Source organism: Dipodomys spectabilis, unplaced genomic scaffold, assembly GCF_019054845.1.
Source record: "Dipodomys spectabilis isolate Male_0828 unplaced genomic scaffold, ASM1905484v1 ptg000197l, whole genome shotgun sequence".
NCBI classification, from domain to species: domain Eukaryota; kingdom Metazoa; phylum Chordata; class Mammalia; order Rodentia; family Heteromyidae; genus Dipodomys; species Dipodomys spectabilis.
The window spans coordinates 6976590-7120768 of record NW_024870874.1 but is presented as its reverse complement, the minus strand read 5'-3'; the positions used below and the strand labels follow the sequence as shown (position 1 = coordinate 7120768).

Sequence of the window (144179 nt, the reverse complement as noted above, 5' to 3'; positions counted from 1 at the left end):
AAAATACGTAAGTAGATTTTTTTAAAAAAATTTTTTAAACAGTTTTACCTTTATAAAAAAATGACAGAGATAATTTAAATTCTTTCCACAGGCCCTACACCTACTTCTCACATTATAAACATCTTACGGTTTTATATTAGCATACTACTTTTGTTCACCAGTTAATAAACCAGTATTGATATATTATTGTTAACTAAAATTAATACTTTATTCAGAGTTCCCTCCCCACCATTATTACTGGGTTTCGATCTTTGTGCCTTGTGTTTGCTTGACAAACACTCCACCATTTGAGCAATGCCCCTAGTCCTTTTTTGCTTTTTGTATTTTTTATACATTTTTTAGATTGGCTCTTATACTTTCGCTCGAGGATAGCCTTTGACTGTGAGCATTCTTTCTCTGTTTTCTAAATAGCTGAAATTATAGGTGTTTACTACTATGCTCAGTCCCTCCTCAGCTTTTATTTTAGTTCTTTTTCTGTTTCTAAGTCCATCTAGGATACCACATTATACTTAGTCCTCATGTCCCTTTAAGTTTCCTTAGTTGTTTAGTAATTTTTAGACTTTCCTTGTTCTTGAGTATCATGAAAGTTTTGAGAAGTACTGATGACACATTTTGTAGACTGTCCCTCAAATGATATTTTTCTGATATATTTCCCATGATTATACAGTGGCAAAGAGTTTTAGGAAGGAAAATCATAGAAGTCAAGAGCCAGTTTTTCTATATCATATCAAGGGTGCATGCTGTCAGTAATATTTAACCATTGCTAATGTTGACCTTATCACCTGGCTGAAATAATGTTAACAGGTTTATTTATTGGAAGTTTCTCATTCTTTCCTCTTTCCATGTAATAGTTTTTTGAAAGAAAGTTACTGTGCTCAGATCACACTTAGAGAGTGGGCAGTTAAGCTGTACTTCTTCATGGAGATGAACAGTTATATAAATTATTTGGAGTTCTTTTGTGTGGGAAATTTGTCATTCTTTCCTTCCTTCCACTTTTCTGCCTGCTCTTTCCTTGAGGCTTTCATTCTTTTTCTTCTTTTCTCTCTTTCTCTTCTTTCTTTCTGTACTATTTACAAATATTTACTTTATATCTCAGGTTATATAATCCAATACTCCTGTTTTGTTTCTCTAATTAGTCTAGCTTTGGCCACTGGGAACTCTAGTTGGGTCTTATGTCTTGGATATTGTGTTCATGTGAGCATATATTTTGCATTTTCTTACTTTTGCATCCTTTTCTTTTTTAACTTTTTGGTATGACACAATGCTCATCTTGTTTGGTGAATACTTTAACGACCCATTTCTTCCCAGAATCAAGTAAGAATATTCCTTTTTGTGTGTCTAGGACAAGCAGAAAAGTTCAAAAGCTATGTAAATATGACTAAATAAGATGATGCTAAGCGAAATGAACCCCAAGATAGGACACAGATTTTATCTTTTTTGCTGTTGTTTTTAATGTACTTATAATTTACTGTTTGATTTTTTTTTTGTTTCTTTTGTATGTTCTTCCCCCCATGGTATAACCCCTGTTTTCACTGTATTTGATTCCTGTGCTAGGCGTCTTGTATATATGTTTTTCTAATTTGTAGAAGGGAAGGGAAATAGCAAAATGCTGAAACAAGGATACAGGTTGACCCATTGTAACAATGAGATGTACAAGATACTATGTTGAAAACCAACTTTACAATTTTGGGGTGGGGGAGGAGTTGGGAAGGTAGGGAGGAAAGCGTTGGTAGGGGAAAAACAAAGGAGAGGGTAGCAATGCTCGATAGGAAATGGACTCATTACCTTGCTCATGTAAGTGTAACCCCTCTGTACAGTATCTTTTCAATAACATATATATATATATATATATATCTCATATATACACATATATGTATAAGAACTTTTCTTTTACATTTGGTCAATTGTTCTACATTTCCGAGGATTATCTTGTTTGTTTCCTATCACAATTATAAATTCATGAATTAAAGAACTACAAAAATCCATAGTATTGAAATGGACACAAAAATGAACTATTTCCTTGCTAAAAAGAAACAAAGAACTGCCTGTCAGAACAGAATCCTCAGACAATCAACTCTGGAAAGACCAACATGAAATTGATGAGAAATGATATAAGTTCAAAATGGTATGTATATTAGAATGGGCCACTGATGGTCAGTCACTTCTGACTTAGAAACAAGAGGCAGTGTAGGATGCAGGAAGTGAATAAAGGCTGATGAGCAAAAGTTGCTGTATTAAGTACGGATAGCTTTGGTGTATTAAGTAAAGTTCTCTTAGCAGGATGGGTTCTAATACTGCTATCAAGTATAGTCATTTACCAAAACTTCTATTTTACGAAAGACATTGGGGGATTTCCCCCTCAGTTCCACTGTCTTATGAGTTTTCCTTACCTTTTCATAAAAATGCAAATGTGGTCTGGTCTTAGGCTGGATCTCATATGAAGCAATATGAAAGAAATCCCTCCCACCCCCTGAACTACAAACCCTGTTTATTATTTTTACTCTTCAATACTTTCGCTGCTCATTAACTTAGGTCACTGTAAGAGAAGCACAAAGCAAGGATCACCATTACTTGGAGGACTGAGCATTGTCTTGAGCTCTGGAGACTCTTGAAGCTGACTCTTAACCCTAACCAGAGGCAATGATGACTCCAACTTCTTGTGCAATTTTCCCGGTCACATCCTCATGTAAAAACTCAAGACCTGCCTTAGTCAAAAGCAGACTGAGCGTTTCCTCTGGTCTGGCCCTTCCCTTTTTTAGCTTCCTTTTGTAGCTCCAACGTCCTGTTTTTTATTCTTCTAATCTCCTAGCTGCTGTCTTACCTTGAAAATCTAATACACAAATGAAGCCCACCGAGTAATGAGAATTCATTTTTGCATGAGAGAAATCTTCCTGGGTGCTTTTGTTTATGTGTATGTATATGCTGCTCCTGGGGGTTGAACTCAGGGCATCTGGTCCTGGGCACTGTTCCTGAGCTTTTTTGCTCAAGGCTAGTGCTCTACCACTTGAGTCACAGCGCCACTTCCTTCCTAGGTGCTTTTAAACAAGGACTTTATAAAGGCAATATGTATCTTTAATGGAAAAAAAATATTCAGAGAGGAAAGAAAGATGGATATGTTTTGGAAAGAAGGCTTATGCTACAGTTAAAATGTATATTCCAATTTAGTCTTTTAGATAACTTTTGGAAATGAAAACTTCCTTTCTTAAAAAATATTGTCTTTTAGTGCCCTTCTCTTAACATAGACACTCCAAAAGTTCTTGTGCTTATTAATGTTCATGGTATTGTCAAACTCTCACTGAAGGTCAGCAAACAGTGCCCTTCCTCTTAGCATCTTCTTAGTTGCTGTGTATTTCCAAAGCGTATTAAAAGAGTTGATTTGCAGTTTAGTTCAGGAATTCAGAAATAACCTAGAGCTCTGTCATCAATAGACTTCCTCTCCTTCTCTCTCCCTCTCTCTAATAAAGCAATTATAAAACACATACAAAGTAAGAACTTGTGAAATGGCCATTTTCAGAGTAGCAAATAGGAGGGTGAGCTAAGTGTGAACTAATGATTCCCCAAATGGGGATTTCAAAATGTCTGAACTTGATCAAAACTATTAAGCAAGGGTTTTCAGAGCATCTAATATTTATTTTTCCTTATCTTTTCTTTTTTTTTGGGGGGGGAGGGTGATGGTAATGGAGTTTTGGCATAAGGATATGTGAAATACTGCTGAACCTTGCCTCCAACACTGTTTTCATAGGTTATTTTTAAGATAGGGTCTTGCTTTCTGCTTAAGGTGTGCACCTGAGCCATAATTTGCCTACTTTTAAGCTTTTTATTACTGCTGCAGTCACAAGAATAGGCTACTGCATTCAACTTGTTCTTGGAGGGGCAGTCTCAGAGACGTTCCTGTCCAGCCTGGCCAGGTTCCTCTGGTCTCTCAATCTCAGCTCCCCCTGTAGCTTGGGATGATAAGCTCAGGTCACTGCAACTAGCTGTAGGGTGAGAATGAGTTTATGAATTTTTCTACCCTAGCGACTCTTGAACTTTGAATCTTCCCATTTTTGACCTCCCAAGCAGTTACGATACAGGTGTGAGTCACCAGCAACTGGCTGGTGAAAGTGTGACTTATCTGTCTTTCATTGATACTTTTTAAACAATGATTTGGAACCTTTACTTATAGTTTATAGTACACCTGTGGTGAGTGGTTAAACGAATTTATCTTTAGCATCTTTCTCTACATCAACAGATGTTTATTGGAATGCTAGATATGCAAGAATAAAATATAGTTCTTTTTTCTTTTTCCAGGGCTGAGGACCGAACCCAGGGCCTTGTACATGCCGGGCGGGTGCCCTTCCGCTGGGCTAAACCCCCAGCCCCTAAAATATAGTTCTTATCATGGATATTGAACTAATACATAATGATCATATAGCATGGGAGTTAAATAACAAACTGATGTATTTAAGTGGCAGCAGAGAAAAAAGAACCAAGTTGCATATAGCATGGGAGTTAAATACCAAACTGATGTATTTAAGTGGCAGCAGAGAAAAAAGAACCAAGTTGGTTGCTAGGAGACGGTTTTGTAAGAGAGGAGATCCTGGACTAGGGTACTGGAAGAGTGTGACTTTCACATATGAATGGGTGGGGGTGTACACTAATAAGACATTTACAACTGGTGCCTCATGCCTGTAATCCTAGCTACTCAAGAGGCTGAGATCTGAGGATTGTGGTTTGAAGCCAACCCATGCAGAAAAGTCCCTGTGAGACTTTTTATCTCTAATTAACTACCAGAACATAAGAAATGGAGCTGTGGCTCAAAGAGGTAGAGTTTTAGCTTTGAGCAAAAGAGCTCAGGGACAGTACCAGGCTCTGAGTTCAAGCCCACATTGGACAAACAACAACAATAACAATAATAACAGAAGACATTTATAACCAAAGGAACAGTCAGTATCATAGGAAGGAGGTGAAAATAGAAGAACACGTGAAGGTCATTTTCTAAAAGGCTGAAACACAGGAAGATGAGATGAATCTATGAACTGTGTCAATCACAGACACAGAGAACTAGTCATAAAGGGCCTATTCCCATGGTACTTAGGACTGTATGAAAAGTGGGACTGTGAAAGTTAGCTAGAAAGCTATGGATTAGATAACTTGAATATTGGATTTAGAAATGCTGAAAGTGAAGCAAAGGGGGGCAATTAATGACTATTTGAAATGCTAAGGTAAAAGATGGTGAGGGCCTGAAGCAAGACAGTAGGCAGGGGCAGAGGAGAATGAGAAAAAAAGAAAGGATCTTTAGGACAGTGAGTTTTAGTAAGTAGCTAAACCTTGGGCAACACCTACATTTCAAATGTGGGTAGAAACTGCTAAAGAGAAGAAAAGGGATCTGGCAAAGCAGAAGGAACTGAACCAAACAGAGGCAGAGCTGTGCGTATGTACCGAATGGAGAGACAGGAACTATGCCTTTTCTTCTTTTTGTCAGCTTTTACCCACAATTGCACTTTCTTTAAACTTCTGTGCATAAGGATCTCATTCATTCATCAAAAATGACCCAGAGAAATAGGTGGAGTAAATTTTATTATCTTCATATTACAGATAGGTTATCCAAGTCTTTGGAAGGAATGGGTTACTCATTTATAGAACTTTGCTTAAAAGAATGAGTTCTTAAGAGGAACACTACTTGTGCTTAATACCTGGTCCAGCTAGTTACTAGATATATAATCTTGGACAAGTTGTATAATTCTCTGTTCTGCAGTTTTTTCAGGTACAAAATGGAGACTACAATAATGTGTACTTACAAGAGTATTGTGAAGATTCTATCTTTAAATCTATATATGGCATTCTTTGTAATGTCTGGCATATAACAATCTCAACAAAAGTTAGCTACTGAACCATTACTAATCCAAACCTTGCAGCTAGTCCATGGTTTCAAATATAGTGACCATCTTATCATTCAAGTTTGTTGTCTATTTAGAAAAGGAAGTTGAAATAAATTTATATTGAAATGCTCCAAGACCATATGAAGATAAGGATATCTTGCTTAGAGTTTTACCTAACTCTTAATGAATTGCAGAATAAAGAGAGAAGAATTTAATGTTGCTACATCTTATGAAATAGAATATAATCTTGGCAGAGAATTTATTGAAGATCTTAGTATCAGCATAAGACCAGTTCTTTTTTAAATTTTTATTTTATTGTAAAGATGCTGCACAGAGGGGTTAGAGTTACATGTGTAAGGTAATGAGTACATTTCTTGTCGAACATTTTTACCCCCTCCTTTATTTTTCCTCCCCCACCCTTTCCCCTTCTCTCAGAAGTTGTAACGTTCATTACTAATATAGTGTCTTGTGAGTATCACTGTTGCAATGGGTCATCCTGTGTCCTTGTTTCAGCATTTTGTTATGCCTTTCCCTTCCCCATATTGGATAAATGTATATACAAGATGCAGGGTACCAAAATCAAATACAGTGTAATTCTTTTTTAATATATATTTTATTATCTTTAAGTAGTTGATAAAAAGAGGTTTAACATCTCAGTTTATAAGTATAATGAATTTTGACGAATGACTCGCCTTTCAAAATTCTCACCCATTAATTTTCTTCTAGAATCTCAGATCTTGAGCAAATCTGGCAAAGTGTTTTGTTATGACACATGTTCAGACTTATTATGTGTTAAAGAAGAAAGCATTTCTGTCAGCGCTAGATATTTAATGTGATATCAGAGCCTGTATCAATTGTTATTACTTTTTCTGTCTCTTTCAGTTTCTGCACAGAATGTTATTCTGACATGTGTATTAATTTAATCAGCATATATTCAAAACAAAACAAAACGAAACAATGAGAATGGTATCAGACCTGAAACCTCCTAAAACCCGAGGACTTATAGATTATTGGGCTGTAACACAAATTGATAATGAATTATTATCATTGTATATATTATTGGGCTGAAGTTATAAGCACACAGAAATCAAATGAATTATTACAATGAATTATTATTTTATCTTTATTATTTGCCCTTAACAGGCTGCCTAATTGAAATAAAAGGTCCTAATTGGACAAACCCCTGTTCCTTCCAGTTGCATGTTTGGAAAAATCCTAATCTTTCAGTTTCATGGAAAGAAAGAAGTGAGATTCTTTTCATAAAGGTGCTTCTTTGGTAACTGTTCTATTCTAATTTGTGTTTTTTTGCAATCTTCATAGCTTATTTGGACATACATCTTTCTGATGTCCTCTTAGAGAACTGTGAAGTTAAAGGACAAGTCATGGTTTTTAGGACAAGTCATGAGGTTAGCATTGGTTAATTTTGGAGTTTGATGAGATAGACAAAACTACCAAGAAGTGAGGAGTGATACTGGAGAAAGCTGTGTCATTCTCATATTTCTCTACATGTAAAATGGTCCCAGATATCCAGTGACTGTTGTTATTCTCAGTTTAATCCTGGATTATATAGATAGCAATATTTGAATTGTGGAAAAATCTGTTGCTTTGGAAACTAACAATTCAGTATTTCACACAATCTGGAATTGTCTCCTCAGATCTTTTCATCTACCTTCTAAAATTGGGAAATAATATCACCTTCCACTTTGGAATTTGGTGGGAGTTGTAAGATGATAATATAACTATTCTGTTGGAGCCAGGAAAACTGAGTTCAAATCTTGACCCTGTTTCTGGGTAGGTGCATGTTTAATGAATTCTTAGTATTCATCTTCTCACTTTTAAGACAGGCATACTATTACCTAGGCTATGTGGTAAGGTATTTTGATAATTAAAACAATGCATATTTGCTTGACACATCACAATTGTTCAATCAAACATTGGGCCTTTTGTGCTATTAGGAACTAAGCTTCCTATCAAAGACTCATACACTCATGTGGTCTGTCCTGAACACTGATCGATCAGATTGAGAGACTTCACATAAAAATGTTGTTGGCCTGTTTTTCTTGGAGGAGGAAATGAAGGAGAATGTAACAACAGCGGGCTTGAATTATCAGCAAGTTAATTTTTTTAAATTTCCCCAATCATGGAGTTTGAACTCAGGGCCTGGGCACTGTGTTGCTGAGCTTCTTTTTGCTCAAGGCCAGCACTCTACTCTACCACTTGAGCCATGGCACTGCCACTTCTGACTTTTTCTGTTTATGTGGTGCTGAGGAATCAAACCCATGGCTTTGTGCATGTACTCTACCGATAAGCCATATTCCCAGCCCCAACAAACCAATTTTGACTGAAGTTGAGTACTGTCTTCTTCCTTTCCATGAGGTGTACACACTTATTTTTTTTTTTTATCATAGCTTTCCAAAGATTTGTATTTTTCTTTTTGGATTGCTTTATCACTTAGCAGTACTTGCTGGACTTTGGTAAGATTTTTTTGTGTATGTGTGCTGAAACTGTGGCTTGAATTCAAGGCCTGGGCATTGTCCCTTAGCTTTTATGATCAAGGCTGGTGCTCTACCACTTGAACAACAGCTCCATTTCCAGCTTTTTGATGGTTAACTGGAGATAAGAGTCTCATGGACTTTCTTGTCCAGGCTGGCTTCGAAATGCAATCTTCAGATGTCAGCCTTCTGAGTAACTGAGATTACAGAGTGTGAGGCATTTCCTTCTGACTGGTGGGGCTTTTTTTTTTTAATAACACTCCTGTGTTTTGGATCCTTAGGATTAAGAACCTGCCATCATTAAGTATGTACTTGAAATTGCAGTATAGGGTAGGAGTGTAGGGGTTCTCTAATCTTTAAGGGCAGAGGAGACAAGAACCATAACACCAGAAAAGACAGATATGCTGGATTGCAAACAGATTTAAAATTTTTATATGGTAAAAATTATTAACAGATGATAATCAAAAGACAATAGATTAGCTGGGAAAATACTTTGTAATAAAAATTAAGAGTTAATATTTGTAATGTACATAAAGGCTAGACTGTTACGGTGAAAAACTATTTGTAGTGCGCAGGATGGAATGAATAGGCAATTGTGAAGAAAGTGAACACATAGCTAATAAACACACAAAGTCAACTTCCTTGCTAAGTATGGAAAGGCAAATTATTACAACATTTGCTTACTAAATTGGCAATAATTAAAAGCGCACCATCCCATGCTTGTGGGGAATACATAGCTATTCTTATATGCGGCTGGGAGTGTACTGATATGCTCTCTTTGGGAAGAATAATTTGCCTGTATCTAGGAAAATACACAGTGTGCTTGATTTCACCAGCCTGCTTTTGTGTTAGACTATATATAAAAGATACTTTTGCAGCACTGCTTACAATAGCAAATATAACAAAATAGACCAAAAATGTGGGAGCAATCTGAATGCTATTGAAGCGGGGACTGTTTTGTTTTGTTTTGTTTTTTACAGATTGCAAGACACCAATAAAAGAGAATGAATTATAAACTGGAAGAATACTTGAGAGACCCTGTACAGTGAATATAAACTTGTGAATTTGTGTACAGAATGATCCTATTTTATTGAAAAATTATAAAATCAGCATAGATATAGATTTCCCTATTGGTATGAGAAATATGTATAAATACAAAGAAAGAGAACTGGTGGAGAGAATGAGGTGGTACTCTGGATTGTTAGATTCTGAAAGATCATTAGCTTTCAAAAATTATCTCCGACATTTTTTTATGCATAGAAAATCCACATTAGTTATGTACTAAAAAAAACCCAAAGAATGTGACTTTGATCAAAATATATTGTATTTATAAACTTCTGTGTTAGGTGGCAAATTCTTTGTACAACTACTTAAAGATAATTTTAAAAATTTTAAAGAAGAATAGAAAAAACAAAACATATACGAAATGCTTTGCTTTTGCTGTGGTCAGTTTCATGTTTCCTCTCCTAAAACCCTTGTGCTTGATAAATTTGATAAGCTGTCTTAAGCTTTCTTACAGTGAAGCTTGTCAGTCCTGTTTTAGGAGTCAAACCTTTGACCTTGATCCCAACAGTACAAAGTTCCAATGGAACATAATCACATAATGCACATAATCACAGCTAACGCAGAGACTGCCTGCAAATTATACAAACACACCCTAGATCTCATACCTTCTTAATTAACTCAAGTTACTATTATATCAGCCTTTTCATTCACCAAAATATTAAAATACTTAGAGTTCACTAAAGTGGGAAATGAAAACCATAACATCTGATCTACAGACACAATACATTCAATTGCTTTTTTCCCATTCATTTGCCTAGGGTAAAATGTATCATCCTTTAAGCCATACTATTGTCACAATTGCATATAGGTTTTAAATTAGTAAGTCTTTGAAATGTGACTCTCCTCAGCAGAAAGGAATCTGCAGCACTTGGCATAAAGATGATAATCTTTGGCCTTCCTGTGCAAGATTTACAGCTATGACCTTAGGCTCAATTTCTTGAAGAGGGCAGTCACTTCAAGTTACCAGTAATGATTGCTCAGTTACTAGGTCAGTGTGAATTGCCTAATATAATGTCAGATTCGTGCTTCCCAAGGACTGGGCAGCATTAGGAACAAGAAATAAAGTGAGTTTTAATGTCTGCAGAATGTGGAACTCTGATATACGATCCACCCAGTAACAATTTCTTTTTTCTTTTTACTTTTTGTCTTGTCCATTGTGAGGCTTGAACTCATGGCCTGGGTGCTGTCCCTGAGCGTTTGAACTCCACAACTCCACTTTCAGTTTTCTGGGAGTTACTTGGAGATAAGAGTATCACAGACTTGCAAGCCAGGGCTGGCTTGGAACGGTGATCCTCAGATCTCAACCTCCTGAGTAAATAGGATTACAGGCATGAGCCATTCACTGGCGCCTACCTTCCCAGTAACAATTTCCTTGGCAGATTTCAGTGCCAGTGCCAAACCTACCTACTAATAAACGAAATACTATGAATTCATTTTTACTTGAAGTAATTTTTGTTTGAAATAATTAAATAATTGGAAACTTTCTATTTAAAGAGATAGAGTTAGAAGCTAGATTTACCATAGCTGTTTCTCATAAAAACTAACAAGAGTTAAAAAAAAAAAAAAAGGTGTGTGTGTGTGGGGGGGGAGATCTGGGCTTTGGTGGCTCACGCCTATAATCCTAGCTACTCAGGAGGGTGAGATCTGAGGATCGAGGTTCAAAGCAAGAAGGTCCATGAGACTCTTATCTCAAATAAACCACCAGAAAACCGGAACTGGCGCTGTAGCTCAATGGTAGAGCGCTCGCCTTGAGCTGAAGAGCTGAGGGACAGCGCCCAGGCCCAGAGTTCAAGCCTCACAACCAGAAGAAGAAAAAAAAAGGAGGTGGGGGAGCAAGTTGGGGAGATCTGATAATGCGCTAGTTCTGTTTATTCACTATGACTGAAAAGCTGAACTGGAACCATCTCCCTGCTTCAGGTAACAACAAGCAGTTTGCTTTCTTAAAAAAATTATAATTAGGTGGAAAATAAAGGCAGTTTAAAGTCTGGATTTTGCTATGCAAGACATTGTGCAGTTTGAACAGGAGTTATCAGCATGTGAAAGCAGAGCCTTCTTTCAACACTAGATGGCACTCTAGGGTTGCTTTTGCAGTGCGCTCTGCCAGGTCTCTTTCAACATTAATTACCTCCTTTAAAAAGAGCAAACATGCTATTTAAACAAAGAGTCCCTGCAGTTGCTCTGTAGTTCTGTTTTTATATTTATAGCCATGTAATCAATATGTTGGAAGAGTAATTAATTTTTAACTTTAATCCATGGGGAGATCAAATGTTAGTGGAGTTAATGGATAGAGCAGGCTTTATTATTCTACAGTAACACTAATGATAAGGCTAAGAAGAACGTTGAGGGCTATAAACAATTGTGCCATCCAACACAATCACAAGACAATAGTGAAACGTGACATGCTGACCTCTTGTCTCTTTTGGGGCAGCTGTGGATCCCACTGTAGTCAATGGGACCCCAGAATGCTTGAAATAAAATCTTCCCTAAGTGACTTTTTAGGATATTTCCACTTCTAATTCAGACTGTTGGAGTTATTATTCCAAATAATGAGTTTGAAATTTTTTTTGCCCTTCTCATTGTCCTTCTCATTTCCCCCATAGTCCAGACTATGTGTTGTGTTCTTCCACCAGAGGTACCAATCTGAGTAGGTGTGGCATTTCGTCATAGACAAGAGCACTGGGACATGAAATATATTAGCATTCCCAGAGCTGGGGATAAAGGCCAAAAATATATTCTCCCATTGTCTACCATCATTCTTGAGTTTCCAAACCCACTTCCCTAGATCATGAAGAAATAAGCATTTTCATTATAAGAGAAGGTTCACAGTCACACACCTAGGTTCATGATCAATAGACATGGTGCAATTCCTCCCCTCCCCCCATACACACACACCCAGGTATTACTTATTCAAATTAAATAATCTTGTTTCTCATCTGTTCTTGGTGCATCCTTAACTCCTTTGCTGCCAGGATTCTCTCCTTGGAGAATGTCATCACCCTGCCTGTCCATTGAGGTAGAATTCAGATGTTCTTTATTTCATAAATCTCCTTCAACTCCTTCTACAGTAGTGACTTTTTAAAATGTGGTACTACCTATATTCTTAAATTGTATAACCATTGTAACAACTTGTTAAACAGGATTTCCTCTCCCTCCCTCCCTCCCTCCCTCCCTCCCTCCCTCCTTCCTTCCTTCCTTCCTTCCTTCCTTCCTTCCTTCCTTCCTTCCTTCCTTTCCTTCGTTCGTTCCTTCCTTCCCTCTCTTTCTTTCTTTCCTTCTTCTCTTTTTTTTCTTTCTCTCTTTTTGGTGCCAGTACTGTGCTCTACCACTTGAGCCGCACATTCGGCCCTGCTTTTGCTGGCTATTTTGGAGATAGTATCTAGTGAACTTTTCTGCTTGGACTGACCTCAAACCACCATTATTTAGATCTCAATCTCTTTAGCAGCCAGGATTACAGGTATGAGCCTCCAGTGCCCAGCTTAGTCTTAATAGTTTTTAGGAAGGCTCTTTAAATGTGCCTACTCAGCCTTTCTTCCTTTTCCTCTAAAACTTAGAAAGTGATCAGAACCATAATTGACCTTGAGAATAGAATCTCTGTGTGTGTGTGTGTGTGTGTGTGTGTGTATGTGTGTGTGTGTGTGTGTGTGTGTGTGTGTGGTTTATGTTTTCTAAAAAGCAAGTGTTGGAAACTTAATCCCCAGTCCAACAGTGGATAGAGGGAAAGTCTAATAAAAGACTAGGCAAGCAGAGTCTGCCTTCATTAAAATGTTAATCCCATCATCCAGGGAAAAGGCTCTTTACTTCCCTTTCCTCCCCCTTCCCTCCTCTGCCCTTCTCCTCCCCTCTTCTCCCCTGCCCTACCTGCCCTGCCCTGCCCGGGCCCTTCCTTTGCCTTGCTTTGCCTGCTAGGCAAGCACTCTACCAGAGATCTACAGCTCCCAGCCTTTTTTGGAAGTTTCTGAACCTAAGCTTTATGTTATACTCTAAATTACTGTAGATCACTATTTTTCAAGAGACTATCTACTTTTGGTAATAGTTACATAAGCTTACCATCTAAGAGTAGGCAGGAAAAGAAGTAAATGCGGCATGCAAAAAATGTCTACTTTTAATTAGAAGACAACCTTAGATATAATTTATATCAATTTAGCAGTGCAAAATTTAGAAGGAGGACACCTGGGACTCTCCTTGTGATGCACAATAGCTTGCTAGTGTGTGGTCTTTGTTCACTCATTACATTTATGGGAGAGGTGTTAGATAAATTGAGCTAAAAGAAGTGTGAATTTTTATTTCTTAGAGTAACGAATGCCTCCCACTCTTCCTCTTTCTCCAGAGATTAGTTATGTGCTCACAGCAGGAGTGGGTGAGGAGGAAGAAATTTATTAAAGGGAAGAAATTAACTTAGATCTGCAAAATTTCTTTTTATCTTTCCAGGTAATAATCTTACATTTTATTATGAATTAACTACCTTTTTCTGGACCTCACTTCCAGGGCCTTTAAATAGAGCCCTTGGCTTCCTCTAACTTCTGTCCCTAGGTGATCTCATTCTGGTCTCATAAATCACCAGATGTTGATATCCCTGTCCATCTTTTATCTACCTATTAAAAAATAAAATGGAATATGTACTTTGGAGTATGTGGCTCATGGAATCAACAGACTTGGCTGATATCTTCCCTGATGAATTATCCTTCCTTAGAACAGTGCCTATCTTGTTGAGCATTTCTAAACTAAATAAATGAGAAATAAAAGTTGGCTGGGTGCAGTGTCTTGAGACACTGAGGGGAGATCATACATCCTTGCAGACAGTTCAAGGACAGCCTGGGTAAAAAAATGTTGGTGAGCCTCTATCTGAACCAATGGCTGGGTGCAATGGTGAACCTCTGTCATTCCAAGCTTCTAAGGGAAGAACAAAGGCAGTGTGTGTTGGCATGCAGTGTCATCTCAGTGACAAGGAGAAGCACTAACAGGATCGAAGTTCAGGCTGGCGCAGGGCATAAAATGAGACTCTATCTTGAAAATTACCTAACCAAAAATAAGTTGGTGGAATGGCTCAAGTGGTAGGGCACCTGTTTACCAAGCATAATACCCTAAGTATCACCAAAACCACTATCACCAAAACAAACAACCTCATCACCACAAGAATCCAAGTTTGTTTATATGCTAACGGTGAATTGGTCAAAGAGCAGGGATGGGATTCTAATCCTATCTAGATTCAAACACTTCCTCCAATCCCGCTCCAGTTTACTGGTTTACTCTACCACTAGTAGAGTGCACTTTGTGTTTTTATTACAAGTACTTGCTACCAATCAACCAAGACTTAGAATCCTCTGGTAATAAATCAAGTACACTTTGAGTTAAATACGTGCAATATCTCAGAAATGACTTATTTTCCTATAAAGAACTGCACCCGAACTCAACAGAGGTTTAACTAGCCAAAGATATTCTTCTTTCCCTTTCATTTTTTTCTTCTTTCCTTTTTTACTCACTCGCTCCCTCACTCCCTCACTCACTCACTCATTCTTGCTGAGCCTGTTACTCGTTCTTGGCTTTATTGCTCAAAGCTGGCCCTCTGCCACTTGAGCCTTACCTCTATTTTCTGCTTTTTGGTAGTTAATTGAAGATAAGAATCTCATGGACTTTCCAGTCTGGACTGGCTTCGAACTGTGATCCTTAGATTTCAGCCTCCAGAGTAGCTAAGACTACAAGCATGAGCCACCAATGCCTGGCCTGCATTATTTAAATAATTGACTCAATCCTCACTTCCCTTTGCTATTATTTATTATTCTTTCTATGTATGAAGAACCATTTCCTTACAAAAATAGCATTACTCATAACCTTATGAACTAGTTAATTTTCTTTCCAACATTTTCTGTTGGCACATGTTGGCGTGACCCAATAGTCACTGCAATAATGTTGTTGTTTCAAAAGCATAAAGACATTTCTCTTATGAAGATTGAATGTGAAATTTTTTTTTAAGTCCACCTCATACTGTGTGAGAATGCCTGTTCTCTTGGTAATATTTCATTTCCTTCATAAGAATATTTTCTTCTGCTTTCCATTGTGATCAGACAAAAAAAAAGATACCATTAGATCAAGGAAACCTGGCAGGGCTGATTTTGGGAAAGAAATGAATTCAGTTTCTGCTTTGAACAAAGAACAATTATTATGTTGGAAAAACACTGCCCTGATGAGAGTCTATTTTCACATACCTCCTGTTAGCCAGGATACTACCTCAGGTTCTGCATTTGTGTTTGTCTTTGAGAAAGGCCAACAATTTCACCCCAAACTTTGAACTCCAAACAGCACATGGGCTGTTTAAGGGTCAGGTAGCAATGAGCCCCACAACCCCGGTACAAGGTTAGTGCTGGATTCAGGGCCTTCTCCAGCCTCAACCCTGGGATTTTGACTCAATTCTAGCCTTCATATTGGAGCAAATGGCGTGCTAGGGTTGATTAGAAGGAATTTTGTGAATCAGATGTGTTATAAAGAGATTTTTGAGGTTAAAAATAGTTTATTTTGATAAATTAAATAATCATAATAGGTATACATTGTATTGTCAATGCTTGGACAGGCAAAGGTAGGAGGATTCTTTGAACCTAGAAGATCAAAGGAAAATCTGCGCAACAGAGAAGGACATTGACTCAAAAAAAAAAAATCATGGTAACATCTGATCAAAATATTTTCAGTCCACACTGTGAGATATAAATAGCTTCAGTTTTTCTAGACCAGGAGAGAACAACTTAAAAAAGATGAAATGACCGGTCAGAAAATTAGGCTTCACTATGGCCCTAGGATGATGTCACATAGGCACTACTAAGAAGTGTAAAGAAAACTGGTATCTTGTCTCCAGACTTTGACCTCCATTTTTTCTTAGATGATGCCAGACTTTGAATCTGTTAGGAAGTAATTTTTTTTTATTCTAGGGTCTTCCACACTGACTTTTTTTTTTGTAGAACAAATCAGTTTACAGTGAATACAAAGTAAAAGTTAAGGTCTCTGTAGAAAGAATGGCTGCTACATACCGATTCCATCTTTGCAGTCTCTTGAGAAAGCCCCGTTAGTGTTTCCATATTGCAAAATAGAGGAACTGAGACGTAAAAAAGCCAAACAATGGGGCCAAATCCAAACAACTGTGAAGTGACAGAATCATTTGAAAGTGAGCATGTCTCTTTCTGAAATGTGTCCACCTGACCTCTGTGCTCGGCCTATCTATCTAGAGAGACAGCAAAGTCACTCTGCCAGCCAACTCACTCTGGGCACTGACTTATGACAGGATTAAGTCAGTAATATGATGGCAGGCGATTTAGGTTTCCCCACGTGGCTTCTTATATAATGGACAATATTAGGCTAGGTGTGTGTCTTGCCAAAAAGACACTTGGAGGGAAGAGAGACACTTGCTACACCGAATGACCCATCTTGGTGGTGTGTGTTTGCCACACATTAAGTAGAGTTCCAGTCAGGGAAAAGTCATCTGTCAGCTGAAGTTCTGAAATAGTCCTTCACGGAATGCTGTTGATTAGCTAAGTTTAAAACCCTGTATAACTTCCAAGCTGTCTGGAAAATTCCATGCAAAAGAGAATGAGAATATTAGGAAAATGTAATATTTTGCTTTTTTCCCCCCAAAGTCTGCTTATTCTGCAAATTAATTCTAGTGAATGTAAATAACTAAATCTATTTCTCTCTCTTTTTTTTTTAACTAAGAGAAAATCATTGCAGTCTTCTCTCCACTTAAAAGATCAGTCGAGCAAATAATTTAAAGAATGTTGGTTTGAAGGAAAACTAAAATATCAGCTATTGGGGGTGGGGGTGGGGAAATGATTCAAATACCTTGATCTAGGTCTGTTTAAACAGCTTTTATCCTGAAGGGGAGGGTCTGTGGTGATAGTGTGAGGTGAAGACTCCTCTCAAATGGAGGCCTGTGCCAAGTAATAGTTTGGTCAAAAAGATACAAGCTATTGAAAGATGCATTGACAAGTCTGACTTACTTTAGGCTCTTTCAGCATGAGACACTGCTGGAATAATACATAAGAGAATTTTAATAGTGGTTCTCCAGAAAGAGCGAGAGTGAGAGCAAGAGCGAGAGAGACCAGAGGAGAGAGAAATTGGAGAGAGATTTTTTTGTCCACTTTATAGTATTTTTGTCCACTTTATAGTATTTTTGTGCACCTTAAACAATTTCCATGAGAATAAATTTTATAATAGAAATAAACAAGATAAAACAATACTAAAGATTGAGATAAGAAATAGGTAGGACTAAGCCTAAGATTTGAAGCAGGTATATGACTTTGATGGCTGTTTTTAGGTTATAAGAAACTGTTGATTCAAATAGCAGAATCAAGAGGTCAGCTATACAATAATCTTGGAAAAGGATACACAATAATGACTTCTAAAACAAGTATAATTGGGAGATAATATTCTAGAGTCCATATGGGTTATATACAGCTTGTTCAGGTCACGATATTGAGGAAAAAAGGATTCAAGGTAAACATAATTTTAGGAACTTCAATATGCTTACACTAGAGGGAGTTGTGTTTTTATTAACAGTTGTGTTCTCTGTGGATTAAGCAATCCATAAATGAACATTTTCTCAAAAGCAGGGGACAGATGTATGAAAGATATCTTAAAAAGGATATATTTTCTTTGAATCACACATGAATTTTTTTTAAAAAGAGCCTTACATGACATATTTTTACATTAGGTTCTGTTCCCTCCTCTGAATCAACCAGTCATGATTTTTTTTTACTTTCTGACATTTTAGGCATTCGTTTACTAAACTAACAACAATTTCATTAAGTAAGACTAATTCCTGAGAGCCTAGCCTTCACCGTTAACTTCCAGACAAACATTAATTCTCACGACATGTCTTGGGATGAGATCATTATTGCTATAATTATTAATTTTTATCAATTATGCTCATTTTTAGAAAAAATGCATATATATATATATATTTTTTTTTTTTGGGTCTGGTCATGGGGCCTGAACTCTGGGCCTGGGCGCTGTCCCTCAGCTCATCAGCTCAAGGCTAGCGCTCTACCACTTGAGCCACAGTGCCACTTCCGGCTTTTTTCTTTTTGCTTATGTGGTGCTGAGGAATGGAACCCATGCAAGGCAAGCGCTCTACCACTGAGCCACCTTCCTAGCCCCCCAAAACGCATATTTTTAAACATATATTTTCCTTCTGAAACTGGACCAGAGGCTTGCTCCTTCTTCATCATAGGTATTTCTCTGGACTCTGTAATTACCACTGGTGCTACTTCAAATGCTCTGATAATTCTGTTAAACAACCAATCAGAGCCAGCCTTGACCTTGCACAGTGTCACAATAAGATATTTGAGGTTTTTTTTTTTTTTTTTTTTGTAGCTACACAGCTACAGGGGACTTCTGAAATTATCTGAGAACCGTATGACTGTAATCTTGTCTCTGGAGGCAGAATTTCACAAAGGCTCTGTACTAGGTACTTCTTGTTTACCAGAATTGTTGCTGCTGGTGAATAGGAGGGCTATTTAGACACAGATTTTCAGAAGGAAAGCCCCTGCCTGACTATAATGGAAAGAGCAGATGTCACAGAACAAAGTGGCAAACGTCAAAGTGTGAGCTCCAGCTGGCAAAGTCCATTGTCACTTCCCAAACACTCAGTATCAGAGGGCTGGGGAAGTAGCTCAGTGATGGAGGACTTGGGTAACATGTGCAGAGTCTTGCGTTTGATTCTCAGACCCCCCCCCCCCCCCACACGACAGATAGAAAACTCAAAACTATTGTGAAAATGATCAACAACCACAAAAAGTTGAAACACAGTGCTTAAAAAAAACAGGCTTCCCAATAAAAATAGGAGCTAATATTACAGATCCTATGAATCAGAAATGAGGAATATAAATGGGTTGGGGAGAAAAACAGTTCTGACAAGTTTGAATGCCAAAGATTTTAGAGCTGATCTCTTTTGGCCTGGTAAGATTTTATGCATTTTTGTCATTCCAGTCAAGAGGTCCAAGGATTACTGGATGTTACTGCCAGCCTGCAGCTCATATGGTGAGAAGAATGCACTTATGTGACAGTGAATAAAAATGAATGCATAAGACAAATGAGTTCTTTTCAAGAAAGAGGCAACAATTAATTACCATTTATTGCAATTTGGATCCAGTGTTCCAAAGTAATGCAACAATGCTGAATTCATAATTTATTTAAATCTGTTTATGCATCTGAAAGATAATCTCCTCCTCCTCCTCCTTCTCCTCCTCCTCCTCCTCCTCCACCTCTTCCTCCTCCTTCTCTTTCTCCTCCTCCTCCACCTCTTCCTCTTCCTGCTTCTCTTTTTTCTCCTCCTTGTCATGCCTGTATTGGTCACAAAGCCTGGATATTAGCCCTTACCCTTTTTTGCTCAATGCTGGCACTCTGCCTTTTGAGTCTCAGCTCTAGCTTTGTTTTTGTTTTTTTGGGGGGGGGGGTTGCTTGTTAATTGGAGAAGAGTCTCACAGACTTTCTGTTGGTTTTGAACCATGATCCTCATATCTCAGCCTCCTGACTAGCTATGATTATAATCATGAGCCACCAGTGCATGACTCCTTAATTACTTTTTATAATCTCTGGTTTTCACAATGCTGACCAAGTAGGGTTTAATTTGTTAGGAGAATTTCACACCTATTCTAAATGACTCCATATAGGAAACTCTAGCTCTTTATGAAAATAATAAAAAGATTTGATGCTGTTTGGATGTTTAAGTACAATTTTATGTGCTGGATAACTAATTCATTTCAGCTTCTCAAACCTATGATTTGTACTGATAAGACAGAAAACATATTAATCAGAGTAGCTCAGGCACATCCAAGAGAGAAAATAGAGAAGCTGGAAATTCCTTCTCTTTCTAGTATTTGTTTTGAGCTTATCCAGTACTAGCTGGAAAACAGGACAGTAACTCCTATTAATGATGGACTTTTCATTACTGTGGGTATGCTTTTGCAGCTTTCCTAGATTTCTGCTCCAGGGTCACATGGTAAGTCAATAGTAGTTATAAACCTCTCAGCCTTGTGATCAATACCTTTGGCTGATGTAATCTAGACCTTTGGTATAATTTACAACAAAGGACAGTATGGACAAGGCTCCATTTTATTACCTTCAATTCACCAACCGAAATATTTCACTCGTTTATGACTGAAGTTCTTTTCAGATTTTTGATAGATAGGGAATTGAAACAGCACTGTGTGTGTGCGGGGGAGAGGTCAACTTTGAAAAGGAAAAAATAACAATAACAACCCAGGAATAAGTGTTTCTTCCTTTCAGGCATAATGTCTACATACATTTAAATATTTTGAAGTTGTCTGAATGGCTCAATCCACATATTTCCTGTATAGATCCAGTCATCTGAGTGGATGAGAATATTTATGCAACATTCCTTATCTTCCAAACATAAAGCACTAATTAAATAGTATAGATCTTAGACTCCTTTTGTCTGAACCTGAATTATCACTGACCACTTATCTGAGAAAAGTGAAGAACACTAATAACCTCTAGATTGCATCAGCACTGAGTGGTGTCATCTCTCCTGTCATTGCTCCTTCACGGGAAAAGAACTACGGCTGGCTGCTCTTTTCCCTATCTGTGGATTCTATTTCTGAAGACTGAAAAAGAAATAAAAGGAAACGAATCACTGGAAAAGCAACTAAAAGTATGGTAGGGGATTACAAGAAGAAAAAGGTAGAGGTACACGAATCACTGGAAAAGCAACTAAAAGTATGGTAGGGGATTACAAGAAGAAAAAGGTAGAGGTACAGCTGGAGCTGGAGCTTCAGGTATGTTGTACTCACTGTCCCATGTCTGTCACTGTCCCATCAGCCACCCTCATGGTCTCACCCATCAATGCGCAAGGATGAGGTAGAATTACAGGTGCAAGTTTAAGAAAGTTAAAGATTTGGATTTAAACATCTACAAGATCCTATTTTAAGCTAACTACAAGCTGCCTTCATATGGGCTTTTCTTTTCCAAAACTATTGATGATGATGATGATGATGATGATGATGATGATGATGATGATGATGATGATGACGATGATGATGGTGTCTTTGAGGCATAGTGTAGCACCTGGTGCTGTGCACACTCTTTAATCCTCAACTGAGTGAGAAGAGCTGGGTGAGCCTATGTGGCAGGTGAGGAATTAGGTGTAGAGAGGTTCAATGTGTGTGTAGTCCAAGATGAGTCAGAGCTTCGTCTTTTTGCCCAAGTTCAACACTTTTTTATGTATTTTAATCGTGATACTTCCTCAAGACAGAAATCCAAGAAATGCAAACTTCTAACATGCACTTATGATGCAATTTTATCTTTTTCTTTCATTAACTTCCCTGGAGATGGTTTTACCTGTCCACTCTCTAGCATAGTGTCTGACATACATAGCTCCTTGATAAATATTTGGTGAATTAAGTATCATTTTCTTTGATAAAATACCCTGTATTTCCTGAACTAAATTGGGTAGGTTAACAATGCAAGATGTCACTATTAAAAGATTTGTTGTACTTTTATTGGTTTTGTCCACTGTATTTAAAGATGGAATCTGTCCTCTAGTACAGAGGGTAAAAATATAAATGATGCCTATGTCATTAAATGAAGAATCCACTTTCACAAGGTCATTAGAAATGAAATAATCAAGCAAAACTTTGTAAAGGATATCTTTATAACCCTCTTTCCCTGGAAGATTCTTACCCTCTGCCGAATGGCAGTGTTCATCAAATGTCATGTGAGCAATATAGGCAGGCACTTTTCCTGTGGTGGTTCAGAATGGTTGACAGAGGAGAGGAAACTGGTGTTTCAGTTCAGGAATTATTTGAGAATTTTAAGTGTCAGATATAGGAATCTAAAGATGATGGGCTTTTTGTGTTTGTAAGGTAAATAACACTGATTGAACTTCTATGGAATGCATGTCTTAGCTGGGAGAGAGTTTGACCATGTAAAGTGGTAGCCTCCGTTGTATTTTGCAAGCATACACTTAAAAATCCAAGTTCTACCCAGTTCTTAGATGCCTAAAATGTCATTTTTGAGTTTAACATTGCAACAATATGTAGAAATCGTCTGAAAGTGGTTCCTCTGGTAACTGGCAGCTAAGAAGAGCAGGCATTTGGGTAGATGAAAAGGGTCATTTGTGTATTTGTGTATGCACACACACGTGTTGTGTACTGGTACTGGAGCTTGAACTCAGAGCCCTTAGCTTTATTGCTCAAGACTGGCATTCTACCACTGAGCTACAGCTCTACTTCCAACATTTTTAGTGGTTAATTGGAGATAAAAGTATCATTTCCTTGACCTGGCCAACTTCGAACCACAATCCTCAGATTTCAGCTTTCTGAGTAGCTAGGATTATAAGTATGAGCCACAGCACTCAACCAAAAAGGATAATTTTGAAAGGCAAGACTGATTCTACTTGATAATGATCTCTGTGCTAACCCTAGGTTGCAGCTACATTGTTATATTTTTTTTCAGTACAAGAATATAACCTGCTGGAGAAAAGAGCTAAACTAAAATAAATACCAAGTGTTTTAGCAGTTGAAAGAGTGTCAGAAAAATACAGGAAGTTCAGTAACTCCTGGCAACCCCTCCCTCTCCTAGAAGAGGGAGATTTCCAGAGATTCAAGGATGCAAATTCCTTTTGCTACTGACAGTGCATTAACGTAGCTAAGCCTCTCATCTGTAGATGAGTTCGATGGAGCCAGGTGAAATCAATCTTAGGCTTCCTCTGTCATTATGGAAATGGGGTAGGTAATCAAGCATGACTAGCAATAACCAACTCTCCATATACAAGACATCATATCACTTTATTTTATCATGTATGATTTATCAGAACAACAACTATTAACATACAAAGTACCATTCAGCTCAACTGCAGGTATAGGCAGTGATAAGTAACTAATTCTTAGAAGAATTACTCCCACAATCTGTCCAGACACATTAACCTAGAAAAGTTCATAAATAGAAAACATGAATTTTCACATTGCAGCTTTCTGGAACATGTATATACAGGTATGCAGTCCTGTTAGTGGGTTGTTTCCACAAGCTCTTTTTGGATTGGGTTTTTGTTTTTCTTTGTTGTATTTTGAGACAAAATCTCCCTACATAGCCCAGGAATTTACAATCTTGCTTCTGCCTCCTGACTGCTGAAATTATAAGGAGGCCATCATGCCTGCCTTCCTTCTATTCTTGATGTGTTTTCTTTTTCTTTTTTTCCTTTGTCAGTTGTGGGTCTTGAACTCAGGGCCCAGGCACTGTCCCTGAGCTCTTTTGCTCAAGGCTCTAGCACTCTATCATTCTAAGCCACATCGCCACTTCTGGTGGTTAATTGGAGATAAGAGTCTCACAGACTTTCTTGTCCAGGTTGGATTTGAACTAAGATCCTGAGACCTCAGTCTCCCAAAGCTAGGATTACAGGCATGAGCCACCAGCGCCCAGCTTTGATGTGTTTTCTTATAGAGACAGTGATTTCTTCCTGCAGAATGGTAGGTTTTATTTATTTTTGCAATCCATCATTACAATAGCCTGTGAATTAGTATTACTCTTCACAGTTTTAAAGTAGTAATATGGGAACTGCAGTATCTTTGCAATACAATTCTTTGTGTCTTCCTGGTAAGTCCCATCATTGGCAAAGAGCTTTGGTTGGAATCATTTTCCTACAACAACAGCCAAACTAAACTACTGGATTTTAGCATAGCACACACTTGTCATAGCTTGCTCTATTAACCCTTGGCTTTAAGTCCTGGTGATGTAATGAGGGTGGGGTGTTCTGGCAATTACCACATTTCCTTATCACTATTTACAGCCATTTGAAATCATGTCACTATGATTCCCAGTCGGACATACCTTTTCAGAGATGTTCACAGTACAGTACTTTGTGTGCGTGGCCTAACAAAATTTTTATATCATAAAAAATAAACATTTCTATAAAAATATAATACTTTCACTGTTTACATTGGAAAAACCAGTTAGAGTAACCTATACCACATGCACTGTACAGTAGAAAGCACAAAAATCCACGGAACAAAACATCCCAAAAGTTCTGTTCAGAATAACTACAATCCAGGATTTCCAGCTGTCCTCTGTTTATTTGTTTCGAAAGTGTGTGTGTGTGTGTGTGTTTGTGTATGTGTGTGTGTGTGTGTGTGTGTGTGTGCATGTGGATGTGTACTGGGACTTGAACTCAGGGCCTGGGCTCAGTACCTTAGCTTTCTTGCCCACGGCTGGTGCTCTACCATGTGAGCCACAGCTCCACTTCTGGCTTTTGGTAGTTAGAGATAAGAGTCTCACAGAATTTCTTGCCTAGGCTGGCTTCAAATTGAGATCCCCAGGTCTCAGCTTCCTGATAAGCTAAGATTACAGGTATAACCCCTGGTGCCTAGCAAGTCTGTTTTGGTAAATAAAAAGCATGACCTAATACACAGTGGGACTCCCTAAAAGTTTGGTTTCCAGTTGTTTATGAAGTGGGTAGCTACCATCTGAAGCAGTAACTATTTCTAGCCCATTAACCTTTTTCTTGTTCTACACATGAACCTTGCCTGGAACAGTGATTCTCTCAGTTGGTTGTAGTCTGCTTTAGAAACATGCTGAATTACCTTTAAAAATATTTATCATCAAAAATTGTTTAGTTTCAAACTTGTCATTTATGAAGAGCAGAAAAAAAAACCCATAGTCACAATGTCTAAATGGTCACATTCATTAGACTGAGACGGTATCATTCTACAATGGTTGATTTTTAAATGACAAGTAAATATTTGGCCGAGGAACTAAAACTGCTCCCAGCTATATTATGGATTTTTAATGTCATCTATGTACAATACATAAATATCCCTGTTACTTTATAAGCACACTTAGGTCATGCTATTTTGAAACTTTGAGTGCATCGTCTATGGATTTCCTTCAACCAAAGGAATGTGTATACAAAAATTTAAAAAGGAATGTCTGATAAAGGGGTGAGTGAAATAGCAATAAAGAAAAGATTCATGACACTATAACCCACAAAAGTTCTTCGAAACACTGGAATTCTGAATGAGTGTCCTGCTGGTGGGGCTGCCACAGCTGTCCTGGATGAGACCACCTTTTCTGTGTTTTCTGAATTCATTACACCAGATCCTCATGTGAACTCAAGTGGGACTCTGCTTGAGTTTAAGAATCACAACCCAGAATTCAGCTTTTGGACTCCGGTCTGACAGGAGTGTTGTCACAGCTCTCGGCCCCCACTCACCTGTGGACAAAGCCTCCTGTAGTTCTGAGGCTTTGTCAGCTCAAAAGTTCCTTAGTATGACCAATATAAAGTCCCACACTAGTGCCATTTTGGCAAAAGCAAAATCTATTGGATGACCTTTCGAAGGCCAGGCAGTGAAAACTGTTGAAGAAAGCATGAATTCTGCTTCATGCTAGTACAATGATGTTTTTCCGAGGGGAGGGGGTGCTGGTGGAGCACCCAGGCCTCATGTGTCCACCTCTCCATCAATGTTATCTTGTGATGACAGCAGAGAAGGATACGGAGCAACACATTTTATGTTCACATAAGTAGCGTTCACATGAACGTAGTGCTCGCCGATGAAAGTGGAGAAGATTGCTGATATCCTGGAGACCAGCTCAGAAAAGGATGGGCGCATTTCAGCTTTGGGATGCCAGCATTTTAGCATTACTTCATACCTGTTTCAGGGGGAGGAAAAAGAATGTGATGAAAGATTCCTGAGACGCAAGTAATTCTGGCAAAGTACAGAATATAAAAGAGAGAGGGAGAAGATCTTGTGAGGACTCCTACTCACAAAGGGTCTGGGCAGTATTCCGGTTGTAAGAGCCTTCTGCCTTGCAGCAAGTAAATAGTGATATCAAAGGTGTTCACATCCGGGTAAGGGGGCGCTCCTCTCGTCATCAGCTCCCAGAGAAGCACACCAAAAGACCACTAGTAAAGAAAGAAAGAAAGGAATCCAGGCGGGAAGAGTGTGATCATACACATAGGAGAAGAAATCAGTAGGTTTTAGTAGCTAACCTTGGTTTAACATTTTCAATACTGTTATTTCAGGCAAAAATTTCCTGAAAGGTCATGACTAAGTTATATATTTCATGGCTGATTTAAACCAGAGCTGGGTAAGGGTTGGATGACAAGTCAATGTAGGTTTTTAAAAGAATATGTTAAATCTACGTGTTGATTAAGATTTCATTTCTAGTTCCTGGAGTACATTTTCCAAGTTCTAACATGATACTATCCTCTACTTCAATAGCTTCACCCCAACTTTAGATTACTAGTAAGAGAGAAAGATAAAAGAAGCTTTCCAGACTCTAAATTTATGGCATTTTAAACGGAATATATAGATACTCTTTAAGAAATTCAATCATAACTAAACGTTCATGTCAAAAAGGAAGGCATAATCTACGTAAGTGAAAACTCACCATAAAAATCAGAAATAATAAAACTGCTAGGCAACAACATTCTCTACAGAAAGTTCAATTTAAGTAAAATTATAATTTTATGTTAAAATACTAGGTTATGTAAATCAGCTCTATCAGTACTTTATAGGAAGCTTGAAGGGACAGGCAAGGTTAATTGATTTGCTAAAACTCTCCAATATATTTGAATTCACACTGGGATAAACATTTAAGAGTTCTTGACCCTGGGGTCTTGCTAGGTCTACTGAACTTCACTAAGTATGCATTTTCTTGATTTAAAGCACTCTACTCAGGATAGATCAGGTCATATATATTATCTCTTCCTGGATAGGTGCCAAGGTGAGCGTGACAAGGACAGGAATTCAACATGTGCAGATCACCCTGTGCAGAGGACCCAGGAAATCAGTACTTATTTAGCAACACCTTTGTGCCACTCCTAGACTGAGAAGCCTATAGAGGACATGGGCCCTGAAAAATCAGAAGCTTGGAGAGTGCAGGGGAAAAAGGCCAACTAGCAGATGATGTAGGAAAATATGAAACAGAAGCAAGTATAGCTCACAATACTCAGCTAGAAAAATAATGCATGCCTTTGAATGTTGTGACTGAAATAAAAAAAAACAAACAGGTAGATTCTACAGTTAATGATACAAATTTCCATTCATAGCTCTTTGTCTTTGCCCAGCTTTTCCTTCCTTCCTTCTTTCTTCCTTCCTTCCTTCCTTCCCTCTCTCCTCCCTCTCTCTTTCTTTCTTTCCTTCCTTCCTTTCTTTCTTTCTTTCTTTCTTTCTTTCTCTTTGTCTTTTCTTTTTTTGAGGCAACTGAATGCCCTGGTCTAAATGCAGAACACAAACCCCTTTTCCAATTAGGAGCTAGATAACTGTGCTATCTAACTCATTCTTTCAAAATTAAGAGTCTTTAGAGCCTGAGAATCTTGTAAGTAATTCTGACAACTTTATTGTGTTAACCTTCAATTCTAGACTTTGCTTTAAAAATTAACTTAACAAATATCTATTGACCTTTGGTCATGTACAATTATTAGGTTACTGTCCAAATTACCAATAGATCCTGGAGCTAATAAGAGTTGAGTGTTGTGCAGATAACTCACATAGAAAAATAAGATCATGATGGTAAATAGAGAAATGGAACCAAAGTGATGAACTTTTCTGAAAAGCCTAAGAGATATCTGTGAGCATGGAAAACAGTTTCAGAAAGAGTGATGGGCACCTGAGGAAGATAGAATTTATTTTATAGGTTCATGTAAGATGATGAGAAGTACCCAGCTGGTTAGAACAAGTGAGAAGTAGATACAGATTTTAATGAAAGAACTTGTGCTAGGTATGAGTAATTCCATGAGTAGTCACTCGAGTTTTGTTTTAAATGGGCTTAAAGAATCCCAAGATTAGTTGAACTACATTTGAGCATTTGCCAAAGAGAGACTATCTACAAGCAGGCAAGTTTTCACTTGCAGGTTTCAACACGCACACTGCTTATTACAGGCTTTTGGAAGTGGTCCATGTCAACATTCAGAAGATTGTACTGTCTTTGAAGCAAAACTCTGTGGACATATGCAATCAGTAACCATTTGCCAAAGCAGCATTACGTATGAATTAGTCTGTTCTGCCCTATGTTGTCTAGTAGTATCATTCAATGAGAGGGAAAAAGAAGTAGCATTATCATATCTACAGAAAAAGAAACTTTAATCAAATATCTGAGTGACTATTGTGATGTGAGATCTGAGTGTTTCCATGTCCTGTGTATGACACAATTAGTTATTGAAAACCAATAATCAGTTACCTGGACCTACTCTTGACTGTCTCCTCTGCCTCCATACAGGAACAGAAACTGACATGCTTTCACTGGAAGACTTAACCAGTCAGTAGGGGACACACCTAGCCCTCTTGCTGACTCACAGGAAGGAAAAAAATATGACACCTCACTTCCCAATACCACACTCCTTCATGTCTCACTAGCTGCCAACACTTCTCTTTTTAAGTTCACTTCCTCTATGAATATTATATTCTGCCCATTTTGTATTCATTTACCACAGTTGCTATCCTGAAGGATGGAAACCTCAATGTTTCTCTACCTCCCAGATATCACAGTTGTATGGAAGTTGCTCTTGCTCTGGTTTTTGGGTCTCTTCTCTTGGGTTTTGCTCTGCTTGTCTCCTTCACTTCATACTTGCAGTTTCTTCTCAATAATTGCTTCTGAACTTTCAAAACCCTCTTCTGAGCTAGTAGACTGTGGCTCATGTCTATAATCCTGGTTATTCAGGAGGTTGAGATCGGAGGATTGTAGTTCAAAGCCAACTGGGCAGGAAAGTCCCTCTTTCAATTACCACCAGAAATGGAACTTTAGCTCAAGTGGTAGGGAGCTAGCCTTGAGCAAAAAAGCTCAGTGACAGAGGGACAGTGCCCAGGCCCTAGGTTCAAATCCCAGGACTGGCACAATAATTAAAAGAAAGAAAGAAAGATAGAAAGAAAAGAAGAAAGGAAGCTAGCCTTGACTTTTGCCATACGATGCTGCTGGTGATGGTGACGGTGCCTTTAAAAGGTAATGAAAGCTCGCCAGTAGCTCACACCTGTAATTCTAGCTACTCATGAGGCTGTGAGGCGAGGATCCTGACTGGAAGCCAGCAAGGCAGGAAAGTCTGTGAGATTCTGATCTCCAATTAACCACTGGAAGACCAGAAGTGGTTCAAAGTGGCTCAAAGTGGTAGAACACTAGCCTTGAGCAAAAAAGCTCAGGGACAGTGCCCAGGCCCTGAGTTCAAGCCCCATTACTGACAAAAAAAAAAAAAATAATAAAAAGGCAACGAAAGCCTGGAGATGTAGCTCAGCATAGTGTGCTATGCTGCGAGTACTTTTGGGAATTTATGAACATATATTATGGTTACCTATCAGACAATTATCTCCAGTTTCCCATCTGAAGATAACTGAAGTTATTGGTGCTCAACTTCTAAAAATATTATTTTGCCATGAAACTATAGGTATAAAAGAAAAAGAAGAGAAATTCAGGACTGACAAATACATTACCACATCTGATTTGGTGGTAAACTTCTGGGTTTGCAGGCTTTCCAAGGCCATCCACTTCACTGGCAGTTTTGCGCCTGTTTTATTGTGTACGCTGTAGTATTCTTTATCATACATATCTCTGGCAAGACCAAAATCAGCAACCTTGACAGTGAATTTTTCATCCAACCTACACAAAGGGCAAAACTTATTATTGGTGACTGAAAGCAAATAATTTACCATGAGGCTAAATATCTATAGATCTGAATGAGGGACTTTAATATTTGAAATTCATAACTTTTGAAGCCAGAGCTTCATCTGGCCTATTGACTAACACTAAATTATAGTGGAGCTTTTGAATAAAAATGCTTGACAATTACATTATGAATTCAACAGAAACATTCTGAATGGTATGGCATAGGAAAATTTGTTTTTCTTTAATATATATCTGGAGAAAAGGTACAGCTCCCAGCTTTCCTTCGTTGCAAATAGAATGCCCAAATCCAAACACTAATCTTCACTTGTCAACCTGTCAGCAATGCACAGTACCATGGGAGAGACATGACGTAGGATTATTATTTTTTTACTCTTCCTTCTCAAATAAGCTGTGTCAGTATATAAAATCCCCACCCTTGAGATTAGGATACACAGTAAAGCAAATAAGAAAAGAATCAGGTTTAATAAAATAAGTTTCTGCTAATTGGGGCTATGTATCCTTTGTTCAAGTTGGCTTATATGGTGTTATTTTTGTTTAAAGCAAAACTAAGGTAGGAGATTAATAGCACAGCTCCTTCATTCACACATACCATCAGTCATGCATCAGTGCTGTGCGAGTGAGAAAGCACTGAATCAATTACAAACTGTTGACTGTTGTGTTATACAGCCAGGCAGCCAGACACAAATAAAAGTTCTTTGTATATTCATTCTCAAATACCATTTTTGGTAAGGCTTCTGCAGGCTGACTTCAAGTCTACTCTGGGGGAAGTAATGCATATTGGTATTTGTCTTACCAGCCCCCTTTCTTTTCACCATAAAATGCTGAAGATCAAATTCTCCCTCCCAAGCACTAACACAGTGTGAAACCACAACATTGGAGGGGCTACCAGTGGGAAGGACCCAGAAAAGCAAAAGTATACAACAGCTGTGTAAGATCCCCTATAGAGAGCAACCTTTTAAATTCTGGACGTGGTAAAGTCCAAAAGCCCCACCCACCTCCCCCAGGGTTTACAGGCCTGCATTTAACTGTGGAGGAAATAAAAAGATTTTTACATAAGAAGAGAAAGCACTCTCACTACCCTCGAATAGGGAGAAACACACTCTCCCAGGCTTAATTTGTACTCTGGACACTGACATCCGTATACTTACATACAGTTTCTTGCAGCCAAGTCTCTGTGGACAAACTTTTTGCTTGCAAGATACTTCATGCCTTTGGCTACTTGGAGACCAAAGCCTATAAGGTCTTTTACAGTTGGGTTCTGCAATCAAAGAGAATTGGAAAAGAATAAACTGAGCACCCATTATTCTAATGCTGATCTTGGTTTGAAAATTCATACTTCGGAAGCAGAGCTTCTTCTGAAGTGCTTCTATGAACTATTAGTTATTATTTTGAGACAAGAATCCCACTATGTAGCTCAGATTGACCTTCAACTCTCCATCCTCCTGCCTCTGCCTCCCAAGAGCTGACATTACAAACATGTACCATCACACCTGTTTAATAATATTAATCATAATGATGATGATGATGATGATAATAATAATGCTTGTTTCAAGCAATAATTTGGGGTCTGGGAATGTGGGTTAGTGGTAGAGTGCTTGCCTAGCATGCATAAAGCCCTGGGTTCGATTCCTCAGCACCACATAAGCAGAAAACGCCAGAAGTGGCACAGTGGCTCAAGTGGTAGAACACTTGCCTTGAGCACAGAGAGGCTCAATGATAGTACCCAGGCCCTGAGTTCAAGTCCCAGGACTGATAAACAAAACAACAAAACAACAAAACAAAAAAACCCCCAATAATTGGATACTATTGATAGCCACAAGTACTTATTAAGTATCTATTATAAGCAAAACACCAGACTAGATGTTTTGATGAATTTTGATTAATTCTTAAACACTTCTGTAATGTAGATGGCAGGGACTCTATTTTTCAGATGGGAAACTGAAGGCGTGTTAAAACATGGGCTTTATTATTCTGCAGGTACCATAACAGCATGAGGCAACTGCCATTGAAAAAATAGTTTGCTACAGCTTTCAAGAAGAAGGGAACACAGGTTATGCAAGTCCACAGTGAAGCCCTGGAGACAGTCAGAGGAGTGAGGGGAAAAAGAATCACCAGCAAAGCAAGATCAGTAGAAAGCCCACGGATTGGGAGAAGATCTTCACTAGCCATACAACAGACAAGGGTCTCATATCTAAAATATACTTGGAACTCAAAAACTTAAATCCCCCAACAACAAATCCTCAAAGAAACAACTGCCCAATAAATAAGTGGGCTAATGACTTAAAGAGAAACTTCTCTGAAGAAGAAAGAAGGATGGCCAATAGACACATGAAGAAATGCTCAACCTCCCTAGCCATAAAAGAAATGCAAATCAAAACAACATTGAGATACCACCTCACTCCAGTTAGAATGGCTATAATCAAGAACTCTAACAACAGATGCTGGAGGGGATGTGGACAGAAGGGAACCTTACTTGTGGACACAGAGACTGGCACAAGAAAGATTGCAGCCCTTGCCCCAAAGTGTATGGTGAAGCTGTGTCTTGTGATGTAAGCTTGTCTTTTAAGGTATCAGAGTTAAGGGGCATATCAGTGTTGATTTCCTGCGTTTTAAAGGGACAAGTACTGGAGTAATGATATTCTAGAGAAAGTAATACAGTTACATCTATTAAGTCAGTCATCGGTAATGATAAGAGTTAAAATGAGATGTCAGGGTAGCTTTGTGCTTTTGCAAGTTGAGTTCACCTTATCTGCAAAAATTCACTCACAGGAAATGACTTATTCTTTTGGTTGAATACAAACTATTTCTCTGCTATCCTTGAGCATATTTTCTTTGAGAACTTGATCCCCTGTTTATAAAGTCTTTGATCAAGAAGAAAACTACTCTGTTGATTTCCACTGAGACCTGGAAGGCAGGTACCAAAACGGAACCTAAGGCCTTCAACTAAACTCAGTGGTGGGGATTCCTGTCCTCTTTGGCCCTTGTCTGACCAAAGCTTGCTCCCTTCACTCTTTAGATCTTGACATAAATGTCATAAAGAAAACTGCTACTTGCAAGAAACTGTGATCTTCTTTTATAACCTTGAGCTCATTAATCTACCAAATATCTTCTGGACTAACAACAATTTTAGGTGATGGAGCCATAGAGGTAAACAAAACACAGACAAATCTATATCCATCCATCCATCCATCCATCCATCCATCCATCCATCCATCCATCCATCCATCCATCCATCCATCCACATGGAAATATTATTTATTTGTTTGTTGTCAAATACAGCACTTTTTACTAGAAGTATAAAGCAAACCATGCTTATAATTTAAATTTTTTTCAGTAACCATATTTAAAACGTTTTAAAATGGTGAAAAATTTACAACAGTTTCAACATGCAAACAATGTTAGCGATGATCAGATATTTAATCTTTTATCACTCAACTGGAGTGTATTCTGCATATACTTTGATTTGACACAGACATTTATTTATTTATTTGTTTATTTATTTATTTTTGTCAGTTGAGGGGCTTGGACTCTGCGCCTGGGCACTGTCCCCTAGCTCTTCAGCTCAAGGCTAGCACACTACCACTAGAGCCACAGTGCCACTTCCTGCTTTTTCTGCTTATGTGATGCTGAGGAATCGAACCCAGGGCCTCATGCATGCAAGGCAAGCACTCTACCACTGAGCTACCTTCCCAGCCCCCACATAAACACTTTTCACAGGTGGTTTATGTCTACCAAATTGCACAGCTCAGACTCGGTGCGCTGCTAAGCGTGATAGAGGAAGAGAAGACAGAGTGAAGGCATGAGGATGAGAGAGGCCCAGGACAATTTTAAACAGCTTTGACAAAAACACTGGGGCAAAGGGCTGAAGGACATGAGAGAATGAATATGCAGATATCTGAGGGAACAGTCTTCCAGGCAGGGGCAGTAGCAAATATGAAGGTCCTTAGGTAGGAGAGTGGGTGGTAAAGAATTCATTTGTAATTAGGTCTCCTAGAGTTTTCTCTGCATCTGGTCCTCCTCTGCTGTGCTTATTGTCTGGAACACAGCAGGCACTCAAAGATGACCTTAGGGTACCAAATAGAGGGAGGGCAAAACAAAGTTGCTTGCTGGGCAATTAAGAGTTATTGTCCCAGAGCTCAGTTCTGGAAGCTCACATCTGTACTCTGAGCTACTCAGAAGACAGATATCTGGAGGATTGTCATCCAAGTCTAGCCTAGGCAGAAAAGGTTGCTAGATTCCATCTCGAAAACAGCCAGCAGTGAGCAGTGCTGGAGGTGAGGCTCAAGTGAGAGAGCACCAGTCTAGCAAGTGGGGACCCTGGGTTTTAACTCATGTATAGCCAAATACACTTGACTCAAAGCTGGCATACTTTGATGGGATGGCTGGCTTACTGTTAGTACACCAGTTAGTAAGCTTGGGAACACACTTACATGAGTCTCATTTCTAATGAAATTCCGAAGATCTCCATGTTTCATGAAAGGTAACACCACAAGTGGAGACCCTTCACTTCGAAGGCAGATTCCCAAGAGCGAGAGAACATTAGCATGGCTGAAATCTTTCATGATGATTCCCTCCGTCAGAAACTGGGAAACTTCTCCTATGTCCGTGATTCCTGAGAAATACAGTGGTGGCAACATTAACTTCATTACAGAACAATATTTTGTCAAAATCAGATAGGAAGAGCAATGAAACACAGCAGCAGTTGTACTTGTCTTGAAGCCTCAACCTCAGAGTGTTTTATTTATTTATTTTAACAATACACCTGAATGAATGGTGTTGTAGAGGTGGAAAGATGTGGTCACTTCCTTATCTACTACAAGGGTCACATCTGAGAATCTTAAAGCTAAAGACAGGTAAGAAATGGAAAGCACAACCGAAAAGCATAACATTTCTTTAGGCATAAGTTTTGCAAGATAGAGAAGGCTTCAGAAATGAAGACTTAAGCACACAGGCAACATAAATGGTCTCTTGTTTTCTTTCTTACTTGTGTGTGTGTGCGTGTGTGCGTGTGTGTGGTGGTACTTGGGTTTGAACTCGGGGCCTCACTAGGTGGCACTCTACCACTGAGCCATATCTTGGATTTGATGGAGAATGGACAGCTGATAGAAATGTGATTGGACAACTAGCATACCACTGAATGGGAAACACATGGGGTTTGTTTGTTATGTTATGTGGCAGTCCTTCTTCTAGACGATAGGACAAGATCTCTTTTAAAATGAGGTAATTTCTGACCAAGCTAGGTCAAGGAATTGCTTTATGGCCAGCTATAGGAAAGAAAGGAAGAAATGTTAGTGTAGCTTTTCAAGGGCTTATTGATGGCTTTGAATGAGAGTGGTCTTAGTTTCTATGAGCTGCCTTGGAGAAGGGAAATTTCAGTTCTTATGTCTCAGCTTAAGGGAGAAAGTAGAGAAAGAAAAAGAACAATTAGGAAGAGACTATTTCATTCAGTTCAAAAGTATTCAGCATGCATTAACGGACCACATTTTAGGATATCGTTTGAGCTGTGCCTTCCAGCTATCACTCACAATCTCTTTGGTAAAATAGAGTCCAATCAGTTGGTCTTGTACAGAACACTGATAGAGCAGCAGACCAGTCTATTTCTGTAGTGATTTTCTAGGGTACACACTGGCAATTTTTTCTGCATGGGTCAGTAGTAAATAAGTTTGGTTTCATGGGCCACATGGTATTTGTTGCAAATGCTCAATTCTACTACCAATGTATAAACCATGAAAAAATCCATTGACAAATGACTATCTCAAAAACCTTACTTATGAAAATAGTGGTCGGTCATACTTTCTTTTTACACTAGAAGAATTTGAAGACCAATTATCATAAATACCTAAATAATAAGTATCTAAATACCTAAATACCTGGAAAAGACAATGGAAGTCAATATGGACTGAACAGTAATCCATGTACACCAAGAAGGAAATATTTCTTGGTGTTAGGATTGTCCTGAATACAAATGGCAGGGCATAAGAATTCCTATGAACCACATTTATTGACTGTAAGACTTAATTACTTGTAACTTTGTTACGTTTTATGTAGACTGTCCCTTTACTTACTCTGTAATTGGATATTCAACAAAATAAACTCTAGAGAATGGTGCTTAGCATGAAGATTTGCATTTAAAATGGCTGAAATGGTGTGGCAATAGTGTATCTTGTGGCAAGTTTTTCTATTTGTTCATTTAATTATTTTAATATAATAAATATGTAAAATGAAATGTTGGTTGGGGGCTGGAACTCTGAGCCTGGACACTGTCCCTGAGCTCTTCAGCTCAAGGCTAGTGCTCTACCACTTGAGCCACAGCACCACTTCTGGTTTTCCAGTGGTTAATTGGAGATAAGAGTCTCACCAACACTCCTGCCCAGGCTGGCTTTGAACTGTGATCCTCAGATCTCAGCCTCCTGAGTAGCTAGGATTACAGGCGTGAGCCACTGGTGCCTGGCTGGCTAATGGTTTTAAGGCTGCTGAAAACTGTAGGTAGAAAATTAGAAATGGGAGGGGACTCTGGGTGGTTCACACCTGTAATCTTAGTTACTCAAGAGACTGAGATCTGAGGTGGTTAATTGGAGATTAGAGTCTCAAAGGACATTTCTACCTGGGCTGGCTTTGAACCGTTATCCTCAGATCACTCAGAACCATAATTCAAGGCCTTGTGCTGAAGAGCTCAGGGACAGTGCCCAGGCCCAGAGTTCAAGCCTCATGATTGACAAAAAAAAGAAAAAAAAAGAAAAAATACAAAACAAAAATTAGAAATGGGAGATTTGTCAACAAAAGCAGTGCCAGAGAAGTTGTAGTATACAAATATATTGGCTATATAGTATTGTAATTTATGGCCAGAATTATGGTTCTCAGTTATTGATAAAGGTTAGTATGTTTGGAATTCCCTGTTTCTTAAATGAGTGTGCAAAAAGATTTTCTTAGTAAGAGCTAAATTTTTAAGCAATATTCCAGCATCAAAAGGGAGGAAATTTAATTTATTTGGAACACCTCATTCCCTGAACATGCGAATCAGTGAGGTATACCATGCTTATGATTTTCTGCCAGCATATTTTTCTTCTGTCTTATTTTTTAAAATCTTCTTAATGGAAAATTGTGGTTGAAAAATAATTACAGTAATGCCTCTGGGTAAAATGAGTCATTACTACTTTATGTGCCAGCATGCTTCCAACAGTTTCCATAAATGTCATTTTCAAAACAAATATTATAGGCCCAACATAGTTAAATGATGGTTCACACCAGATCCTTATTTCTCCTATACCCTAACTTATGAGATCTTTGAGGGGTGTGTGTGTAATTTCAGAGAGAATATCTTCATAAATGTTTAGATCAAACAACTTTTCAGAATTAGACCATAATTGAAGCAATAGTTCTTATTTTTTTCTATAAGGAAAAGTGCTAGTCAACACTTTCATTTTATACTACTTATTATACACCACCATAAGTTACACACCATCCAAGTATCCTTCATTGTTTAGTAAAGTGAAACTTACTATTCAAGGATTTCACTGCACAGTGAATTTTCTTGCCATCATTGTCTAACAAGGTCCCATGATAAACACAGCCAAAATGCCCTGTGTGAAGGAAAAAACTTGATTACAACTGTATAATGTTTAATTATCCAATAATTATTTATTAGGCCCTTCATGACCTGCACCTCTTTTTTCTGTATAACAAAAAAATGTGGGGGGGGGAGGGAAAAATGTACTCATTACTTTATTTATGTAACTGAAACCCCTCTGTACATCACTTTACAATAAAATAAAATTCTTTTAAATGTGTTGGTTTTGATACTTGGATGACCTATCAAGTGTGTGTATTTTCTATATGTATATTTGCATGTGCATGTATATATACACACACATCTTTATTTATACAGATTTGCTTCAATGGTGTATGCAATATTACTATTTAATAGATAGTAGAAACTTCAGCTGACATGAATATTATTAAAGACTGTTATAAAATATTGAATCATGGCAGAAAAAAATAGGAATCTAAAAGTATTTTTAGGGATCAAATAATATTTTTAAAATATGAACATTTTTAATAAAAGAAGCTCCCCATATTCCAGTAAACTGAAATGAGAAAATACTAGAAATAATTTTAGTCTTATAGAATAAGGATTTCCCCCGTTAGTCACTGGTTAATATGTAAGCCAGATTGGCAGAAACTGAAAAGGCAAGTTGCCTAAATGAAACAAGCTCACTGTGACTCATTTCATGCATTTCCTTCTGGCTTTAACCACATCATTTCCCAATGGCAGCCTTTCATCCAGTGGCAATAATTTTTTCCCAAAGGTGCCAAATGTCTGGTAGCTGTGTAAGTCATTCAGTTAATTCTCTCAGCTAGCCAAAAATGCCTCAGTGCTTAGTATATGAGTGTCAGGCATTAACCTGCCCTCTTCTAACACAAAGATCAATAAAATAAAACTCATGGTAATAAGTGTCCCTATCTCCCTGAAGACAAACATAAATAAATATTAATTAATATTTCTAGATGGTTACTGATTATTACTTCTAGAGAAGTGATTGTTATTTTAGCACCTTTCTTGATTTTCAAAAGTTGTAATTTTACATCAGATATTAGAAGTAGAGCATAATTAGCAAGGGTACACACTCTAAAATTGGTGTAATTACTGAATTTTTAGGCAGATAATACAACTGTATGTTACTTTCATGTGAGGTATGGAAACAGGCTTGTGAACAGTGAAGTTTCTCTGAGAAAATAAGCAGCTTGCTCAGGATTAAACCCTGGAGTGTGGGATAGGGAATGTGGGCACACAGTCACAGGCAAAGGAGAAGACTTCCTGTTCATGTAAGGCAAATAATTCCTTCCATCTCTCCTGTATCAAGCTGGCAGATACCTGCACAATCTCCTACAGTACACATAGAATAAAAGGGATCAGTGGCCAATTGTTAGGAAGGATAAAAAAAAATTTAGAAAGAGGAAAAAAAAGAAGTGTGGAGTTCATGTCTTGACTTCTGGTTAGTTTCTTTCCTTGCTAAATATTTCCTCAAATATTGTTTATGCTAACTGTTATTGCTGCCTTGGCTGGCTTATTACAAATATTCATTCCCCTTTGTATAAAGAGATTGGAGTGCATCGTGCAGATGATATATGTCATTTCAGATTAGGGGAATGCTATAAATTCCCTGCCTCTTCATGCTGTCCAGTGGAGTACAAACTGCTTTATGAACCAGGAATTCAAAGAGTTCAACACTGTTCTTGGGATAAAGAAAGACTACAGGGAGTTGTGAGTGAAAATGTTGGAACTTAAAAAGGAAGTAAATGATGCTTTCTATGAAATTACAGTTGCTAGTCTGAGAAAGAAGAGGAAGTGGTGGATTTATTTCTAATATATGTGGGAAGGAATCCAATTGCTTCCATGCACAAGGGCAAGTCCCCATGGATGTGATCTGCAGGGCTGCATTTTTGCAGAACAGAAACCACATGCACTCATTATCAGTGTTGTTAGTAACCTTCACCATTGTCTGCGTCCCTAATCTGCAAAGACAGAAGATAAAATCCTTACTGGAAAATGGTACTTAACCCAAAGCTGAATGGAAAGACTTACCTCTTCCTATGACTTCATTGAAATGCACAATCAGACTGCTAGGCCCAATCACCACATGCTGGACTGCTTGGACCAACTCTGGATTTAGAGCACTGAGGTCAATGTGGACAGTATTTTGCAGTAATGGACTAGATATATCAGAGTCTCCACTATTGAGGATGGGGGACAAGTCTGTCAGAGGATACTGTGCTTGTCTGCATGACCCATTCTGGGAGGAGTTAGGAAATTGTTCTGCAAGATAAAGCAAATCAAAAACAGCAGTGAAAACTCAATCGAGACTGCAAAAACAAGCTGAATCAATAGGGAAGCTAGTGTTTTAAAATTAAAGAAATGATGGTTATATTATTGAATGGGCCAGAAAGAACCTTTACAAAGAAACTGGTTTGTGAAAAATGGTAATAAGTTAGGAAAAGATACTGACTTATTCATACAACCATTTTAGAAAATGTTTACAAATTTTCTTTCAAAGAAGACTAAGTGTCATCTTTGCAATCTTGCTTACCTTCAGTTTCTTTAGGTTTTAATTAATAAGCTAAAAGCCAAGCTTAACATTTAGTTATATATATATTATATCCTTAAGATTGGAAAATAGCAAAGTTAGAGACTAAACAATGGCCCAGTCTCACAACAGTCCAGCTCAATGTAAGAAACGAGAAAGATGACGTTTGAGACACTAGTATTTATTAGTGGAAATAGTTATACAAAACCCATATGGATTCCCAGAAAAGGAAAATTTATATGACAAAATAGAAATAAACACATATAGATCCAGTAACTTCGATTTACAATGCTTGAAACAAGAAAAAGTGGTTTCGATTTTTGGATGATCTCAGATTTTAGAGTTTCTGCACAGGCTTCACTGGTTGAGTATTTGTGATCTGAAATATAATTACATATACAGATTGAGCATATCTGATCTTTATACCTCAAATCTGAAATGCTTCAAAATCCAAAATATTTTGAGTACCAACATATTGCTCATGTTGAAATTTTTATGTATGTGCTTGTACTGACTGAATTCAGGGCCTCATGCTCTTACGGGCCTTCTTGCTCACACCTGGTGTTCTAGCACTTGAGCCATATCTCGAGTCCAGCATTTTGCTGCTGATTAACTGGAGGTGGAGTCTTGCAGAGTTTTCTGTCTGGACTTGAAACTTGAATTTTCCAGGTCTCAGTCTACTGATGTTTTAGATTTTAAAGCAGTTCTGATCTCAAAGTTTTGGGTCAAGGATATTCAATAGTTTATATATACATTTATAAAACAACTGTGAAAATTTTTCACCTTGTGAAAGATGGCTACACATCGAATGCTGTCGCTGGAGCAGGTAGCTTGTACTAGGTTAGTGTACCATCTCACTACATAGCTGAGGACATTTGGATAGAAATCAGTGATCCTATAAATTGATCTTTACAACCAAAGCTCTATAAGAACTTCAGGAAAGTACTCTTGTCTAAGGAGAAGTTTTCTCTTTTTATTTCATGGTTAAGGAAGTGGGATTTGAAGAGTCTTTTTTAATGTCCAGTGAAGCAGAGAAGACTGAACAAACCACCTGGTTTGCCCTTTCTACTACATCTACACACTCCAACGTGGAGGAAGCATAACCACAGCAATCAACTGAAAGACAAACTACAGAGGCAAGGTTCTGAAGAGTGGCATGTAACACAGAGGGTTACGTGGTGATTCCCTATTGGCCTCAAGAGATAATAGTTTGAAATAAAAGAGAATTTGAACTTGATGGAAGAAAGCTGATAGCACTTTCATCACTTCTAACCCTACATAAGCATTTTTGATATTTTTTGTACAGTGAAGAGTTTGGTTAAAAATAGATACTTGGTTAGAACATTAAATCTCAAAACGTGGTATCAGAAAAGATGTGAGTCACCTACATTCATAATAATGGACACTAGCTGCAAATAAGACAGATTCAACCTTACAGGAAGAATCCAGAGAATCCAGGAAGTACCTGAAATGTTGGGTAGGGAAAGGAAGAGAAAAGCCTAGGTCAATGCTTTTTTCTTTGTTTCCAAAGGGTTAGGTTCTCCAAACCTTCTTTGGAGGACTAAAAACAAAATGAGCCTCTTTATATTTGGACGTTTACCTTTATTTCCCAAACATTTGCACCAGGAGTTCATAGGTAGGAATTCTCAGAGGTGTAAGAATTGATGAAAATCCTTTGTCAAATACATGACAAGTGTCCTCTGGAAGGAAAATTCTATTAACTCCTTAGCTAAGTCCAAAAAAGGCACAGAAGCTAGTTTAGATCCCCAATACATGATGCTCAGCCTCTATGGAACAACTGTCAAGACGATCTACCACTAAGAGAGAGAAAAGCTCTTCAGTTTTCTCATGGTTAGGTTCTGCCTATACATATCCTCATTCTTCCCTCTCTCTCTCTCGCTTCATTCACTATCATTTCCGTGATAGGTAAGAGGAAGAACTCATTTTTCTTAGGCATAGTAACCAAAGTTTGCTAAGGAATTCAAACGATTAGCATAGCTGTTGTTTTTTAACAGAATATTTGTGATTTTTTTTTGTCTCAAGTTAGAACGACTATATATGAATACAGAATACTGAAATTAGATCTAAATTTGAAAACAGTAAGCTAGGTTTCATTATTTACCCATATATATATTTTTAAAGGAACGGATTTCTAATGGGAAATGGAATCCTATGAGCATAGACACTAAATCTCTCTAGAAGTAAAGAATTTTCAAAAATAATGAGGACACAACCATTAAAAAATGTTTAAATGTTCAGTGCCTTATTACTCTTGTACTTGTTTGGATGAGCAACTTCTAACTTTCCAGTATCCAAAACTGTCTGTGACTCACTTTATTTGTCCAAAGGTAAATATTCAACTAGGGAAATGCTTGTACTTGACTCACGTCCTGTAGTTTCTAAAGATAATGGAGCTGATACAATACAGACATGTTGCTTTGACCAGGAGAGTTTTAAATAAAACAACGTGAACTGCTTTGGTGAACCTGACCATTATTAGCCCTACTGTTTTGCAAAACAGATGATGTTGGCCCCTCCTTCTTTAATAGCATAACTGAGGTTTACTCAGATAAGATTCAAAATATATTTAAGTCCTAGAATGTTGTAGGTAAAAGGGTGTGTTCACAGAGAGTACCTCAAAAGATTATTAATGGTTATTTCAAATGTGTAGGGTTCAATGATAAAAAAGTAGCAGTTATGTATTTAAATTAAAATATATTTTGTAGCTTAACTGTTTCTGAGTTGCTAAAAATGACGTGAGAGTTCCACAGCATCATGCTTAGTCCTTTGATCAAAGGGTATAAAATTAAATTTTGTTCGTGAGAAGAGAGCTTACAGACACTAAAATTACAATGTAGACATGAGTTCATTTTAAAGTAAGAGCCATGTAACTCTTTGGCAAATTAAATAGTTCTTTGGAGAGGCAAATGTTTTTCTGCTTTTATAAAACTGTATGAAGGAAAAAGCAAAAACAATCAACAATGCCACAAACTGTGGTGGTATATGTGTAGGTATTTCTCAGAGCAGTAGTCTGAAACATACCTTCTGGAAAAGTGGCTCGGTAGTCTACAGATGCATCGGAAACCATTTCTGTAGTTGGGCTTACACTTCGCGCACTTACAAGCCTGTCCAAATGAGGAGTGTGGACTCTTGCATCATAGCGAACTAATTCACTGCCAAGATCTTGAAACAGAAAGAAAGAACTTGTTAAAGATTTGGCTATCACAATTCTATTAGACTTTGGCCCAGGGTCTAGAACTAGACAGTTTTATGATTGCCTCCAAGAGCGCCCACATGAGTAGATGACAATATTAAACTATATCGGCTATATTCATAACACAACTTTTAAGACAAAGAACAACAAAAGCGCACCTTTAATTTGCTTTCTCTTTTTCATCCACAAGAAAAGTCCGAATACTAGTAAGAGTATTATTGATATTGAGGCAACACCAACAATCAATCCTGTGAAATTCTGATCTGGTTGAACTATCACTTTTCCAAGGACAGTTGAAGAGACTGCTTGTTTCCACTAGAAATAAAGATAAAAAGTCAGAGTTCAGCCATGGGAGACACAAGATATGTTATTCAGGGGAATTATGATTTCTCTGTCCCAAAGCCCACCCACTAATCATCATTCTGAAAATGGAATGGCTGCCTTCAGAGTAATAGGAGATTCCTTAAGTCTGCCTTATTATTCAAATAATTAGGGAATACTGACACAAGGTACTTCTATGACACCTAGCTGTTTCTATTTGTACCTAGGTATTAGGGTTAGAAAGATAAATACAAAACAGTCCCTGATCTTGAGGAACTGGGGTACATTAGAAATATATAATTGTAATACAATATAAAATAAACCATAGAATTAGAAATCAATAGTAAGATATTAATTCTGTCCTATGGCCAAAGAAGGAATGACCTCTCTTAAGAGACTAATAATCCTGTAATTATGTGAAAATCAAGTCTCTTAATATTTTCATTTGTTTTGACATATGGAAGAAATCTCTTAGGTCCCTCCCAGTTCTAATATTTTATGATGTTTAGTACATGTGGTTCATTCTGAAATTCCAATTATGATTTCACTATTCAGTCTCTAATTTTCATATGGTCATGCACATATTGCTTAGTAGTTATGTAACTTATGCTTAGGGCACTGAGAAAGATTTGGAACTAGACAATGGTGATGATTATGCAATACTATGAATGCAATTCATGTTACCAATTGTACATTTAAAATGTTTGACATGGCAAATCTTATATATATTACTATAATTTCAATAAATTAATAAAGTACATTATATACCCATTGAATAATATATATGTATATATATATATATTTTTTTTTTGGTCAGTCATGGGGCTTGAACTCTGGGCCTGGGCACTGTCCCTTAGCTCTTCAGCTCAAGGCTAGTGCTCTACCATTGAGCCACAGCGCCAGTTCCAGCTTTTTCTGCTTATAAGGTGCTAAGAAATCAAACCCAGGGCCTCATGCATGCAAGGCAAGCATTCTACCACTGAGCCACCTTCCCAGCCCTTGAATTATATTTTTAAAATGGGTAAATTGTATGGTTTGTGAACTGTATTGAAAGAAAGCTATTAAGAATAATGAAAAAAAATCATTCTGGTACAAGGTTATCTGATTTAGCTGTCTTACTTTGTCCAGTGTCTATATCTTCTTTTACTCAAAAGGTTCCATGTATTTGTGGCCTCCTGGGCTGGTAAGAGGCAGGGGAAGTGACATTCTTAGATGTGTCTTTATTCCCTTGCTGGCCAGTGTGAGTGTGAGTAGAAAGGCCTTCTGAAACTTACCCAGCTAAGCTTAGGGAAGGAAACATATTTTTAAAAAGTCACTTAAAAAAAATAACAGTGACTCATGCCTGTAATCCTACCTACTCAGGAGGCTGAGATCTGAGGATCACAGTTTAAAGCCAGCCTAGGCATCAAAGTCCGTCATATTCTTATTTTGAATAAGAAAACCGGACGTGGCACTGTGGCTCAAGCAGAGACGCTCACCTTGAGCTGAAGAGCGCAGGGACAGTGCTCAAGCCCAGAGTTCAAGCCCCACAACCGACCCCCCTTCCCCCCCCAAAAATATAACAGCTAGGAATTGAGGCTGAGCTGATGAGCTAAAGCCAACACACAAATGAGCTTTAATGAATTATTTTAAGCCTACAAGTGACATAATTACATGGGCATCTTTATTTACATCATGAGAGGAATTTAGGAACCCCACCTCTATATTTAGCTCACTGTTCAATTTCAGCAGGTCATTGGGGACTGTACATAAGACGGCTTCAGAATGTGAGTGTATATTCTCACAGCTCTTATTTCCAACTCTTAACACTCCACCTTTAACTGCTTCAGGATCAATATCATTTCCCTAGAAAGAAAAAAAAAGGAGTTTTTAACACTTCACACTTTTGGAATGCTCACAATTGTGAAAGAATATCATATACTATAAACACAGACTATGTTGTGTGCCAAGGCATGTAATTTTACGGTACTCATAATGAGAATTGGGAGGTCGAAAGGGAATATGATGATTTCAGGGCGTTGGTCAGGAATTATAGGATAGACCTCATCCAATTGGACTTTAGAGAAAAAAGAAGATGGTTTTACATTGTTAGGTTGGAAGGCATAATAGCTCTAATCATCTGTTGTTTTGGGGGTTATCAAAGCATGGCAAAAGGAAAGCAGTTTAGAAATTTTGTTGCTATAGAGCCTAAAACTGTCTAATGCAATGATTTTCAATATTGGCTTCACTTCTAGAATCACACTGAAAGTTGAAGAAATACAAATGCCTGAGTTCCATCCCTAGAGATGTGATGTAATTGCTGTATGTCAATACATTTCTGTTTAGTTTGAGTCAGGCAATTTCTTTTCAACCTTGTTGCACATTTGCATCCTATGCATAAACAAATTCATTTTCAAAGGAATTCCTATAAGATGTCAGATGCTCTTCATTAAGTTTTGAGAGCACGATTATATTGGTTTGAACAATTATATAGTTACATAAGAATTTTAAAAAATTACTCAATTTGACATATTTATTTAACCAAAGTTACCATCAGGAATTATTAAATTATTAACATTTTATTAAAGAGACCAATCGTTAGCCTTGGGAATGAAGTGCAAATACAAGTAATGAGTATAGTTATTTATTAAACAGGCCATTACCTTTACAAGAGATCTATCAAAGCTTATTACTATTTTTCTTACAGACAAAGAACAGATAGTAATAACTATGGTCTTGTTACTTCGCTTTACACAATCTTTTATAGTTGGCAAATCCCCACAGATTGGTAGATCAGACATTATTCTGGAAAAAGGAACAGGAAGAAGATGCTCCTTTATAACATGAAGCTAGAGTCTAAGAAAGAATGTGAACATGCATAAACCCTATGCTTATGGTATTTCTAGAGGCAGTATGAGCAATCCATTGATCCAGGTCAGCCACACAGGGCAATTCAACAGAGAAGCACATAAATCTAGAAGGTCACTTTGGGGCTTCAAATGACAACTTGTTGGGTAAGTTAGAGGGGGGCGAAGGGCCTTACTCACATATTGGAGGGAATTCAGACAATGACAGAGAGAAGAGATTAAAGAGCTAGCGTTTGATTTATGAGAGAAGGACTAAAATGTGTCTTGCTTGCTCAGATAATAACTAAGGCTGGGGGAAGGGATGATCACATGACATTTACATCTCTAGTACTCATTCTTTTCAGCTTATGATCTCCTTGGGTTCTTAAACAAAAGCAGATTTTCACAACCACCACCCACTAAGGAGCACATGAGAAACACTGACTTACAGAATAAATCACTAGCAGCTTTGTATATGTAATATTCTAAAAGATTTACAAAAAATAAAAGATAACTGCCACGAAAGTGATATGACAGCCAGGACTATCTGTGAAAAACTAGGTACAGGTATAGGCTACTTTGTGTCATTTAAAGTAAATGAAGCTTCACTGAGTTCTGGGAAAACTATACGTTTAAAACCTTTATGAGGGCTGGGAAGGTGGCTCTACCACTTGAGGTACAGCGCCCAGGCCCAGAGCTCAGGCCCCACGACCGGACCCCACCCCCGGCCCCCAAAAAATCTTTATGATTTATTATCAGTGATCAACCATTATTAAACACAATTACAAAACCAACTCAGTTCTTCAGTCACTGAAACCACAAAAGATGAGAATTTAAACAAACTGTTTTAAGCAGGGAGGGCTTTCTGATCTTTCATTCCTATTTATTTATTTATTTATTGCTAGTCCTGGAGCTTGAACTCAGGGGCTGATCACTGTTCCAGAGCTTCTTTTGCTCAAGGCTAGCACTCTTGGCCGGGTGCCAGTGGCTCACGCCTGTAATCCTAGCTACTCAGGAGGCTGAGATCTGAGGATCTTGGTTCAAAGCAGCCTGGGCAAGAAAGTCTTTGAGATTCTTATCTCCAATAAACCACCAGAAAACCAGAAGTGGCACTGTGGCTCAAGTGGTAGAGTGCTAGCCTTGAGCTGAAGAGCGGAAGACCCAGTGTTCAAGCCCCATAATGGAAAAAAAAAGGTTAGCACTCTACCACTTGAGCCACAGCACCACTTCCACCTTTTTCTGTTTATGTGGTACTGAGGAATCAAGTTCATGCTAGGCAAGCACTCTACTACTAAGCCACATTCCCAGCCCCTGATCTTTCATTCTTTACATCATAGAATCATAATTACCCTGCAAAGATATCATCCACATAGGTATAATTGTCATACCTGCTTTACATACGGAAAACAAAGGTTCAAGGGAGGACTAGGTAATGAAGCAGCTTTAATTCTATTTGATACAAATCTACTTTGCATCTAATGCGTGTTAGACATAATTCTAGTTACAGATCTATAAAGATAAATAAGAGTTTCTTCCTCTTACTGTAGTGTTAAAATGGATGCATTTCTAAAGTGAAAGCCAAAGTCTTCCAATATGTCATATAAAACCCTATCTTGTCACTTTCCTCTTTAACTCTATCTAGGTGTGTTATTATGTTTCTAGTCAGGATTCAGGCCTGAAGATGCTGAATGTTTCAGATGGCAACAGAACAGATCAGAGAGGAGTGGAAGGGAGTGGTCTAAAAAAGAACTCCCTAACAAAAAGGCTTCTGGAAGTTCTCAGATCTAGTTAACCACCAGGTGACTCTAATAACGGCAGTAAGACCATTCAGCCCACTGAGATTTGCAGCAAAAAATCAGTGAGTTGGTGAAAATGGTGGTGATAGTGGTAAGGCAGGGTTCACCCTTCATCTAAGGATACGAGTCCCTCTGCTTAAATTCCAGGCCAAAGGACCAGGCTAGAAAGTACCCAAACTTAATTCCACAAGGTATCAATAGGCAATTGAAGAAAAACATTTGGGAAAAGCTTGGCAGACCAAATTTAAGTTGTTTTTTTTTTTTCACTGTCTCCTTGGAAGTCTCCGCTCTTTAATATATGGAACCACAATTCCTATTAATTGGCCTGGGATGCAGTTTCATAGAACGTCTATTAAAATGTGCAACATGGAAGTGGTACTGTGGCTCAAGTGGTACAGTGCTAGTAGCGTTGAGCAAAAAGGAGATCAGGGACAGTGCCTAGTCCCAGAGTTCAAGCTCCAAGACTGGCAAAAGGAAAAAAAAGTGTAACACAGGGTAAGACTAGTTAGGAATAAGATAAGAACACCATCAAACAAGATTAAGTCTTGATGCTTAGCAAATCAACTCTGATGAATGAACCCTTCCCTTCTATCCTGTCTGGGCTGAGAACTGAACTCAAGTTAGTTGTGGTTAGTTTGGAATCTTTAGGCACATGAAAACTTAAGGAGACTTAAGCTCCTTCTGAACAACACTTGAATTGTTATGGCTCAGAATAATGTTTTTGGTACCTAACCATTAATGCTGACCTCTGCTAGACCTCCCCAAAGTCTGTTCTTGTGGTCACAAGGTCATACCCAACTTTCTGCTTTCCTGCTCCCTGCTTCCTGACCCCTTTTTCTGTGTGAGCTGAGTTCTCCAGACTGGATGTAGGAAACACATCTGATTACCACATATACCTACATGCTCCAGGAAAAGAACTAGCGGGTCAGTGCTAGGCAGTCCTTACTTTGGCATTAAATATTGCAATTCTCTGCTTTCCACAAAGCATACTCATGCACAGTTAAGGTAACTGTGTGCGTGTGTGGGGGGAGTTTCTTTACACAGAATCAAATTTTAAATGTTTGTAAACGTTTAGAGGTATTTTATTTAACAAACAGTATAGCTATTGAAATACAATATGATAAAAGTTCCCTTATTGTGAAAAGTGTTGGAAAGTCAATAAGAAAGTGAGTACAAGAAGGATTGCAATGTACTGGAATTTGGCTTGACTGTGAGCCCTAAGTTTGTTGTTTCCTCCCTAGGTGACCCCAAGACAAGTCATCTAATATTTTGAAACCTATTTATCTGTAAGCGAGGATAATCATTACTGACCTCTTAACCTCATGGATCCATGGGGAATGCAAATGAAATAATATATGCCATTTTGCCCATGTTAACTGTAAGATTCCTTATGAATATGAGGTCTTGTTGATAGAAGAATAGTGCACTACTGGGTATTCTCCCAAAGATGTATATGTCTGATGACCACTGTGTACAGCTGGTCCTGGTGCACTCAAAACCTTGTTCCTAACTACCTCTTATATCCTTGGGGTTTCTGAAGCACTCTGAGGAGTGACTTGTCTTTAGCTTCGATTGTCTTCAGTCTATTCTCTTGTCCCAAACTTGGTTGGCTCTTATGCCCAAGGAAATAGTCACTCCATGACCAACTGGTCATGGAGGCAGCTCTAAAAGCTGCGGCTGGAAATAATTACAACCCTTCTTTTAGCCAAGAAACCTTTGCAGGTAAAGCTGATTGCAAAGTGTGAACTGTTGCTGGCAGTTAAGAGAAACATCTCACTCTAAATTTACGATTCTTTCCATGACACTTTTATTGATGGAAGACAAGGACACTTTACACCCATATTTTGAATGATAATGGATCAAGCACCACATGCAATGGTAAGGGCTGCCTTTCTTTTGATAAAACCAAAAATAAAGACATATGGCTTCTCCTTTCCATTCTCATGCTTCGTTCATGTAGATGTAATCAATTTTGGAAACTGCTGAAGAGTTAAGTTGCTGTCACAAGAGATAGGCTTATACGCTTTCAGATTTCCCCTGGTGAAAGAATAATCACGATACCAAAACAACCACTCTAGACTATGACAGGTGCTATTTACTTGTTAGAGGAAAAAAAAAAAGAGTAAATCTTTACTGCTTTATGCTGAACTGGCCATGTTGGAGACACCATTCATTGGCTGAGATGATTTCAGATCTTGGGGTCATTTTTGGTCCAACAATTTTGTATGCTGTAGAATAATAGGAATAATTTATAGAAGAAGTTTTTTCTTCTAAACAACAATGTGCTTAGAAGGGTAGATAAAGAAGCATTTATCTCTGATCCATTCATCTGAGATAAATCAACAGAACAATAGTTTCCTTGGGTGTGAAACTATTTGCACATAAACCTCTGTTTTCACCAAGAAGCACCAAGTGGAATCTTTAAAACAGCAAACACAGTCATTGTTGAAGGCAAAAGGTCACACTAGATTAGTTTTTATTCCAAGGGAAAAAAAAGGAAGTGATAAAAGCTCTTTCTCCTTTCCTAAAACTAATTAAAGAAGCAGATGAAAGAACTTTGCTGTGGTAAACATGCTGTTCATTGAAGCAGGCCTCCATTTAATTTCATGCTGGGTTTGCTTAATTATTGTACAAATACAATGAGTGTGAATGTGTGCACGGGTTGGTTTGTATTGGTAAAAAGCAGACAAAAGTCCAGGGGAAACATATTCCTTAGATGGAAAAGTTTACAGCAACCTATATTGCACCCAAATAAGGATGGGCTTATTGCCTTGTGTTTATTCATATTTATACTCAGATGATCTTTCAAGAAAACAAATCTGTCTAAAGAAGAAATACATTGTTGTTCGGAGAATAAATTGGTGAAGGATAACTATATTTCTGTTTCTAATGACTAGTACTGGATAATTGAAATCGTAATCATCTTGCCTCTTTTATTATTATTTGAAGTAGAAATGACTTAAGTGACATCAGAGATGTATTCTAATCTTTGGTCTGCAATTCATGTGTTGGCTTAATTGCTTCTGTTGAGATGTAATAGGCTGGCTTAGGAAAGGTGATCTGTTATTACCCATGACATTATTTTTAGAGGCTAATATGTTACTAAGGTAGTAAAAAAAGCAACCTGTTTCATTTATAAACTAGCTTACAGATGACCAGATGCAAAACTCCATGTATTACAAGGAAGTACAGAATTACAGTTGAGGCATTTACTTCCATGGCCTTTGCTGCTTATCTTATAAATGAGCACATTTAGGTAAAGCATACAGGGAATGTATAAGATCATCAGGATAAAGTGTCCCTGTAAGCTTGAGCCTCTTTAATACATTTGTGTTCAGCATTTGCTATTTTTAAAAATATATACACAAAAAGGAGTTTTAAATGCTCCATTAAAAAGCAATCCACACTTATCTTTTAGTCTTATGCCAAAAAGGTTTGCTTTTCAGAGCTTAGGTATTTGCTGATGTAGAAGATACACTGACCAAATACAATGATTCTATTCATATTGCCATGAAGTTAATAGAGTTCAAGTTGATTTAAGAGACCATTTTAAGCAATTCTTACCTTAATTTCGAGTACATTTTCATTGCCCATTGAGATCATCACTGGCTTTTCAAAAGGCTTAAACACAGGATTATGTACATAAATGAGATCAAAGTTTTTGGAAAGGATCCCATCTAACATGAAAAAGGCTTTGGTCTTCAGGGGGAGTTGCAGATTCAGCTGCTGCAGTGAAGGAGTGGTGCAGCAGATGATCTCCAAATTAGAGCGGTGTGGACATGCCTGGAGGACAACACAATTATTATCCTCTGTCAGAGGGCAGCGCTTGACAGGATCCATAGCAACTTCCAACTTTACAGCTTCGGAAAATCATATATACAAGATATATATGATGTATATGTTATATATAGTATGTATATAATATTGAGAGAAAGCCTGCACTTGAATTCATAATGTTAAAGACATCTTATTTCTGGAAATATGACAGATGCAAAGTTTTCCTAAGGACTCAATCTTCAAAGGAACATAGATTTTCACTTGTCCAAAATGAACTATGGTGCTCTTTCTGCAGCTGACCTTTACTCCATCATCTTACTTAAGAAAACAAGACAACCACTGGGAAGGACCACTTTCCGGTGTTGTGAAGCAGCTATGGCTGAGTGGGAGCTGGGCTTTGTGGGATTACAAATTCTTGGGTCAGATGCTAGTTTTAACTCAAGCCATAGGAATGGATGCAGAGCCCTTACTCAGAAATCTGAATTTCCTCATTTAGGAATTAAGATTAGAATATTATTCACAATGTAGTATGCTGCATGGTAAGTCACCATACAGTTAATATTATAAGTAGATTCTTTTCTCATGTGTGTTAAGGATCTGATACCAGTTTTTGTGGAGAATATTTTACAGGGTTGGTTACATTTTTTTTTCTGATAATCCTACAGGTTGGAGCCATAATTATCCTGTTAAAAATGAAGAACTAAGGTTTGCAAACATATTAGACCAGGCCACATTCTAGAGAAGCAGAGTAGGGTATATACCCTAAGCCATTCAATCAATAGTCACTGTCTTAACCCCCATGCTATACTTCTTAAAAAATTACATTTTCTATATTGGTAAATATTTTCCTATGCTCTCTATTTTACAAAGGCTCTGCTATTATTATTTCATGCCCTTTCATCTCACATTTCAAATCTTCCCCTTTGAAATTATGATTTATGGAATTTTGGAAAGTGTGGTTTCCTCTTTATTGTACTTAGGCTAAAACTAGCGATATAAAGTGGCACATTTACAGTTAAATGGTTGTGTTTCTTCCCCCCCAAGGAAAAGACAAACAAGCAACAACATCCCTTAGATTTCCTTTTCTTTGACAAGCATACTTGGAAATAAAACAATTCTGTATGCCCACAATAGCAAATGGCCTCAGGATGTACATAAAAAGCACAAGCAGAATTTGGTCCTTGATACTTAAAAAATTAAAAAAATATTGTACATTTAAGAATGTATGTTATAAGGAGATAAAATGACATACAACATGAATAAAATTCAGTTTTATTTAGTTTCACATGAAATTCATATTATAATACTAAGCGATATTCATTTTTTAATCATCTTTTTCAAAATGGAAATGAACAATCTTACTGCCAATATAATAATTCTCTATGTAACAGCCAGAACTCTGAAGCCACATAAGAGGCTGTAGAATTCTCAGACCCAATGTGCATTAACCAATGAGGGGATATTTTGTTAAGAAGGCAATTACATTTTAGAAGATTTGAGTTTATTAAACTTAAAAATTATTGTGGCTGGACCTATATATTTAAATCAGACCCGATCACAAGTTTGTATTTATTAACTGATAAATAGGTTCAATTCATCATGGGCAACTTCAAATTCTATAAGCAAGAGGGGACATGGAAAAAACACTTCTCTTTACCAGGTGTTTTTCACAAATACCAAAATAGTAAATAGTGAGATAGTAAAGAATAAAAGAGGTCCACTTAATGTTCCACTCTTGTCCAATTCCCATGCATAGTTCTATTGTACCAACATGTTTGTGGCTAAAACAATAGAAGTGTACATTTCCAGATAGGTTAACAGATAAGATTTAATCTTCCACTATTGTTTGACTCTCTCTGGGGGAAGTGCATCTCTTATATTGGACACCTGGATGATTTCTAATAAATATTTGACTATGAATAATTGAACTAAGCTAATAGTTGTTTTAAGGGTCATTTGAATAACGGTAAAGGAGATCAATGAAAATTTAGTTATTAACTTTAATAATGAAGCTTCATTGTTAACAAAACCAGTAACTTTTCAAATTTTTACTCTAAAAAATCACATGCCAATACCTAAGAGGGTATTTTTATTTGGTTGATGTAAAACTTTCTCTTGGTTATGGAGAACTGATGTCCTCTAAACTAATAGCAGTGGTTATTCTAACTTTGTTTGTGGCCATGTCTGAGGATTGGCTTCAAAGCCCTTTACTTCATGTGGAGACTCCCTAGAGTACCATCTCTTAGGAATATGATAAAAATCTAATAATACTCCTTAGAGGTGATGCAATGTGGCTGATTGAGAAGGTCAAGAAAAATCTTATTTGAAATGACCTTATTGTTTGGTGATTTAGCTTGACATTTTTGGCCCCAAATTGGTTTTTGTAATTAAAGAACACTGTGGCTTTATTCTTCAAGAAATATTGAATGGGAAATCTCGAAGAAAGTGCTGTAATTCAATCTATCACCTGCTCAATCAAAACACTGCTTGAGCAGGAGCACTTAGAACTCAGTTATTCTAAGTTGAGCATGCACGTCCAACTCGATTACAGCATTTCATAGTAGAGAAAAACATTGCTGAAAAGTATGGATGTTTGGAAACTCACCCAATCATCTCCAAATCTAAACTAAAAATAAAATTTTAATGTGACTTAGTGAAATGGTTACAGTACAAAATGGGTCAATTACTTAAATTTGGGGGGGGGGAATTACTTTTAAGGAGGCAATTAGTTAAATTCTGATTAACCTTGCCAATAAAATAAGAACATGTGGAAAAACAACAAATACCATCTACATCTAAGAGATAATAGTGTCCTCCCTTGTTACTTGGCAATGTGGTAACCATGGGACATACAGAAGAATGGGGATGTAAGAAGACACTATGTCTGCTGCTTTAGAAAGAAAAGTAGGTTGCAGAAAGATTATAGGCTTTATCCAAGAGTTTTCTTAAAATAGCACCTATAGTCTATAGTAAATAGGGCAGTAAATGGACATAGGGCAGTGCTATGATGTTCATTTTTCTATGGCCACTTGACTTTTTATGAACATTTACTAAGTTTTACATAGTAAGGGGTTTCATCATGACATTTTCTTGTATGAATATTCAATTCACCTCCTCTATTACTTTTTTCTCCATTTTTACTAGTGCATACTAATTGTGCAAAGGGTTTTGTTCACTGCAATATTCCCAGACATGCATATAATGTACTTTTATGGAATTTACCCCTCTCTTGAGAATACTGTTATTTCTATTCTTATTGTCTTTAAAAACTTGTCTCAAGTTGGTCTTCATTTGTATCTTAATATTTATATGTGTGTATATGTTTACAACATCATCCCAAGCCTAAATGGTTTTTGTCTGAAATATGCCACTAAGAAGGTAATTAGCAAACTTTAAAAACAAAAACAAATGTCCCGTGTGCCCAGGAAGCCGCATGACAGAGCAGAGTGACAGAAGCTCCGAGTAGGCCCATCACTCCAAAGACTTACCACTGTGTAGTTCCTTCCAGCTTCATACACACTTATTACCAGCTTTGAAACACTAACTGAATTCAGATTTCTTCCAATACCTGTTATTGTACTTCCGCCACTGAAAAAAAAACACAGTAGAAAGAAAATGGGAATCTGAGAATTTTCTTCCCACCAAACATTTTAAGAGGAGGTTCTATTTTTCCACATGCACTGAATTAATGCTGGAGGAAAAGCAATAAATCAAATGGAATTTCAGGGGCAACTCTTCTTTGGAAATAATGTTATTTGAAAATATTGTTACAAATTTCTATTTCATAAGATGCAGAAAGATCTTTGCATGTTTCTGTAGTTTTTTTTTTTTTTTTGTTGTTGTTCATAGGGCTTGAACTCAGGGCACTGTCCCTGAGTAGGCTGGTTCTCTACCACTTTGAACTATAGCTCTACTTCTGGTTTTCTGGTGGTTAACTGGAGATAAAAGTCTCATAGACTTCTGTCCAGACTGGCTTCGAACTGCAATCATCAGATCTCAGTCTCCTGAGTAGGCAGGATTACAAGTGTGAGTCACTGGGTCCCAGTACCTTTGTACTTTTATTCACCAAATATAGAAAAAATATTTTTTTGTCTGTAAAAAATAAACAGACAATATTGTTGCTAGACTGATAGAATTAATGGAAACAGGGCGGACTGAACTGAGTCCAACAAGATACCAACTCAAAGGGAATCTGGTATGGGGAAAAGCTGTGTGTAAAGTAGGCTAAATGAAAAAAAAATACCCTGAAAAATGGACAAGAAAAGGTGAGTTCACCTTTTCTTGGGGGGGCATATTACTGTACAGCATTGACATATATTTCAGTGTACACAATTTATGGTAGCTTATTGAATTGCTTTTTCATATGTTTAAAACATAATAGAATGAAATGCTTCTTGTCATTAAAAAACACAGCTAAAGTCAAATTGTACCTAGTATATTAGTACAGTTTTCTCCAGTGAATTAAACAGATAAGCTTTAGAAGAAATGCAGTAGCATCAAAGCTAGGGGTAAAAATGTAATTTGTTTTGACTCTTCTACAGTGATATATATGATCCTTATTTTCTTATAGCTACCAGAAGTGTTTGCTTACCTTACAAAGGATTTGGTAGGGTGAATTTCATAGACAACAGGATCTTCCCGGTAACTGAAGCTGCTGGTCTCTCGGTTGGCTAAGTCTATTTTCAGTTTAACAGGAAATTCTGCTGAAATGGTTTGGGCTGGGGTATAACATTCAAGAACAGTATTTGACACACTGAACAGCAACGACAAAAAAAGCAAGAGGAAGAAAAGGAAAGAAAAAAAAAGACCTTAGCTATTAGAGATACACATAACTTAGAATTACATCCATAAATCAAAGGGTATAACTCAATGACTCCTAAATAGGGATTTCCTGAGATCGTCTGGAAACAGCCTTTTAGTGTAGGCTATTTACATCTTACTGGATCCCAAACTTAGCTCTGTTGTTGAAAGATCATCCTTTACTTTAAAAGATTTGACATTTTAAGCAATCTTTAAAGAACTTTTGGTACTTGAGCAAATTGAGCTCTTTCAAGTCTAAGAAGCAGAAACACAACTCCTTCCAATCCCAGTCTCCTCTATTTCTTCCACCCTCTGTGACATACTCTAATTTTAAATCTTGATGGAAATGTGTATTCTAATTGATTGGCATGACCAGAGACTCACATTTGCAATGTAGCTAGGGCACTGAGATTATCACAATAGGAAGATAAAACTCAGAAAAGCAATTAACATATATAAAGGAAAGGGTAGAAAAATCAGCAAAAGGGAACAGATTAATTTGGGAAGGAAACAATCTCCTCAGTAGGATAGTAAACATTAAAGAAAAAGACTTTTTTCTTTACCGAAAATAGTGTCCTTAGTTTCCTAGAAACAGGCATTAATCTAACAGCATAAGAAATGAAAATAAATATTGTGTACCTGTATGCAAATGATGAAATGAAATCTCTCTTATATAACTAATTTTTTAAAAAAGAACTTTTGTTTTTTGCCAGTCCTGGGGTTTGAACTCAAGGCTTAGGCACTGTCCCTGAGCTTCTTTTGCTCAAGGTTAACACTCTACCACTTGAATCATAGTACCACTTCTAGTTCTTTCTGTGTATGTGGTACTGAGGAATCGAATCTAGGGCTTCATGCGTGTTAGGCAAGCACTTCTACCACTAAGCCACATTCCCAGCCCCACAAAAATGTATTCTAATAAAATGTAATAAAATAAAATAAATTTACAACACCTTTTTAAAGTGCATGTTTTTCCACCAATGGAAATGTGTCTAGAGTTTCCACTGTTTAGGTATTTTCCAGTTAAAGTAAGTAAAGTGCCTCCAGCCTTAGGACCATAACTTGGAGAAATACTTGTTATTATAGGATCCTGAAAGGGAGATAAAAACAAAGAAACTTGTTAATTTTATTATTCAATATACATTCGCTGAAAATCAAATATCTTAGTTCTTGAGAAAAGGAATGCTTGGACTTACTACATAAGAAAATGTACTGTACTGGGTTGCTCCTCGACCATTTGAAATAATTATAGACATATTGAAGTGCTCATTCATTGCTGGACCAACTGTGCATTTCAACCTGAGGGGGGGAAAAGCAAAATTAATATGCTACAAATCCACAAGCATTTTCTGGTTTGGCTGTTGTTAATGATGAGATGTTAACTCCAAATTCTGAGCTGATGATTGAACAGTAACGAGAGTTTCATGGTAAGCATAAAGGCTGAAAATTGCATGTCTACTTTGTACTATTATGCTAAAGTTTATATTAACTGGAATAGAATATTTACATAACCCAAATAGGAAACATTAGGGCTCCCCCATGTAGATTTTGTCAATTAAAATGAGTACAATAATCTTAGTCTATAAAATTGTAGCTGTAGTATTTGACACACGTAAGACACATGTATTTTAGTAACATTTGGAATAATCTCGCTACAAGGAATTCAAATCTCTTCATCAAAGTATGTTAACAGGGACATTTCTATGGTTGTATTTGTCATATGTTTAGTAAATTATTTAAAGGCTAACAAAATTCACCTTTAATTAGGCTTTAATTGGGGTTTTGATTAGGCTTTCCACAGAATGATCTTATAGTTCTGAAAAAATTTAAATATAATTTGTAAGTAACTTTTAAAAGAAGAGAATGAACTATTTTTCATTTTTCCAAGTTCTAACTTATAATGCAATAATTAAGAAACTGATACGTGTGACTTCTAGAAAAGATTGTTTTGTCATTGAGAGCTAACTATTATAAACTGATTGTTTGGTATAAGTGAAATTAATATAATTAGATCTTTTGTAATACCAGAATAAAGTCTATTACATGCAAAATTAATTCAATCATAAGAGATTCAACCAATAAAACCAATGTTAGCACATGGTAACCAATAGTTTCTGAATTCATTGTTCAAGATGGACCTTAGAGCTTTTAAAAAGCACATATGGACTATAGCAGAATGAATATAAATATAAATTTAAGTTCATTCAGAAAGTCTCAAAAATGTGACTTGGAGGCTTCACTATGTTACCAAGGACTTCTATGTGAATTTGGATAAAGGATCTGTATTAAGTAGCTTATTGACTTTCACAGAAAAAAGCCTTTGGAGTCCATATTTGAAGATTAGAAAGATAGAGTGCCATTCTTTCAAATCTAGCCAATTGCTGTTGGGTTATAATGGCTGCCAAAACTCTGGAGACCAGATTTTTTGATTCTTCACCTAGGCCATGTTACTTTTCTCTTCCCCTAATTCTCATAAGTAAATCTGAGCAAAACAAAACAAGTCTACAAGTTGTACATCAGGCCAAGGTCTTTACTAATTCAAGAATGAATGTTTTGAGCATTTTTTAAAACCAGTATTCATTCCAAAACAGGACCCATCTTCCATTCCCAGCCCAACAACGCATAAATTTGAAGATCCTTACATATTTGTGGTGCTCTCGCTCAGGGTCAAGGTACAGCTTTCGTTGCCAAGGAGAACTTTGGTTTTCCTTAAATCAAATTTATTATTTCTCTTGAATCCAAAGTCCCAGCCACATATGGTCAGCATTGTCCCTCCTTCAAGAGGTGCACTAGTTGGGAAAACCTGTAAGGTCAACAGAGAACTTTAAAACAATTCAATATATTATTACATTTCATATCAGTAGAAAGCCAAAACAACTACTTAATAAATAGTAGGAAATTCTTCCATTCTCCCACAATCTAGTAAAAGTTGAACTTGGGCTAAAGGAAAAGGGTCAAAAATTCCTGAGCATCTGCAACAAGCATTAAAGCTACCTGACATGCTGATGATACCCAGCTGCTTAAGGAGTTCCAGAGATGGGATAGAGAGCCAGAGTTAGCCTGGGTGGCAATGAGGGGTCTTTGGAGCTACTCTGAAATGAACTCACTTTTTATTTCTAAGGCTCAGACTCTCATTTACTTGTAACTGATTGCAACTTCTCCTTCATGAGACTCTGCATCAAACTCTGGTCCAAATTCCTTAATAGGCCTAGAAGTGAAGGTCCAATAAATGTTATGTTGTGTTTTCTAGCTGTGTGCACAACATGCTTATTGTAACGCAGAGAAGAAAAAGAAGCTGCACACCAAACATATCTCTTTTGGTGTGCAGGGTTTGTATAGTTGCATTCAACAGATGTCATAATACTAAATACATAGATGGTATTTAATACATGTCTGCTTTCTCTCTCCCTCCCTTCCTCCTCTCCTTTCTCCTCCTCTTCCTCCTTTCCTTCCTTCCTTCCTTCCTTCCTTCCTTCCTTCCTTCCTTCCTTCCTTCCTTCCTCCCTCCCTTCTGCATCATCTATATGACAAGCACTGATGAACATATATATGACATACTTTTTTATCTTTATAAGTGGATCTACTTCTTTATATCTATCAATTCATATTGATTAATGATGGGATTTTCATTGTCCTTTAAATGTGGTCTCCATTTACTATATTGCATGTACATGACATATAATTAAATTGTGTAATATTTAATACATACAGAACTCCAGAAATAGATGGAACCCAAGCCAATACTCTGGAAAATTTCCTAATTTATCCATTGTTAGTATATTGCATTTCATTTTTTAAAGATTAACTTTTTGCCACATGTTTGATATTCAGTCAATAATAGGTTCATTGCATTGCTGCAGCCTCACTTTGGTGTGGTAATGTGAAATTTGAGGTTATTAATAAAATTTTGTCAGCCATGATATAAGCATTAGGCACTTACCATGTCTGTAAGACAACTGTTCTGAGGCTAAAGCTATTTAAGCAGAACACATTTCTAAGTTAAAAATAAGTTTCTCCTACAGAGCTGTGTGACAATTGAGAAAGGAAATGCTCTTTCGGGGGACATATTGTAAATTGTGCTGAAAAGTACAATGGTGGGAAAGCTTAGCATGAAGATACCAGCAACTCAGACACTAGCAAGAGTATTTGCTAAAGCCCAATTTTGTGCAAATCCTGTAGAAAACGTTTTAGCAAAATTCAAATTTACAAACATTCCCAGTTTTCTTAAGTAAATAATCATGGACCCAAGTCTTAACATATCCTTGTTACCAAACCCCATAAAGTCTTAACTTAATGCTTTTATGATATCCATTTTACCCATAAAAATCCATTACACAGTTGTGCCTTTCATGACCATTTACCTCGTCTATGTGGAGCCAAATGAGAACTACTAGGGCAAAAAAATCTGTTTATTATTATACTAGAAATCCAGTAGGAGAGAACAAGACATCCAACCCTCCCAGGACTCTCTTCAGCCTGAAGCCGACACACAGCTGCTGTTCCCTCTTCTAATCAGAAGACTCCCCCACCTAAAACAGCTGCCCAAGGCTGATGTGGGTCTGATCCTTCTACCTACTTCCCCAGTTCTATGGAAAAGCTGAAGTCTGTCCCTGGACACATGTTATCACTTTCAATATAAGGTAAAGTGCCTGGGAGATGATTTCAGAAAAGACTTGGAGAGTTGTTTACCTGGTACACCAGCAATAGAGATGGATATTATAAACCTCTAGATTCTCAGGCTTCAAAAGGCCAGCTCTGTCTAGTTTTTCTCTTTGGGCTCCTTTCCTCTCAGCTTATGGGACAACCTTCACTCTTCCATGGGTAAGGGAAGGAAGCAGTCATGGACCACACACCCTTGAACAGCCCCAACAATGGGCTGGCAAACTCTGAGTTATCCCAAAGCTCAGAGAAACTCAGTGAACAGGAAATGAGTGTCTGACAGAAAGCCACAGAGGCTCTGTCTCCCACTTCTCTGGCTGGGGAAGACACAGCTCTCATTCTATCACTGATGGGCCAATTCCAGCAGTATTTTTAAATTTAAGATCATGGTTTTTTTTTTTTAACTCATTAAGATAAAATATGAGAAAGGTTTTTTTTAAAGAGTCTTTGACAATTACAATTCATAATGAAAGACTCCTTTCTGCTTTAACATGACAAAAAAGTCACAGATGTCTTTGTGGTGGTATATGATATTGTCTTGCTGGTTTGGACAACTGCAAAGAATTTCAGCCACTGATCAGCATGTACCTTGAAAAGCAGGTTAACGTGTATATATTGGAAACTGAAACTATATATATTAGCTGGATTTTATGCATGTAGAGTTTAAGAGAGATAAAGAAAAGATGAATAATCTGTCCATTTTTTTGCAGTAAGAATGTTAAATGTCATGGTCTAGTGTAGCATGAAATCTTCCTAACAACTATGAACTGAGAGGATTTATGGACTCAGCTGTACCACTTTCCCTCTGACTATACAGCCCATGCCTTATTGATTGGGCCTGATACAATGCAACCTTTAAAAACATTCCCAAATGTACGAGGATGGTATTAGAGAAGATGAAAGAAGGAGCCCCAAATATATAAAAGATTCTTTGGTTCCCCATTTCTCAAATATTGATTTATCTTCAGCCTTTTTTGTTTAACATAGCCTTCATGATTAGTGAAGAGAAGTACAGTGGACAAAACTAAATGTTCCATTTGTCTTGGTTTGTTATTTTTTGAAAAAAGAAATTGTTGTGATTCCAGTGTGTGTACAAACACACACACACATAGACATTCACACATACATTCCATATTGCTTTTTATGGAATGTGAAGAGTTCAAATTTCTAGTGCTTAAAATGACCAAGGCTCTGTGCTTATAAATGCATTAGATTATATGTAATTTTTAAGAGTATATGAAGTACATAATTACTTAGTATATAAGTACATAGATTTACATTTGTTTTCTTTTTCTCTCTTAGCTCTTTTCCCTGACCAGTCAAACTGAGTCTTGATAACTATGTCAAACCTAATGGAAAATGATTAGACTGAAACACAGTCAGCCACTGCAAACCTTGACCTAACTAACCCGTAACTAAATGAAAACAGCCACCTGCTTAGGGACTGCTCTTATCCTGACCCGCACACTTTGTTTACTTAGGAATGAGCCAGGTGAAGGAGATCTTTAACTTAAATCTTTCACAAGAACAATATTCTAAAGTCCAACAACTGTTCTAAATGCAGGCAGAAAAAATACATACTGGATCCTCATCTGGGAATTATTTTAAAGAAAAATATAACTGAACCAAAGAATCAGAGATTTTCATCTAAGTTGTGCCAAGCACAAACTTGGGTAAATGAAGACACAGTGTGCATGGCTAAAATGTAAAATGTCAGGACTGAAATCCACTGCAAAAACTAAGGTCCCAATAGCAGGAGGTGCCTTTTTCTCCTTGTGGACTGAATGCCTCTAGTGTCTAGGAAAGGCCATGTACTTTAAAGCATATATACTTAGAAGTATATATATATATATATGTATATATATAAACTTATATTTATATATAAGTATGTACTTTGTAAATATATATAAGTATGTATATACACACATACACTCTATAAGTATTTTTTGCGTAGATTAAGGCATGAAATGGCTCACAGAAAATCTTAGCAATCAGGTCAGCCTTTATAAACACATCCAGGTACATTGAGACAAGATTCCTAGCTACCCATGGGTGTTGACCCTTCACTGCCTCCCACAATATTCTGAAGACAATTTCCCATCTGTGATGATTCAGTGTTTCTGTCGAATGGTTAAACAGGAAGACACCTTGTTTCCTATCTCCCCCAGGGTGGCTGGGTTATCAAGTTACATGGTTTACCTAAGAGGCCAGGGTTTGCCATGAACCGATCTGTCCCTACGCTGATAGAGGCTCTTGTCTGGGCATCTGACATGAAGGAAAGAATGAGGAATCAGAATGGGTCAGTCAGGTAGGAAAAAATAAATCCTAGTGTGAAGAAATGAGGAGCAATGCTGCTCTGTTTTACATACAACACTAAGGGAGAGCAGACTCCAAAGAGTGTGGCCGGTAAATGTGAAACAAGCTCTTCAAATGCAGGACTCAAGAGTGCTCCTGTGTCTTGTATATACATTTATCTGATTTGGGGAAGGGAAAGAGAATAACAAAATGTTAAGACAAAGTACAACAGATGCACCAGTGCAACAGTGATACTCCCCAGAAATTACGTTGGAAATGAACTTTACAACTTTAGGGGCAGAGGGGAGTCAGGGGGGAGGCATAGTGGGAGAAAATAAGGGGGGGGGTTTAACATTGTTCAACAAGAAATGTACCTATTACTTGACTTATGTAACTGTAACCCCTCTGTTCATCACCTTTACAATTAAATTAAATTAAAAAAAGAAATGTACTCAATATATATGTAACTGTAACCCCTCTGTACATTACTTTTACAACAAAATTAAATTAAGAAAAAGAAATGGACTTATTTACCTGACTTATGTATCTGTAACCTCTCTGTGTATCACCTTTACAATTAAAAAAAACTGTAAAAAAAAAAAGACTGCTTTAGCAGTCTTTTTCCCTATTTTGAGCAACAGAGGGACAGGTTGCTTTGGCTGATGCTTCACCGCTAAAAGAATAAATTGAGATTTGGATTTTTTAAAAAAGAGGGTTTCTGCAAAATTAAGAAGAGTGGGGGAAGGAGTGGGTGGGGAAATGATGGGTAAGAATGTTGAAAGGGATGACACAGACAAAAACATATTATATTCACAAACTGCTTTGTTAGATGGCAACTCATTTGTACAACTACTTGAAGATACTTGAAAAAAATTAAAAAGGAGCAATTTGTGTTTACTGAACACGTAACAGCTGACAGAGTTTCTGACCTTATAGATTGCTGGCAGACAGGTCTCCTGAGTCCATGTCCCACTGGGGCATTCATCTGACCGCACACACTGATCATGGCACCATCCACACTGCACAAAGGAAGGGGCAGATAGACACTGACTGCAGGATTGGAAATGTCCACAGCCCAAGCCATTCAGGGGGATCTTGGTGATCTGTGAAAAGAAAGGACAGGAAGAGGAGTTTTTGATTTGTTTAAGTAAAAGTGGAATATATAAAAACTTATAGATAATGCATATAATTTTATAGTCTATTGAATCTGTGCAAACTGTAATTATTGTTGTGTTTAAAATGATAAAACGACTCTTTCCTTTCTTCTGTTGTTGGCACATAGATAATAAAGTTAACACTGCTAGCCAGTAATAACCAAGTACAGTGGTAAACACCTGGAATTCCCAACTACTTGAGAGACTAAAGCAGGAGAATTGCAAGCTCCAGTCCAGCTTGGGAACCTGTAGTAAGATGATGCTTCCAAAAATCCCAAACCAAAACCAAAGCAAAATATTAATATAATAGTACCATTCAGGTACACAAGCATCATTATTAAATGTCAGAGGTTCTAGATAGTGTGGACATTTAGCTCTGCCTGAGATTACTTACAAATAATAAGAGAGTATAATTTAAGATGTAAGAAAACACAGTTGCACCCCTGGGAAATTCTAAGTAAGGTTGCATTCAATTCTCCTACTCAGATGCACAGCTTTGTCCCAGAGGAAGAGGGATTATTGGCTGGAGTTAGATTCCAATATGTATTTTCAGGATTTATCTTCTTGCATTACAGTTTTACTCTTAAGACTGTAATTTTCATTCTGTAGTGCTCTTCTGGAGGAGAAAAGTACAATATGAACATCTCCCTTAGGCTTAATATCCCTTGAATTAAAAACTTAATTTTATTTCAGAAGATCTATGGAATACTCAAAAAAGAACATAATGGAGACTGGATCTAAGATGAAGAGAGAAGTTATAAAACAAAACAAAACAAAACCCATAGAAGGCTGGCTATAAATATCTCGTTAGGAAGAACCATATCCATGGAAACTCTGAGTGGAAACAGGGCTTACCTTCTTCCCAGTGACAACCAGAGTGTAGCCATCTTGGTTCAGTGGGTGCTCTACAATCACTTCTGGAGATACAGGGTGGGAATCCAGTTGAAAATTCACATGGGGGGTGAATGATACTGTTCGAGAAACCACAACCTGAGAAACAAAAAGGAAACAACCTCACTCCCACAAGACTGTTATAAATACAAGTAGAAATGTGGATGATCATGATAATCATAGATAAGGAGAACTCGTGGGTGTTTGAACTAGAGACTCAACAGTTCATCTTGCTGTAAATCAATACGACATCCTCTAATCTCTTGCCTTGAAGCCAATTCATCGGAACCCTCAAGACAGACTTTTGCTATGATCTTTTAATGGAATCTAGGGAAGGAGATCTTCCAATCAATCAGCCAGCATATGCATACAAATCCGCACAATTGTGTGGACAACTGTAAGAGCCAAAACTCTCCTCAGAAGGAAGACATCACATTGGTTCCAAGGATTCTGGATTACATTTTTTAATCTATCCTCCCTATGGGGCAGTTTTCCTTGACGTAATGGTAAGAGTAATGGAAGTGGAGTCTGGAAACCTGGAATTGGTTCCGGCTTTACCACTTTTAAGCCGTATTTATGAATCTTTTGAGCTCAAAATAGGCCCCCTGCTACGTGGAAATGATGTAGTTACTGTATTTTTTATATGCTATTGTCCCATGATATGTTATTACGTCTATTATAATAAAGTTCTGCTTCTTACACCAGCTTCAAAATAAGGCCTGCTGGTTTAAATAATGCCTAGGAAATGAGATTTGAGAATTGAGTGTCAGTACGGCTTTCAGATATTTCTAATTGGGGATCTTTCCCAGCTATGTAAAGTTCTAGAACCCAGGGATGAAATTCAGAGTCAGCAGACAACAACTGAGATAAGATCATGATAATTGTTTGAGCTGAATGCAGATTTTCCGAGGGTTTAGGAGTGCTTCAGAGAGACTGTCACTGGTAAGTAGGCCATCAGTTTGCATGTACATGAGGGTGTAGGAGGCTGAGACAGATCTGGGCTTGAAATCTGCTCTGTGAAATTGCCTGACATCTCTAATAATCTTTTACATTGCACTGAAAGTGCATCTGTTTGCCTTGGTTCTGAAAATCATGGGACAGACATGGGCATCTGAGAGAAGGATTAAACTCACTAACTTATCATGTTTGTTATTCATATTCATAAAAAGAGTGCAAATTAGAGGAATAACTGCTTTGTATTCTAACAAACATGCAAACATAACACTGTTCGGGGGAAAACAACAGTTGTTTTTTTTTTTTCCCCAAGACAGTAGTGGTGATGAGTAACCTGCAACAATTTAGGAAGATTTCCAAAGTACCTAATTTGTTCTCAGAGTGGACTGTGAATCAAGAAACTAACCAAGCTCACACTGAGCCATAAAATTTTAACATCATGACATTTTGGCTCTAACATTTGTTCTACTGCAAGCACTCAACAGTTTCAAAACATCTCCATTAAGCATGGTAGCTATATTTGTACAGAAGTTAAATGATGGTTCAAAAGTCATGTGGCCAACATGGAAAGTACTGTTATTTCCTAAATTTAGAGCCCAATAGGCACTTCTAACCTTTGCAGGCAAGTGTAAAAGAATTCAGTTACCAACCCTATCTCTCACTAGGGGCTGGTTATATATCAGGCATCAGAATTCTTAACCTTTTCTTCTCTAATACCCAGATTTCAATTGTCTAGCTTTTAATCTTAACTCACTTCCGATGCTTAGTACCTCACATTTTGTCTTTTTCACTTTGCTCCACATTTCCCTTGTCATTGCCAATCATTTCAAACTGTAAAGGTGAAAAAAAAATCTCCTTTTCTTATGCACAAATCAAAATCAACACAAAACATCAGCCTGTCTTCATACTACAATTCTATTCTTCACCTGTTCTGTATTTTCCCCTTCATTGAAGATTATTTGTCACTATGAACTACTAGTTCCATGAATATTTGCATTTTGTCTCTGTCTCTTCATTTTTACCATGCTATTTAGATATCCCCAGAGCCCTTTGAAATGATGTTCTGTGGTTTTTAAATGCCACCATCACATGATATGTCAGGAGTGAAATTTTGGAGCCTTAATATCACTCTACATCTAATCTTCTTGTTCCTACCTTCTTGGTCTTCCCATAATTATATTAGGCAATCAATCTTAATTACTGAATTACCTTCTTTAACTTTATCAAATATCCAAAGTCTATATCTAAGTATTTATTTCTCATAAAGTATGGTTCTTTTTCTTTTCATAAAGAAGCTCTTAACACCTTGGTCTTGGATTGATTGTTTTTCCCATCAAACCTTTCTGTCTGGAAACTTCATACATATGAAAATGTACTTTGAGAATAGGGAGTCTAATCAAGCCAGGCTAAGCTAGGCAAAGTGATTTAAATAGAGATTTCACTGATGCCTCAGAATTACCCTGTAAGGTAGCTACTACTATTTGCCTTAAAGAAAATACAACATAGATCCTAAGGTAGAAAGAGTTAAGTTTTCAAGTTACTTCATCCAGAATCCTTGTGTTTGACCTGTTCTTAAATACTCAGCCACTAGATTCTTGGAGCACCAGAGTAAATACCAATAAAAGGGTTCAAGTCTGAGCTCTGCTGAGCTGAAGCACTCAAATTACTTTCACAATATATTTGCCTTGTCAATTACTCCTTGTTTCAGTAATCTTGGCCGCACAAGTTAAGTGTGCCTAAGGAAAAAGCCTCTCCACCTAAATGGTTTTTTGATGGCTCTGAGGAAATGTGACTAGCTCAGCCAGTGAAGTTCTACTTTTAAGCATGAGTTAGCATGAGTGTTGCTTGGTATAGAAAATGGGCTGGGAGGGAAGGCAAGAAGGCCTCGTGGAAAAGGGGATGAACCTTTGGAATGTAGAGCAGAGACTGGACCACAGAGGTAAATACCTTTTCAGTTGATCATTAGCCCTATCTCTGTAAAGACATCTACTGTATTAAAGTGCCAAGAATGTAGTTCTATCATCAATTCCTCCTTTTCCATTACTGCCAGTATCCTAAATAATTGAGTAATCATTTCAGCTCTCAAAATGCCCCTGAAGCAATTCTTGAAGGATTTAGGAGTTGCTTTTTGTTGTCAGGGAGATATTTCTAGGGACAGACCAGAATTTGGCATGAAATTTAATTTTGAGGATAAATCACTTGGCAATCTCAGAATAATTAGTGTGTAATAGTATACTGGCAATTATCTTTTGAGTTCTTACTGTGTCTTTAGTGTTTAGATCATGAGCCCTATTCCTCTACTACTCTTGAGAATGCAGGACTAATACATTGTCTTGAGAGAAGAGGGAGGAATCTGAATTTACTCCATTGTTGGGCTATTATTTCACATGATCTCTTGCAACAAATAGGGAGATGATATGGCAAAGATAAATAAAACTGTTGTTATGTGGTCCCAAAATCTGTAAACTCAATGAAATGGTTTTAGGTGAAATTCTACAGACATATAGAGTTTAGATCTCCTTACCCTACATAAAGTTCTATTCTAAAAAACTTTTGAATTTTTTTAAAATAATTGTAAACACAGTTTAACATACAATATTTGAATGTGGCTGTCTGTTTTCTCAAGTGGATAATTTTTGTTGTTAAGCAGACAATTCACTGGATTTTAGTATATTTATAGATTTGTTGAATTGTCATCATAACTAACTTTGGAACATTTTTATTACTCTTTTCCTCTCAAACCCCAAACACCTTTTAATTATTATCCCTCATTTTTTCCCAAATCCTCTAGCCCTTGACAACTCATATTTTCTATTTCTATATAGGATTTTTCCTATTCTAAAAGCTTCATATGAATTGAATCCGATTTTCTACTTAATATAAATGTTTTAAGGCTTATTCACACATATCCTTCTTAATAATATTTTATTCCATGGGTATATACAATAATTTAGCTATTTATTTAATCACTTGATAGATATTTGGGTTGTTTCCATTTTTGGACTATTGTGAATAATGCTGCTATGAACAGTTATGTATAACTTTTTGTTATACAAGGCCTCCACTTGCTACGCTGGTGGTTGCTCTACCTCTTGTGCCATATTCCTATCCCTTTTCTTGCTCTAGTCTGTTTCAGATAGGGTCTCATGTTTTTCCTTGGGGACAACCTCAGACTACAGTTATCCCCCCTCTGCCCCCTGGGCAGCTGGAATGCACTACCCTGCCCAGACCTTTTGTAGAACTTTCAGTGTGAACATGTGTATCTCTGTATACTTGTCTAGTAATAGAATCATTGTGCCTGATAGCATGCTGTATTTGGTCTTTTAAGGTACTGCTGAACTATTTCCCACAGTGTCTTGCCAGTAGTATTTGAGAGTTCTGACTTCTCCACAAGCTCACTAACACTTGTTATTTTCCATTTTGTTGATTCTAGTGGGTGTGAAGTGGTACTTCATTGTGTTTTTTGCTTGTATTTCTCTGCCAAATGTTTTCTAAAATTAAGAGGAAGGTGTACTTCTGGAGGTTCAAAGTCTCCTATTGGAGGAGTCTTTTAGACACCCCTGATTAGTATCTTGAAGAACATTTCCTCATGGTCAGACTGGATCTTTGTAAATAGCATCCAAGACAGGCAGAGGTCAAGGAGGAATGGGAAGGGAACGTGGATGATTCTTGATAGGCTAAGCAGTCAAAGTAGGAGATGATGTACATGCCCCAGGGCCTGTGCTTGGGAGAGGCGGTGATTGATTGTTGGTAGTAGGTAAATCATAGGGCAGGCTGTGGAAGGAGGTAAAGGTGTGGCTGTAGGATAGGGAAGAGTGGAGGCCCTGAAGGAGAGGGAGGGGCCCTTGGAAGTTACCAGAAAATAGCCAGTCTGAGGGTTTAACTTTAGTAGCTGTGGGCTAAGAATATTTTATATTACGTCGTATTCTTGGAGATGCCTGAATGACCACTAAAATTTTTGTTGGCATTACACTTCTTTCCTTTCCTTTTTCTTTTTCTTTTGAGATTGAATCTTAGTATGTAGCCTAGTCTAGTCTCTGATTGGTTATTCTTGCCCAATGCTGGTGGCTCACACCTATAATCCTAGCTACTTAAGAGACTGAGATCTGAGGATCGTGAGTCAAAGCCAGCCCAAGCAAGAAAGTCTGTTAGAATCTTATATCCAATTAGCTACCAAAAAGATGGAAGTGAAGCTGTGGCTCAAGTGGTAGAGTGGTAGACTTGATTAAAAAAAAAGCTCAGGAACAGTGTCCAGGTCCTGAGTTCAGGCCCTGGGATGGACTGACACATTCTCTTTCTCTCCCTCTCTCTTTCTCTGACTGACTCTCTCTTTCTCTCTCTCTCTCTCTCCTGTCTGTCTGTCTCTCTCTTCTGTTTGTCTGTCTCTCTCTTTCTCTTCTTTCTGTCTGTCTGTCTGTCTGTCTGTCTGTCTGTCTGTCTCTCTCTCTCTCTCTCTCTCTCTCACACACACACACACACACACACACACACATACACACACACACCCCCCTGACTATTCTGCCTCAACCTCCAAGTGCTTGGATTATAGATGTGTGCCACCATGTGGTATTTTTTCCTTCTTCCTTTTCCTCTTTCTCCTCCTCCTTCTCTTCCTCCTCCTTCACAGTATTAAGTTTAAGCTCATTTTTTTCCCCCTTAGGCAGAGCTCTGTTGCTTGAGCCACATTTTCAGCCCTTTGTAATCTGCTTAATTTTGAAATTTGAGGCTCAAGGAAAAAAGTGTGAGTAAAGATGATGACATTACTGATAAACACACTGAATTATATGTGAATGTGAACTTAGAGCTTCTGGTAATGTGTGTGCTTTCCTGTGGTACCCAGAACAGAACACACTTTGACACACAGTAGGTTCTACTGTATTAATGTATGAAATTGGAAGCTTACTTGATCCTTGATGAAGCCCTTAGTTAATATTTCAGAATTTAGATAATCTTCAACAGTTTAATTTGTATGTCAATATATGGTTTCTGATACCTCATGCTTTAGAACAGACTAGTTTATGATAGAAATTTGTGTTTATATGGGAAGAAATCAGAAAGTAAAGAAAACTTTCTTGCTTCAAATAAGACATACATTTACTTTTATGAAACAGAAAAAGATGAAAAGTAGAAAATAGAAATAACTGTTTGGAATTGGCAGCTCAGACTTAAAACTAGGAGACAAAATGCCTGGGGCAAGATTGAATTAAATACATTTTCTCTGATTTTTTTCCTCTTTTTGGTAAGTAGGCATGAGTTTTTTTTTTTAAATGTCGACACGGAATTAGGGAAAGGCAAAACATTTCACTCATTAATTATGATGCTGATGAGTTTTCATTCTTCGAAATGAGCTAAAAGTGAATCCAAGAAATGGAACCTCTAGAAACCAAATAGACTAGAAAAATCAAAAAACAATTAAATAACCAATGCTTTCAAGTCAACATTATTGAGGCACTAATTATAGCATAGCTAATCTATGTGCACAAAATATCTGTGCTGACATGATAAAAGTTCAAGAAATACTGGTAAATATATTTCATGTCTTACAATGTCTTTTGTTTTCCTAAAATGCATCCATGAAAGATATTTCCGTTACTCCTTGTTACCCAACACCAAAATGAAGAAAAGCTTCACATTTTCCCCATGCTTCCAGATATTTGTGATGTTTTAAATTTCTATGTATGTGATAGTGTAGAGAATATATGTCCTTCAAGAATGAGCATTAATTCACTTTAGGAGTCTATATGAACTGAGCTTAATATTTTGTGGATATAACACTGAAATTATTACTTATAATAAGTTGGTTGTTGTTGTTTTTTGGTACACAAGAAATTTCAGGGCTCTTGAGCATATTTTCTTCTAAAGAATAGACAACTGATGCAGTGATGGAAACTTTTTTTTCAAAAGGCAGATCAAATTTTTATCTGAATGTTTTATAAAAGAGATGGGAGAATTAACAACCCCAAAGAGAAATGATATTTGAGTTTAAGCTTCATTTGCCTGTGTCTCTGCCTAATGCTTATATTATTGCTGAATTCATGATCTGTGTCTCCGTAGTATATAATAACAGCAATTCCAAATGTGATGTATGCACCAGGCTTCCAATGAAAATCATACCCATGAGATTCTATAACAGGTATGCCATATTAGTGGCACAGCAGCCCAAGGAATTTGAAGATAGCAAATCTTACTGGGTGGGGGTCATTTTTCTCAGGTTCACTGATTATTAACATCATGTCTGAAGCGATGGTCATGAGCAAAGGATGTCTTTTTAGTGGATTCTTACCTCTTTTATTTCTGGCCTCTATTAGTCCAGGTAAGCACAGAAGAGAGAGGGTATGGGGAGGAATGCCTATGAAGGAATCGGGGAGCAAGGAAAAGGGGAACAGAGATAGAACCAAGAAAGTATCATAGAGCCTACTGGCAGCTGTGGTTGTACCCAGGCAGTGGGCACTGTTAGCAGGCACAGGATGGTTGCTGGTAAATGTCAGTAAAGCTGAACTTGAAACAAACCTTAGAAAGGCGTCCAGCAACCTCACCCACCCCAATCCTGGATCCTTTCACTTTCTATGGACTGACAGTCATGCACAAATATTTTAATAGCAAGGCTTTGCATTTAGAGATTAAAGGCCTTATACAAGTTCTGTAAAGAAAGAAAAAAAAAATCAAGCAAGCATTGTTTGGATGTAGATTAGCCAAGGAGCTCAGAAGAGGGGACCAGGCAATCCCTATGATTAGTCCTGTGATCTTCATGAGAATCCCTCCTCCCTCTCCCACGTAGCCCTGCAGGCTACACTAGGGCTCCTTAGCCACATTTTCCCACTCCCTGTGCCTTACAAGAAGGCTCATTCTCACTGTTTACTTATACTATCTCAAACATCACTCGTCATATTATTTTACTTCAAAACATCCCAAGAGAGTGATCACACAGATCAAAACCATTTTTGAAATCTATATTGACACATTTCTACAGATAGAGACTCACACGGATGTACCCGTCAGGGTACTTAGAATAGCTGCACCTGTATGAGATAAGTTACACTTATATAAACATTGAGAACATGTTAAAAATGTCCTCCCTGCCATGCTCACACTATTGTTAGCTAAACAATGTAATTCTTTCTAATCAAATAACCACTGTGAAATACCTGATTCACTTTGCACCCAACAGCTGGGACTTCAGACTCTTTTTCCCAGCCAGAGCTGAACTCAAGCACAATGGGAAGGGCAGAAACAGCTGCAAACTCTTGGGGGGAGGGAAGGGGGAAACATTGCAAAGTAACTTTGCCATTAGGCTGCAGGGTAGGAAGGAAGTAAAATCATTTTTCTTTTCCTTTTCATGTGTGGCAGCTGTCTTTGCAGGGGAAATATATATATATATATATATATATATATATCCCCATGCTATTTTGTAACAGAAATGGTATAGTATTTATTAAAACAAGAGTTGTGGAAATGCAGCCTGACTACAGATGTAGTGTTCTAACCCTGTCAAAACATTTACAGAACTTGGTAGGAAGTCACTGCTCTGGTAGATCTAGCTGGAGAGTTCACTGTCTTGGCTCTATTCCTAGTACCCTCTCCCTCCTCCCCAACTACTATTTGCTGTAAACAATCTGGATTTCAGAGATGTTGACTGTCTGCTTCTTCAAATGCTTTAGGTTTATTTATATAAAACTTAATGGAGTACTCTTAGGCAAGTGTCAGATAAATTATTCCTCTGTGGATCTCTCTGTTGCCCTCATTCTCACCTCCCCCCACTTTTTTTTTTTTTTTTTTTACAGGCACTATTGATACAAGGTACATGTTTTCTTCTATTTGGCCAAAATTTTATTTCCTTAAATGCAGGTCTTGTATTTTCTTTGCTTCACTTATTTAGGCCTAGTAAAGCAAAGTTAGTAGTAGGCTCACAAAACATGTTGATGACTTAAATACCATCTATTAAAAAAACTACCACCAGGACTATTAAGAAATAAAGGTCCGTTTATTTTCACCTTTTGTTTTAGATGCTGGTAATATTTGATTGCTTTTTAATACACACAGTAGTAGAAAATAATCAATTGTTATAGTAAAACTGATATATATATTTCTTGGATGGCATGGACTCTTATTTAAGAAATGGGATTTTAATGAACTTTAGCATCTGGAACATTTGATGTAAAAAAAATACTGAGCCTTAAGTGATTATAGAAAGTATGCTAACATGAACCTGAATTGGTGAGAAAATAAAAAAAAAAACTTAGAAAACAAAAGCAGAAATAAAGGGGAAAAAGCCATTATTGTGAGCACATCAGGTAGTTAATACAAGGAAGCTTCTCTCACGCTCCTGAAAATTCTTTGTAATTGTATAAGATACCTCGATGGAAATTTAAAATACGTATAAATACTAGGTGAATGTAGCGGCTCTCATCTATAATCTTAGCTAATCGAAGGCAGAGATAGATAGAATGAAGTTGAAAGCTAGTTCTGGGGAGGGGGGGAATGTTACTAAGACTGTCTGAAGAAGAAAAAAAGAAAAAAAAATAAAGACACACCAAAACACAAACTGATATATTCCTATCATTTCAGGTATGTGGGAGGAAACAGAAAGGCTAGTCTAGGGAAAAAATGTGAGATTCTATCTCAAAAACAAACTAAAGCAAAAAATGATTGGAGGCCTCAAACAGAAGAGCACTTGCTTAGCAAGTGTGAGGTCTCAAGTTCAAACCTCAGTATTTCTCCCTTGAACCCATACATAAACACAAACAATACTATATATTTTACAAGGATAATAGGTACAAATACACAAGTGAGTATGTCAGTGTGGGAGGTCTAGATTTCCCTCCTTTAGATTTTGAGAAGTTAATGATAGAATTAAATGGTCCAGACAGGTAAAATCGATAAACAGCAACACTGGATTAGGGGACAAAAGGGAGGAGGAGAAAAAGGACAATTAACAACAATAAGGCAGCAGAAGTTGGGGGTGGGAGAGCATATAGGCTCACAAGATCAGTATTATCAGTTTTGAGCAAGAAAGGTTTTACTTACATGTTTTATGACTTTTAAAAAATATCCCACCATGTAAACTAGTCAGAGGAATGTAATTAGTAGGTCTTAAAATATGGTGACAATCAATATCACTACTGTTGTCAGTATATTTAAGAACAGAACACAGATATACAATGTATAAGTAGGCAAGGTTTACTAAAAGCCAATGTGTGACAAGGATATTAACTATAAACAGACGACTATAAACCAACCATTTCCTTTTACCAGAAAGTTCTACTACTATTCACAGAAATTCAGCATTTCCCTAGATGTCATCATCATTCACATTAGTCAAGTACCTGCTAATGAACTCATGGAGAAAGCACCAATAATTGCTAAAGCAGCAAAATAAATTCAGCACTCTAGCACTTTAATTTCTGCAAAGTGCTATATGAACTGTGATTTTTTTCTTGTATGGAAATCATCTTCTTAGTTATTAAATGTATTTCTTGATAAAACCATTTTTTAAAAAAGTAGTTGAGCTTCTTTGTGTTTGACCCCACCACCTTGTAGAATCAGGAGAGCCAGAGTTACAATGAGATTTGGATGGGAGCGTCCCTTCCTAACTCCTGCCAATACTTCTCAATGATGTGAATGTTTCCTCTCATGGAGATGCACGGTTTACACAATAGCTCTCCTTTGATCCACAGCTTCCCTTAGAATAGGAAAACATCGCCTGGAAATGCTTTAATTGTTTCATTTTTACTTTCCAATCATGTGATACAAGTTATGAATGGAAAAAAAAATCCCAAACCATTCCAGACATAAAAATTAAAAGGACCACAAACTGAAAGCTTCAAAAGTTTAGCAAAAAGAAGCCATACCCATAAAAAGTGGATGGAGGCTTTATCGTTTGGCTTTTAGACTGTGTCTCTAGCTTCAGCTGTGATTTTCACGTAAGAACGTACAAACACCTGACTGCAAAAACAAAAACAATTTAACTGTGTGATAGCAAATAAAGGAGAGACTCCCAGAAAACACTCACCTGCATGAAACGACCCTCTGATGTCCCAAGATTAGCGATGGTGAGGTCTCCTTTAATGAAGGTAGAGATGGATGTTAAAAGCACCTGGTTGAACTGGCCCATGAATAAGTCAACACGCTGCAAAGCTGTGGTAAACTCTGTTCGATATTCATCACTGCGCACTTCACAGCCTGACGAATTTCTCAGAAGCGTCTGGAATAAAGTATGACCATAGAATTCGTAAGAGTCCAGATGCAAACAAGCTGGGAACAAACTTTTCTCTGTGTCTATTTAGAGCTTGGAGAGGAATACAAACAGACCAACGATGCAGACAGATATAAATATTTCCAGTGACTGAATTGCCTCCAGTTTTACTAGGCATGATGTGTGTATCCACACTGGAAAACTGGAGACAAACCTTACTACCACAATTTGCACTGTGGTTCAATATGTGCATAGGAAAAGATGGAGCATAGCGGGTGCTATTAAAAGAAAAATAATTTAAATGTTTCATCCACTAATACAGACTGTAATGCTTCTAGCAGGGAAATCTTATGAGATGAATTTCAGCTGGAATAATAAACACTAGAGTCATCTGATAACCACATTTTAAAAATGTGTGCCCCTGTGCCTTTTCATGCGGAGAGAACATAGGAAGTGGCAAGCAGTAAATAATTGATTGGGAGACAGAGAAGAGCATAGATTCAAGGTCTGGTCCAAAATGCTTATATACTGTGGGTAAAAGTCCATACCTTGCAGAATTGTTGCAGAATTGTTTACACAAACATCTTTCAAAATAAAAGAGCAAGGGCTGGGACGGTGGCTGGGCTGGGAAGGTGGCACGCATGAGGCCCTGGGTTCGATTCCTCAGCACCACATAAGCAAAAAGAAAAAAGCCGGAAGTGGTGCTGTGGCTCAAGTGGTAGAGCGCTAGCCTTGAGTGAAGAGCTGAGGGACAGCGCCAAGGCCCAGAGTTCAGGCTCCACGACTGGACCCCCCAAAAAATAATAAAAAAAAATAAAAGAGCAAATACCAAATGCAATTCCTGTATTTGTTATCACTGGCAAAAGAAACAAACAAACAAAACCATCAGATATCTCAGTACAAGTTTCTTGAAAGCCAAATAGCAACCTGGTAACTATCTTTATGTTTAACTTCAAGTGAAAGGAGTTAAAAAATATTGTTCAGTAATACATGATAACTAAACATTCCTCAATTCGATGCTCCAGTCTCTCTGTTTTATGCCTCCCTATCAGACCAATGTGTTTATATCTTCTAAGAAGTTTTTTAGTCTCCATTGTATAAATTCATGAAGCATTTATGCCTGGCTGTCAATACCAGAATTTCTCAAGGTCACACCTAATGACTGTTCCTCCACAGGCCCTTCATACTCTACCCTGAAAATTTCTTTCTCTTCTATGATGTCTTCCACTTAGCGAACACATACACACACACACACACACACACACACACACACACACACACACAGAGCTGTATCTCCAGTCATGTATTTCAGAGATTTCAGGCTCACCCTGACCAACCTTCCCTGTCCTGATGTTATGACATTACAAATCCATGAATAGCTCTATTATCCCTTCAGGTGCACAAGTTAAAAACTAAGTTTTATCCCAGATTTTTCCTTCTACTTTAGCCCCCATTATACAGTCCATCTCCAATTTCCATCAATCACACTTCCTAAATATCTCCTACTCTCCAATCTTCACCACTACAATCTTCACCTTAGATGTCCCCACCTCTTTTCTGGATTACAACAATGGCTTCCTATTTAGACTCATCACATTCACCATCATCCCTGTCAGATGATTTGTTCTTTCCTGTGCAGTAGGGCTTTTTTCCTCCTTAATACACATTTGATTATGGCCTCTCTACTTTAAACACTTAATACTTGCCATTGTTTTCAGGAGAAATAAAAGCACATTTAATATGGCAGGCTAGACTTTACCTCATCTGACCTCTATCCAGTTTCTCCTGTTCTCTGAGTCTGCTTTCTGTTTTCCATAATGCCATGTATTCTTTTGTTAGGAGCCATGGCACATGCTGTTTCCTCTTCTTGGATGACTGCTTTCATCTGCACTCACCTTGTGAACTCATATTTCCTTTAGATTTTAGCTTACCATCTTCCAGGAACCTGCCCTGACGATAATTTCAAGGTCAAATTCTTTTTCTATAGTTCTCGTGATATCTTTCATTTATGTATCACAGACAGCATAGCATACATTAACACAGTTATAGTTAAAAACATTGTATTTGTTCATGCAGTATAAGATAATGGGAAATTTCTTTTGCAATGGCTCTCTTCAACTAGACTCCATTCTCTCACTGCTATAGGGTTAGTAGACTAAATATCACACATAGTTCATAGCTAATAAGTATTAACTAAATGAACAAGTAAGTGATCCAATCCTAGTTTGATGGAGACAAATATAAAGATATGAACAATATCATTTAAGTTTTTTATTTTCCTGCAGAAATTGGGGAGTGTTTATGAGAGATAAATAATCTGTCAGAAGGCTATATTAAGGAAATGAAATTTATTCCTGGGAAGGAAAAGAGAGAAAAAGTTCATTTACATACATTTTTGTATGGAGCAACAAGTCTGGGAAAATAATAAGCTAGAACTTCTCTATTATTCCATTGTTATAATAAGTTAAAAATTAGCATAATATAACTCAAGCTAACTTACTATTTAAGAACAAACCAATTTAGTTCATCTTGTACAACAACCTTACCATCTGTCACATGGTGGGATTTGACTTTCATGATTAAAAGCCACATAAAATGCTCTATTCCATCTACAATTATTTCTTTAGTTTCAATGGCTATGAATTAGCAAACTATGAGTCTTAGAGTGGCTAAACCTATTGACTCTTGTTAATGTTTTAGTTCTAGGTATTTATTCTGAAGTATTAGTGATGTCAGTTTGCTATTTAATTAGACGCTTTCTTCACTGAAATGCTATGGATTGCTCTGAAGAGCAGCAGATAACAAGGTCATATTAGCAACTCAATAGTAATTGATTAATTGATAATTAAGTTTCCATTGATGATCAGTGGTCCATTTTGCAGACATAGCCAAAGCCAAGGGAAGCAGCTCAAAGGAGCAAAGAACAAATTTTAAATCTAAGGCTATCTGAAGTGTTGCACTGCAAAAGCAGCCACTTTCTTTAGGGCAAGGCTTCTGTTTCTTGCTAGTTCCTATTCTTTTTCTCTAAATTAAGGAGACAAACATGGAACTATAATGCCTCAAAGTTGACCTAGGGTATAGTACCACTTATTGGATTCACAACAAAATAAAATAATTTGTTGGGCTATAAAATACTTTGTGACATAAATAATACTCAAAATAATTAAGATGCTAATTTGTAGCCGGGTGCCCGTGGCTCACGCCTATAATCCTAGCTACTCAGGAGGCTGAGATCTGAGGATCACCGTTCAAAGCCAGCTCGGCCAGGAAAGTCTGTGAAACTCTTATCTCCAATAAACCACCAGAAAACCAGAAGTGGCGCTGTAGCTCAAGTGGTAGAGTGCTCGCCTTGAGCTGAAGAGCTGAGGGACAGTGGTCAGGTCCAGAGTTCAAGCCCCACGACTGACAAAAAAAAAAAAAAGTTAATTTGTGATATAAAATAATTTGCTGAGAGAGAAAATATTTTCTGTGCGTTGTGTTTGATTATAAAATATTGGCAAGCTACTATCCAAAAGACAGAAACTGTCTTATTATCTTTTCTGCATGGTACCTGGCACACAGTAAATATTTAATAATACTTGTGGAAAAATAGTGTATCTGCAAATGCTAATAGACATTGAGCCTATTTCCTACCTTATTTGCTTTGAGGTCTGGATTGGTTGGAGATCAGCTATGACTAAATGTTGCTCACAGGATCTCCAAACTTGCAGGAACTCACTGTCTTTTTTTTGTTTTTTACATGGAGAGAGACCGATACAACTAAGGGCTTTTAGCCTCTATGTACCTCTTCCTATATAGACAAGGCACAAATAATAGAACTCTGAATCAAAGTGAGTGTAAGGGAATTAAGGAAGTGAATGGAATAATTATATTATTCACTTCATGCCTTTTTATTTGGAAAATCCAACTCTTCATGTAGTAATTTTTGAAGGACTGAATTATGCCTTTTACTTTCTGATAAAATTCCTAAATGTGAAGACACTGCACAGTGTTGGGTAAGGATCTACTGAACTTGTTGATTTAAAAAAATGTGCAATTTGGAACTAAAAAAACAACAAACATCAGGTCAGGTTCAAGCGGCAATCATAAGTTGAGAAGTTGAGATCTTTTACTTTTTTATTTTCTCCACAGCAAGGTCTGCAGAGGAGAGCTTGAGGGCACTGCAGGAGAGGAAATCCTCCTCCTCCTCCTTTTCCTCCTCCTCCTCCTCCTCTTTGTCTTCCTCTACTTCCTCTTCTGAATCCTGATCGACTCACTGATAGGCCAGGGCAGCAAGAACTAGCTTAAATATTTTTATGCTGTCTTTGAGCTTTAATAATATAATTGATTAAGCTTAAGTTTTCCACATGGCAATGGTGAAGCTGTGTGCCATCATGGATATCTTTTAGTCTCATTCGCAGTGTCTCTTAAAGCTACTGAGTAAAGGTGTTTGCAGTTCATTGGTCCAGGGAAGATGGGATAGCCTACCTTTAATACTCTATATACAGTTGCTGGGCTCAACTGGAAGAAGAGACATTCACTGTTACTTATTCATTCTTCAAGGTCATTTGGCCCTATGATTTGGGCACAACTAAGCATAGCTGGCAGAAAACAACTGGAATAGAAGCTGATTTGGAGAACTGAAGAACTTTACAGAGGCTTTGGGCTAGCAGGAGGAAGGAGCCAGAGTGACTCTCTCTATATAGTAACAGGGATATACAAGGAAGGGACGGGAGAGAGATAAAGGAGGGATAGGGAGTGATCAAGGGAAGGAGGAAATCAGTCTTTACTCTCCACATACGATGTGCTAGGAACTGAGACAGGCATTTGCACATAGAAGATTCACAGCAACTTAAGTTTTATCACACTCAGGACTCAGTCATAGAACTCAATTCACACTGGGAACAGGTCTCAGAAACCACTTCTACTTTTCAAGCTCATAAATGTCTTTTATAAGTGTTTACTATTCTGGAAGATGTTCTGAAATTGCACAATTACAAAAAAGCCCTCAAAATTATCTTATCCTAAGGGCTGTGGGTATAATTTAGTGATAGAGTATTTGTCTAGCTTGCACAAGGCCAATCCCAGTGTGAATGTGTGTGTGTGTGTGTGTGTGTGTGTGTTTATGTGTGCATGAGAGAGTGGGAGAGACCATACATCTTATACCAACGCCTCATTTTCAGACTGGAATTAATCATTATTTTCTGGATAACAGCTGAGAGATAATTTTGGGATATGCTAATTAGCTTGGCTCATAAATCTAGCTCTCCTTATTGCCTGTGCTGGTTAATGAATATGACCATGCATGCATTCAGATTGCTTTGAAATTATGATCATCACTAACATGTTTTCCTCTAACCTTTTCCATTCCAAGTCATGATGAATTCCTGCTGAATTCTGTCTAGCACTGCTCCCAGCAGTCCCAGTCCCTGCTTCCACACCCAAGCCCTGCTTACGCTGGGATTTCCTCCTTCACTCATACCTTCTGCCTCCTACTTCTTCTACATGAAAGTTGTCATGAGATGTCATTCCTTTTTTCAAAACCGTAATTGCTTTACAGAAGCCTGCAGTAAAAATCTTTTTCCTTTAATTTTTTTTCCTCTTATGTAGCCCAGGCTGGCCTGAAACGTGCTAGATAGCCCAAACTTGCTATATAGCCTCAGACTTCAGGGTCTGCTGCCTCTGCTTCTGCTTTCTGGGCATGTGTGCCCCTATACCTGACCCAATCTTCTTAGTATGACATTCAACTCTGCTGCCATTTACCATTTTATCTATTAAGGTACAAGGTGCAGCTGACCATCTAGGACCCAAATAAAACTGAGAGTGGTCATCCTGACCATGGTCAGAGCCTAGTCATGCATCTTTACATTGCTTTGGCAGTAGTTACTCTACTATCTACTTGTCTCTGGCACCCATTTCTTGCTTGGGTATGCCAAATTCTATCTTCTTCTAAAACCTTTCTTTACAACTCTTTTCAAATGACATAAGCTTTGGCTTTGAAAGCCAAAGGGGGAGATAGTGACAAAGAGTAAAGTGGATAATGTAAGCATGTACCTTGAGGTGTCTGAGTCATGAGGAAAAAAGAAATGAGGGAAAAACACCTCACTCAAGACAGTAAAATATATTGTTTAGGCACATAGCATATATACATACAAATGTAGTGCAATGTCAGACCAAGGGAAAATGAACACTGAATTCACCATCATTTATCCGACCCACCCTCCCCTGCTTTTTTTGCCGGTGGTAGGGCTTGAACTCGGGGCCTGGCTGCTGTCCCTCAGCACTTCAGCTCAAGGCAAGCGCTTCTACCACTTGAGCACAGCCCACTATTTACTTTTTTTCTTAGTGGGACAGTGATATTTTTGTGATGACATAGGTGGGAGACATCAAAAGGCAAAGGCAAAGTTCAGCAAAACAAAACACTAGGCAGTTGGTACTTGAAAGGGGTGCAGTGGGATCAAGGGGAAAGAGGTAAACAAATGAGGGGAAGAGAGAGAGAGCGGTCAAGAATCCAAAGTATATCCTACAAAATTAAGAGCGAGAGAAGGAATAGGCTGGGAAGGGACAGGTGAGAACGTTGGAAGGGGTGACATTGCTCAATATTGTATTCATGAACCACATCTCCTTTGTACAACTACTTAAGGATAATAAAAAATTTAAAAGCATTGACAATATACTCTTTAAATATATGAGTATTGGTTTTATACATGCACACACACATGTGTGCGTATATAATCTCTAATTCTTTTTCACACACGGAGTATATAATCATCATAAAATTTTAGAAGAAGGAAGAAATGGGACATGAGAAAGTAGAATGAGCCATTCAAGAACTTCCTGCTCCCTAACTCCTTGATGTCCACAGTGGTTTTGAAACGTTCTCATGGGGTTTCTTAGCTCAAAATAATAATGCCAATGACATTTATGTTATGGATTATGGTTCCCAAATCATACCATATCATTTCAACCTTTCCACAGATTGAATCACAAATCTACAGGTGAAGGACTGCTGTTCAGGGTGTCACAGCTGTAGAATTGGAGTTTGAATCCTGGTTGTTGATTTCACAGTCCACACACCCTTGTACTGCATCCCACTTCTAATTCCTGGGTTTCTCCAGTCCCTGTGGCAGACTCATGATCTAGGGGTTCCTTAAGTACCTGATGGAGTAGAATGGTGATACAGAAGGGGCAGGATTTGATCTACCCCCGTGAGGCTTTGATGATCTACTTGAACTTACGCAAGGCACGTAGTGTTTCTGTGAGACTTAGTTTTATCTCAGTGATTTAGCCATTGTTACCAGCATTTACACTATGTTAGACACTATTTGAAGCACTTGACAAATATTAATTCATCTACTCATATGACAACAAGCCTAGAAGGACATCAGGTACTGATTGGTCATGGTGCTTAATAGAAGGCCCAGGATCAAATCTAGGATACCAGGCCTAGACTTTGAACAAACTAGGTTCCTTATCTAAACATGTATGAAATTGATTTCAGTTTTCTTCCAGCTCTACAAGATACTTTTCCAACCTTGTCCTTTGTAGTCACCAAATGAAATCATTGCCTGGGCTATTCAGGTTACGGAATAAGTCAACAATCACTGACCTTCACCCACCATGGCTGCCCTCAAAATCTGAGCAGACTCTGAGTTCTAGATGAAATTTAAAAAAAAATCAGGCCTTTTAGGTTCTAGTCTTTCCCCAAATAATTATACAGCTCTAAAATCATGTTTTTTAGGTTCTAGTCTGTTCCAAAATAATTATGTACCTCTGAGAACCAATAACAAATACCCTATTTTATTTTTTTTAAAGTATTTGTTGGCAAACATATTTCCTTAACCCAAAGTCTTACATGCTGTCAGAATTAAGAACAGGAAACACTGCATAATTTATAAGCCTCTATGCAATACTTTAATTAATTTCATCATCATTTTTTGTTACCTATTCGTGAGTACTTGTCAAATATTTTTACCTGACTCAGATATACAGCTTTTTTCATAAAAAGAAAATAGAAGTGCTATATACCTTAATATATTTGACTCAAAGTGTTTCCTCTAATTAACACTATGATGTATGCAGTGAATATGCAATTATATTTAATTTAGTGTAATTATGGATGTGATATATTTAAAATAGTGGTTCTTTTAATTGATCTATAGGATAGATTTAGCTCATCTATAGATAGTTTGAATCAGTCTTGCAGATAAACTTTTTTTGTTTTGTTTTGTTTTTGAGATAGGACATGTACAATGTAGTTGAGACTGGCCTGAAATTCACTTGGCTTCAAACTCTAGGTTCTCAAATTCAGCCTCTTCAGAGCTAGGATTACAGGCACATATCATCATCATATGTAGCTTTGCAGATTTAATTTTTGTTATGTTTTTGAGATAGAGAAAGCACTGTATAAACTAGGCTGGCCTGAAACTATATAGCCTTGGTTGGCCTCAAACTCCGTCTGCTGCTTCAATCTCTTTAAGTGCTAAGATTCTAGGTGTATACCATTAAGCACAGCTTTGCAGATAATTTTTTCAAGTGTATTATTTTGAAATATCACTGACACATTGATCATTGTATCTTCCTGAGAGTGACTAAAATTTCCACAAGAACCATACTTTGTACCAAATCTAGTAATGGTTTTCATAGAATGTATACTTCAAAATAGAAGTCCTTCTTTTTGTAGAACTTTTCCTATGGTTGGTTAAAAACTACTTCAGTAATGTCAGGAATTTCACTTAGTTTTCTTCCCTAAACACATTCCCAAAGTCTTTTTTCTTGGTAGGACTGGGAGGGGCTGGTATGGATCTGTCTGTAAGCAGGGGCATAGGGCTCTGGACTTCAGTGTCTGGTTATGTTTCTTACAGACATAATTAAATTTTCTCAGTCACTCCAAGGTCTAAACTGTTGACATAAAAGTCTGGATTCTCTGTACAGTGCAGAAGGTGATTTTGGGACAGAGTGGGCCTTTCTCTTCAGGGTCTTTAATGCCTGTGAAAAGATAGTATGGGCCAGCCCTAACAATCTGACCTTGTTGTTTTGTACTTTGAAGAGGACTCAGTCTGATGTGCTCAGGAAGAAACGTCCTCTAATTCTTCCACTGATTCCCATTGGTTAAGCTACCTTTGATGCAGTAAAGCGTGCCATGGCTTCAGCAGCCCTGCTTCAGGCCCACTTGAGACCTCATTTAAAGAATAAGAATTAGCTATGGAGTGAAACTGAAGGAAGGAACTGGTAGGAAGAAAGGGCTGTGTGCACATCGTGGGGAGTCATGAGCACAGCATCACCAGGCCTCTGGCTCAGCGTTAGTGCTACACAAGGTGATGGATGTGACAACTACTTCCTTTGCAGCTTCATGGTGATTACCTAGCTTTATACAGACATTGAAAATTGTCCTCTTGAGGACCAGCCAAGATCTACAACAGGCTATGTCTAAATAGGCTGACATACAAACACGTTGTTTTCTTTCCCAAGTTAAGTTACTCTTCTATATTCTATTTCTCTGTGGTGCCCTTGCCACTTCTAAACTTGAGTCTCAGCCATTATTGAGTGTTCCTTTTTCTCTGTCATTCAAATTCATTCATTGATTCTTACATATATTTTTCTATGGAATGAAAAGGAAACCTATTCTTTTCCCTCCTATGATCTAATTACCCTGATTCTAGAATTTTCATCCTTGGGCTCACTTTTCTAACTTTCTGTGCAATGCACTTCAAATATCTTTAGTCATGGAACTCATTAATGTAATGGAGACCAGCAAGGCTCAGGAGTGGCCCTGCCTTTACTAGCTCAGGGAACTTAGAATGTATAGATCCTCAGGACTCAGGAATCCATTTGTAAAGTGGAAAACATACATCTATATCATAGAATCCCTTAAAGTTGAAATTAAGTAAATCCAAGGCCACAAACATATTAAATTATATATTTATGGAGACCTCTAGTAAGTTAAATAGTGTTTCCCCAATATCCATGTCTATCTGGAATGTTAGAATGTGATCCTACTAGGAAAAAATAGCTCTTTGATATATAATTAGGATCATCTATCTAGGCTCTATCATAATATGCCATTAACTAATTATATATAATGACATTATCCTGGTTGTAGTGTTGGGCCCTAAGACCAATACTTATTCTCCTTGACAGGACACATGGTGATGTCTACAGAAGATGGCCAGAAGATAGAAGCTAATGTGAACCTGACACTGTATAAGAACTTCTGGGAGACCAGACAGAGTACCTATTCTAGGAAGGCACTCTATCATTTGAGTCATAACTCCATCCCTTTTGTTCTGATTACTTTTGAGATAGCATATTTTTGTCCCTAGGCTGGCTTGGACTACAATCCTATTTATTGTTGTAAATGGTATGACAGGAGTACACTAGTATGCTCAGATTTTTAGTGGAAATTTTCCCCCGTGACTAGCCTGGCACTTTGATCCCCTTAATCTCAACCTACTGTGTAGAGGATAGACATGAGCCACCTTGCCCAGCTATTGGTTAAGATGGAGTCTTGTGATATTTTTGCATGTGTTAGCAATCACACATGATTCTCCCTATATTTGTAGGAACTTGGCGAGCATACTTTTTTTTAAAAAAAGATTAAAAAAATAGTACAGTATTTGTGGGCCATACAGTGCTTGTAGCATATTTCATTTTTTTCTTTTGGTGCTTAATCCTTTAATAGTATAAACATCATTCTTTCTTGCAGAAGCAGACCATAGTTTTCCAACCATCACACATGCTTCTGCCTGTACTCCATCTTGAAGGCACTGTGCTCACAGGGAGACAAGAGATCAACACATAAAATTCCTCACAATGCAAAGTATGAAGCACCCAAATGACAGGTTTGTTCTGAAGACATTGCTCAGATAGTAAATGGGACAAGATGAGAAAAGGCATAAGACAGACATGGCTGACATAGCTGGAACCGCCTCATGGCAGTGGTAGAAAGTTGTGCTAGGACTTGACAGAAGTTGTATTAATGAAGAGATCATACTTGGTGTAGTGTGTATATATAGTTATGCAAGCGCACACAGACATAAATAAATATATAATCACCATCTTCTCAAGGAATCACTGGGATTCCAAAGACAGGAATTCTACATTGACATTGACTTTGGCCTTCCAAGTGTTAAAACTTTTGCTTCCTTATCATCATTTCCTAAGGTGAATCAGATGTAAGGCAGACTAAGCCCATGTGGTTTCAGTTAGCAGCCTTCATATTGTACTTCAATCACAGCCAGGAGTGACAGTGATTCACAAAGAAAATTGTTCCAACTGAGGCAAATTTTAATGCTGACTGCAAAGAGGTTTTCTGCTTTTCTCTATTTAGTTAACAGAAACAAAATTTTCATGTTCTTACCATAGAAAAATAAGAGATATTCTGAAGACACAACATAGATCACTATGTACTGGCAAACCCCCAAAATATGTTTCCTGAAGGTGGTAAGAACCATGAGACTAAGAGTGTCAGACTTGGTAGGAACAAGCTGATAAATGTCCAAGCATTGGAAAGCCAAAGGGAGCTACAAGATGGATGAAACAAGCGCCCTTCATCTGTATCCTAGTACACTGTTCAGGACCCTTAATTGTATTCTAGAGCAGCATTAACCCAACCATCAGCCCTTATCCCTCCTTTCCATTTTACCATGGGAAATTGTTCTTTTCTCTCTGTTTCTGAGCAGAATTGCTTAGAATAGGCAGAACCTTCCATCTGTGGGCAAGGTGGTCAAGATCCCTGATGTCTTAGTTCTCTTCTCCTCTTACTGCATTGAGATCTAGTTTAGGGAGGGTTCCTTATTTCAGGTGTCTGTGAAATGGCACAGCTGTGGAGGATAATCCTGCACTCACAGAAACAGTGGCACTGGTAAGTGTGCTACTTTTCCTTACCTCAAGGCTCATTTTGAATTTGCAGTCATATATTGGTGGTCTACAGTGAAAAATCTCTGGATTTAAAATGCAGATTTCAAAGGAGGCCCCTTCCCTTGCTACCAATGCTTGCTGAGGTAAATATAAACCACGTTGTTTCAAGCCTCTCTTCAAGGAACTATCCCTCACTTAACCCGAGCTCTGTGAAAATGTTTGAGAAAACCTTGAGGAACAAAGGAGCATTCTGTCTAAAGCCTTTTACTGGCTTTAATTCTGTTTTCCCGTTTTCAGGAAAACATAAAGCTCTAGAATCCTGGTCAACTCACCTTCCCTGTTTCTGTCCTTTCTTCTCCTTTACTTTTTCTTCAAATTTGTTCTTTAATTAATTTTCATTCCAAAACTGATCAATAGAGAAGGTGTTTGCGGTAGGGTGGGGGAGCAAGAGGCAATTGGGAATGGAACTTCCCAGTCTTTCTTCAGAGTTAATTTAAATCTTGGAAATTCCCCAAATCTGTAAATTAGTTTTCGGAGATCTTGGGGGGAAAGAATGGAACACTGTTATCTAAAATATTTTAACTAATCGACATTTTATTACACTAGTTAAAATATGGAGTTTTGCCTATACATCAATTTCTGTGTTTTTCTTTTTATTACATTTTGTTTGAAACATCAACTAATATTCATTCATCTGGTTAATATATATTTTGTTCAAACTAAGGTATTAGATAATGAGATATGGAAATAAAATCTGTATTCCAATTCTTTTAAATGGCTCAGAAGTGGTGAATGTATTAGAAGTAGAAGTGGTGAATGTATTACTATTGAAGGAAGTAAGAGATGTATAGAAATGATCAAAGAATGCCTCTGGCATCCTTAGTGAAATCTAGACTAGGGGTGGGGGAGGGAGAGAATATTTCCTAGAGGAGAGAAATGTTTCTGAAGAGTTTTAAAGAATAAAGTGTAAACTGGACAAAATGAGTCTTGAAAGAATCTGAGGCCAACCAAGAAACTGTCATGGGACGGTAGGGCTGTATGAGGAAGAGTCTTAGACAAGTCCTGGGGTGGGGGTTCGGCATCCGGTTCACTGTGCCTCAGCCACCTCATACCAGTGCTCAGAGCCACCTGCGTACACCTCTCTCTAGTTGTTGTTTCAGTGACAACTTGACATTGCCTTGGTGGAGGTCATTTATATGCCAGAAACTGGCGAACAGAGAGGATGGATTCAGAGAGAGATGTATTCTGCCACCCTCTCTTCAGAGTTAAATACTTACTATCACATACGTTGTGTGAGGGAGATCTAGGAGTTCATCAAGGCCACAGCAAGAAACTCCTAAGATAATCATACTAGCAAGAGAGCCTTTTACTCTGAAATTACTGAGGAGACATCAAAATATTTTAATACAGTTACACAAATAGGTTTGCTTTTGAGAAAGATTGATTTGTCTCCAATTCTGGAGACAAATAGAAGAATGAGAACAGAGCCAGGGTTATTTGACTCTTATTGACATTATTTTTTAATATACTAAAAACCCCCTCTGATTGTAGTAATAACATTTTCTGTTTCTGCTTTATGTGTATGTAAGAGAAATAAAGATTTATCTTATTTTTAATATTTTACGTATTTTTTAAAGATTTTTTAAAATGTGTATTTAACCAGGAAAAAAACACCCAGCTTTTATTTTGAAAAGGGGATAGAAGATTGTGCTAATGAAGAAGGCTGAGACAGGCTGAATGATTTCTTGGGACTATTAAATTTCTTGATTAAATAGATGGTGTTTGCACCCACACCAGCAGCTGGAGAAGGCGCTTAAGAAAGTCTTAAGTAAGACTAGAGCATGGAATGAGAATGTCAATATGGGTTAATGAATGAGAGAGGTTGTGTAAACTATTACTTAATCCCAGTCGAGGGCTTCCTGAGCCACTGGGGAACTGGGTTGGGATTGGCATCCAAGAGTAAGGTTAGAAGGAAACAGAGTATTAAGCAAACAATAGTTCACTTTAATTTGTGATATGCCTGTAGTCTAATGTATAAGGTGAAAGCCTGGCTAAGGGCGAGAGAGGTAAAATGAAGCTATGCTATCACTGCTGTTAAAATAATTGTCTACCCATTCACCAGAACAGAGATTTTTATTATACATTAACAGAGATTTGTTCCTTAACTAGTTCTTGAACCTTCAACTCAGAAAGCAGTAAATAAGGTTCTGTGAGTCTTAATAGCTGGTTCTAAGGACCAAGAGAATGTGGGGAAAGCCTTAATTTTTATTTCTGAAATATTAAGTGTTTTCTTTCCAAAGACTTCGTAATCCTTCACTGTGAGTTGATCTGCATTCAATTTGATTACCACTAGTGGCATAAGGTATCCAATTGTAGTTTAAACCATTGTCCCCTCAGACTCGGTGATAATCTGGAGGGTTTTTTGTTTGTTTGTTTGTTTGTCTTATTAAGGAACTTCCTTTTGTGAGGTGTGATGAAGTTCTGGCATACTTTTTTCTTTCTAAAATCTATAGTTATGCATCAAATATTGAACCCCAAACCTTCAATACTAAGAACATGTCTTCCTCTACAGAATTTACAAAAAGTACATTAGAGGAGAAGGCATGGGTCCACTTTAAAATGCTGCATGTCCCACCTGGAAACATGTAACTGATGTTCACGCTTTCAAAAATATTTGATTCTAAGACAGAAAATATTAGAATTAGTAGAAACTATCATAATGTGATACCAATTTTTAAGGTAACCATGTATTTTAGTCCTCTTTGTATATACCAAAAATATACTTTGACTTATTGATTTTAATTATATTTTAAAACTACTATTGTTGCACTTGCACACACATTGCTCAGTGTTTTATGAATTCTAACATACTCAATAGTAGGCCAGTAGCAGAGTTGACCTTGCATATTCTATGTCCAATATGACCCGAATCAATAGTTTATAAGTTAAGTGTAGTTTAATCAAATGTAAGAAACATTGCTTATATATATATTGATATTGGCGCTAGATAAACTCAGTATAAGTTGTGTTTCCTAAATTAGAAGTACTTCTCAATTTCCTCTGACTGTCACTGATTCTTGTTTATCATGATGCTGGTAACACAAGTTTATATTTAATCTACCATCAGACATTACATTCTATTAAAAATTCTTTTTACTTAACTCAGTTCCTTAAGCCCAGGATCATTTAATTTGACCTCATATTCACCTATATGATTGCGTTTGAGGACGTTCCCAGAATCTTGAATCCTCAGTTACTAATGAAAATATGAAGAAAAATAGTCTTTTTTTCTTCCTGGAGATTTTGTGTATCTTTTATATACACTACACTTTTGTAAACAATTGGTTACAGTCATGATTCTGGTTGCTTTACTGGAAAATAAAGTTCTTTACCTGTAATTATAGCCTTCAGGAAGAGGCAAGCCACGACCTCCCTGACTTGTAGGCACACGAACAAGCTCTGAAGATTAAATGCCCTTGGCATTCCCTTGGCAAACAACACTTCTTTCTTGGCCAAACAAAAGCAAACACAATGAACACACACAAAAAGGGTGAAGATTTCTTTCTTCTATGCTGACATATTTTTACACCTGCATTTCAAGTCTTTATAATTTGTGGAGATGACAAAAACAATGTTGTTTATGACCCATTCATAGAAGGGGATTTGAAAAACTTTACCAGGTATTTTTAGCCAAACACGTCCCTGATTCAGATGCTTCCTGTGTAAGTACATAGATTTCTTGTGGGGATTTTTTTAATGAAATAAAATCATCACTATTTATTGTCTAATGATCTATAAAGCATATGCCCTTGGACACTTTAAAATCATCTAGGTATTTGTATAATAACATAAATGTAAATGAACATGATTAATGTGAAAGAGAAAGATCAATGTGTGTGCAGCTAGGGATGAAGAACTTGGAATAAGACACAGAGCACACACTTGTACATTCAGTTAGTATTCACGAGGTCTTCATGAGCCCTCAAAACACTTGTCTCCCATTTGGCCTCTGGGCCACATGATTATCATGAGAAGGAAATGGACTATAAATGGATCCAATTGTGGAGAACACTGTGCAGATACAGAAAGATAATGTGGCTTGGGGCCACCTCCAACAATCCATTCCCTTGATATCTTATGATAGTCATGGTTTCAAAAGGGTTTATTTTGTGTATTCTTGGATTTGTATGGTTCTTTCTTGTGGGATTTACAGGTAACAGGACAATGCCTGCTACTCCCAAGAGAAACATATTCTGACAAAGAAGTTGATGATGTTGACATACAAGAAAGGAAGAGACAAGGAAGAAAAGGCTTGACCTAGTAAAAGAATTAAGCTATTTTCAAAGACACCAACTAACCTGATGGTCTACAAGAGGGAGTGATTCTAGGAAATGATGTCTTAGCTTCTACCAACCTACTTATTATCTTCCTTATACTAAATATCACTCAATGGAAGTAAATTAGTTAATTTAGAAATCAGATATGCAAAGATTAAACACGCAGAACTATTATTTTTACATTTAACATGTTAAAATATTAAATTCTCTCACATAATACTCCTTCTTGTGAGTTTTTCCTAAGTGTAAAATAGTAAGTTTTAATGGCCATAACCCATTTTAGAAAGCTAAAGTTAAATATAGCAGCTTCTACTTAAAATGTAAAGTTTATGAAGTGGGCAATGATTGCTAGTGTTTCCAATATTTGCTTTTTTATGGTTAAGTTTTTTATGATTAAGTTAACAGATTTAGATATTTCCTCTCATTTTTATTCACAATCTTTCTTTCCCTCACAAAGTGTAAGTTATCATGATGCTATTTCTTTATCCATGTGATTACTGTCACCTACAATATTCCATTGCTTCATAAAGACAAGTAACATCCATGCTCTGTTGGTTCACCATTGTTATACCAATAGGGTTAAGTACTCAATAAATAGCTGTTGAGTTTCTTGTTGGATCTTGGTTGCATGAATTAATCCTTTCATCTGTCCCTTGCTGAAAACAATGATTACAAGTAGTTGGTCATTTTGGGCACTAAATAAAATGGCTAGGTTTCTAGCACTTAGCTTAAACTAATAAGATGAAAGAACAAATCTGTAATGCAATTAGCTTAAAATAAATGGAAAATATTGCACATTTTATTGTCAAGATAATTTTTAGAGATATTCATTCTTGCTATTGACTGCCACTGCATTAGTGCTTGTAATCTGTTTAGTGCATTAGCACTAAATACTATTGATTCACTCAGAGCTTCCAGACCAATTTAATTTGCATTTTCCCATTTCCTGACTACCATGCTTCACCTATAGTTTTATTAGCAGGCTGGTTGCTAGATGCCAAGTGTTAATCAGATATTTTAAATTTAAAATAACACAAGAAAATTATATATACAGATTTCCACTTTTTGGCATGCAGGCATAAATTCTATGTAATTGTACAAAACAATCTGTATTTAGAGATGACAACAGAGCAAATTTAATGTTCTTAAAATCAGCTCTTGAAAAAGAATGCTTTTTAAAAATACTTTATTATCTTTAAGTAGTTTTACACAGGAGTTGCAGTCAACCAATCAGTTTATGAATACGGACGCATCTTGATTCATGTCAGCCTTTTCAATGTTCTCACCCATCCCTCCCAATCCACTCCTTCTTCACTTTTCTTAATTTTGTAGGAAATACATTGAATTTTGACTTCATTCTCTTCCCCATTCTTTTAAAATCCAAACCAACCTTAATCAATCATTTTATCTAGGGCACTATTTGAAGCAACATCTACCATTTCAATGACTTTGGGTTGACGAGTATTTTGGTGATTTATGCAAACAAGAAAATTGAAGTCCAATATTAATCTGAATTCAGAATGTATCTTTCTGGGTTATATTATATCTAAACCATCCTCCCTAGATGTGAACATGAAGAATAGTTAAAATAAACCATATCTTACACTATCATGCATTTTTTAGACAGTTTCTTTCTCCTTATTAAAGGGCTATCTTTGGACAGACACACTATCCACTTCAACATGAGCTTGGTTTTGGGGTGAGGCGCAATAAAATGCTTCTCTAAGGCAGACCTTAGCTTTTAGAATAAGAAGTCAACGTTGCTCAGCCAGTAATTCATATGCAAATTTGCCTGCCTGGAACATTTTAGCTAGGAAAAATATATAATTAGCAGATTGGAATGTATCCAGGATTCTAGAATCACTTAACAGCATTCCTGCCCCCTCCAAAAAAAAAATCAAGGGAGTTTAAATGACAAGAGTAGTTGAGCCTTGGGTTTCATTCATTTCCCTGATAAATGAAAACTCCACAGCCCTTACTGGACAGTGGAGAAGTGACTTATGGCACGTATCTGGGCACTTAGTCATTCTGAACTCCATGTGCCCAATGAGTCATTATCTGTGCCAATTCATGAATAAGCAACTGCAGAAATTCCTAGTGCCTTGCCTATCCTCATTTTGACACATCCTCATCTTTTCTTCTCCAAGTGAGATTAGGAACATAGGCCACTGAAAGACTGAAGTCTAATGGAAGGATGTTAATACCCCAAATCTGAAATATTACTCTGAACAAAAAATAGATGATTACATTATTATCAAAATGTATCCCATAAATCTCTAATCATAGAATGAATCAATGAAAATATATCTCTGTGACTAATGTTTTATTAGTACTTGGGCTTTCCAAAAGTTAACTAAAATTTGTATGTTTTTGCATAAATGCCTCATTGTTTGCATCAGATTTACCAGTAAGTCTTCATGTAGACATCAATAAGTTAAATAAAACTTAGGTCATATGGCCTGTTTTAAAAGACATTAAAAGCATTGGGATGTAGTTCAGGGGCAAAGCACTTGCCTAGCAATTGTAATGTCCTGGGTTGATGCCCAGTTCAAAAAATAAAAGGCAAACAATATGCAGTTAAAAATCCCAAACAAATAAAAGACACTAAGAAGAATGAAGGATTCATCTAAAATGTGGCATGGTTAACTTTTAATTATTCACACATGGGAGATTCTGTCAAGCCACAGGTAAAGCCTACCTACATTTTTGGTGAGTTTTATCTTTGACTATACTCTCTCACTGTTAGCTTATAAAAATATCCATCATCCCTTTGCTCTTATCTTTCTTGGGATGGACCTATGGATGAGCCATGTAAGGACTTATTGGGGTTAGCAGGAGGAAGGGTAAATAAAGGCAAGAGGAACTCAGGCATTCTCATTGTGCAATGTGAACGTGTTTTCTATCTATCAACCCTAGGGTGAGTGGTGAGCTCAGAGAGTATTACAAAACTGTGGAAAGAAATGGATTTTAAATTTCTCTTCATAGAATCAATGCAAAAAGTCACTTATTAAGGGATAGATAGCATGGAGAATTCAAGTAAGTCTCTGTCATTCCCTGACCATAGGTGAAAATAAAGTCCCATAAAGGGAAAAACCATAAAATGAAAATTAACAAATTTCTTCTTAGGTTTTTCTTTGGTTGTAGAAATATATCAAATTCTCCTACCTCCATCATTTTCCCTTTGGTGAGACTTTGCTTTTTGTAGCAATTATATTTGTCATAAGGCCAAGCTATTTAGTGTGTAGGTTTATAGGGCAGTCTAGTATCAAGAACAAAGACTCCACAATAACACTTTTCATATAAAACAATTTTTTCATTTCTGAGCACAGGAATAGCAACAATAACAAACACTTTGTAATTTGACTTCACATTTTTCATCCTTAATGCAAAATATAATCTATTGAGAGTGCTAGATTGTTTAAATAAGACATTCCAAATCAGTCTAATGTCAAGGATTTATTTGTAACATAGACTCCACATTTGCAGTTTAAAGAATGTGGGATATTATATATATATGGCCCATTAAAAGTTATAAATCTTTGTTTATTCTGCCAACTATTATGAGGCATGCCCTGAAGATGACAGATCAATAATGATTCTTGTGGGTTCCTGATGGAAGGCTGCAATTATTTTCTTCCATTACAACTTAAATATAACTTGATTTTACTCATTTATAATCTTTATAGTAATAATAAAGGCACATCACTGTTTATTTTTCTGCCTATTCCTATTATTCCTTGTTTGCATCTTTTTGGAATCTTGTTCTTATTGGAAAATTTCTCTGCTTTCTTCCTTTAACCTTGGTGCTTTGAAATGGGGATGGAAAATTACTACCTTAAGTTTCCTTTATTTTGAGAACCAGTTGGCTACTCTTTGCATTTGAGATTAAGTGATACTTAAAAACAAAGAAGTTTAATACAAATAACCTATGAGGTTGACTTCTTCTAAAGTTGCACTGTCTGAAAATTCTTAGTACATAACCCTAGCATTTTACAGTGCTACAGGTAGCTGGGCTTTTAAGTCATGGGATGAAGTAGAACATCTTTCTTCTCAACTGTTGTACTCGTTTTATTCAATTGTCTTCTTCTCCAGTCTTTAAATAACTCTATTATTCTTTTTTTGAAATATTATATCTGAAGAGGCATTAAGCTAATTAAGTTTTGTCCAGGTGGATCATTCTTAACAGGTAGGAAGGGAGGTGAATGAGCCTTATGACAAATAGGGCCAGAATATGCCTCTTGCAGGAAACAATATGAATAGCTTCTTTCCTTTTTGAAACACAAGCATTCTTTACAATAACAGTTACAATTTGTTATGTACCTGGGACTAAGTTAGGACTTTTTATGGACATTACTGTACTTATCCACTGAAAAATGAAGGAAGAGGGGTTCATAATATAAATAATGCTCTCATGGCTAGTCAGGTTGAAAACGGTACAACAGAACCTGGATCTCTGGATAACTTCCCATTTATTAGGACATATGGATTTCCAAAGAGCTAAATGGATAGTTACCATATTCTTCCAGGTACTTCATAGTCATTATCTCACATTTTCACTAACCCTGTACGTAGTTTTCTGCATGTTGCAGATGAAAACCACTGTCCAAAAGTTGGAATATTATGGCAGAGGTCACATAATTGATATGCAGCAATCTGGCCTATGTCTTGGCATGTCTTCCACCAAATTCCATGCTTTCCCATCTCAGTTAATCAATCACTGGTCACTAAGATGGCCAAGATGTAAAAATATATGTTACAAGTTTGTTTATCTTTCAAATAACTACATGGTAGAGACAACTTGATAATGGGACTACAAGAAAATAACATTATATGTTAACTATATTTTATTTTCAAAACCTCTTTTCATTTCAATTTTGATGAAAAATATTTCTAAAATGTTCTGTTGTAGTAAATATTCTATATCTTAGGGACAATCTCTTGGGAAATTTGGGGTTTAAAAATTCCCATGTTAGCATATTGGATAAAAATTGATTCTTATTTGTGTGAGGTTGAATTAATGTATTATTCTATTTTTTTCCTTGGACTTATATATGATTTGGAAATTGCAGTCAATCTTAAGAAAATTCATTGAATAGTTAACATCCGTCCATGAATAAAAGCAGTAAGAATTTATGTTTGTATGTATGTATGCATGCATGTATGTATGTATGTATTTCCCCTCTGTTTTTACAAAATTTCTGTATCATAGGGGTATTTTCTCAACTATTTTATTTTGGATAATAATGTTTGGATAGGTAATATGTCTTATCCTTAAAACAACTCCAATCAATACTAGTTTAGGATGTCTATAGAGGTTCCCCATGAATGGGGAAAAGGGCAGGGAAGTCACTAAAGACAAATGTAACAGTTATTGTGAGTGTACGACTTCCTAATACTTAGAAGTGATTCTTTTAATCAAAGTTATTCTTAATCAAAGCAACATGGAAAATGCTCACATTGTGAAAAAGAGCATATTTTTATAGAAGGACTAATATGGTGAACACTTGTTTTACATGGATGGGTCGTAGCTTAAGTTTCAAGAAAAAGCACTTATAACATAGAGTGAGGATGATGCTCTCTGGAAATTATCATATGATTTAAAAGAGGGACCTATGTGCTGTCATTAATATAAGTTGGTGTGGATAGTTTGCATACATTCATGAACTGTTGCGGGTGGAAAAAGCAGCAAAAAATAATTATACCTTAGTAAGGTGGGCCTGATATACCTGTTGGACCTCTACAATGTAAAGTACCTTCTCCTGGAACTCTTTGTTTGATCCTAGGAAGAAAAGGATGAGGAGCTGGAAAGTGGTCAGAAAGCCCCTCTAGGAGGGTAATGTTCATACACTGAGCTAAGGTAGAAGCCTACAACAAATGTATTGCCATTTTTTTTAAAGCTTATCCAAAGAATATGAGGCTCTCTGTGCAGTGTTAGAGAAGTTAATAACAAAACTGCCCTATGAGTGTCTAGTCTCCCAACTTCACCCCAAAATAAAAACTCAGTTCCAAGTTATTATTAGAAGGGCCATCTGATAGGAAGCCAAGTTAATCTGCCAAGACAAAATGGAGTCATTCTTACTGCTTAAGACCTTGTAACAGGTTCAGTCTTGTAAATCATTTTGTTTTTGTGTGATGAATGTTCTTGTTGCTTTTGTTTTAAGACAAAGTGGGAGAGGTCATGTACTGATTATTGAAATACTCCTAGGTCTTTCTGTGGCACTGTGATAGGAAAAAGGAGGCTAGGCATTGTCTCCTTCCCAGAAGAATTTTGATGTTTAGTAACTAGAGAAGACAAACAGGCAAAGAAAGAAAGGACGTTTGGAGGTATTTGTCTTTATGGAATTTGGCCAGTGCACAATTTGGCTTCCCTTGTAAGAAGACTGAGTTGGCAAGTTTCATCTTGTTTCCCACAGAATTTTTTGTGATTGGAGTGATAATGATTTCAGGTGTGGCATTTGGGGCATTTTTTTTTTACCTCTCCTGCTGGGTATAACTGGCCTGCTATTTATTGGATAATCCTGCCTCTTTGTTCCCCTTGGAAATAAGAAAGCCAAAGGGGTAAGATAAAGTTCAGACATATTTTGAGAGTTCCTAGAATCAACAAGAACTTCTACATCTGTGAGCTGAAATGTATAAAATAAAACAATGAGTTAAGGTATTAACAAGCCTTTGTAGCGCCAAATCTTTTCTAATAATTTGCAGACATAAAGAGCAATGTCATATACTGTAGAAGCTGCGGATGAACTTCTAAGGGGCCCCTTTGAAACCAGTGTACCTGAAGTAGCTTACTGGATGCAGGAAACGTGTTTTCTCTAAAATGTCATTTATTACACTTTTGTTTCCTAATCCCAGATTTCTGAAGGTCATTTTGCTTCCTTTCCTTCTTTTCTATTTCCTAGTGAAGAAGGGAATAGCATTATGAAAAACTCAATTTCTCCTTGCAGAGTCTGTAGCATATTAAACATAGGCAGGGAAAAGGTCCTAGCTGGGATATATGTAAATGGATGTTATGCATATTCATAGACTTTGTAGGGGAATAGGAAAGTTTTGTATTTTAATTCATCAAAAAATAAATTGATTCTCAGAAGTACTTTCTTAGCTTCACAAAAACATTGATTGACATTTCCTTTTGGGGAAATATCTCAGACATTTCAGCAAAAATCAGCCACATTTTTCTGAATTTATATGCCGGAAAGATTTCTCAGAAAAAAATACACACTTTATCTTATGGAAGAAATATTTAAAGCTACTTGGGAAGTAGAGGCAAGAAAATCATGAAATTCAGGCCAGTCTGGGCAAAATTAATAAGGTTGGTGGTATAACTCAAGTGCTAACCTGTGTAAAGCCCTGGGCTAAACTTACATTACTGTTAAAAAAATAGCATACTTTTTCCTGCTTGCAATATTGACCTTTAGTTATGAAATTAAAAAGTGCTAGAGTGAGACACGTTTCCAAAATCAAGTCATCTTTATAAAAGTGATAGTATTTCTTTAGTTGTGATCACTAATGGTCTTTACATTAGGAAACACAGCCTGGCCCATATGTGCTAATCTGGGTTCAAGATAACAATTCCTAAGGCCACAATGTACTGCCAGTTTGCTGCTTTTCCTCTGGCACCAGTGATCAAATGATCAACAGGAAAAAAAAATCCTCTGTTTCTAGATGGTAGATTTTCCTGTATTTAAATCAAAGCACCAAGAGTTTCCCTAACACTTCCTGTGAAAATAACATTTCATATAAGTACATACAATCATCAATCCTAAAAGGCAAAAATGTAAACTGCAGACATACAGATGCAAATTGTAAAAATACTTTTTTTGTTTTAGTTACATTAATTTCTTAGAATATGATTTAGTTGTGAATGTAAATTCAATTGCTAACTTTTCTTAACCTTGGTCTCTTTGAACTTCATAATTTGTAATTGAAGAACCACTGTGACTTACCCTATTAAAGCAGTGCTCATGGTTGGGTCCATAAAAATGTTGGAGACATCTCACATTGTTTTTGTTGACAATCTTGTTGAAGAATTCATTGACATATTTGATAGGGAATGCACAGACGGCAGATCGATTCATTGGTTCAGCAGAATCTGGCTTGCTTTGTGCAAACACCCCATACAGAATGTCATCATTCGGGCTGGCTCCTATTTGCTTTGCAAGATTGGCCCCAGGCTTACTGATATATGCAGCTTGAAGGATATTAAACACTTCTTCCCTTGTGGATCTCTTTCTTCTCTTTTCTGTGAGAATGCACTCCAGAGGCATTTCCATGTAGGAGTGCAATCCAGAGTCTACAGAGCAGAACCTGATTATTCTCGTGTGAAAAGTCTGAGCATCCAGGGTTTCCTTTTGAACCGTCAGAAAGTAAATAAAATGGTTACTTTCAAAGGCGTGTATGTACTTAATGGGATAAGAATCTCGAAACTCGGGCAAAACGTCAATGTAGGACTGGTCTGTCAAGAACTTAAAACCATCTTGAGTTTCCTTTAGTCTCCTAACTGATATAGAATGCAGTGAATGATCGGGAAGGTAAGAAGAATTTAAAGTATTGCCCACAAAGAAGTTGATGAACCTGTCCTTTACAGACAGGAGAACTTTGGCTCCCAAGGGGCTCACCACACAGTCTGGACACTGGCTGGGCTCTTCATCCACTTGTGGGGAGAACATGCAATGGACCTCTGATTGTATGTCCGCAGTGTTCTTAGGTGGAAGGACATGTCGCTGGCAGGTCCCTCTGTGGACGCTACCACAGCTAATGAGCTGGTCATCATAGTATGTGTCCACAAGCAAAGCCATGTTGATATTATCTTTCCAAATGCCCCCTGATAAATTGGCTTTGCTGCTGCAGTCTTGACATGGAAAACAATCTGGGTGTTCCAATACAGGCCCAGTCTTGTATTCAGCCACCTTCTGAAGGTCTTTGTCATTCAAAACATAAATGTAGTTAGTGGCCCCGAGGTAAATATGATGCCCATGCAGAACAACATTCTGGATGGGCATTTCTGTCGTGAAGTTGGGAAGCTGGTACTTCATGTTCACATTCATCTCAGACTTGACTAAGGCTTCTTTACACTCCCCAGTGCTCCTCTGCACCAAGGTAACCAACAGCACAAGGATGCCAGGTGCAAGCACAGCAACGGCCTTCATTGTGACAAGTGGATCTGCCAAAACATGCACAAGGTGAGAGCAGTTTAGTTAGTTGTCATTAGAAACAAAGAGGAGAAAATGGAAAGAACTACCCTGGTGAAACTCTCAGAAGCAACACTTTCTAATTGGAAGTTTTACACAGAATGCAAACAACAGCCTCTAGCTAGCTTCACATAAAGATGCATTGTGTGGCTGGGCATGACTCTACATAGTTTAATTTTAGAAGTCAAGCCATGAACGAGTAATTTTAGAGAACCATTATGAGATGCAAACAATGTTCTGTATTAAGGTCCATGAAGCAACTAAGTGAGACTCATTCAGCAGTGAAATAAGAAGCATAGCAGGAAACAATAGAAATAAGAAACATAGCATAGAAATAAAATTCTTAACCCCTTGCTGATGGTTTAATGTGGATTCATATCTGTGGCTAATGACTAGGTTCATACTTAAACTTTGTTGGTTAGTCAAGGAAAGGAACTGTGGTTCAGATTCATTTATTCTAGAAATCACAGCAGGCATTGTTTCCTTGGGAGCATGTAGAATTACCAGGCTAAATTTAGCTTGCTTTTGGAAGAAAACAATCATAAATTCTAGAAGCAATATGATCACATGCTGTTTATAGGATTTTGTATGCAGAGGAAAGGTATGGTTATGATTTGGCCATAGTTAACCTATTGTTTCAGATGGACAAATGCTTAATGAAAGATTACTGGGACTTCAAACAGCAGGCTCAAAAATATATAAAAGAAAACATAATCTTCAAAATTAAATCTTAGACATACTTCTCAGTAAAAAACAACATATTGTTCATTACCAAGTCAAAAAGCTATTAGTAAAAAGAACATTAGTATAACATTCCATTGTATGAACATGGACAATACTTTAAACATGACTGGATTTGTTGTTCTGCTTTTAAAAATTTCAGGTGTACCAAGTTCTAAACAGGTAAGTTCTTCTAAGTAGTAGCACACAGGGTAGTATGCTGAAAAAGAGAGGTCTGAGAATGAAGGAAAATAGCACACCCTCCCTTCCTTCCTTCCTTCCTTCCTTCCTTCCTTCCTTCCTTCCTTCCTTCCTTCCTTCCTTCCTACCTTCCTTCCTTCCTTCCTTCCTTCCTCCCTCCCTTCCTCCCTTCCTCCCTCCCCCCTCCCTCCCCTCCTTCTTTTCTTTCCTTATTTTTAAAGAAAATCATTCTGACAGGATAAAGTGATCCTCTAAAATCATATTAGGTATCTGGAGGTTACTGGCTCACTGTTATTCTACTATTCAGGAAGCTGTGATCTTGAGGGTTATGGCTCAAAGATAGCTTGGACAGAAAAGTCCTGGAGACTCCAACTAACAAAAAGTCAGGGCTAGAGGCATAGCTCAAGTGGTAGAGAACCAGCTGAGCAAGCAAACTCAGCAAGTGTGAGACATTGAGTTCAAACTTCAAACCCCAGTATCAAACAACTAAAGTGTCTTAAGAATTGGACACTTTAATCAAAAGGTCATGGAAAGTCATTGAAGGAGCCTGAGCTGGAGCGTCAGATCTCTAAAGTTTTACTCTGAGAAGACTGATTTGAAAGCAAGACGGCCTGACACAGGAATCAGACAATGGAATCACCACCTGCCCAGCTCTTATTACAGCTAATCATGAACCAATAAGAGATAGAACCAAGATGTTAGCCTCTTAGAACAAGAAGAAACTGATGACTGAGAGTCATATCTAAATAAGTAAGATTTGTTTCCTAACTGGGTTTCTACAAGAGAAAAACAATCATCTGAAGACAAGTAAAACAAGCTACACCACCTGAGTAAGCCAGCAATTGGAAGTTAGGCTAAAGTTATAAATTTTAAACATGTTGGAGTTGATAGGCTGGCAGGAAATTAGTCGATGCTTTACTACAGTAATGGTCAGTAGATTTCACATTATTTGTCAGGAAGCAGGTGCCTGGAATAAATAAAGTTATGAGTAGACAGAGAAAGCATTTATGCCAAGGACTAGAGGTGAATAATAAGAAAGATTCTGAGGAGAAGCTTACTGGGAAAGTAACACAGCTGATCCTGGACAAGGGAACATCTGTTCTGGGCAACACAGTGGCAAATAGAATTCAGAACTCAATCTTGGTGAAGTAATTAGGAATCTAGTTGGAGTAGAAGTAAACTTTGATCCATTTTGAAGTGAGGTTGTACAAGGTTGATATATAAGGATCTAGTTTCAGTTTACTGCATGTGGATATCCACTTTTGCCAGCACCATTTGTTGAAGAGGCAGTGTTTCTTCCAGCCTATATTTGTTGGCTCCCTTATCGAATATTAAATGGCTATAAGTCTGTGAGTTTATTTCTGGGTCTTCTATTCTGTTCCATTTGTCTCCAGGCCTGTTTTTGTGCCAGTACCAAGCTGTTTTCATTACCATGCCTCTGTAAGAGAGTTTGAAGTTTGGTATTGTTATTCCTCCAGCACTGCTCAGCCTGCTAAGGAATGCTTTTACTATTCAAGGTTTTTTGTTGTTTCATATGAACTTTTGGATTGCTTTCTCTATATCATTGAAGAATGATGTTAGGGTTTTGATGGGCAACAGTAGAGGAAACACGAGGGCCTCTAGGCATAGGTAGAAATCTGAATTTGTACAGCAAATCAAAGAAAGATAGGATAAATGGGACTGTGTCAAACTAAAAAGTTTCTGTAGAGGGAAGGATATAACCAACAAGCTAAATAGACAGCCTACAAAATGAGAGACTATTTTATCCAGCTATACATTAGACAATGGCATAATATCTAGAATATACAGACAACTTAAAAAAATTAACTCCCCCTCCCAAAAAAACTCCCAACAATCCAATCAGTAGATGAGCTAAAATGGTTTTTCAGAAGAAGATGTAAAAATGGCCAATAGACACATGAAGTAATGGTCAACCTCTCTGGTCATAAAGGAAATGCAAATCAAAACAGCATCAAAATTCCACTTCTGCAGTTAGAACTGCCATTATCAAGAAAACAAATAACAGATTCTGGTGAGGATGTGGACAAAAGGAAACCCTAATACTGCTGTTGATGGGAATGTAAACATGATCAACCACTGTGGAAATCAGTGTGGAGGTTCCTCAAAAAATTAAAAACTGAACTGCCCTCACATCCAGCAATTTTACTCCTGGGCATTTACCCCAAAGACTACAAACCAGAGTACAATAAGCCCACCAGCACAACTATGTTTATTGTTGTACTAGTCACCATAGCCAAAGTCAGAATCAGTCTCTCAGTGAACTAATGGATTAAGAAAATGTGATACACCCCCCCCCCCACAATATAATTTTATACATTCATTAGAAAGAACAATATTGTAGGGCTGGGAAGGTGGCTCAGTGGTAGAGTGCTTGCCTTGCATGCATGAGGCCCTGGGTTCGATTCCTCAGCACCACATAAGCAAAAAGAAAAAAGCCGGGAGTGGTGCTGTGGCTCAAGGGTAGAGCGCTAGCCTTGAGCTGAAGAGCTGAGGGACAGCGCCCAGGCCTAGAGTTCAGGCCCCATGACCGGACCAAAAAAATAAAAAAAAAATAAAAAGAAAGAATAATATTGTAATTTTGGAAAGGAATGAAAATAATTATGTTACATGAAATAAGTCAGACTCAGAAAAACAAAGGATCTATGTTTTCCCTTATCTATGGCAGTTAGATTTAGCTTACAAAGACATAAGTAAATACATTGAGTAGTATGCAAGTATATGTAGAAATATTAACTTAAACATGGTATATTCAATGGAGTTCTCAAATAATGCAATTTCTTAGAAAGGCAAAAATCAGAGTTCAGCAAAATAAAACATCAATAAGCAAGCACTTGAAAGGAATGCAGTGGAGTAAAGAGGAAAGGGATAGACAAATTAAGAGGAAGAGAGGGGGAAATGCACAAAAATTCAATGTATAGCCTACAAAATTAGGAAGAATCAGGGAAAGAGTAGGTAGAGGAGGATGGGTGAGAATGTTGAAAGGCATGACACTGACCAAGAAATATTGTATTCACAAACTGCTTTGTTAACTGGCAACTCCTTTGTACAACTACTTAAAGATAATAAAAATTTATAAAAGAAGTATATAGATTTGATGGCTAAATGAAGAATAGAATGTTTATTGAGGAATAGGTGAAAGAAGAGGTAGCAAATCCACAGAATTCACACACATTAAAGAATATAGTGATCCCTGAAAGCATGGTCTTAGAAGAGACCCTCTTCAACAAATGGTGCTGAGAAAACTGGATAGCCACATGCAGAAAACTGAACCTAGATCCTTATATATCATCTTATATCATCTTGCACCAGCATCAATTCAAAATGGATCAAAGACCACAATGCAAGACCTGAAATCATGAAACTATTAAAGGAAAGAGTAGCGGAAACATTGGAACTCCTTTTCACAGGTAGAATCTTTGTGTGTAAAGATCCAGAAGCATAACAAAGCATTTGAAAGACTTGATAAATTGTATTGCATCAAACTTGCATGTTTAAAACTCAGTCAAGAATAACTTAAAAGTTTCTGCATGACAAAGGACATAGGCAATAAGCTAAAAAGACAGCCTACAGGATGAGGGAAGATTTTTGAAAGCTATACATTTTAAACAAGAGACTAATATCCAGAATATATAGAGCTTAAAACATTAAACATTCAATAAACCAACCATCCAATTAATGAATGGGTTAATGACTTAAAGGAAAAATAGCCAATAGACAAATGAAGAAATACTCCATATTTCTAGCCAGAGGAAATGCAAATCAAATCAGCAATGAGCATCTTTGTACAGTTTTTCCCGTGGAATGATGAGAATAAAGAATCCAGTCAGTCTTTAAAAAAAGAATATAATGAAAGAAAGAAGGAAGGTTGAGGTCATTGGGACATCAAGAGCCAATATTGGACAGAATAATAGAAACAGGTGGAGGTCTCAGAAGGAGGATATGGATCATCCACATGGAAGCTTGTTGTTGACTTTCAAAAGAGTAGTTTCAGAGACTTTAATCATGTTATCAAATGTTCAAATGCAAAGGATTGTGTGATGAGGAAGCAGAATATTTGCCAAAGGTAAAACAAGCAAAAGATAAGAACATAGTCACACAGAGTGTATTCTTAAATTGTACAAAGCATCTATGCTTATTTATAGGACCTCTCTTCTTCCTAACACTGATCTGGTGTCTACATGGTACAAGGTACCTTTCTTTGGGAAATCTCCGACACTTAACAGAGGCAATGGGTGAACAGACAGCTATGTGAATGAAGATGAAGGGAGACCAATCAGATTGGAAATGATGCTACAACTGAATTTTCAAGAAAGGTAAGTAAAGACGGAAATTCCTAGCAGGCAAAGCTGTTTGTGCAAAGATATATGGTATGGGCAGGAGAATAGTAAGTAGTTGATCCTGGAAAACCAAGTAAAACTAACATAAATGAGAGATAAAATTGTTGGAACATTATTCTAAAGGAGAAGGAAATAACATAAACTTCTCAATTATTGTAATATGCCTGAAACCTAACAGTAAGAGATGAAACATTGAATAAAAATGCAAAAACTTCGAGGGACTCCATGACCTCAGTGTTCAAAACATAAGTGAGCACACATGATTATCAGTTGTAAGCAATGTATACAAGGGAGGAACTTCAGGTGGAGGAAGAGGTTTAGGAAAACTACAACAGGGCATGAAAACTGAGGTCAGGAAGAAGTGAAAGGAGAGCTATGTGGGCTACTTTAAGCTCTGAGACTCCTTTAAGATAAGATAAAATGTGTTGTGACTTCATCTTCACATTATGAAAGATAGAACTAACCGGGACAGACAGTCAAGGACATTATGATCTTCAGGGTATAAACTGTATGCAGAGGCCTTTTATTAAGGTATGTAACAGTATCATGTTACGGATACAGGTTTTGAAGTGGTAAGTAAGCAAAGTTGGCAAACTAAAGATGAACCAGAGGGCAAAACAGTTTCAGTAAGGACAATCACCAAAAGAGGTATAAACCATATAATAATAAAAATAACAGTAGAAGGCATTGAGTGTTTACCACATGCCAGGCATTCCACTAAACCCTCTGATTTGTCTTCAAAAATACCCTGTGGAAAAGGGTTATTATCTTCCTCTTCTGGATGAGCAAGCTTGTCAGAAGTCAGAGTTAGATCCAGAACTCAATTCCATGTCTGACAGACAGGAATTCATTTACACTCCTAAATGCTTCATTAATGCGGGACTAGCCTTCTCAACTCGGACAGAATACAACTGGAGCAGAAGTTAGACAATCAGACCTCTGACACTCTCTCTTCTCTTTCTAGCTATGTAACTTCAGGTCACAGTCCCAGGGTCCAGAATGCTCACATGATTGTTATAAGTATGGAAAAGAGATCTCAACTCTGAAAGCATTTTAACTGTTTCAAACTGTATATAAATGCAGGGAGTTGTTTTTGCTATTTTTACACATAATTCTCTCTCTCTCTCTTTTTGAAGTGCCATCAAGGAAAACAGAATAAAACAAAAATGAATTAGGGATAAATTATCCTATTAGTGAAATACTAAATGTTCTTGTCAATATGGTATACATCAGTGTATCTTTCAAAATAAGGAACATTAGTCTAATTAATAATTTATTACCATGTTTTTCCCTAGAAAATATAATAAAAAGGAAGTAAATGAACCATTACTGCCAAAAGGAAGTTAAAACAACATGACAACCAATTTGCATCTTAGCTGATAACCATTAATACAGTGCAGACTGTGAATGACTTTTATTTTTCTCTTCTAGGGTCTTGATGGAGTGTTCAAAATTATCTTTTTGAATGTGCTATTATATTAAGTTATGTCTTAAGATTGATAAGTAAATCACATACTGCACTAAATCTTAATTAGCTAGAATCCAGGAAATGTACAATTAAATGGCCCTTTTGTTATCTCACTTGATGTGATAGTAAATCATATGAAAACCAGTAGGGACCTGGGTGCCAGTGACTCACACCTATAATCCTACCTGCTCAGAAGACTGAGATCTGGATATTAAAGTTCAAAGGCAGTCCAGGCAGAAAGGCTTGTGAGACTCTTATCTCCAGATTTAGCCAGCAGAAAGCCAGAAGTGGAGGTACGTTTCAAGTTGTTGAGCACCAGCTTTGAGCAACAAAGCTAAGGATGGTCACCCTGGCCCTGTGTTCCAGCACACAGAAAAAGAAAAAAAAAACAATAGAAAAACAAAACAGTAGGGAAGAAGGACATTTTCCTATTTGAAGGAAAACTTTTCTGACCACACATTGGAGTTTGTACTCTTCTCTTGTTTTCTACACCTTCCTTTCATTTTGATAGCTAACAGTGATGCAAAGTTTTGGAATGAGAAATTCAAGAAAGGCTAAGTTTATTTACTTTTATTTATTTATTTGTTTATTTATTATTTTTGTCAGTCATGGGGCTTGAACTCTGGGTCTGAGCACTGGCCCTCAGCTCTTCAGCTCAAGGCAAGTGTTCTACGACTTGAGCCACAGCGCCACTAGTGGTTTATTGGAGATAAGAGTTTCATGGATGGGCTGGGAAGGTAGCTCAGTGGTAGAGGGCTTGCCTTGCATGCATGAGGCCCTGGGTTCGATTCCTCAGCACCACATAAGCAGAAAAAAAAAACCGGAAGTGGAGCTGTGGCTCAAGTGGTAGAGCGCTAGCCTTGAGCTGCAGAGCTGAGGGACAGTGCCCAGGCCCAGAGTTCAGGCCCCACGACTGGACCCAAAAACAAAAACAAAAACAAGGGTTTCATGGACTTTCCTGTCCCAGCTGGCTTTGAACTGCAATCCTCAGATCTCCACCTCCTGAGTAGCTAGGATTACAGATGTGAGCCACTGGTGCCTGGCTTATTTACTTTTATTCAAGAAAAATTGGGACACAGAATCATTATCAATGGTAGGATTTAATTTAAAACATGAGTTTCTGTATAAATACTGTTCAGATACTGAGAAAACTTCACCTAAAACATTTCATTTTATTGCACCAATTTACAAAGGTGTGTGTTGATTAAATCAGGTCTTCTTAAGAAATCGAACAGAGGGAGACCTTTTGCAAGGATTTGTTGCTGAGCTCCGTATTCCAATGACTCTGGCAACGTGCATATACACAGATTCTGGAGCAAGGGTGTCGGGTTTGAATTCATTCATTCATTGTATGGCACTGAGTCTTCATATTCTCATCTGAAATAAGGGAGTGATTATAGTACCCTCCCTTGTTTGATCGTTACTCTATGGTTCGTTGCATGCAAGTTACTAAACACTGCTTGGCACACAAGCATTATTATTGCTGTATTCCCTTGAAACATTGGTGTCCATCTGCAATGTGCCAGGCACCACACAGAGGGCTAGAGGCACAAAGATGAACAAATTACTTTTTAACCATCAGAGGGTTCTCAGACAAGTAATATGGGAAGACTTAAGAAGGGAATCTTAACCAGGCTGGGGTGTTAGGTTGGTTTATTAATCAGTCAAACAATCACAGTGATTTCCTCAGAGTCCATTCTCAATCTTTAGAGGGAGCCTTGTTTTAGTTGTGGCAGTGAAGCTAATTAGTTAAATGACTTGGAGCAAGCCATCCCATTTCTTTGGCCATAAATGCTTTCTGCTTTGTAAAGTGAGTGTTGGACCAGTCACTTGTACTCTGGTATTAACTGATGCCAATCTGTTTCGTGCATTCTTTTACAACCTGCATATCAATGACTTTATCTTGGTTTCTTGAAATCAGTCACGGTGGGCATATATTTACACCATAGAAATTGGCAAAAGGCACAAGTTGATGCTTCATCCTACCTCTGGAGGGATAATTTTTGAAATATGTACCAGCATTGTGGGGTTAAAGTACTGAACTACCAAATGTGTTCCAGTTCCAACTCTAATAATTTTCATCTCTAAGATTGTTTTCCTACAATAACATGTTACTCTTCTAATGCCATCCACTTGGCATGTATTTCTATCGTTTCCCTAGCTATATGCCAGATTTGGCTGTGTTAGCAATTTCAATATTTATATTGGTAGTGCCTCCAGAAATATTTTCACTTTTTATATATTTTTGTCTTGATACATTTATTCCTGTGGTGTACCTAAATCAAGCTTTCAACACAGAATGTCTCTTTACTGCTTCTGCTTTTTTTTTTCTTTCTGAAATACTGCTAGCCATTTAACTAACTTCCATTTCTTAACTAAATGGAACATGTAAAGATGATTCAAAGAGATTGACTAATTTGTTCTCTTAAAATGTGCACACATCAGGTGAAACTGAATCACCCATAAAACATTTCTTTATTTCTTTTTAGTTGATAGGAAAGATAATCTCACTGACCAAATATTTCCTGGGAGTGATCATCTAACAGCACTCCGGCCATTAAACTTTTGGCGCTTAGAAATACTTCCTTAAAAAAAAAAGATTTGTCCTGCTAGCTATGAATTTTGGCTCAGACTAATTTTTATACCAGCCATTCAACTCCTTTCAGCCATCTATCTACTTCTAATTTTCTCATCAAACTAGCTTTTACTGGTTCTTTTGTTCCCTAGAAATCTAGCAATATATTTAATTGCCCTAAAAATGTGTTAAGTGATATTTGTGCTAGCAACATTTTCATTTCTTTCATTACTCTCATCAATGCCTAGCACATAAATGCTGTATTCAAGAATTTTATTTCTTGGGGAAAGACAGCAGGTGTAATGAAATGAAAATTTTCAGAGACTTCTAAAACTTGAAACAAATCGCTGTTTTCTCTTGGAATTTTCTTAGGAATCATCACAATATAACTGTAGAAAACACTTTATAAGATAGTCATCATCTCTTCTAATCACGATTATAAAGTAACCATTATTTTCATTTTCTTCAGACCATGTGTAGCTCATGTGTACTACACATGTAATTTAGGTCTTCTTGGTATTTTTAACGTTCTTTAAATGTATCATGTTTATTTAAACTGTTTTGAGTTTTTTTTGCATTTTCTGGAAAGTTTTTTTTATTTAAACAGGTACAATATCTTAGTAAACATCTTTTTTTACCTGCCTAGCACCAGTTCTTCTACTGGCAGGTGAACATGCCTCACCAGGCTTACCTTTCAGTGAGTATTTTTTCTATTCTCTTTAGCCAGCCCTTGGTCAAGGGAGACTGAATCAAATCAAGGTCAATCAACCTTTTGGAGATTTAATGTAAATATTGGAAGAGAACCTCTTTCTATCAAAGATTCCAGGCAGTAAAGACCATGTCAGTTTGGTGTGTGTGGGGACCACCTTTGTCAGTTTGTGGGGAAAGCCTGCCAGGAACAGGAGGCGCTAGCGTGAGGAGTGAGAGGTTCTGAGTGAAGCTGTCTGAACAGGTGTATCTTAGCAGGGATTGAGTTAATGTAATATAGGATTTTTTTTCTTATTTTTGTTTTTAAATCAAAAGATTTATAATGTTTCTTTAATCCTTGCTCCTCAAAAATTTCAGAGCAATGTTAAGGAGAAAATATTATCAATGTGTGAGTTAAAACATAAAGTCAAGTGCATAAGTCAACTTTACATAAAATTTCAAGCAATTGCTGGGCACCAGGGGTGCACGCCTGTAATCCTAGCTACTCAGGAGGCTGAGACTTGAGGATCACTGTTCGAAGCTAGTCCAGGCAGGAAACTCCAAGAGACACTCATCTCCAATTAATCACAGAAAAAGCTAGAAAGGATGCGATGGCTCAAGTGGTAGCATGCTAGCCTTGAGCAAAAGAAGCCCTAGGACAGCACCCATGCCCAGAGTCAAGCTCCAGGATAGGAAAAAAAATATTCAAGTAATTGAAGCAAAAGTAGTTTATTTACTTGAATAGTAAAATATTTCACTTGGCACTTGGAAACATTTATTAGTTAAGGTTACTGAGGCAGTGTACTATGTCTCCCTACTTTAAAATTCTAAAAGCTTTAAAATATTTATATAATATAATCTCAAGATGATAATAATGTACCTAAATGAAAAGTCAAGATATAATAACTGGAAAATATTTCAATACTACATATAAGTGTATAAAAGGGATTTATGATGATGGAAGATTGCCAAGCCTCCATATTAAGGAAATCGAAGCATAACGAGTCACATATGAATCTACAAGAAGACCCATTATGGTGAAATCTAAAGGAAAATTCTTAGCTCTCTCTGCATTTGTATTATTTCCATTAGCTTTAAGTAGGACTATAAAAACAAAAGCAATAGAAGATTCCAATAAAAGAATCCCAATAACATTTAAAATACTATATTTATAAACACTAATTCTGAAGTCACATTGCATTATATCAAAAATACTGATCAGATATTTATGACCATCAATTACAAGCAGAACATCTGTCTAGATACTGAGGATTTCAGCTACAGCAGTGTACAGTGTGTTGAATTAAAGACAGCAGGATAGACTCTACCAATCTGTAGTTGAAACTGAAAAGTGAATGGATGCAGGAACTGTTGAGAAAGAAAATTTTAAATCATATCTTGCTGAAATGTTTCCTATGCTTACATGTTTAATACTTAGTATTATGATATAAAGAGAGTCTTAAGTTGATATTAGAAAGATAAAACAGTAAAGATATGCTATCAAAAATATTTTCCAATTTAATCACTACTGTTGCATTCTTTTTTTCCTTGCTATTGCATTCTTTTTTTCCTTGCTATTCTGGGGATCAAAGTCAGGACTTCCCATATGCTAGGCCAGTGATCTACCCATATGCTTTCTATTTAAGATACTTTAAAAATAATAATTTCTAACAGTGTGTCAAAGCGACAAAGGAATTGTTAGGCCTTTTTGGCCAGTCCAGCTGCTCTTTTGTATCATCACCTTGAAATGACTAAACCCTTCCCCCCATGCTACCTTTTCTTTTACTTTCTTTTCTTCCCTCCCTCCCTCCCTCCCTCCCTCCCTCCCTCCCTCCCTCCCTCCATCCCTCCCTCCCTCCCTCCTTCCCTTTCTTCTTTCCTTCCTTCCTTCCTTCCTTCTTTTCTTCCTTCCTTTTGATGGTAATGCTGTTTGAACTCAGGGCTTTATGCTTGTTATACAAGGCACTTTACCACTTAAGCCACAACTCCAGTCCAGTCATTTCATTTTTAACATGCACACATTAGCTTGCTTTACCATAAATTGTGTAACATTCTTTACAAGAGTTCATATAACCTTCTAGAATAGAGGTGAAGTATGGTGGACAATGTATGGACTTTGGTGTTAGACAGACTTAAATGTGACCTGAACTTGACTTGCACCACTTTCATACCTTCTGATCTGAGTGAATCTTTCATCCACACCTTTTGGGTTGCCTATGATATTTAAGCACTAAATTATGAGTTAATGCCATTCAATTATACAGCACCCAGTGCCATCCAATAGATACAGCCAATCAGCCAGTTTTTGTCTTTTCTCAAGAAAAAGGAGTAAGTTGGCCAGGGCCCTGGGTGAGACCACTCCAAACACCTGCTGGCAGTTTTCTCACTCCCTCTCTTACCTACAGTTTAAATAGTGGTATATGTTACTTTCCCACCGTTTGGCAATCTGTGGTTTTTCCTCTAATCCTGGGTCAAGTTCTTGAAGGAGGAAACTCCAAAAATGAGGTCAAAGTAAAGGCCCCCATATTAAGGAGGAGAAATGCATAGGAACTGTTAGTTCACCTCTTTAAAAGATGAGTATGCTCACATCTCCCACTGAGATTTAGGACAAGAAGAGAGAGGACACCTAATTAAATTTAAATTTCAAGCACTAATATTTTTTAGGTTGAATATGTCTCCTATGTGTATTTAAATAACAATTCTATTTCAAAGTATGGAGAGAAAAAATAGGGAATAGACAATCATTTTTTCTTTTTTTTTTTTTTTTTCTTACCAGTAGAACTCAGATTGAAAAGATTTGTTGGAATCTATTTATATTTGGGGGCAGAACAGATTTCTTAAGGTATCTATATCACACATGTATTTCAAACAGCATATAATTTAAAAAATTGTTTGGCTTTGCTATTGTGTACCTAAAATGTGCTGTTTTAAAAGTGATCATAGGTTTATTGATCTTTCCTTACAGGTGGTTATAAATCTAATATGGAGGTAAAACTATGTTTATTCTCTCTATATATACTATTTATCCTTATTTTTTTTTTGAGACAGGGTCTCACTATGTAGCTCAGGCCCCCCTGCCTCAGCCTCCTGAGTTTGAGGATTGTATCACCAGAACTGGCTCAAGACTTTTTTTTAAAGTCTTTTAAACGGAAACTTATACTTTAGGTAGCAGCCTGTACATGCCATAGAATTTATAAAACAGAAAAAAAATATTCTGAGATTTGAGAATTTTATTTGTAAGAGCAAATTTTCCTGGATTTGCATACTTATTTTCTTCATTAAAAATTCAGATACAGGTTGCTATAGGAGAAAATAAGTTAAATTTGGTACTAGACTAATTTGCATGTGTTATAATTAATGCTGCTGGAGCTACTTTAAATACTGCTTCTTGAAACGTTTCTTTGAAAGAGAGAGATAATGTTTTGTTTTGTTTATCCATGTTAAAGATTGAACTGAAGGTCTTGTACTAGCTAGGCAAGCACTCTATCACTTGAGTCACATCCCCACTCCTTTTGCTTTTAATTTGTTTTTCAGATAGCATTTGGAGTCAACTTTGCCTGAGCCATCCTCCAACCATGATCCTCTGGTCCCACCTCTCAAATAGCCAGAAATACATGCCTGGCTTTGAGATAATGCTTCTATTCTGATTCTTATTCACTATTGTAATCTTTTTTCTAATCATTTTTCAATTTAAAAATGACTAAAAGTTAGGATAAGAAAAATCCAATTGTGCATTTTGCAGCTGTACTATGATTAAGATCATTGTCCAACCCTGATAATAAGAGTAAAAATAAGAATACAATGCCTTTATATGCTCATGATTATGTTTCATAAATACATGATGTGTTAGCAAACATCTTGCCCTTTTAAGAATGGTGAAAGTACTCAACTTCCAGCACAGAGGATAAATGGACATTTGTTTTACTATTGTGAATATTGTAAAAAAATGCCATTCAGATAATTCATTGAACTGTCAGTGTCCTGATTGATGGATAGGCATTTGCTCCATTAATACTTTGCATGTCAGACATGAACATTTCGTTACCCTTGAAAATGTGAAGGTCGAACTTGCCACTGTTAAAAAAGCTCTAAAATGCTTGAAATATAAAGCATTTTTTCAGCCTAATGGATAGATGTAAGTTTATAATTCAGAATGTGTAGAAGTGCTGTGACCAGATTCTGTTCAATTAAGCCACAGACTCAGAATACTATAACCTCTAAATCACATTTGAGAAACATCTTTCCATGTATGTAAATTTAAAGAAAATAAGCCTAGCAATCTTTTCTTGTTGCATTCCAACACAGGGTTTGGATAGGATAAACTTGACTGAACAGTAAGAATGTGAAGCACTGAAGGAGACAAGTTGGAGAGGAAGCTGACACATAACTCACTAATGAATCAGACCTTCTCTCCTCAGGGATCAAAAATGTCCTTGGCATAAGGCATGCTATATTTCCAGATGGGAGACTGTGTTCAGGACTGGGCAAATCCATTTTTTGTCTTCTTTTCTGTTGTTTTGAGACAGGTCCTTGCTACATAGCCCAGGCTAATCTGAAGGTCCTTCTGCCTCTGCCTTCTGAGTAGGGGATTCCAGATATTTGTCACCACATTGGGATATAGACTGATCCATTTCCCCTGGGTTACCTAACACAGAAATCAATGGCTGTAGTTGTAGATATGGGAGGGAAGGGATGGTAGGGGAAAAACAAAGGAGAAGGCAACAATGCTTGATAGGAAATGTACTCATTACCTTGCTCATGTGATTATAACCCCTCTGTACAGTATTTTCACAATAAAAAACTTATTAAAAAAAGAAATCAATGGCTGTGAAGGAATGTGGGCATTGAGTGAATGGTGGCTATCACATAAACAAAGAGAAACTGACATGCAGGGAAAGAGAGACTCAGGGAAGAGGCTTGAGAGGCCAACATTGCCGCTCTTGCTCTGAAATCCATGACGGTTGAATGAGGTAAGGCTTTCCTGGTAACATCATTTTCACATCGTTTTGAAAGTTATTATTAGCATCTTTACTGGTGCTAAGTGTTAGCCAGCATATTCTTTGCTACTGAAATGAACTTTGTCTTTTTTCACTCTATTTTTTGTTTTGTTTTTGTTTTTGTGCCAGTACTGAGGTTTGAACTCAGGGCCTCAAGCTTCACCATCTCTGCTGATGGTACTTTTATCACTTAAGTCAATGCTCCAGCCTGGCTTTTTGCTAGTTATTTTAGAGATAGTAACTTTCAGACTTTTCAGCTAGTGTAGGCCTTGAATTGTCATCCTCCCTCATCAAATTTCTGAGTAGCTAGAATTACAGGCATGTGCCACTGGTGCCTAGCAAACCTGGCTACCTTTTGAAAGTGAATTCTGTCAGTATGTAGCATTTTTTTTTTTGTTTAGGTAAATTAAAAGAGAATGGTTAGCAGAATAAATGGGCATGGTGGCACATGTCTGTAATTCTAACATTTTTGGAGGCTGAGTTAGGAGGATGGAGAGTTTGAGACCAGCCTGGACTATTATTAGGAGTCCCTTCCTTAAGTAAACAAAACAAAACACATAAGCAAACAAAGAAAGCATGAGAGTATTGTGAGCGAAAGGAACTGGCAAGCATGTCTTTATTTTCTGTAGATGAGGATTCCTTGGATGAAACACAATACTATAATGTTGGAAGAAAATTAAAAGTACATAAACAGCAACTATGTTCAGATCAATATGTCATCAGAAAATGAACCAAAGGAAACCTTCTACAAAAATATTAAATACTTTTAAATGCATAGAAAATGTCAAGCAATCTAATCCTCATGAAAATAGGGCAGTACAGAAAAATAAGTACAGGATCCAATTTCTCAAACTCAGTAAACATTCTGAGACCTTGAAGAAGAAATCAATAAACCAAAAGGTTAGGACAACTTAAAACCACTGTGCTCAGCATTGTGTTTATATAACTGATCAATTCAAGGAAAAATAACTCAAGGCACTGTGTGTGTGTGTGTGTGTGTGTGTGTGTGTGTGTGTGTGTGTGTATGTGTGTGTGCTGTGTGTGTGTGTTCCCACATGTGTGCACATATGTGTGCACATGCAGGGTATATGTGTTGGAAGGAGAAACAGGAGTGAGTGAAACAGGAGTGAGTGAAACAGGAGAAGCAAAGACAGAAGGCATTGCCCACTGACTTGGGGTCTCTACTTCCCATCTCCCACCTTCCAGCGGAGAGGAGAGGTTGGAAAAGCTAGCTGAGCCAACAGGGAGAGGATCCAGGGGGTATTTCAGAGAGAAAATCCATGGGAGCTGAGTCTCACTGGTCATCTGGAGTTCCTTAGGCACAGCTAAGTCTCAGGTACTTAGGGTAGTGAGCACTCACACCCCAGCACTGCAGGACAGTGTGCAGAGCTATCTACCAAGCAGTGCCTGTTATGAAGGCTGTGTGAGCTGGGCTGGTATGGATGAATATGCAGATAGATACAGACAGTCACCTGCATCTGTCCATGCAAGACAAAGAAGATTAATTACAAAACGAAGACTCCCAGGTGGGTATCTTCCTATCTTTATCTCTGAAGCATCTAGAAATCTACCTCTCCAACACCAATTTTGCCAATTTAATAGTTACTTAGGATTAAATTCAATGAAAGTTTATTGAGGCCCTACTCTATGGCAGCTGCTTGGAATATATCACTAAACAAGACACATAGTCTTGCTTTTGTTGAACATACTTACTAGCATGGGGATACAGATGACAATATACATAAGTAAGCCAATCACATAGCATTTAAAAGTTGGTAAGTGTTATTTGGTGGGGAAATCAAGGTCAGGGAATCAGGGCTGTCTGGAGGGAAAGGGCTACAGCTTTGAAAAACTGGGCAGGTAGCTTTTGAGGCAAGAGTTAAGGGACGGAATGACTCAGTCATCTGTGATAGAAAAAGAGATTCCTAGACCTGCACAAGAAGAACAACACTTGCAGCATGCCTGGAGAGTTTGAGGCACAACAAAGGAGCATGTCAGCCTGGACCCTGGGAACTGGCAGCTGAGCACAGAGAAGGCAAAAATCCCACAGCTTATAGGACCTTGTGGGCTGATAGGTGATTCTGCCTTTTGTCCATGTGAAATGGGTGGGAGTTAATGCAGGGTGTTGAGTGGAGTGATTGTGCTGGAAGGAATCACCTCGAGTGTGTGTAAAAGAAGAGTGTTGGTGGCATTGAGTTGGTACGTGCCCCTGTGGAGGTGTGGGGACAGCCTGCAGGCAACTGGAGCAATCCAGGTGAGTGAGGAGAGCAGCCACAGGCAAGTGAGGGGAGGGGCTGAATTCTGAGGAAAGTGTGAAGACAGAGCTAATGGGAATTAGACTGAAGGAATGTGAGAAATAAAGGAATCAAAAGCAGTTCAAAGATTTGGGATTTTTATTGGTGAGTATGTCCTGCCAGATACTGCAGAGAGAAACCGATGGAAGAACCATCAGTGGGGTTTTAGAAGACCCAGATTTTTGTGGGGATGTGAGGGATCAGCTTTGTTCTGTTTGGGGTTGGGATAGTGCATAAGAATCCAAGTGGGGATGGAGGGTGTCTAGTGGGATGTTTGAGCCCCAGGGTTAAGGGGAGAGGTTGGAGAGAGACTTAAGAAGTTATCTGTGTATTCAGATGATATGACAAGACACAAGACTAGTGGAGACCACTGAGGAAGAGTACAGAGAATGAGAGGAGAGTTGAGTATTGGGCCCACCAAAGCTATGAAGTTGAGAGAGGTGGGTGAGTGAGGTCAGGCAAAGAAAGAGCAACTGGACATTCCTCTGACACCTTCATCTACTCTCATGAAACGGCTCCCCACTATCAGTCTCTTACCTTTCCTAGATATCCTCCTCGAAACACATAAAAGTGTTCGGTGTGTCTGCTTCCATGCCCATCATTCAGGGCCCCTAGCTGCTCCTCTATTTCTGCTCTTGCTTCGATAATCTGTTCCACAATGTACCAAAGTTCTGTATAATTTGTCTTCTGTGTAACTTTCCAGACTTACTTACGGTTGTCTGCCCTCTTTGAGTTCCTGGAACAACAAACTATGTGCCTTCCCACTCTGGTGTTAGTACATGTGGATCAATTTCCAGAACATTCTAGCCCTCAACTCACCTAGGTATCTCTCTTCTTTAGTTTCACCTTATGTAACCCTGCTGGGAAGTCCTCTCTGATGATTCTTAACTTCTGGGAGGGGAACAGGAATTCTTCCAGGTGTTTAGCCATCAAATTGGCTTGTCTTATTTGGCCTTTATCACGCTGTGTTGAAATTTATTTATCTGTATCTCTCTCTAGACTGAGCTCCAGTTTTAGCCTCTAGATTGCTGGCATTACACAGTAATTGCAAAGCATTTGTTAAGTGAACAGACATCAAAATTAATACATTAAAAATATCTTGATGAAGACTTTGGCCATATAGATGGAAAGAAATAACTAGATTAGGAAGATGTCAGACAGAGAAAACTTTATGATAATAATTCAGTATTAATTTTGATCACAGAAGAGACTGAGAAGTCAAGAATGGCTAATGCCTTGAATGTTTTGTGACACTCAATGGAAAATGAGGAGAGTTTAGGGGCAAAAATAGTTTAATTATTCCACTTTATCAGTTGGTCATTCAGGAGGTGATATCTACAGGGTAACTAACAACCAGAAGATGGCTGTCTAAAGAAAATAGCAAGTAAAAAATAGCAATTTCTGATCCATCTGTCCATTGGTGTATTTGAAGTCGTTAAGGTGGGATTAACTATGGGTATAAGGAATATCAGGTAGAACCCTATGGCTAGAGTTTATGAAAATGTCATAATGAAATTATTTAAACATGCACAAAATTAATGAACAATTAAAAATTAAAATAAGAAAGGACAGAACGCACATTAAGTTTTCGCTTACCCAATTTGAAAACCTAAAATCAAAAATACTACAAAATCTGGAAGCTTTACAGCACCAACAAACCCAAAACAATTCAAAAGATGGAGAATTTCAGATCTGAGATTTTTGTATAAGGGATGCTCAATCAGGAACGTCTATGCAATTATTCCAAAGTCTCAAAATTTCTGAAATATGCAATAAGTATTTCATATAATATTCCAAAGGGTTAAGTGAAATACTGTAAGCAAAGAATACATGAAAAAGTAAGAGGAAATGTTTGAGTGTTTTTTCAAGTGTTTTAAGAAGGGAAGGAATAAGTTATATAATGTGGAATACAGTGTATTCTATGTGTCAAAGAGGAAGTGGTAATTAGAATGAGAGGAGTTTCTTGGGTGAATGGAAGGGGACTTGAATTGAATGGTAGACCCATCGCAACAATGAGATGTACAAGATGCTATGTTGAAAAACGAACTTTACAACTTTGGCAGGGAGGGGGGATGGTGGGGCGGCGGGGGTGGGGGGGTGTAATCGTGGAGATGGGAGGGCAGGGATGGTAGGGGAAAAACAAAGGAGAAGGCAACAATGCTTGGTAACAAATGTACTCATTACCTTGCTCATGTAACTGTAACCCCTCTGTACGGTATTTTCACAATAAAAAACTTATTATAAGAAAAAAAGAAATAAAAGAGGTTGAGCTGAAGGGGGAAAAAAGAGAATTCTTTATTTGAAACCAAGAGAAATGGGAGAGACTGCATAGGTAATTAGGTGTTCAGTGTTCTGTCAGCATATCCTCCATCTGTGTTTTATCTCTTCCTTGAAGTAGCAGAAAATTGAGTAAAGGCTGAATGAGAAATGGTGAAGGCAACTTTGAAAATGGAAGTGGTAGGGAGGCAGGGCCGGATAGATGTATCAGACATGTAGAGAAGAATGGAATCGAGAACCTAAGTTGGAAAGACCAGTTCATTCCTTGAGACAGAAGCACAGAGGTCATAGTGAGTGGCATAGAAACCAAGCAGGCATTTGTTACTCTATTCATATATTGAATAAGGAGTGATAGGAAAGAGATGCAAACCTTTGAGAAAATGGTTAGACTTTGCAAACATTGCAGTGGGCATAGGGATAAATGGAATAATAGCAAACAGATTTCCCTGAAGTCGATAAGATTGGAAATGACCCAAACAAGTACAAAAATTTTCTTAAGGCAATATTGATCTTAATATGTAGTGCTCATGCACTGTCTATATAGTAAGCAGGCAGACTTGGAAGTTAAACGGTGACATGGTTATAATCTTTCTAGAAAATTCCTTGTAATGTTTATATAATTCATCAAGTCTATGGAACTTTATTAAGAGGAAATGCCAATATTTGATTGTTTTTATTTCACTGTTTTATTGAAATCTATAAGGAATAACTTCAGGGAAAAGAAAACATATTGAAACAGACACTCTCTTTTTTTCAGTGAAACCAACAGTCTAAAGAAGTTAAAGAACTAAATTAGATATAATGATCATTTAACTGAAAATTAAAACCCATTTAGGAATTGTGAGAGTTCCTTGATCTTGAAGACCAGTGTGGCTATTTATTTAGAGTCTTTAATAACATTTGAAAAGTAATTAATCAAAATATGACATAGATTTAAGAACTGCCACTTTTCATTGTCATTAATGAAACTCTCTGGAGCTTTATCTGGAGCTTTATTTTTCGTTATTTAAAGAATAATTTGCAAGCACTGCAAAGACCAGGAGAATGTTCAAAATCATTGGGCCTTGATGTATGTATTTCAAGAAACAATTCAAGTATGTGGTGTGAGAACGAAAAAAAAAATTAGAATTCTTTTAGTTTTGACAAGACAGAAAAGATCTTTTTTGTAAAGTCCAAAATGTATATTCATTTGTTTGGAGGAAGCTCCTTACTGTCAACAATAAACTTTGTTTCTTTATGTATTTCAAAAGAATTTAAGAATTTATTACTCTACTTGACATCTGCCAGAGCAATAGCTATGGTAATGTTCTGAACCCAATAATACACTTAGGTCCTACATGATCTTACTTGTTTGCTGTCTTTGAATTAAGTAGACCATGTACTCCCTTTGGAGAGTATGGCCTTCTCCTGGAGACAGAGAAGCTCACGTCTAGTATTAGGTCACTGTCAGATGACAGATACTCAATTATGACCCTTGGAAGAGCAAAACCCAGGAAGTGATATGAGCTATCCTCAAATCTTTAGATCACTGTGTGAGCTTGTGTATACATATGAACATGTATACACTACAGCACAAGCTCTCAATGTCCAAAGAGCCTCAAGGTGATCTCCTCCAAGAAGTCTTAATCCACTGCAACAAACAGATAATGTCTCAAGGAACAATCATTATGAATCTAGTATTGGGGGCTTTAACTTTTAGTCCCAATAGTAATGTATACATTATCATTTTAGCCATGAAAATGCTGTAAAACCTTTATAAATGTGCCTGGTTTTTCTTTCTAATAAAAACTCCTCTGAAAAGTTAAAATTTCATATACAGTGAATGAGAGCAGATAATAAAGACTGCAGATATTACCTAGCAAGGCAAAGGCCCTGAGTTTAATCTCTACCACTGCCAAAACAAACAAAAAGTAGTACAACGAGCACACAATAAGAGTGCTCAGGACATGCTCCAACACTTAAAAGTGCCTTCTGTTTCTGCTTCATATTTTTGCTATTCTTACTGATAGCTAAGGTTAGGCCAGAGGAACAGATCTTGATAAACTATATTAATCTGCTCATTAGCTCAGTATTAGTGAAACTTCATGGTGAATGACAGATGGCAATTGAAAGAGCAGGCATTCAATATATCTCCAGTGAGGAACCAGAGAGATCCTGGCATCTCACAATGCCTTATGAGGGGTGACACTCAATGACCTATGACCTTCCTATTAGGACACGCTATGTCTCAGTACCACTACCCTAGAACCAAGTACCCTATTTGTAAACTTTTGGGGGGATGCTCCCTTTATTCTCCACTTTGACCTAGTTCTCATTTAAAAGGCAGGCAGCCTTCTTCCTCATGGGATACTCTCTTCATGATCTATGTGTCCTTAACCTGTCATACACACCCATTTACCCCTCTCCTCCCATTACCTGACCTCTCCAAGCACCTCACCCTTCTCTCCATGGCCTGTCATCTGTATCGGTCTCCTGTGCCTGTGGCAATGAGAGTTATCAAGAATGTTTTCTTAATTGAACTACAATTTTCCAAATGTACAAATAAGGAGGTATTTGTTCACTTATCAAAGTCTGAAACTTTTTTAACTGGAGTATTAAAAAATCATCTAAAAATGAATGTATACTAGCACATGGATATATGGCTGTTACTGATGGTGTAGCAAATCATAGGGGAAAAAAGCTGGACATGTCTAAGTTCTATAAATAAGTTACTCCTTATATAATGCTATCTGAAATGAAATGTCAAAACAAGCTTAATGATGATGTATGTATTCAATGAAGCTTGAGGGTCAACTAAGAAAATCTATTTTTCAAGACCATCATAGTGTGATTTTTCCCATTGTCCTCAAGCTTAATAAAATATAGGAGACTACCAAATTCTTATGTCTTACTACAACAACACACTTTTGATCAGGAAAAGAGTTGTAGAGAAAAAGTTTTGATCAGGAAGTTATCTGAGGATATCATGTAATGAGAGGTTAGAGAAATCCACAGCATAGCATCAAGAAAGACATGAACACCTATGTTTCAGTATTATGCCTTCTCTGTCTCCAAAGCAGCTTTATGTTCCAATCATGTGTATTTCTACTGAACCTGAAACAACCTATTTGTGCTAAGCCCATATAGGAAGTCCACTTACCAGAAAGCGCGTGCACGTGCGCCCAGCCACCCACCCACCCACCCACACACACACACACACACACACACAAACACACAGAGGAAATCAAACTAAGCAAGAAGGTGTTTTGCTCCCCACAATGGAATTCAAAGATGTGTCATACATGTAATATGATGAAAAACTCAGCCCCAGTGTTCTTGTTGAGTACCCTCCTCTCTCTCTTTCCTCATTTCCCCCCTCTCTTTCTCTCTCTCTCTCTCACTTTTCTGGATCTTGTGAAAGGCCTTTTCTGCATCTACTAAAATGATTCTGAATGTCTTGTCTTTATTTCAGTTGATTTGTGGCAATTATTGATTTTCATACATTGAACTAGCCTTGCATCCCTGGGATGAATCCTGTTTGCCCAGCATGTCTCAGTTTTTGTCTTTTAATTCAGTTCAGTTTTATTGTAAGGGTGGTGTCAGAGGGGTTACAGTTACACAAATAAGATAATGAGTACATTTCTTGGTGAACATTGTTACCTCCTTCCTTCTTTTCTCCCACTTCCTCCTTTCCCACTCCTCTCTCCCCTAAGTTGTAAAGTTCATTCCCAACATAGAGTCTTGTGGGTATGGCTGTTACATTGATTCACCCTTTGTTCTTTGCTCTCTTTTCTGTCCAGAGCTTGCAGTCAGTAAATGTGTCAAGGTGGGAGGAAGGATGACAGGAATAGTAAAAAGGAGGAAAATAAATTTTCAGAAAGCATATGGTAACAACTGAATATTTAATCAAATTAGTCTAGAAATTCCTTCCTATTTTCAGAACTCTTTGCAAGGCAGTTGCTTCTTGATGCAGAATGAATTTCAATAAATGTCATATATTTAGCTAGATGGCTTATTTTGAAATTTTGTTGAAACAGGTCACTAGCTCAGAATAGATCTCAATCAAAGACATAACAGATGGATATTGATACTGAATAAAAAGACTGATATTAGCTGGAGGGTTCTGAGAAGAAAATGTCATTCACTGAACACTTAAGAAAATATTTACTGAGTACCTACTATGTGCCAGGCAAAAAAGATAAATATTTGGGCTTTGAATTTTTATTGCAGTAAAAGAAGGAAGCAGGGACAAAATCATTGCCTTGAGGTAAGAATTTCAACTAAGTGCTATGGTAAACAGGTCTTTAAAGATACCTTCATTTTCATATTGCATTATCCAGATATCAATTCTGATGATTTCAGGATTTTATTCCTAACTTGGATTTCTGAAGATGCTATTTACTTACTCTTAGCAAAGACTAACTTCCTATTTTTTGGAATGAAAGAAGGCCTGACATGGTTTCAAAGATATTTTTCAACATCAAAGGGCTTAGAAGGACATACGGTTTATGGGTAATGGTTTAAGACTTACTGAATCAAAAACACATGGATTAAATTTCCCTTAAAAAAACCCCTAGATTTAAAACTAAAGGGGGAGATTGCTCTTTGGTCCCAAGCAAAGCCAAAACTTATTTTGAAACTAGTTTGAGTTGTCTTATGTACCCAAAATTTGACTGGACGTTCTTTTTCTATTGAGTAAGCACCTAAGGAGGTGACAATTGACTCAAACTCTCAGACTTACAAAGACTGCTTTATTGCAAAGGTCTCTAGCTTTGAATCTTCTTTTTGATGTTTTTTTTTTTAATTCTTATTGTAAGTTAGTAATCCTCCATGGTTGTACCCAACAACTAGAGTACTTCTTGAATGAAAAAATCACTCTTCTCTATGTTCTTTCTTAATACACAACTTTAAAACTGGATCTGAGATTTTTAGGTACCATCTCCTACTCTTCAACTGGGGAATACAAGATCATTTCAAAACAGGAAAGGGGCACTGATCTGAATTTGGCAGTTTCATGATATATTAATATAGCTGCATTTAAACAGTGGGAAGAATCTAGCAAAAAAAAATACTAGGAAGAAATATAGTACAGGACTTTCCTTTTTAGGACAATGGTTTTCTGGTGGAAAGCGTTTAGCTTGGGCACTTCGCTGAGTTTTGGGGATTAAAGGAAACAAGTTAGTACATAACCTCTGAGCTTTTATTTCTTTTGGAAAATAGGTCCCAAAACTAAGCTGATTGCACTTAAAGGGCACTCAATACCAGCATGTTTTGAATTTCAGTGGTAGGGGAATAACAACAGGTGAAGTTCAGTCAGATCCAAATTTTTTAAAAAAGAGAGAAAGAAACTAGAAAAGCCAATATTCCATAGGAAGAGTTTATTCTGAATAAGAGAACATGGAAATAAACTTTATGTGTATGGATAAAATAACCAGATGATCCTTTAGTTAAAAAAACACACATAGAATGATGCGAAGTGTATGAGCTGATGAATTTGGAAAAATAATTGGTGCCAAGCATGGTAGATCAAGTCTGTAATTTCAGCTAATTGGGAAGCAGAAATAAGGAATATCTTGAGTTCAAGGCCAATATGAGCAAAGTCATTGAGATCCACTCTCAAAGTCAAAACAAGAACAGAAGGACTACTGAATGGCTAGAGCATTCGCCTAGTATGTGCAAGGTCTTGGGTTCAACTCTCTCCAGAAAAATAAGTATGTGCCTATATGTAATGCATTATAATATATCCTTTTTAAAATATGCATTGATTAATTTTCCAGTGGGGTAGATTTGGAAAATTCTAGAAAATAAATGGCTTTGTGGTCATGGCTGAATTCTAGAATACTTGATGGTGTGCAGAAATCCCAGGGCAAACATGGTTGAGGTTTAGAGTATCAATGAGTCTCTCTGGGTCTCTGTCTCTAGAATGTGTAGTGTTTTAAAGACATTGAGTCAGTATTTCTAAATTGGGAGATGCCTAGCTTCTCTTGAACATTTAAAAGATACTACCAGATGAGCTCATGCAGTACATGGGGCCTTTGGGATGTTGCTAAGGGGTGACCATTCCCCAGTTCGGTAGAGCGTTTTCTAACAGTGTGTCAGTGGTTAGTTTAGCTCTTTTAAGTTGCCTGTTTGCATATAATCACATGGGACTTAGGTAAGTCATAATAGAGAAAGTAAGGGAGGAATGTCTAACGCAGTGTCTTAAAACTGGAAAGGGAAAGGAAAGATAGAGGTAGGTCAACTGCTCCTTTGCAGCCTCTAGTTGGACTCTTTGGAAGGGATCCGCAAAAAGGTCATGAATATAACTCTCAACAAATCACCCTGGGTCAGGCTCAGTGTGGGAAACAAGGAAAGTTGTTTGAATGATCTCTGATCTGGGATGAATTAGCTGAATTCAGAAAAATACAAAATGTTCTATACCCCAAAAGCCAAGGTATGTGGTCTACCTCTCTATCTTCATCTATGGGATTCTAGCAGGCCTTGCTCAGAACTCCACTCCAAAATAAAGATTTGGTAGCTGGCTGTACAAGCTGTTCACTGTACAAATTTACAAAACAAAAACAAAAACTTACTAACCAACACCAAAAAACAAGTTTAGATGAGCCCTCTCCACAAGGGCTCCCAATAGCTGCTTCATGACTTATCTCTTCATCTCCTTCAAGACTCCAGCTTAAAGGCCACAATTTGGTGTGAGGCTTTCTATAATCTCACCCACTACTGACTTCTGACCTTCCAGTCACCACCCTCTTATCTTTGACTGTCTCTATTCTCCTTCAATGCTTTTGCTTAGCTGCAGCTCTTTTCACTGCTTAGCATTCATTTTATTTCTGCATTTCTTTATTGTTGCCCTCCCTCAATAGCTCTTCATTGAAACACCAGAATCTAAAACTATGCTTAGTAGGCACTCAATAAATTATTCTGAATGAATGACTGCATTCTTGAGAGCAGGAAGCAGGCTTTTTCTCAGAACCCGTGGTTCTCTAGCCATATTTTGTACCCATTATGTATCCCATTTTATATTAGGAGAAGTATATCACTCATTAGGTAAAACATATGGCCCTATGATTACTTAAATTTATTACAGAAATTAAAATAAACAAAAGCAACCTACAAAAACCTACATTTATGCTACCATAGAAGGAAATACATGTGTCTGGCTGTGTGATAACAAAGTTAATTGTTCTTCATTGTACAAGACGCACACCTCCTGCTACAAATCCACATGTGTGATTTTTCTCTCAATTATGTTTTACAGCTTATAAAAACACTTTCTTCATTTTGTCCCTTGAAAAGCAAAGTAGTCAGGCTTTACTGGATGTTTTTATTGAAACAAAACCCAAGGGGGCTATATTAAACTGTTTTAACACAGCTGAAGAGATATCTGAGAACAAGCTTTCTGATGGGAGGGCAGATTACAAAATTACTTACAGCTCTCAATCTGATAACAGGAGTAGAACACCCCATACATATGAATGAAACCTTTTCATTTCTTTTTTTTTGGTATATGTCACAATAGAAAGTGAGAAAGAATGAAGTGGGGGGTAAGGAGAGGAAGATATAAGAGAAACAGACAGAGATACAGAGAGAGAGACAGAGAGACTTGAATGTAACTTGCAATGCTACATTCTTTATTTATTCTATCCTTTGCTTCACTGAGAGATTCTTCCAAGACTAGACCTTAGTTGGTGACTGGGGAGAGTTGTGGATGGCATGAGCCAGGCTCAAGCTGTTTGTCTGTAACTTAGGAGACATTAATATATGACATTAATATTAGGTACATCCAACGTATAGTCCCACAAAGATGAAACACGCACAAGAAATTTTAAAAGTCCAAGGTATTTCTTTAGTTTCCCATCTTTCAGTCTTTCAAAAATTCTATTATTTAATGATAAATAAATAACTTCATAAGAACTTGTGTAAACTTGTTAATAATTATGAGTTTGAGTTTGACCTTACATGAGTGACATCTGTCTGCACAAGTGGATCATAAACTCTTCCAGGGCAGAGATTTACATTTTTTTCCTTTAAAAACAATATTCTCCTAGTACCAGCACATATGATGCTCATAGTACAGTCCTTTTGCTATTTTTAGTAAGGCAAATGTGGGCCTGGCAGCAAGACGATGTCTGTTAAGAACACAGAATCAAAGTAATTCTGAGTTGGTATTAGTAACTGCACCTATCCCTTATTACTGAGAGGTGACTAGTTTGAACTGAGAAAGCCCAGGAAGAAAACTCTGCCCTGAGGGTTTAGTGGCAAACACACAAGTTTCAACATCCACCAGCAAGACACGAAAACCAATTCCCCAGCAGGTGAGTTTCTGCATATGTTTTCTCTCCCAGGGGAACACAAGAAGGAAATTAGGTACTCTATGAATAAACATAGCAGACTAATCAAAGTCTTAGGGACAGGGAAAAGAGTCAGAGATAGCTCTGCAGAAACTACTGAACTTGGTGACAGTGAAAAAAACCAAGGTTAGAGGCCTGGAGATATGGGGACTAAAGAGGTGAACTGTGAACAAAACAAAAGAGATAAGGAGCAGGCAGAGAGGTGGGAAGTGACCTGAGCCGGTGAGCTGTGGCTAGGCCTGGGCGTGTCTCTGTGCAATGACACTTTGTGTGTGTCTGAGAGCACGTCAGCCCTTCTGACTTATTCACTTTGCTTGGAGATGACCACATTTGAGAAAACATTTATTTGCGGCTATTTACATAGATATATAAAAGAAAAAAATAGGCTAGTCCTACTTTGAACTACTTGTTTGTAACAACAGCTTTGGAAAGTGATATTTAAAATGTGCTTCTTAGTCTACCCCTCATTAAACAATTAAAAAAAACTGAGAATAATGTGGACATTTGCTAAGGTGGCCTTAAGAGGAATGTATAACTTGTGTGTTTCTTTGGCTTAGAAAATGCTCTTTTTTCTTAGTGGAGGTATAAAAGTAGTGAAAATATTGGAATCTTTCGTATTTACTACTTTACGTTATTCTGGCACATTTTTTTTTTATCATGGAAGACAAACCTCATCCTCTAATTCTGAAAGTATTTAGTAAATATCTAATGGGACTTTTACTGCAAATTATCAAAAAAAAAAGCACTCTTAGAAAAACAGTAGTTGATAGGTCATCTCATCGACGCCATAAATCTTGTTAATAGCAAAATATGTGTAGATTAAAAATTATTGGCTCATGCACTGTTAAGTTTGAGAACTGAACGCTAATCTTAAAACACCCATATCTTCTATAAGCAATCAGACAATTTTTTGGTACCACAAAAGATTTCTGATGATGTAAATTGCTTGTTATTAATCAGTTCCAAAAGAATAAAACACTAAGTGCATTACCAGCATACACCCGAGATTTGCCATGAACAAGACCAAAACACTTGGGTTTCAATATGGAAGTTTACTTATTCAGAACAAAGCTCAAATAAGCTTCCAACTGGAAAGGAAAGCTATATACCTGTAAATAATCCAAACACCACTTGCACTCTTCACACAAACCCACAATTTATGACCCAGTAGCAAAGAGAAACACGATGTACATCATTTTCAGATCGTCTTCATGCAGAAAAAATTCATTAGTCAGCTATAATACTTTAGCTGTAAAGGAAATATTTTTTTTTCTGAATCCATTTGCATGGCAATGTGCATGTGTCTGGCTGACAGAAGTGACAAATAAACCTCCACCCAACGCTACAAAATGTGAACAATCTTCTTAAAATTCATTCTATACTCTCTCCAGTGTCCCTTCTTACAATCTCAGATTCACGGACCACTGGCAATTAGAGTACCCTTTATTTTACCGGAGACAGTCGACTGTATTTCATCCTGCCCAAGGGCTCCTTTGAACAGAAGCCCGTGATAAGGAAAATGCACTGGGCAGCTAGCTAGCTATTCATGCATGCGTTTCGGGAACCCTCGCCAACGGGCAAATTAGCAAAGTGCTCTCGGAAAACATAAAAGGTAGGAAATGGGAAACCACACTTCGGAGTAAATTCTGCAATGTACTTACATCGCTACCTTAATGAGGAGGGGTCAGCACACATACCAGCCAGACGGCTGACCTCTGCTTATAATCTATTTCACCTCCACCGAACCCCAGCAAAGAGATAAAGTGCCATTGAAAATGATCGATCACAAGCCCCCGGAGTTTGGCAGCAATGAAGACTTTTCAGACCGGCCCCAGAAACACCTGCCCTCTGGGGGAAGACCTCTACATAATACAAATAAAGCAGGGCTGGGGACAAGGAAACGGCTGGCCGGCGACATCACCCCGGATAAGGTGACCGATCCCTTTCTCCACGGGCCGAGTCCGATCACAGCCTTGAAACTTGCCGGGCCGTGACAGGCCCCAGTGCCCCCCTTCCCCGAGTCACACAGGTGGCCCTCGGGATCAACGCCCCAAAGCATCCAGCCCCGGACCCCATCCCTCAGTTTCCCAAGCCTTTCAACTCTCACCCACCTCGGCGGTCTTGTCCTCTCGAACAGCAGCCAGGTTCTCTTCAGGGAACAAAGAAAGCAGAAGCGCCCAGCGCTGGGGAGAGGGTGGGGTGCGGGATGCGAACGCGGCTGGAGTTTCTACCTTGCGGTGCTCAGGACCCCCGCGGCGGCGGAGTCAGCCGCGCGCAGGGACCCCCCGCGCGCCCGCCTCCGCGCCGCCGCTCAGCTGCCGCCCCGCATCTGGCTCACGCGCTCCCCCCGGCTCCGCATCTGGTCGCAAAGCGCGCGGGACGCTGCGGACCGCTCGAGCCACCTGCGGCCGGGGCCGAGCCCAGGCCCCTCCCTCTGTCCGTCCGTCTGTCCGTCCCCCCCCCCCCCCCCCCGCCCTCCGCACTCTCTCCGCCCCGGGTGACTCAGCCGGGCACCGGTGCGCACCGCCCCGGGCGCGTCCAGACCCGAGGCAGCGCGAGCGAGGTCAGTGGACCCTGGCGCCCGGCCGTTCCCAACACGTGTCTGTCCGTCTGTCTGGCTCTCTCACTGTTCGTCCGCCACGTCGGAGGACTGCTGAGATGGGGGACTGGCACCACCTAGAGGGGGAAGCCGGCCCCCCCCACCCCGCCCTTCCTGCCGCCCGGGCGCCACGCCTGACCCCCGCGGGGGTCGCGTTTCCTCCCACCCCTCCCCCGCCCACGACAAGGTGAAAGTTTCTAAAGTGCACAAGTTTTCTCGACCCGGCTGCGTGCTTTCTCCTCCCCCAGATTCGGGGTAGGCTGAAGTTAGCCCAGCCCGGAGATAAATAGGATCGAGTCTCCCCCTCCTGGCGCTCAAGTAGCGAGTGTCACCCAGCGGGGCGCGCGGGGTGCGGAACGCGCACCCCACCCTACCCTGAGTACCTCTAAGACACCCCTAGTGCACAGTGCACCCTCGGTGTACCCCAGGCTCTGCCCGCGGCCTCTCCCACGCCTCCCGTAGCCTCTGGGCACTCTCCCGGGTGGCCAGGGATGTGGGTACTGCTGAAAACAAGGAGCTCATTGTCACAGACATGGTAGGAGTGGATGGACGAATTGTCCCAACGATTTCATTATGCAACCATTATCCTTTACTATAATAACTCGGATTTCTGGAAGGAAGCACACAGAGGAGGTGAACTCCGTGGAGGCTTCAGTTTAACTTTTTTTTTTTTCATAGGCAGAGCAGACTGATTAAATAACTGGGCAAATAAGCAAGCCTGAACAAAAGTTTAATTCTTGAATAGCTCTGTGTGTGTGTGTGTGTGTGTGTGTGTGTGTGTGTGTGTGTGTGTTTAAAGTTTGGGGCTTTGTTGAATTAGGATTCATTTGTTAGGATAATTTTATTTTGTATTTCATATACAAAAATTGACACTGACTTACAAAAGTAAATATTCAAAAGTAATAAGACCTAAAATACAAACTGCCTGTTTGAACTTGAGAGGTTGCCTAGCTCTCATCGGAGTTTGTTCAATAACGTCAACATCTGAGAAGAGAATTTGTTATTGTTAGTTGTTGTGCAAGTTCATTGCTACTTATTACTACATGAAGAACCAACCAACGTACCCAACGTATTACCAAAGACCACAGGAAAGGATTTCAATCCTTAAAATACATGACGAGAGCCCTGCATCCAATCATTTCACAGATGAAGAAACTAATAGTTCCTAGGAGGCAAAGTTAGAACTCTCAAATCGCAAACAAGTCTCCTCGTACCGTGCCAAAAGCCCTCACCTGGGGCATGCCTGAAAGAACAAAAGTGTCCAGTGTCTTGATATTGAATGGCTTAAGTAATTGAAGGCAGTCCATGTCAAAATGTTGATTTACTGTTTATAGGCTACTTAATCTACACTTGGACAATAACAGTTGTTCGGTAACAGCCTTCAACAAAAGGTGAATAACTTAACTCTGTGTATATACACTCATGTGGTGAGGACACACATGCACAACACGTACACACACATACACAGCTATAGTTGTCTAAATGAATGATTAGAGTACTGTTTCTATTTCCTGGTTTCCATAGCAATATGTTAACTGGATTTTTACATTGCATTATGTAGTTGCCTTAACAGGTTTTCTGAGTTTGAGTGCCATGATAAAAATACATTAAAAAAATTGCAATTAAAGTTGTAGAAAGACTTAGAGAAGCCAGTGAAAACTGGAAAATCACATAGATTATAAATGTGAACAATCCATTACATATACACATATATGTGTATGCACATATGTGTGTATATATATATACACATACTTTCTTCATTTTTAATTACTGACAAATTGCAATTCAGTTTTACAACTGGATTGAAAAGTGTCATTTTGATTTACTAAGTAAGGCTATATCAGTTTACCAAAGCAAATAAGAATAATGTAGATAAAATGAGTGTGTGAAAGTCAAATGATGAATTTTTATGAAATTCTGGATCAGGAAAAGCATTGAGATGATTTCACATGTTTGGAAATGGAGGTAAGCAGACACTTATAAGAGAGAATATGAGTCTTCACTTCATTTCTGGCTTTGTGGTGAACTCTAACTGTTGCTCTCTTAGGATCCACGGCATAGGTGACACATTCTATGATGAAGTTCTATTGGTATTTTCATGACCAATCCAAACCACTTGTGGCTGATACTGTTGGCTGCCTAAGCCAGCACCTGTTCCCAAACAGATTTTCCACTTCCCTCTTAGGTCTAGGGGAAAAAAATCTCTTTTCCTACACTCCTTTGCAGCCAGACAGGACCATATGATATTGTTATGGAAATAAGATAGAAGGAGCTTTTTAGACAGAATTTAGTTTCCTGATTAAAGGGACCTTAGAAACTAATGCCATCCTTTTCTCCATTTTATCTACTATGTTCAGCAGAGTCATTTTGTCATCATGAAGGGAGAAATTGGCGCTGACATTGCTGAGTAACAGCATCAGTGCCAGGAGATACTTCCAGATTTCTTATTTTGTGGGAAAATACTTATTCTAGATATTGTTAGCCAGGGCTTCTGTCACTTGCATCCAAAATCAATCAAAATGGATACATATCTCAAATGGGAACTAGAGATCTTGAAGACTGAGTTTGCATAGTTGTTAAGAAGTTGGATTTTAGAACAAGACAACCTGGAACTCAGTCTTTCTCTGTCTCTCATTAGTTTACCAAGGGGCCCTTGGATTAAACTCTCTGTGACTCATCTGTAAAATGGGGAAAATAATAGGACGGTTATGAGGCTGAAATAAGGAGCTATGCATAAAGCACATGGAACAATGTCAGGTAAAACCTAAGTGGTTGAAAGGTGTGAGATGTCCTTATGCCCACAATTGTGGATAACACACAGCACTACATTATTAAGATCTCGTCTGTTAACCTTGAGATAGGCATATTAGTAGTGCTGCTCAAAAGAGACATGAACAGCCACCTTCTGTTCTGAACAGACTGCATCTTTTCTGCTCTCCCTTCATGAATTAATATCTTTGAAGGCGTTTTTAAGTTCATGTATGTGGCGCTACTTTTGAAATAAAAATGAAAAAAATAATCTCCTTAGAATACAGGCACCTCGTGATGAATAGGGCCTGCAGACATTCATAGGCTCAGAGTGTTTTAGTGTCTGCATCATGATAGCAAACACATGCTTTCCATTGGCCTTACTGATGTCTATGTAGCATCAAGCTACCATTGCCTCTGTAGGTGTGCCCTGACTTAGTGCATCTCTTCTTGGATTCCATTCCTTTCTCTTCTTTCCATGTCACCAGCCCTGTCACCTGTGTTATTGTGTCTAGGAAAATGTCTTCACCAAAAGACAATAGAAGGTTCACATTATTTCTCTGATTAAGTAAAATTTGGAAATGCAGGACTCCAATGCCTTTTTATGATGCACACATACACACCATGTTAAGACAGAGCAAAACAAAAACCAAGTCTTTAAATTTGGATTTTTTGAGACAAACCTCAATTTTTTATTCCTTTGGATTTTTGAGACAAGGTCTCCTTAGGTAGCCCAAGCGGGCCTGGAACTTGTGTTCTTTCTGCCTTAGCATCCTGAGTGCTCAGATAACAGGTTTGCCCTACTATGCCTGGCTTAAGAGTTTCTTAACTTCATTTATATTACCATCTTCAAAATTTCCTCCTTACTTAACCTTCAGTGCTAATTTTTGTAAAATTAATTTTATACATATTTTGAGAAGCCTCATTTTAAAAGATGACAATGCCAGTCATTTCTTAGAGGTTCAGGACCGAGTATTTTCAAAATGAAATGCTTTTACGTCAATCTATATTGGTGTGTAGGTTCTCTAAAAATAAATATGCTATGTTAAGTTATCTAAAAATATGACAGCATATTCAATACTGAAGTAGATAAGGCTGCTTGGCTACAAGCGCCAAGGATCACAATTTTAGTCAGAGGATTTACCAAACAGGATCACAATTTTAATCAGAGGATTTAACAAACTGTAGGTAGAAATGTTAACAACAACTATACTACTGTCTCAAAATGTTGCCCTTTGGATCAGGATTGGCTTATTCATGTTCACATGACTTCTTGACTTTTTCCTGTAGCAAATGACTACAATGTATCTTGTGTTTGCAGTTCTTATATCCTTATAACAAAACTCAGTACTAGGTGTCACCTTTCTGGCTTCAAGTGGAGGGAAATGAGCCTCAGAGAGATCATGTAACTTATTCAAGGTCAAGTAAGAGGCCTAAGGCTGTCTCTTTCTAAGAACAATTGCCCTTCCATTGCAGAGACTGTAAACTGTATAACTATATCCAGTCATTTAGCTTGAACTGTCAGAACTTAAAGTTGCCTGTTATTTTTTCTTATTCTCAGTTTACAAAATCAGCCACAACTTCAGGCATGGCAGCTCCCTGCTTAGCTAATCCTGCAGGACTGATGTTGAAGGGAAAAATAATGGAGCTGCACCTTGTGCTGTCCACTGGCAAATACTGCACAAGTTGGAACAAAGGTTCTGGAGAAGGGTTCTGAAGACTAGGCAAAAATGTCTAGATGAAAATGTCTTGGAGATGAAAGCAAACATGGATGTCCTTTCTCCTTTGCTTTTTTTTTTCCCCCAAACTCTGATTTATCTTTTGAGGACTATACTAGTCCTTTTCCTGTTGCTATAATAAAATGCCTGGGACTAAGTACTTTCTAAAAAGTATTTTTCTTTCAGCTATTGAATCAATATATTCTTTTATTTACTTCCCCATTTTTATTTTTATTGTAATTATTAAGTAGTTGTACAAGTGATTACAATTCCATAAATTAGGTTATAAATGTAATGCTTTTTGGCCAATGTCACCCCTTTAATTAGCTTATAATTGTGAAGGCTAAAAGGACAAGATTGAATAGCTCCATCTGTTTGGCCTCTGGCAAGGTCCCTTTAGGCTGTCCCTACATGACAAAAAAATAACATTTGTACAGAAGGGACTAAGGGCATAGTGCATCCTTGGTCTGTAGCAACCCACTCTCACAAGCATTAACTCACTCTGTGAGACCATGAGCAGTAGTCTATTCTGAGAGTCACACCCCTCCATGGCCTCATTACTTTGCACTGGGTAGTAAAGACCTAGTTTCTAATTAAGGGATAGTTGGAGAATAAATCAGGCCCAAACCACAGTAGGAACTTAGGAAATGTGGGAGAGAAAAGGAATCACCAGGTGGCACAGTCCAAAGAGAGAGTCTTTAGGGAGTCATGCATAATGAAGAGCAAGCATAGAACATGCTATGGAAGCTTGCTCCCATAATTCCCTCTCTTATCAATATCTCCCTCCCTAAAGCCATATTTATTCATTTTTCTTTTCTTTGACTTTTACCTTGTGGTGAATATGAGAAAGGTGACATCTTCCAATTATCTTTCCATCAGTTGATGTAAAACTTGGCACTAACACTGGTCTTGGAAAATAATGCACCCAAAAGAAGCAAATGTGTTTCCTCCCTTATTCATCATTCTGTACAGAGTCTTAGTTCAATTTATGTCAGTGTGTGAGATTGTGTATTTACAACAATTCAAGGTTTTACTGCTGCCTTGATGAGTACTTTGGTACTTCATCCCTGAGGATGAATTTCTTCATCTATAAAAGTTTTGATTAGTATTATTGTATATGGTCATGTGTATATAGCTATTGAGCTATTATGATCCTCTGCTAGGACTATAGTAGACATATTCTAATTATTACAAATGAGGGAAACTATGGAGCCTATGTTTCTTTGGGTCTGGCTTCATTTAGTAATATTTTTCCAAGTCAATTTTTTCCAAGTTTTTCCATTTCCTTAAGAATGGGACAATGGCAGTCTTTCTGATGGAAGTGTAGAATTCCATTATGTATATATACCACATTTTCTTGATCCAAAACTCAAAGATATGGAAACAAGAGGTTTTTCTTTGCTGTTGTTTTTAATGTAATGTGTGAAATTATTTCTTTTTTCTTTCATTGTTTTCATTTGGTTTATCCTGTTGTCACTGTTTTTTGATTTTGGTACCCTGTGTCTTGTATATACATTTATCTGATTTGGGGAAAGGAAGAGGAAAAACAAAACGGCGAGACAAAAGACTAAGGATGAACCAGTGCAGCAGCGATTCTCACAAGACACTCTGTTGGAAATGAACTTTACAACTTGGCAGGGGAAGGAGTCGAGGGGGAGGGAAAGTGGGAGAAAAATGAAAGAGTCAGTAACAATGTTTGACAAGAAATGTACTTATTACCTTACGTTTGCAACCGTAACTCCTGTGTACATCACCGTGACAATAAAATTAAATAAAGAAAGAGTTCTGGTGTTTGGTGAAAATGATCTTAAAGTATTAGATACCAACCAAGCTTTTAGAAATCAGTCCATTTGGAGCATATACACCACACAATTTACTATTCCCTCATATGTAAGGGGTATTATATTAGAAAGAAGTACTTCAGTGTGTGGTTCTTATTAACTGCTGACTTGTCCAAATATGATAAAAAAATCACTATTCCAATAAGAATAATTTAATAGTCAATGTAGAGATAGTATATTTGATGTGCCAAAAGTCAACTAGGCAATTTAGAAATAGCCACAACATGTAACCATTTAAGAGAAAATATATAGGCCTCAGTGGCACTGAAAATGATAGACTGAAGGGTTTGATTAGGATCAATGTAACTCTAAGACATAACTGATATATTTTGAAATACAAGATAGTTATTTAAAATACTTTCCAACACTTGTGCATTGGCCAGAGTTTGGTCTTTTGTTTAACAGTTTTAGAGTCTAAATATACTTTCTATTAATGTATGTTCAAATGCACAGGAGAAATGATTGTAACTGTGGATTAAGTCTATCATTGACTCACCAATAATGAATTTTTAAAAAACTGTCCAGTTAAGGGTCAGGAGCAGAAATTTGGTGGTAATGTAAACTGCTTAGGACTTCCTGTTTATTGACCTATTGGAAACATTCCTCTCTATACTTCCTAGAAAAATCAAACCAAACTATCCTTGAGAGGCAATTTCAGAATAAACTCTACACAGAACTGTCAGAGCCAATAAAATCATCTGCAAACTTTCACGCTTATGTTGAAGGAACTTCCAAGGAGTGTGTATAACCTGAATTAGAAAAGACATCTTTTTAAAGCTTTCCGTGAAGTGTCTGGTCCATCTGTTGTGGTCTGAACTCCCCACGCTTGAGCTGTGATCAAGGATTGTTAGCTCTTTCATTGCTACTGTTAACAAATGGATTTGTTACCTCAGTGTTTAAAAAAAGAAACTTTTCTTTGTTGTTTCAAAGTTTGATGACCTGTGCTTAAATATCACCAGTAAAATTGAAATTTAGAAATAATTTGGACAAAGAAATAAGAAAAGAGATAACAAGTGGGATAGAGGCATGGGTCAGGTGGTAAAGCATCTGTGAGCGAGCTGAAGCATCAGATACTGGGTTTGAGCCCTCATCTGTGACAGAAAAAAGAAAAAAATATTATGATGATCAATGAGGTCATATGATTCAGGTCCATTTCAAGATTTCAGATTGAATTTCACTATTTTGGCATCTATACTTATCAAATTACCTCAAATTGAACAGATTTTTTGTTATATAAACATACATTTTATACAAATAATTTGTGTAGAAATAGTTACAAATATAGAATAATTAAACATGACAGATCTTAAAATTCATCAATTTAACTTTCAACAATTGCTTATTGAGACCTCACATGTGCCAGGACATGTGAGGTCAATACCAGGATTATTGACGTGACCGTCACAGTCCAGCACAGAAGACCCACATGGAAATCAGAACACATGGTGCTGCATGGAAAGAGCTAGCCACTGTTAAGGGCTGAGTACAGTGACACATGCCTATACTCAACTTCTGAGGTTGGAAGCCATCACAGACAGAAAATTAGCGAGATCTTATGCTAAAGCTCAAGCACAGCATGGTTTGTCACATATAATTCCAGGTATTCAGGCAATAGAGGCAGGAGGATCATGGTCTGATATTATTCCTGATGAAAAGTGGGAAAACTTTTCTAAAAAAATTAAGGCCAAAATGGATGAGGGTATGGCTCAAGAACTATTTTGCTTAGCCAATGTAAGGTCCTCTGTTCAGACTCCAGTAAAGATATGTATATATATATATAGAGAGAGAGAGAGAGAGAGAAAGAGAGAGAGAGAGAGAGAGACAGAGAGAGACAGAGACAGAGACAGACAGAGACAGAGACAGAGAGACAGAGAGAGACAGAGAGAGAGACAGAGAGAGAGACAGAGAGAGAGAATTTTATATACTAACTTCAGGGATGAGAGGGGAGACATTGCATCAAAGGTGATATGTGAGCCGCATCTTATAGAGATATCAAGTATTGGCCAGGCAACCATGTTTATACGAGGATGGAGGAGGTGAGGAAATTCCAGCAAAGGTTTAGTCAGACAGGCATATTCAGGTTTTGGAGAGTTGGGACAAAGTGTGTTTGTGGTTAGTGAAATAAAGGTTAAAAAGTAGATGGGGCTGGGAATATATAAAAGATATATATACGTGTTCATCAAAAAACTTTGTAGGAGGTGGTAAAGCAATGAACAAAGTAACTTAAATAACACACTGTTGGCCCTTCATACCTGCATGTTTCGCACCTTCATATTCAACCAGCCCCATATGGAAAATACTCAAATAGTGCATTTTCAACTGCATATGTACAGACTAGGTTGCTTTTCATTATTCTCCAAACAATATAAGAGGCCAACAATTTACATGGTATTTTCATTGTATTAATTATCCTAAGTCAGCTAGAGATGGTTTCAAGAGGATTATGCAAATACCATTCCATTTCACTCAAAGGAGGAGAACATCCAGGCATTTGGATGTGGAAAGGCAGATCCTGGAATCAGTCCTTGCAAGACTCTCAAGGATCTGTGAATCAATTTTTACATGTTAGTGGAAGCTTCTAGGTAACGGAAGTCTGGGAGCATGATGCGACTGAGGCAGCTGGCTAGAGATAAGGGGATTTCTTTAATGCGACTGCTGCGTTACAGGACCAGGAGAACATTTTCATAGCCACTTAGGGTGTGGAATATGTAGGACCACTTAGAGGTAACACAAACTGAACATTACTAAGAAAGGTTGCTTTTATTGCACATACATCAAAATACCACATTGTATACCATAAATGCATGCACTTTTTAATGTGCTATGATACTTAAATGAAGTAGTGGATAAAACATTATTTATTGTTTTGTTTACCTTTTTGCCTTTAAATGGAGCCGAGGACACATGGATGTATTCATTTTTAATTGCTGAATTTGTGGTGACATCTAGAAGTTCAGTCTAAATACCAAGGTGCCAGATTGCACTGTTGTCTACTTGATTATGTTCCAATCTGTGTTTTTCAGACTCTTTATCTCTATAATTCCAGATTGGAGGTGCCAGAAAGAAAGCTGTGTGAGTTCTGAGGTAGGAAAGAAACAGGCATCTTCAGTTCAAAGGTTATTATCACCGAGGCCTATATACAATGATGTCAGCAGTTTGTCCTTGCTCTTCTCTTTTTCCTAATGCTATCCTTGGGGTTCCAAAGTGTCCCTGCTCTTTGCCAGATACTTTGCTGAGAATTCACAAAGGTAGAGGACAGACATGATGAGTTGATCATCTCCCACGGTTTTTGAGGTCCCACTATTGAAGTAGGAAGGGTTGGTTCTAAGGGCTGCCACGTGTTCTGAATTGTCGGTGACTTTTCTCTGTTCCTTCAACTCCATTTTTCAGATCCTCACCTTTGGGCTTTTCCTACCATCATGTCATTTCTGATTCATATAAAATTTATTCTTTCTTCCTTATCCCCTATAGTGGTTTTGCTTCCATGAGTGAATCTTTTTGAAGTCACAACTAAGCTGTCTTTTCAAATGGAATTTCTTTAAAATGTGGTGTTTTATGTTCACGACTTTTATCATTTGAAATTGTTTGTATTTGCAAGGTCTAATTTTCTTCTCAGATAGCAGCTTGCTAGAAGAATGATGATCACAATACATTCAAATGGGAGAAATTTTCAGGAATTTCAAAGGAATTCAATAGTAGGATCTTGTGCTGTTGAAAAGACTTTATTTTGGGTGTCTATGTGAACATTTTAATATGACATAGGGTTCCAGAATCTTCAGAGCTATAAGATGCCAGTCATGAAAAATCTTAGGTGTATGGGAGATAGTGGGGAGGAGTTGGCAGATTGGGATAAGAAATGATTGCCTTCTTATGGGTAGATGAAGCCATTTTTTTCCATGAATAGAGAATGGAATTAGGGCTCTTGTTGAAAGCACACCTGTCGAACAGATGTGCTAATGCTATTGGCTTTGTGAGGATCCTTCATGAGTAGGTCAAACACAGACATGAGCAGGAGGTATTGTCTAGATTCTAGAATAGGTAAGTGGGTTGCTCACGGCTATAATTTGAATAAGTAGCTAATAAAAGTTCATGTGATAAATGATTAGTACTCAGCCTGAAGTGTGTTGGGAGTGATGGAAACACTAAAAGGGAGGGTGCAGTAGTAAATATGAGGTCCTGTGGGTTGTTCCGTGAATAGAAGAATTCCAGAAACTTCTTCCCTCTCTTTTGCTTCCCAATAATGAGATAAGCAGTTTTTCTCTGAGACATGCTCCTCACCATAATATACTGCCTTGACACAGGCTCAAAAGTAATAGGGCCAATAGGAAATCTCTAAAAATAAACTTTTTTTTCCTTTATAAGTAAACATTTTCCAGGTATGTCTTACAGTTACAGAAAGCTTTCTAACATACTCAACTTGTTCTGCTCCATCCCTGGAGAGAGGATGAAGTTTATGTGCAAGACTAATAACAGAAAAGGTATTGGTGTTGTAGTTAGTATTGGAAAGGAAGGTTTGACCTAAAGATTTTGGGTTTTTAAAAAAAATTAATTATTTTCTCTCTCTCTTTCCAAAGCCAGCAAAGGAGGGCATGAGTTTCTCCTATGCCAGAAGGCAGGGGATGTATCAGCTTTCCTGTAGAATCATTGGTCTGGTTTATTTCCCTCCATGAGAATGGCCTCCCTTCTTATATTTACACTGAAGTTTTTTCATCAAGGATAAAGGATGACCTCAGAGCTTCCAGTGGCACTTCATGCTCTTAATTTAGCACATCTTACCTTGTGTTGCAATTAGCCATTTTGGGGGGCATCACACAATGATATATTATTAATTTGTTTTTAATGACTAATGCTTTTGATGCAAAGAAAAGTAGAAAAATCTGTTATTAGGGCAATGGGAACTAGAAAGTCTTACATGTCTCTTAGAGTGTTGGGTAGTCAGAGAAGCTGGCTTACTGCAAATATAGGCTGATCCAGCTAGATATTTGCATGCTTGGCAAAGCATCGGAAACAACACCCTTTCAATC

At 37.6% G+C, this 144179-nt stretch overlaps 1 protein-coding gene across 1 annotated transcript; it reads right to left on the bottom strand.

The window, feature by feature from the left end:
* Positions 1 to 24832: 24832 nt before the first annotated feature.
* Met (MET proto-oncogene, receptor tyrosine kinase) lies at positions 24833 to 132484 on the bottom strand. Its single transcript, XM_042696004.1, has 21 exons — positions 132361 to 132484; positions 101101 to 102317; positions 76800 to 76991; positions 65801 to 65935; positions 64721 to 64894; positions 59480 to 59640; positions 58034 to 58136; positions 57791 to 57927; positions 56632 to 56793; positions 55529 to 55628; positions 51828 to 52046; positions 45341 to 45487; positions 43480 to 43636; positions 43150 to 43290; positions 39609 to 39839; positions 37525 to 37605; positions 34456 to 34637; positions 31174 to 31283; positions 29833 to 29998; positions 26176 to 26312; positions 24833 to 26059 (listed from the first exon to the last, which is right to left on the bottom strand). Exons 2-21 carry the CDS (start codon positions 102301 to 102303, stop codon positions 25849 to 25851), a joined length of 4149 nt encoding a protein of 1382 aa, XP_042551938.1. The 5' UTR covers positions 102304 to 102317; positions 132361 to 132484; the 3' UTR covers positions 24833 to 25848.
* Between the last annotated feature and the right edge of the window lie 11695 nt (positions 132485 to 144179).

Excerpts from the sequence above, each read along its gene's own strand:
- Met (XM_042696004.1), bottom strand. The coding sequence starts at position 102,303 with ATGAAGGCCGTTGCTGTGCTTGCACCTGGCATCCTTGTGCTGTTGGTT. Across the intron at positions 43,291-43,479 it reads AAAGAGAAAGCAAATTAAAG|ATCTTGGCAGTGAATTAGTT; the intron begins GTGCGCTTTTGT and ends TTCTGTTTCAAG. Across the intron at positions 34,638-37,524 it reads TGCAGTGAAATCCTTGAATA|GAATCACGGACATAGGAGAA; the intron begins GTAAGTTTCACT and ends TGTATTTCTCAG.